Source organism: Myxocyprinus asiaticus, chromosome 34, assembly GCF_019703515.2.
Source record: "Myxocyprinus asiaticus isolate MX2 ecotype Aquarium Trade chromosome 34, UBuf_Myxa_2, whole genome shotgun sequence".
Lineage (NCBI taxonomy): Eukaryota > Metazoa > Chordata > Actinopteri > Cypriniformes > Catostomidae > Myxocyprinus > Myxocyprinus asiaticus.
The window spans coordinates 38,375,265-38,519,443 of record NC_059377.1 but is presented as its reverse complement, the minus strand read 5'-3'; the positions used below and the strand labels follow the sequence as shown (position 1 = coordinate 38,519,443).

The window sequence follows — 144,179 nt, the reverse complement described above, 5'->3', positions numbered from 1 at the left end:
CAGTGGCACAATAGCGCCCTCAACATTATGAATCATAGCCTAAATTATCCGCTTCAAATGAGAACGAGCAAAATTATTGACAGGCAGAAAGCATCATTGTCCGCAGACACATTTGTGATTGCTGTTTACAAAGTCTAAAGGAACATTTTTGCATACTTAACCATTAAAAAAAAAAAAGAAAAAAAAATGCTTACAGGACCTTTAATTTGGAATTTAAAAAATACAGATAGAGCGCTGGTAATCTTCCACGAGACTGTGCCATTAAATTAGACACGCCCCTCTTTCCAAAAGAGAGCGTTGAGACCATAGATATAGGGTGTGTCTCAATCAGCTCCCTAGTTTAGTAGTCAGGGGGGCACTGATCAGGGAGTCAGCCCCTGATTAGGGCTGTCTCATTTGCAAAATCTTTCCAGTGCACTGAAACCTTCGCTCCGTAAAAAAAATCCCGCAATGCACCATAAAAACCAGGGAGCATCATTGCTCACTGGAAACGTCGTCATGTCGTCGTAGTCTCTCAAGTCGTTAAAAGATGAGCACAAGTGTAGCCTTATTTTCGCTTTAAAAGAGATGTTGTTTGTCTGTCATCCACAATGAAAGGGAAACAATCTTTTATTTAAATATTAGTTAAAAGAAGGTTTAAAATACACTCCTTTATATTTTTATTTCTTTATTTTTATCATTTATCTGTTATAATAACACTGTACGTTTGAATATCTTAAACGAAAACGAACTATGTCATTCCTGGGTGTCTTACTGGAGAAACGAATGTGGGTGGGACTTCCGCCGGAAGTTGTTCTACAGCAATCCCTAGCTCTGGCTGCAGACATTTTAAGACCCTGTTTAAAGCTGGAAATAAGACGCGTTTTGGATGATCCGATCGCAAAGGTCAGCGCTAAATATAAATTAATTGTAAACGGGATGCAAAATGTTTTGTGATTGGATCACAAAAAACACATACAGAGGTAGTCAAAAACCACATTGCATTTGAGGTTTAAAACGGCATTCTGATGCATCCCGGATATCAGCAAAGTACCACATCTCATCAGTCAATCACCAGCCAAACAAATTTTGTGTGTGTGTGTGTGTGTGTGTGTGTGTGTGTGTGTGTGTGTGTGATTAATTAGGCCTAATTAAATAAGTTCAAATAGGACAATGGTATTTAATTAATGTAAGAGGTCCAATTTCTATATTTTCTTCCCAGTAAAATCCAAAATCATAACTTATAGTCAACTAAACTTAGCAGTAATGTTTATAATTCAACAATTGTTTTTAAGTAATTTATTTTTGTAATATGCCTACTTTTCACAAACAAAAAGCAGTTTTACAGAGAATAAAATAGTGTCTTACAAAACCCAAATGAGCAAGCCAAAGGTGAATAGTCTGTGACAAGGACCCAGCAAACACAGAACATTCCCCTAATGTTAGCATATGGTTCCCGTTTGGTTCATTTTTGGGAACCAATTCTCTTTAGGTTATATATATATATATATATATATATATATATATATATATAAAATTTTATTTTATTTTTTCTCCCCTTTTCTCCCCAATTTGGAATGCTCAGTTCCCAATGCGCTCTAAGTCCTCGTGGTGGCGTAGTGACATGCCTCAATCTGGGTGGCGGAGGACGAATCTCAGTTGCCTCCGCATCTGAGACTGTCAATCTGCACATCTTATCATGTGGCTGGTTGAGCACGTTACCGTGGAGACCTAGCGCATGTGGAGGCTTCATGCTATTCTCCGCGGCATCTACACATCTCACCACGTGCCCACCACGTGCCCACCAAGAGCGAGAATCACATTATTGCGACCATGAGGAGGTTACCCCAATGTGACTCTATCCACCCTAGCAACCAAGCCGTGTGATAAGATGCACGGGTCAATTGGTTGCTTAGGAAGCCTGACTGGAGTCACTCCAGATGTGGTAGTCAGCGTCTTTACCTGCTGAGCTACCCAGGCCCCCAGGTTATATTTTTAAAACCATAAACTAATGTTCCCAGAACATTGCAGGCAGGTTTTTCTGTAGCAAATTTAAAAGCACTTATGCAGAACTTTCTCTAATGGTTATTTTTATGTTTTATTTGTGTAACCATAAACTAACCTTCTAAGAACGTTGCAGGAAGGTTTTTGTGGGACAACCTTAAAAGCACTTATGCAGAACATTCTCTAATGATTATTTTTAGGTTTTATTTTTCGTATAATAATTTTTTGGATCACATTTGATTATTTGAGGTTGATATTTTAACTTAGTGTAATATATATATATATATATATATATATATATATATATATATATATATATATATATATAATTATAATGAACAGATGAGAAAAAACATTCAAGAATACACTACCTCCCTACACTGTAAAAAAAAAAAATCCTGTTAAATTTACAGTAAAAAAAAAAAACTAGCTGTGGTTGCCAGAAATTCACTGTAAAAAATACAGTAACCACACTTCAGGCTTTACTGGATGTAATTTTGATGCCTGTATATTTTACGGTGCATTAGTGATGGGTCGTTCATGAACGATTTGTTCATTTTGAACAAATCTTTTATGTGACTCAGAAGAACAAGTAGTCTCAGAGAGTGAATCATTCATTTTGTGTTGGCCGTGCATGTGCATTGCGCAGCCTCCACTCGTTTGTTACATGAAAACCACATAGGCGCTGTACAGGAAACAGAAATTATTAGTTCACCTTTCAGCTCTTTTGGTCAGAGTCATTCGTTCTTTTGTCACGTGACAGCCGTATACACTATGCATTGCTCACACAGGAAACAGAAATGATTAGTTCATCAGTCGAGTCTTCTGGTCCGAGTCGTTTGTTCTTTTGTCACGTGATACACTGCACAAATGCACAATTGCACAAATTCTTTTGTCACGTGACAAAAGAATGAACGACATGGACAAGAAGATTCCAGAGGTGAACTAATCATTTCTGTTTCTCATAATTTGTCCTTGGCTGCATTATACATTTTTCCTTATTGGGACTATAATCAAAGTTTGGGTAAGAAGACGTGTTGGGGGGGATTTGGCTATTGAAAATGTAACGTTTTAATTTAATTCTGCTCAAATGAACAAAATGACTTGATTAAAGATTCGTTCATTTTGCTGAACGAGACTCAAAGATTCAAGTCAGTAAAATGATCTGATATTCCCATCACTACAGTGCATTACTGTTTATATTATTAAATGATATAAACTTATTACTTTAACCTCCTGAAACTGTAAAAACCTGCTTTTCACTTTATAATGTATTGTTACTCACCGTAGTATTTATAGAAGGTCACATGATGACATGAAGTTCATCAGTAGTAGCCTTTCCAAGAGCAATGACCAATAAACATGTAGAGACAGTGCTCAGTGTCACTCACACAAACACTTAACACTATCAGGGTAACACATGTGAAATTTAAATAATGCAATAAACATTAACTATACTACATCAAATATAACTCAGAACACCCCAGTGTAGATAAGTGATATTAAAAATAAGAAGAAACATCTATTCCCATAAAATATAATGAAATGTGATGGGTAGCACAGGGAATTCTGGGAACGCCCGATTATTGTTTTATTTTATCCGTAATTTTAACAATAATTTACCGTAAAAACTACATGTACTCTCTTGTTAAATATAATATACATTTTTACTGTTAATTATATGGTAAAATCATACTTTTTGTAACAATGCTGGCTGCTGGCAATGATGATGACGTGAAGATGAAGAGAACCCAAGTGCAGTTTATTTACAAAGTGATAATCCAAAAAACCCTAACTATAAACGTGAAAGAAAACATAAAATATGGGCTCGACTATGACTCGATTACAAAGTTACATTCCCATTCAATACTTGACAATGGACAATGGCAAACATGAGGGCTTAAATACAAGACATGGGAGAACAAGAACCAGTGAACAGACAGAACTGATAACAAGCTAACAAGACAATTAACCAATAAACCAATGAAAACATGACACATGAACATGGAGGGAAAACATGAAATCACATGACAAGGGAACAGGAACTAAACTTTTCAAAATAAAAGACATGAATCAACAAAATACACGACACTTTTTACATGTAAAAAATGTAATTTTTACAACACTGTACAGTAAAATTACATGTACTGTCTTTTTAAATATATTATAATTTTTTACCGTATATTTTAAGGTAACTGCCCTTTTACCAATTAATTTTTTTTACTGTAGCATTTTTACAGTCTTTTACTGTTAAAATTACTGAAATTTTTTACAGTGTACCTTAATATATTACCTTAATATCAAATGACCTTAGTCGCTGTCTGATAGCTATACTGTATATGAACGTGCATTTGATCTGCACACACTTCATTCAGCCACAGAAATTCGTGCTCTTGTGCAATTTTAAACGAATGGTCATTCACTGACTGACAATCTTTCTATCGCTTTCCTCACTACATAATTACTGCTAAATGTGAGGTTAATTTTAGGCTAAATGTTACTGATTTAATACAGTTTTGACTAAAAGAATATGATGTGTATGTTTGACTGAGAGAAACAGAGATGTCTTCACTAATCTATAAGAAATTATTCTAACATTAGCCTGGTTAAGGTTAGTTAAATTGTTTATTGAATGTTTATTCGATTTTTTATGTCTGTCAATAAATTTCTGATTTTAAAAATCCTCAGCTCTGTTGGAGTCATCAGTTATTTGTAATAATTTCCTTTAATATCTGCATATTAATCAACATACTCTCAAGGCGGAATCGTCAGGATTCGTATTACTTTTCTAAATTTGGCTAATTCGTATGTGTGGCAGCGGGTGCGTGGTCAAGCATCCGTCCGGAGAGAGTGAAAGCGGTCAGGGCACTTGCACCTGAGCTAGATTATGTTTAACACCTGTCTCTAATTCCAGCGAGCATGGGGAGAGCGGCATATAAACAGCCACACCACCGGCAGAGAGGAGAGAGATTCTGGCACAAGGAAGGCCATGGTGCCCCTGAAGCTGTTGCGTTTAATCTATTGTGTTTGTGAAGCTGATGTGTTTAAGTAACTATGTGCCTGTGAAGCTGATGTGTTTGAGTGACTACGTGTCTGTGAAGCTGTTGAGTTTGTGAAGTTGTAAAGCACTCAAGTGGCCGATTAAAAGTCTTACCTGAACCTGGAAAACCCGCTTCCCTGTGTTCTCCTTCCCTTCTGCTGTGAAGCTGTGTTACACTGGTGCCGAAACCCAGGATCCTGAAGTACACCCCATGGAGTCCTCGCAGTTGACCGAGATCCTCAAGTCCCTCACCGGCCTACACCAGATGCACCAACAATCCCTGCTTGAGCTACGTCAACAATCCCAGTTCCTGGGGCTAGCTGGCTATTATAGGAGATTCGTGCCTAATTATTCGGATGTCACCAGCCTGCTGACTGATCTCACTAAAAAGGGAGCTATAATGCGCATACTCAAGAAAAGTGGGGGTGGAGTTTAAGACGGAAATTCAAAATTAACAAATGCTGCTCCTTACTGTTGAATTCTTTTGTGAATGTTAACCCTCATGCACTGTTCGGTAATTTTTGACCGAAATCAATTTTGTTTCTTCAATAAAACTAGTTTCCTTTACCTGACGGGTAAGAGACTTGGTGACTTTTCATCCATTTGATATCTGAACACACACTAAGAAATTGGAGTTGATTCGATCAGTCTAAGTGGTAGGAAAAAAAAAATACACTCAGGGGCAGACTTGGAAGAGAAAGCAGCCTGGGATTTAACATAGAAACTGGCCCAAAAGTTGTTGGTGGGGGGGGGTTGTCACTGTCCTTTTCTGCATATCGCTGCCCCCTTCGGCATATCACGGTGCAGTTTTGTGGCCTGTTCTGCATAATGCGGCGGCCCATTTCAGCTTATCGCGGCCCATTCAGCCCTGTTTTGCGGCCGGCCCTTCAGGGAAAAGTGCCGGTTCTCCCGATGGCCAGTCCACCCCTGGTTACGCTTGTACTGTACCTGGTCAAAAGTGACCACCATAGGAAGTGAATGGGAAACACTAAAAAAGGGTTGTCGCTGCCCATTTTTGCATATCGTGGCCCCCTTCGGTATATCACGTCGCCGTTTTGCTGCCCTCTTCAGCCATTTGCAGCCCAATTTATACAGAAATCCAGGTAAATCCAAAGGGTTCACATATATATTGATACATTAGGCTTTAAATGTCTATATCCTCCTGAGGCCCAGCAATTCATTTTTGTTTAGGACATTTGTTATTTAAGTTTTTCTTAGCCCATACATGCTACAGTGGTAAATATTGGGGTATTTTCAGAGGACTCCCTGGGCTTTTCAGAGACACCAAATATTTGAGAGTTTAGCCATGACACCTTCCTCTCCTTGGTATATAAATATGGATTGAAATGTGTCACAGTTCAATTCAGCACATCAAATACAATATGAATAAAATATTATTTTTTCAGTAAACAATTTTTAGCATATGTGTTTTATGTACCAAATACTATATTGACTTTAAAAAAGGGAAACTGTAAAACTTTTGCTTGGTCTCAGGAACTTATGGTAAGATGACATCATAATAGCTTTTTATGCAAAATTATGAGATCTTTATAATGACAGAGCAGGTTGCATATATGAAAATACACCAAAATATTAGTTCAGACTTTAAATATATCTTATAAAATGTATATGTCAGAAGCTCTGCGATTTTTTTATTTTATTTATTTATTTTTTTCCTATTTGTATATATCATATATGATACATGGATTTCAAAGGGGGGTTTTAAATTAAATAATATTCAAAGTTTTAACCAACCACAAGTTGCTTATATTTATCAAATACAAATTTTAAAATATCGGTAACAATATAATCATTACTGTCACTTCTATTTTTTTTTAATTAGCTGTCATTTATCCCACCATAACGGTCACTTTTCAAGCAAGCCCGCTGACATCTTAAATAGATCAATATAACCATTGAAACCACTTTTTTTCACAAATAACTACTAAATGGTGCCATAAACATGTGAAACTAACATACAATAGGTTGCTTGGCTCATCAGCATGAACAGAGTGAAACAGGAGCCGTCAAACGTTGTGTATCATATTAAACGGACAAGATTTTGTTAAAAGATGATTTTGCATGGACTGACATCATTATTAAAATATTTATCTGTCAGCATCTGAGCAAAATTACATTTAAAACATAAAATGTAATTTGTTTTTATTTTTAATAAAAGTGAATGGTGACTGAAGCTAACATACTGCCTTAACAGATGTGTTTCACCGAAAGAACATGCAGGTGAGTAAATTATGACAGATTTCTGTTTTTGGTTGAACTATTCCTTTAAAACCTTTATTTCTGTATACTTCAAATAACTCAAGGCATTGAGTAAACTTTCTGATTTTATGACAGAATTTGTATTTTAATAACAAAACAGGCACATATTGCAGCTTCTGGCCATACTGCGGTTATGTAAAATATATTGCATGGGTAAACAATTATTCAAATCACATGTGTGAGCTGCAACATTTATTTGCATTACTTGATTCTCTGGCTTCATTAAACATTAAATATGTGGAACATTGATGGTTATTAACAAGGCATAACATTGTACTTACCTTGTAATAAACCTGTCATGCTTCAAATGATCTGTGGCCTTTCTGACACTTAGATGACTAATGTTGTATCTAAATATTGTCATAATTACAGTAATTAAGAGATGAAAATGCAACAGTTGTCAAGTGTGTCTCATTACTTTAACCCTTGTGAACAGTCCTTCAAATGGCATACGCTGACATTGTCTATCAAGTAGCTCTTTATAATGTGTTACAAAACCCATTTATAGTTTAGACACAAACCCTTTTGGATGCTCTTGATGGTTTCTATGTAACCTTTTCTGACACTAGATATTGATTTGCATCTTGGATCTTGTATTACATTATTTGTGTATGCTGATTATTGCACGTAGCAAAAGTTATTTTGATTCTCTGGTAAATTTGTCTATGGGACGTTCACATAGTTATTTCAGTTGGGTAAACTATACTCTTTATAAAAACTGATTTGATTGAGGTCAAGGAAACCTGTGATAATTTCTTTATCCCCGAAAGTTTATTTGCAAACTATGCAAACACATAACACACACATACAAACACACATGCAAATTTTTGATCCTTATGTTGTAAAAACAGATTGCACCAAGGAATGGCATTGTAACATACTGATATGTTTTATTAGATGGCAACAACATCATAATATTTTGTCCACTTTCTTATTTGTGCAACCATAGAAATGCAAAGCTTTTGTTTAACCCTTTAAGCTTTGAAGGTAATTTTAAAGATTTCCTGTTTCAGTGGCATACCCAAAATTAAAGGATTATAACTTGACAAATACAAAAATAAAATAAAATATAAACAAGGAGGGTCAAGTGTTTGGTATCATTGTAAAGACAACTTTTCAAATGTTTTTATTATATAGATTGTTACATTCTGGGACTCTCAGCCTAAGAAACTGCTGAAAAAAAAGTTGAGGCAATAATTTCCTTTTTTTCTGATTTGACATTATATATCTCTAGGTGTAAAAAAAAAAAAAAAGGTGGCTCCGAAAAACTACTTTTGTTTTGTTCCCAATCATGTCAACTGTATCTGAGACATATTTTGTGTTGATGCGAGTAAGCAATCAAAAGTTCAATCATTACAAATTTAAGTGTCCAAAAGCCTCTACAAACAAATAAAACATAATAATTGTACATAAGAACTAAATACACAAGCAAACACAACAATGACTAAAGGTATGCATAGCATGGAGCAGTGGTGGAAAACGTACTCAGTTTCCATACTTAAGTAAAAGTACAAATACCACACAAATTGTAATGTTGGCTGTCAGGCAATGACAGGCAGATGAAGACGATAATGATGTGAAGAACCCAAGTGCAGATTATTTACAAAGTGCTATCCAAAAAATGTGAATCCAAAACATGGACTTGACTTGACTAACTACATTACACAAAACAATACCTGACCCAGAACAATGGCAAACACAAGGGCAGACATGGGTAACAAGTAAACAAGACAACCAATCACAAGACTGAACTAATAATAAGACAATGAACCATGAACCAATGACATAACAGAACTGATAACAAGATAACAAGACTCATGAACACAAACCAATTAGAACAAAACACATGGAACAAGAGAGGATCACATGAGGGAACAGATCACATGACATGGCAATGAAACAGGAATTAAACTTTCAAAATAAAAGACATGAACACCAAACATGAACAAAAACACATTACACGTGATATATCGCCCCCATAAGGGGCAGCTCCCAATGGCCAAACAAAAACACATGGAGTTCAATAGGGAGCTGGGGGGGGGGGGTCCTTGAGGCGTGGCCTGGCGAGACAGGGCGTGGAGCATGAGACCGGGGCGGAGTCAGTGGAAGGTGGAGCCATGAGAGTCTTGAGGGCCGGAGCCATGGATGGTGGAGCCGTGAGAGGCTCGAGGGGTGAAATTGGAGAACTGGGAACCCAGAGAGAAGCCGAAGGCTTGAAGGGCCAGGGTGGAGCCAAAGGCTCGGAGGACCAAGGCAGGGCCACTTGACGTGGCAGACGTGGTAACATGGCAAGGCAGGGCCACTTGACGTGGCAGATGTGGTAACATGGCATGATGAGGTAGGAATGGCAGCATGGCATAACGTGGCTGCTGAGGCTTGCAACGCTGGCTCTGGGACGGACAAGGCTTGCAATGCTGGCTCGTTGGCCGTGGCAGGCCTGGGTACCAGCTTGTTGGCCATGGCAGGCGTGGGCGCTGGCTTGTTGGCCGTGGCAGGTGTGGGCATTGGCTCGTTGGCTGTGGCAGGCATGGGCGCTGGCTTGTGCAGCAGAGGCAGGTGTGGGCCTGGACCATGGAGCAGAGGTGGGCCTGGACCGTGGAGCAGAGGCAGTACTGGACCGTGGAGCAGAGGTGGTCCTGGACTGTTTAGCAGAGGCGGGCCTGGACCGTGGAGCAGAGGTGGGCCTGTGACATGGCATGGAGCAGACTGAAGCTTGGCTGTGACAGGGCATGGAGCAGACTGAGGCTGCCCTGTTACATGGCATGGAGCAGACTGAGGCTTGGCTGTGACAGGGCATGGAGCAGACTGAGGCTGTCCTGTTACATGGTATGGATAAGCAGTCTATCTACAGGAGTCTGCAGTTGCATGTAAGTGTGTTTATTTCATTGTTTTACTTTGTTGAAGAGTGGTATTCATTGCTAGACTTGTGCTGTTTGTTTACTGTCTTGAACTCGCGTCGCTTATACGAAGGTTGGTATGTGTATGTGTGCTATATTGTTTTTGACTTGTCCCAGGTTATTCACTGCTAGATTTAGCAGTGTGTGTGTAAAACTATCGTGGTTTTTAGTGTTTATAAACAGTGCTCCACTTGTTTTAGGGTATTATTTATTGCTAAAGTGCAGCATAATTTATTTGCGGTGCACGGAAGTCGCACTTGTCACCTCACGCGACCCTTAGTTTCTGTTGACCACGTGACTAGCTTTGTTGTGCTAAGTAGCATTAAGGTGTGTCCAGCCCCAGGTAAGATATTTAAACCGTTGGATCCATAGTCATCCAGGATAAGCAATCTATCTACAGGAGTCTGCAGTTGCTTGTAAGTGTGTTTATTTCATTGTTTTACTTTGTTGAAGAGTGGTATTCATTGCTAGACTTGTGCTGTTTGTTTACTGTCTTGAACTCGCGTCGCTTATACGAAGGTTGGTATGTGTGCTATATTGTTTTTGACTTGTCCCAGGTTATTCACTGCTAGATTTAGCAGTGTGTGTGTAAAACTATCGTGTTTTTTAGTGTTTATAAACAGTGCTTCACTTGTTTTAGGGTATTATTTATTGCTAAAGTGCAGCATAATTTATTTGCGGTGCACGGAAGTCGCACTTGTCACCTCGCGCGACCCTTAGTTTCTGTTGACCACGTGACTAGCTTTGTTGTGCCAAGTAGCATTAAGGTGTGTCCTGCCTTTTTCATTGAACGGCTCATTATCATCACGTATATATTTGACTTGAATGCTGACGCGGAAGTGGTAGCCCTCGTGTGAAGACCTACTTGCGAGTCTACCTGTGCGAGTCCACCGAGTAAGGACACCGACAAGGCTCCACTCAACATAGCACTTAAGTATCTTGTTATTGTGTCTCTTATTATTTTCCTTCTATATACTAACATGTCTACTTCACGAATAACACATGCCTTCAAGCACATCCCTGTTATCTGTTACAGACCGTTTACACGATATTGATGCAAGACCAAACGCAACCCACACAACCTACGGCCACATTGCACTTCAGCACCTGCTCCGTTCTCTTTCTCAGTGGGACTCTGGAGCTGCCAGTCAGCTGTGAACAAAGCTGACTTCATTCCAGCCTTTGCCACGCAGTCCACCCTCAGCATCCTGGCACTGACAGAAACATGGATACGTCCAGAGGATACAGCAACACCTGCTGCTCTCTCCAACAACAACTTCTCTCACACCCCTCGACACACCGGTAGGGGCGGGGGAACTGGTTTGCTCATTCATAACAACTGGACTTTTTCAACACACTATTCACTATGTAACAATACTAGTTTTGAATTCCATGCTATTACTACAATGCAACCCACAAAAATACATGTTGTTGTCATCTATCGCCCTCCAGGTCAGCTGACAAACTTTCTTGAGGAGTTGGATGTCCTGCTGTCCTCCTTGCCGGAGGATGGTAGGCCACTTGTGGTTCTTGGTGATTTCAACATACACCAAGACAAGCCCAAGGCCACTGAATTGAATACTCTCCTGGCCTCATTTGACTTGGAAAAATTACACACCACAGCAACTCACAGATCGGGCAACCAGCTGGACCTCATCTTCACACGTAACTGTACCAACTCAAATATTCTTGTTACTCTGATCACTACTTTGTTCAATTCAACATGACACTCCCATCTACATTAAAACAGACTCCACCATTGGTTTCCTTTCGCCGTAACCTCCATTCCCTCTCACCTTCTCGCCTTTCCTCTGCTGTCTCTACATCTCTTCCTACACAAAATGTATTTACCATGCTTAATGTAAACACTGCCACAGACACACTAAGCTCTACTTTAACAACCTGTCTAGACAACATCTGTCCTATCTCCTCTAGGCCAGCACGTGCTACACCACCCAGCCCCTGGCTGTCTGACGTCATTCGTGAACATCGGACTGACCTCAGGGCAGCTGAGAGGAGATGGCGGAAATCTAAATATCCAGCAGATCTAGGTAAATATCAGTCCCTGCTTGCAACTTTTTCAGATAATGTTAAATCTGCAAAAACCTCCTATTACAAGAACAAGATCAACAGCACCACAGACACTCGCAGCTTGTTTAGAACATTCAACACACTTCTCTGCCCTCCCCCTCCACCGCCTGACACATCACTGACAGCAGATGTCTTCACCACACCTTACATAGCCTTACTAATAAGGTTACAGCCATCAGCAATACATTCTCAGCACCACACCTTGTCAAACACCTGTCTCCTGTATGCAACTCTTCTGTCTCCATGTTCTCTCATCTGATTGACACTGAGGTCTCTAAACTTCTCCTCTCCAACCACCCCACCACCTGTTCCCTTGACCCCATTCCTTCTCACCTTCTCCAGGCCATTTCTCCATCCATCCTCCCTGCACTCACACACATAATTAACACATCTCTACTTACAGGCACTTTTCCCACTACATTTACACTTACATTTAAGCAGTAACCCCACTGCTGAAGAAACCCGCACTTAATCCCACACAAATAGAACACTACAGACCAGTCTCTCTCATCCCATTCATGGCAAAAACACTTGAAAGGGCAGTTTTCAATCAAATCTCTGCCTATCTCTCACAGAACAAGCTGCTGGATGACAATCAGTCAGGCTTTAAAAGTGGACACTCCACCGAGACTGCCCTGTTGTCTGTCACCGAGTCGCTGAGACAGGTGCAAGCTGAATCAAGATCATCAGTCCTGATTCTGCTGGACCTTTCTGCAGCCTTTGACACAGTCAACCATCAGATCTTACTCTCTACCCTCTCCTCGCTGGGCATCACAGGAACTGTGCTTGACTGGTTTAATTCCTATCTCTCAGGTAGGTCCTTCAAGGTAGCCTGGAGAGGTGAGGTATCCAAGCCACATCAGCTACTTTCTGGGGTACCTCAGGGATCAGCGCTTGGGCCACTTCTCTTCTCTATATACACAACATCACTGGGACCCATTATTCAGGCACATGGTTTCTCTTACCATTGTTACGCTGATGACACGCAACTCTACTTATCTTTCCAGCCCAACGACACCACAGTGACTGCTCAAATTTCTGCCTACCTAGCGGACATCTCGGCCTGGATGAAGGAGCACCACCTGCAACTCAACCCAGCCAAGACTGAACTCCTTGTCTTTCCAGCCAACCCTGATGTTGAACACAACATCACCGCGCAGCTGGGTGCAACTACAGTAACGTCTTCCAAATCGGTCAGAAATCTAGGGGTAACCATCAACAACAGACTAAATTTCACAGATCACATCTCAAAGGATGCAAGATCATGTAGATTTACACTCTACAATATCAGGAAGATAAGACCCTTCCTCTCTGAACATGCCACACAACTGCTTGTCCAGTCACTTGTCATAACTAGACTGGACTACTGTAACGCTCTCATTGCAGGCCTCCCTGCATGTGCAACTAGACCCCTCCAAATGATCCAGAATGCAGCAGCACGTCTGGTCTTTAATGAACCAAAGAGAGCACATGTTACACCACTCCTTGTCTCTCTCCACTTGCTACCGGTTGAAGCACGTATCAAATTCAAGGCTCTGACGCTGGCATACAGAACAGTTACTGGGTCTGCTCCAGCATACCTAAAATCATTTATGCAGAGCTACGCACCCACTAGAAGTCTGCGGTCGGCTAAGGAACGTCGTCTTGCTGTACCAACACAGAGGCACCAAAACACTTTCCCGGACTTTCAGCTTCATCATACCACGTTGGTGGAACGACCTTCCCAACTCCAGCCGTGAAGCTGACTCACTTTCTGTCTTCAAAAAATGACTAAAAACACATCTTTTCCATGAGCACTTAACCAGTCATTTAAAAAAATTAAAAAAAATAAAAATTTCTGTTGCACTTTATTCTGTTTTGAATACTATTATGATGCTAGTGATACTTTGTAATATAGCACATTTCATACCACTGTCTCCTAAGATGATTTGCTTACGTTTTCCTCTCTTGTAAGTCAGTTTGGATAAAAGCGTCTGCCAAATGAATAAATGTAATTTAAATGTATGGAGCAGATTGAGGCTTGGCTGTGACAGGTCATGGAGCAGGCTGAGGCGTGGCTGTGATATGGCATGGAATAGACTCAGGATCCGGGGCAGAAGGTGGCGCAAGCTCGGCGGCCTTGACATGAGACCCTGGCTCGGCGGCCGTGATGGGGCTTCCCTGGCTCGGCGGCTGTGACGGGGAACCCTGGTTCGGCGACCGTGACAGGGAACCCTGGCTCGGCGACCATGACGGGGAACTCTTTTCTAATTCTGTGACATTTTGGGGATGGAAATTTATTTTTTCAGGATAGACAGCCAAAAACCGGGACGATCCTGGGAAATCATGGACAGGTTCAACTCGGCATGAGCGCTCTTTAAGGCCTCGTTTCCACCTGGTATTAAGATGCGTTTCAGCTGATCCGATCACATGTGGTCAGGTGAGACACGTCGCTGTTTACACCTGGTCACTTAATAGATCTTTTTTATAGACCTTAATAGACCGCCTTATTTATCAGTGTAAATCTCTGAATTTTTTTTATTTTTTATATTGAGTGTAAATTTATAACATTATGATTTGTGTTATATTACCCTGGAATTAGTTTTAAAAAATGAATTACCACAGCTGCAAGGGGGTTTCTATTACAGCTGCTGAGAGAGTGACAGTAAATTTGCCATCTTCACCCCTTTTTACTGTCTTTATCCACCGCTCTCTATTTTTTTCCTCTTTTGAAGTCCTTCAAATGTAATAGTGGATTTTTTCTTTTGGTCTTGGTGCAAATCTGTAAGTGAAAATAATATTTGCTGTGATCTCCCATTCACTCCCATGCACCGCTGTTGAAGTTTACGCTGCAAACGTTTACTTCCGCGTTCCAAAACCCGGAGTGTGAAAAAGGTCTATTATGTCTCCTGTGACAACTTGTGTACAGATTTGGAGGGGAGGGTGTCTGTTTCATGACAACATACATCAATCACTATGTCAGTGTGTTACTGCATAATAATAAAGCGCAGTCAGTAAAGACAAAGAAGTGTGAAAAAAAACAGAGCGCTGTTTCTCCCAGATGTGGTTGAAATTTAATCTAAGCACAAACGCAACATGTCAAGCCAAATTATCTGTTATTTTAGTGGATTATCTATATTAAAGGAGCTTCAGGAGTTCGTGCTTCTCATCGGTATTGATATAAGACACACAAAAAAAAGATCCGTGAAGCTCTGCATGATTGTGTATATATCCGCTTTTTTTAATTTTCCGATCAGACGGTCATTTCCTTTTAAATCTGCTCGTAACTGGCAAACTTTAAACTCTTGTTTTAGCACAGCAGTTGATTGACAGGTGAGGGGTGGAGCTTCAATGCTGCCGGGATGCATACAGGACAGATTAGCGTTTACACCTCGGATGCGATCTGGCAGGAGCGGATTTTGGCATGGGCGACATGGGCAGTTGCCCAGGGCGGCATCTTGTAGTGCGAGGCACCCCCCCACCCCCCGTCAACAACTTCGGGGCGTTCTCATGTACAATCGCCGCCACCCCACCCCCCCACGTTCTCATGTACAATCGCCACCAGCACCCACCCCCAAAACCACCACCACCCCCACGTACTCATGTACAATCGCCATTGACTGTCAATCAAACACACTGCACTCTGTTTATAAGATGCTTTATGCTCTCTTTTCGCAAATAATGACACAAACTTTTTTAATCCAAGTAACGAGAGGCTCTGTATCAGAGTAAAAAGTATTTATTTTGCTAAAAAATGTAATGAAGTAAAAGTATAACTGTTGATGTAAATGAAGTAATGAAGTAAAACTATTTAAGTACAGTAACAAAGTATTTGTACTTCGTTACTTTACACCACTGGCGTGGAGACATGACTTTAGTAATGAGATTTCACAGGATGAGTGCCATTTGACTCAATAGTCTGCATCGAGTCTGTGTCTTTTACTTGCCGCCATCTCCTGGTGGCCATATGTAACATTGTGCTTCCTGTGGATTATCTAATGACCTATGCATCCGATTACCTTGTGTGATAATCACCTCCTCTAAGTAATGGTATGTGATATTTTATAAGTGAAAATGTCTCTGTCCTCAAAGGGGTTCCTTAATATTGCTGACAAAGAATCAAAAAATTTGTTTTACCTTTACTGCTGAACTAGTTATCTTCCTGTAAGTGTAAAGCCCTGTTCACATGGGACTAAATGTTAAATTAGCAAGTGATCTATTTTAGTTCCTTGTAATTTAGCAGACAGTATTCAAATCAAGGCAATTGGAATTATTTCATATGTTTTGTTACAGTAAAAAAAATCTCTGCTTTCAATCCTCCCCTCTATATTTGAGTAACCTGACACCTCATTTTGTTTCACTCTTCTGCATGTTACTGCAATATTTCTCTCAATGCATCCAATTATTTAGGGTAAGACGATTATACTGCAAGAAACTCACCCAACAATGACCTATATTTGCATTTATGTTTAAGCACACAGAGATGGTTGGGCTTGGCAATTGTAATGTCCCAGCTCTCTTACATTGTGATGCAAATTTATTAAACACACATGCACTATAACCAAACTCATTACCTTACCTGACCTATTTAGCCATCACACCTAATTTCTAGCAGGAAATGTCTTACACTATTCATGTAGCCTACATGCATAACTAGACATGCAAAACAATAAAACTAGATGTGCTTAACTCATTGCACATTGCAAAAGCTATGTCTTCTTCCATTTGAATTTTTAATGCTGGTCTTTCATTTTTCCACAGAAGGTGCAAAAAAGATCACTATTCATTTTCCAGTTTATTTAAAGTAATATTCCGGGATTAATACAAGTTAAGCTGAATCAACAGCATTTGTGGCATAATGTTGATAACCACAAAAATTCATTTTGACTTGCCCCTCCTTTTCTTTAAAAAACAACGACAAACAAAAAGATGTTTACACCCAGATAGCTCACGTACATCTCCATGATGTGTGTTTTAGATCTTTTCATCAGGAAAGCATCACAATCTAATTAACATCTTATAAACATCTTTAAAAGATCAGATTTACAAACACTCTAAATCATAAACATCTCAAAGACATCTGCTGAATGTCTTATTGACAGCCGAGACATACTTATTGACATGCGTTTTATAGACGTATAGCAGAAGAGCAAACAACAGATGCAAACACACACATCAAACAGAAGTCTGGGTGATGTACGTGTGCTATCAGGGCAGTGAGGCACTAACAATAGAAGTGAATAGGGTCAATCTGTAAACATTAAAATATTTAGTGTTTCAAAAGTATAGCCACTAGACATGAACAATATATATGTTAACATGATTTTAGTGTGATAAAATCATTTACTAACCTTTCATGTGTAAAGATGAATCCAATTTGACACATTTTGTTGCCATTGCAATATAACGCCGAAAACCCTAAAACGACCATAAAATGACAATTTAAGCAACTTTACGGCTGAAATAATACACAGGTTCACTGAAGAATTAGTGACCAAATAAGCCTAAATAAGCCATTCGTAGATTCATACCTCTGAAGTGTAAATTCTGACTATGTTTGGCAAGATCAAAACATTACTCTATTTGTTTGAGCATCCCGACCAGCCCAGCCTTATGACACTGGCTCAATCAATGCTGTGACATTGGGGTGGGACTATTTGTATTCAACCAGTAGCAGGAAGTGTTTTGGGGCACGCTTAAACATTACTTGTGAGGGTACAGCTCTCTGCAAAGCAGATGTTGAGCAAAGCTTGTCATTTTCCTTTTTCTGTGATACTTTCATTATAGTATCAGGTTTCGGACCTTATATATATATACATAAACTGATCAAATGTATACCTTGAATGCATGGTAAGTCGCTTTGGATAAATGATCTGCCAAATGCATAAATGTAAATACATCTTCTTGGAGGTGACAGATTGGGAAAAACCTTTTTAAAGATTGCACATCATTGTGGATGAATGCATGATATACAGAATAAATGCAAATTTTAGCTGGGAAAATCAGTCACGTTGGGTGGCAGCTCTCACACTTAGCTTTTATTTGTAAAACAGTCATTTACATTTATTAATTTGGCCAAAGCGACTTACAAAAGAGGAAAACATAAGCAAATAATCTTAAGGAGACAGTGGTATGAAAAGTGCCGTATTACAAAGTTTCACTAGCATCAGAATAGTATTCAAAACAGAATAAAGTGCCACAGGAATTTTTTTTTTTTTTTAATGACTGGTTAAGCGCTTGTGGAAAAGATGTGTTTTTAGTCGTTTTTTTGAAGACAGAGTGAGTCAGCTTCACGGATGGAGTTGGGATGGTCGTTCCACCAACGTGGTATGATGAAGCTGAAAGTCCGGGAAAGTGTTTTGGTGCCTCTTTGTGTTGGTACAACAAGGCGATGTTCCTTAGCCGACCGCAGACTTCTAGTGGACGCGTAGCTCTGCATAAATGATTTTAGGTATGCTGGAGCAGACCCAGTGACTGTTCTGTATGCCAGCATCAGAGCCTTGAATTTGATATACGTGCATCAACGGGCAGCCAGTGGAGAGAGACAAGGAGTGGTGTAACATGTGCTCTCTTTGGTTCATTAAAGACCAGACGTGCTGCTGCATTCTGGATCATTTGCAGGGGTCTAACTGCACATGCAGGGAGGCCTGCAATGAGAGCGTTACAGTAGTCCAGTCTAGTTATGACAAGTGACTGGATAAGCAGTTGTGTGGCATGTTCAGAGAGGAAGGGTCTTATCTTCCTGATATTGTAGAGTGTAAATCTAAATGATCTTAATCTTTGAGATGTAGTCTATGAAATTTAGTCTGTTGTCGATGGTTACCCCTAGATTTCTGACTGATTTGGAAGACGTTACTGTAGTTGCACCTAGCTGCACGGTGATGTTGTGTTCAACAGCAGGGTTGGCTGGAAAGACAAGGAGTTCAGTCTTGGCTGGATTGAGTTGCAGGTGGTGCTCCATCCAGGCCGAGATGTCTGCCAGGCAGGCAGAAATTCGAGCAGTCACTGTGGTGTCGTTGGGCTGGAAAGACAAGTAGAGTTGCGTGTCATCAGAGTAGCAGTGGTAAGAGAAACCACGTGCCTGAATGATGGGTCCCAGTGATGTGTATATAGAGAAGAGAAGTGGCCCAAGCACTGATCCCTGAGGTACCCCAGTAAGTAGCTGATGAGGCTTGGATACCTCACTTCTCCATGCTACCTTGAAGGACCTACCTGAGAGATAGGAGTTAAACCAGTCAAGCACAGTTCCTGTGATGCCAAGCGAGGAGAGGGAAGTCATATCTAATCATCACACCTAATATAGAACCAATAGGGTTAAGGACTAAGTAATCCATAGCAAAAGTTGTTTTCTCCTGTGTATGCAACAGCATGGAGGCAAGAAGGTATAAATGTGCTCTAAACAGGACAAACCAGTTTTTGTGAGTGCTTTAGTAGTATGATCACTTTTCTAAAATTAAGAAATCAGGTAGTGTTATGTCAAGCTCTGTAAAAAACGTACAGTACAAAGAATTCAATTTAATACATAATTTTCAACCTGAAATGGTTAAAACAGGATTCTTATATCAGGTGAACCACTATGACCTAAATTAATTACTTGTACCCCCTGGAAATTAATCAAATAATAAATCAATCTATGTTCTACCTTTAAAGTAATATTCCAGGTCAATACACATTAAGCTCAATCGACAGCATTATTGTGGCATAATATTGATTACCACAAAAATATTTTATTTACAAATGCCAATCCATAAACATTAAAATACACATTGTTTCAAAAGTATAGCCACAAAATGTAAATATTATGTGTTAACAAGAATTTAGTGTGATAAAATTGCTTGCTAACCTTAAAGTTATATTCAATATTACATGGAACCGATAAACACTACAATTTCATTACAATATAATCATATAGAAGCTAGGTTTTATCACACTAGAGTCATGTTAATATGTATAATGGCTACATTCTGTGGCTATACTTTTGAAAGAGTGTCTATTTTAAAGTTTATGTACTGGACCCATTCACTTTTACTGTAACCATGATTTTTAAAATAAGGGACCTGTCAAATATATTTTCAGTGGTTATAAACATTAAGCTACAAAGGCTGTCGATTGGACTTGGATTGAACCTAAATATTCCTTTAAATATGACAAATAACTTATGTTTATTAACATTAACCATACACTCACATTTATAATATTAAAAATATATATATATTGTTGCACTCTAATCTCTGTCTTGGCTAGTATTTTTCTGATGCAGTTGAAACTTTGTAATGTAGCACATTTTGTGTTACTGTCTCCTTAAAGGTGCACTCCGTAATTATTTTCCTCATTAAAAGAGTTTAACTCCTAAAGACATGAATTGTAATTTTGCAATATATGTAGGAAATCATGAGCACTCACATTAAAATGAAGACTCCAGTCATATCAGTAACATAAAAGCTGTTTTATTCTTCATGAAGAGGGTCCACACATGGGGGCTGCCATGTTAGCATCACATGACCAGCCGAATACTACTCGCTTAATCTCAGTAACTGTCCTGTTATTTGACACTTTCACTCATTGACTGACTATTACATTTCTACAATGGCATCTGAAACTGATTTTAAATTATGCTGCATCCAAGCCACTAGGTGTCAGTGTAAGTCCAAGATGACACAAAGACAGAAGTTACTGTGTGCACCTAAGATGAATCACTTGTGTTGTATCCTTCAATTTGTAAATTGCTTTGGATAAAAGCGTATGCTAAGTGAGTAAATGTAAATATGTAGCCCAAGTACACTGTGGGGTACCGTGTTATATTTTGGGTATTGTTTCACAATTTATTACGCTCACAGTAGGCAGATCCTGGGGACACATGTAAAGCATATCGAGTCTTCAAGCATCATACATGACGTACTGAGACATTCAGGGCCAGTTCTAGACATTGAGGCCCTAGGCAAATTTTATTTGAGGCCCCTCCCCAAAGAATGTATTATGTTAGAGCAGTAATGTAAACATCAGTTTTACTTCGGAGTAGTTCACACAGTTAATTGATGTTACAATAGGCGTGTTCGACTTCGGGCCTGTGCAGACTGATCAGTGCCTGTCTCGAAGTAATACATATCAGGGGTTTCCCCCCACACACTTTTTTACCGTTACATATTTTTATTAATTATTGTGGTATGACACGCAACAAAAGGGTAGCGTATTCAAATAATCACTTCATCACAAAATCTGCTTCAAAGAGTATAATTTCAAAGATTTAATGCCATAAACTTTGCAAGCTTTGGCAAATCTAATATAAATAGTTATTTCTAATATAAAATAGTTGGACTAGTTTTTTTCCTCAAAGGTGCTCCATTGTAGCAGCCTGATAACTTCTAAACAAAACTTTTACCTGGTGAACTAATAAAACCTGTGCACCCCTGTCTCACAAGAGTTGCATTGCTGTCTGAGTCTGTTTTATAAGTACATCAAATTAAAAAAAACATAAGGGATTACAAAGTAATCAATCCCATATCCATAACACATTGATATGATATACTTTTATTACTATTAATATTCATGTTACGATAAATTATAGCCATTTCTAAAACGCCAACAAAAAGAATAAGCTCTTTTTTTCCAGATTTTTAATAAACACTAATAAATAAATGTTTATTAACATCCATTGTACTGGTTTAAGAATAGACCACTGAGAAAAAGAAAAAAAGCCACCATTAATAAGATAGCCTACTGAATGCGTCGCATGGTGTTTCAACATACTGAATTCAGTGTTTGAGTCAAAAGCTCACCAACTTTAAGCTTGGTATTTTTAAGTCAAGCATCTAGACACTCACAGAATTGCAGGCAAACAGAACAATCTTGCTTTTAATTTGATCGCCTCTCAGATCCTGCTGCTCGTTTTTTGTGTGCAGTGGATAAAATTGTAACTGCGCCTCTTGAGCGCGGCTGCACGCACAGAGGGAACACTACCTTGACCATGCAAATGCATCCATGACCATGCACTAAAGTTTGAGCATTTTCCCAATAGCAAAGTAGACACTCATTTTACACATTATTTGTTGCAACGCTGATAAGAGGCATCACTTGTGCATTTTCCATGCGCAAGAAATTAAACTTCACGCACAGCCCTGGCTAATTACAAAGTTCACATGTCTTTTGGCAGCCCCCCTGACAATGCAGAGGCCCTAGGCAATTGCCTAGTCTGCCTATTACTAGTGCCGGCCCTGACATTTCTCCTGGAATAACAGTGTCTGAAAGACATTTGACTATCATGTGGAGGTTACAGTGGCAGATGGGCTGTTCAGTGAATGATGGGTTAGTCTCACAGAGACAGTCAACTTTTGACTTGCGACATAAAGTCTGGTCATCATTCATTACAGCTTTTTCTGACCAAAGACTGCCCACTTAGACTGGGAGAGCCGGTCTGGCAAACATGTAGAGCAATCAACTAATCTGTGCATGCAGAACTCTGAAGAAAGTTCTACAGATTTCTGCACAATTGGAACATATATTGGCTAATTTGGATATACTTTTAGCTACTAATAAGTGTGTAGTACCCTCAGCTCTGTTTATATTCAAGTCTATTCTTCAGAATTTCATGCCTACCTGCACATGAAAATCCAAGTTAATATAGTTTTAAAAAAAAAAAAAAGTATCCACATAAATGTGCTGGTGTAACGGTAACCAGCTGGTAGATAGCTGTGCAGTGTTTACCTCACTCCTCTGCCCTCAAGATGCGCACTAGCGACTGACGCTAGGGGCTGTAGCCTTTAGCCTCCTCTTTAGCGTGCCTGCCTCCCATGCTGGAGACCCCGATTCGAATCCTACTTTGAGCAGGTCAGCCAGGACCGGTTACACAGGCACACCTTGTATGTGTATCTGTAACATTGGCTGCTGACAATGACAAAGATGACATGAAGATGAAGAACCCAAGTACAGTTTATTTACAAAAGTGAATGCCCTAACTATACACATGAACTAAACATAAACCTGACTTGAGATAAACTTGGCTTGACATAACCATGGCCTGACATAAACATCTATACTCACATTCAATACTTGACCAAGACACAATGGAAAACATGAGGCTTAAATACATGGACATGGGGGAACATAAACCAATGAACAAACAGAACTGATAACAAGATAATTAAACAATAAACCAATGAAAACATGACACATGAACATGGAGGGAAAACAGAAATCACATGACAAGGGAAACAGGAACTAAACATTTCAAATAAAAGACATGAATCAACAAACTACACATGACAGTATCTCCTATTATGGAATTTTTCTGCAGCTGCTACTTTCCAGTGGAGCAACTTTTACTTCAATAAACAATATAATGGTTATAATGGAGAACAGTTTGGTTTAAAAATAGAACAGTGTCACAAGTTTTGGGCTATAGGTTACTCGCAATCCTGAGTTTCAAGGTTCGTCTTAATTCCTTGCTAGACAGATGAAATAGGTGTGATTGGGGCTAGTTGTCACAGGGGTTGAGTCAAAAGTGCAATTGCACAAATGCTTTTTTCTAGCATTAGTTTTGTAAGTTGGTTTCAAAGATAAATGAGCTTTTTTGTGAATTCTGTCCTCGAAACTAAAGTTCCGATATCATCATATGTGCTCTTGGGCGAAAAAGTTAACACAAACACTCATTAGCATACAAAAAGGCAATGATCAATTATATTATGAAGGTAGATTTTAACCGAAAGGTTGACCTGTGCACTTAAGACAAGGCCCAAGACCCATTATATTGGGTGGGACTGGTTGTCACATTGTTATTGTTTGTCAGATGTGTTTTAAATGTTGTAATTTTATACAATTTATTAAGTACAATTTTTGTTGGCCAAAACAAGGGTTCGACATTTTGTATGTTACATTTTCCATTATTGCTGTTTCATTAATTGTTTTGTTTAGTTGTTTTACTGTTTCATTGTTTTACTGTTTAAAGGTGCACTCAGTAACTTTTGTCTTTGTGTCATCTTGGACTAACACTGATGGCTAGTGGCTTGGATGCAGCATCATTTGAAATCAGTCATTTTCAGTTTCAGATGCCATTGTAGAAATGTAGTATTCACAGTCAGCCATGATTACTTTAATCAATGAGTGAAAGTTTCAAATAACAGGACAGTTACTGAGATTAAGCGAGTAGTATTCGGCTGGTCATGTGATGCTAACATGGCAGCCCCCATGTGTGGACCCTCTTCATGAAGAATAAAACAGCTTTTATAAAGTTACTGATAGGACTGGAGTCTATATTATAATGTGAGTGCTCATGATTTCCTACATATAAGGCAACATTACAATTCATGTATTTGAGAGTAAAACTTTTTTAATGAGGATACAATGACTGACTGCACCTTTAAATTTAGCTGAACAGCTTATAAAAGGCAAATTTATATACTATATTTTGTGGTAGTTTATATACAGTGTGACAACATGCCCCACTATTGGTCCAAGTTGCCACATGGGCTAAATGTTTGTTCAATGAACTGTATCTTTTTTTTTTTCCTGGGCAATAAATTGGAAATGTTAAATAGCATTTTTGTAGCCAAGACTTTAAGGTGCCTATAAAATATTTGACTTTCTATAAAAAAATAAACTCACCCTGAGAAATAATGTGTAACTAGCACTTATAATATACTGTATTTGGCATGATAATATGCTTTCTGATTTTTAAAAAGAAAAAAGAATCCCGTGTGACTGACCACCATTACAACAAGTGACAAAATAAGGTGATTTAGGAAATCTCTCTAAAGCATTTCTGGGAAAACTAGTGTGTTTTAACGTTGTTACGGTGTCAATGGACGTGATTTAAATGCCGTTTGCATGGGCCCTTTCACAAGACTTTTAGTGAAGTGTGCATTCAGTCTGTAATGCCATGCTCCCTTCAGAGTGCCCACACCAAGAGCTCTGTCCTTCCTAGTGAGTAGGGCATAGGGATGATTGTTTTCAATTGGAATTTGCCCTTATGTGATGAATCAGAATAAGGGGTGGGGGTGGGGGTGGGGGAGAGTCAGCTTGAATCCTAAATCAAACACTCACAGTGTCTGCTGCATACAGACCATAAATAGACAGTGTGACTACCACTTATAAAGCAAGGTTTAAACAAGCACCATTTTGAGAGGAATCTGTCAAAATACACCCAGGGGACCTTATAAAGTAGGTAAGAAAGCTTTTATTCTAGGAATGGTTTTTAAAGTTTTTACACATATGGAAATTAAGCAATGAAATAGTTTTAAAGGATGGTTTTTAAAGGTCACATTAAAACTGCTTTTTATGCTGTAGTATATATTTTATGGTTTTAGCTTTTTCCAAGTCCTAGGTCAATAAATACTTACCATTTTAAACTTTGAAAATTCATCATAAAAGATGAATTATTATACGTTTGGTGATCTAAACAAAGAGTGAAATAAAACATTCCAGCACTTATTGCTTAAAAATGACTTATAGCCTTTCATTTTTTCAAAATACGTCTGCACAGTTGCTGCATCATTTCCAACACAGTGGACAGTTTTGTGTATTTAGGATACTCAAAGGTTCCTGTACTGCATTACAATTCATTTTTCAGACCACACCGATCCAAATGCAAAAATAGAAAAACGGTTTGAAACTTTTATTTTTTTATTCTTTCCGGTTACTTCAAGAATGGATAATTGTCCTTTTCTTCAGTTTTACTTTTTCTAAACTGTGACTGTAGAAATGATTTTTTTGAATAATTGACAAATCACCAATTTTTCTTGCAAATTAGCACAGGGGTGTGGGTTAGGGAATGGGCTGCATGTACGTTTAGGAGTAGTTTACAAGGCTTGCCCTGGGGTTAACAGCATTTGCCATGGAGGTGCTGGCACAGGGGCAATAGCAAGAGAGTGGACATATAAATTCGCATGACCACTGATCGCCAAGCAAGCACGTCTTTACACTTTAAGTGGGTCGCGCAAGCATAAAGGGTTCGGCTTTGTGTTGTTCTCTCCATGCAGTTGATGATAAGGGTTTGATCTCTCGCTGGCTGGCAGAAGCTGGCACTGACGGATCACATCTGTATGTGAGTCCCTGCCACTTGATTTTTTTGTATCAAGTTAATTTACAAAACATAGGATAGGCCTACTAGCAATACACAGTGGTGACCTCTTCTGAATTACTTTTCATTTCCTTTTAAATTTAGGGTTATTAATATGTTCTTATGCATTAAGGTCTTTATACGGATCTTGTACGATATTCATTTCTAACTGGAAGGAAACTCTTGCTCATGTTGGCTGGCTGAGTGCATTGAACAGTTCCGAATATTGCCCTCCTTGTTCACTCTTACTCCAAGGAATTACATTATTCTATTCTTATAGATCTATACATTAATGCCTTTTTACGGAATTTACTTGCCATTAGATCGGTCAAATTACCGAATTGGCAGAAAACTGCCACATACCAGTTGGTCAGTCCAGCCAGCCGCTATTGCGTCAAAGAGCCCCGAATTTCGAACCCCGAATCACTCCAAAAAAATTAGGCGATCTATTCTAATGTATAACGCCTTAATTTACAAATTGACTTTCTAATAATATTCGGAATTCAGAGATCTTCCCTTAGCCAGCCATCAAGTAGCAGTTTTTTTCCAGTGAATATCATACAAGGAGAAATAATCCTGGTAAATTGCAAGTATACTCTCCGTATAAAGGCTTAATAATAATAATAATAATAATTAGGTTGTGACCCCTGCTAGCCTTTTAAACTCCTCAATGTCCATGCAGTGATAAGCAGTCCGTTCCCTAACCCAGTGGCTGTGTCTCGTTTGGAAGGCTGCCTCCTCTCATCAATCATGCCATGGTCCAAATCACTGAGATCACATTTTTCCCTATTCTGATGGTTGATGTGAACATTAACTGAAGCTCCTGACCCGTATCTGCATGATTTTATGCACTGCACTGCTGCCACACAATTGGCTGATTAGATAATCACATGGATGATTGTTGGTGCCAGATGGGCTGGTTTGAGTATTTCTGTAACTGCTGATCTCTTGGGATTTTCACACACAACAGTCTCTAGAGTTGACTCTGAATGGTGCCAAAAACAAAAAACATCCAGTGAGCGGCAGTTCTGTGGACTGAAATGCCTTGTTGATGAGAGAGGTCAACGGAGAATGGCCAGACTTGTTAGAACTGACAAAGTCTAAGATAACTCAGATAACTGCTCTGTACAATTGTGGTGAGAAGAATATCATCTCAGAATGCTATTCTGAGATGCGGGTTGGTGCTGTTTTGGCAGCACGAGGGGGACCTACACAATATTAGGCAGGTGGTTTTAATGTTGTGGCTATTAAATTACTAGGTCTCTCTTTCTTTTTATAGGTCTGTCATAATTACATTTTCCCGGTTGTTAGTGACAAAACTTAAGACGTTTGCACTCTGCAGATGTAAGGATGACTGTCTTACGAAAACTACAGTGTCATCACCGCTATATCATCACGCTCTTGAGCTCAATGACCATCATGTTATTTTTGTACTTTCAAAACTCAGTGAAGGTTTTTACCTACGATTCTTATCGTTATGTCTTCGAGCAAGCTCAGTGTGCATGTCGGACCTGTGTGCTCGACCGGAGAGGTAGTGACTGGTTTAGTGTGCGTTACAAACCCACCACACCACTTCTGCTGAACAGCCACAACAGTGTGTTACGTGCAGACGTGTCTAGATGGTGGAAGGTAAGAAGTTCGCAATGAAATCCACACCAGTAACAACAGGTGACAGTAAAATATACAATTCATTTAACATGTTTGGGGCATGTTTGTTAAGGTAATATATGGGGTAAAATGTCACAGAGAAGAACATCTTTTTTTGCCATTTGAAATACATTTTTAAAGTAAAAAGCCATCTTATGTATTTAAAATGTAGGCTATTTAATGGCTTGTCAGCCATTAACTGAAAGGTAAAACATGATGAAACACAACATCCACAAAGCAGAAATAATGGAAAAGGTAACATAAAAAAATATCAAACCATGGTTTTGGGCCAACAGAAACCTGTAAAGGGAGGAAAAGTTTCCTATCAATGCACATGGTTTTGAAATTAAATGTTCAACTAGCAAATTTGGGTTTTAGCCATGTAGTGTAGTTCATTCCTAATTGATTTCATAATGTCATACAGGGTCTACAAAATGTATCACATGTTGGCAACTACACTGAGGTGGTGGAGCACCTGTTTTCGCTCTTCCCAGATAAAGAACACTATTCAGATGCTGGTCCAGATCGTTGCAGAACCTGTGCTGTTGTGGGGAACTCAGGGAACCTCAAAGGATCCCATTATGGACTTATCATAGATTCTAATGACTTTGTCATGAGGTAATACATGAAATCGTAGCTGTCTATTTTTAGCTGCTTTTCAAAGTCAAAGTCTTTTGTTTGACACATATGTAACCGTAGCCAGCTGGTACGTGATAGCTGTTCAGTGTGTAAACCTCACTCTCCTGGCCTTTACAGATGCACTAGCGACCGAGGCAAGAGGCCATGGCTTTTATAGCCTCCTTGCTAGTGCGTCTGACTCCCATGCCGGGGATTGATTAATAACAAGGGTTTCTGAATCTTACAAGTAAAAAACAAAAATCAGTACTCTTTCCACCACTGGTGTTTCCCAATGCTGCACTTAACATAAACGCGTGAGGCCGCTTTAAGTGCTACTTTAGAGAGTCACTGTTCAATGTAAAGTACTGAAATGTGATCGTGTAGTGTCGCTTGTCATTGTAACCTTATTTTATTTATATGTATACTGGCAGCCAAAAGTTTGGAATAATGTACAGATTTTGCTTTTATGGAAAGAAATGGGTACTTTTATTCACCAAAGTGGCTTTTTTAATAACATGAAAAATTACTATTACAATTTGAAAACAAATTTCAGAACTTCTTAAACTACAAAGAGTTCTCATCAAAAATTTGTACAGCAATGACAGCTTTGCAGATCCTTGGATTTCTAGCTGTCAGGTTGTCCAGATACTCCGGTGACATTTCACCCCACACTTCCTGTAGCACTTGCCATAGATGTAGCTGTCTTGTCGGGCACTTCTCAAGCACCTTACAGTCTAGCTGATCCCACAAAGCTCAATGGGGTTAAGATCCATAACACTCTTTTCCAATTATCTGTTGTCCAATGTCTGTGTTTCTTTGCCCACTCTAAACTTTTCTTTTTGTTTTTCTGTTTCAAAAGTGGCTTTTTCTTTGCAATTCTTCCCATAAGGCCTGCACCCCTGAGTCTTCTCTTTACTGTTTTTCATGAAACTGGTGTTGAGCGGGTAGAATTCAATGAAGCTGTCAGCTGAGGACATGTGAGGCGTCTATTTCTCAAACTAGAGACTCTGATGTACTTATCCTCTTGTTTAGTTGTACATCTGGCCTTCCACATCTCTTTCTGTCCTTGTTAGAGCCAGTTGTCCTTTGTCTTTGAAGATTGTAGTGTACACCTTCGTATGAAATCTTTTTTTTTTTTTTTTTTTTTTTTGGCAATTTCAAGGATTGTATAGCCTTCATTCCTCAAAACAATAAGTGACTGACAAGTTTCTAGAGAAAGCGGTTTCTTTTTTGCCATTTTTGACCTAATATTGACCTTAAGACATGCCAGTCTATTGCATACTATGACAACTCAAAAACAAACACAAAGACAAAGTTAAGCTTCATTTAACAAACCAAATAGCTTTCAGCTGTGTTTGATATAATGGCAAGTGATTTTCTAGTACCAAATTAGCAATTTAGCATGATTACTCAAGGATAAGGTGGCTGCTGGAAATGGGGCCTGTCTAGATTTGATCAAACATGACTTTTTTCAAATAGGGATGGTACTGTTTTTTACATCAGTAATGTCCTGATTATACTTTGTGATCAGTTGAATGCCACTTTGGTGAATTAAAGTACCAATTTCCTTTGAAACAGCAAAATCTGTACATTTTTCCAAACTTTTGGCCGCCAGTGTAACTGTAAAATTTACCATGCTGGGAAGTGTCCTGTATTCACGTGACAAAAAGTTAGCAACCATACCTGACAATGACAAGCATATATTGAATATGAGGTCCACCGGCTGCTAAACACCATCTTATTGCCATTGGTCCACATCATCAGAAGGTGTGACCTGGAGCTCAACCTACCTTGAGGCCGACAGCTGATTCTGTTTATGTTGTTCAGTCAGTCAGAATCAGTTAACATGAACATACCGGTGTGCAGAGTTATTAGAGAGCTGGTGCAAATTTACCTACATCTGTACGATCGTTCGTGTAGAGACATTTTCCAAGACCGTGTCATGTGATTTTTTATTTTTTGTTCAATTGGTCTACAAAAGGAATCAAATGTACTCAAATACTCTCAAGTGCCCATTCACTCATGTGCCATCTGCAGCGAAAGCCATTCACACAACTGCCCAAAGTAATTATGCCTGTCTTATCATTCTTTTGTCTTTAGTCTGCCCATTAACACTCTTCTATACACCAGTCTTTGCAGTAGTAGCAGTGTCCTCATAAATTACAATAACAGAGTGTAATCGCTGCATATTATGACCACAAATGGCATGTTAGCGCATTAGTGTCATGAATTCAGAATGTAAACAAAACAAATTAAACTGTTTCTACTGCATATATGCTACTTTAAATCATCAAGTGGTTAAAACAGCTTCTTTTACTGATCTTGTGTGAATTCTACACATAGTATTAGGCATAAAGTTATTGATAACACATTTTAATGTCACATTAGCATCTTGAGTGTCCTCATATTTTAATGTACTTCTAAATGCAAATAGTATACCATTGTTCAGCTGAACGAAGAATGCAGAAGAACTTCTCCGGAAGTATATCAGGGCCTTTGCTCGTGAATCTATGACCATTTTCAAGTACTACTAAAGTTACGATGGCTTTGGGAAATGGGCCACAAAACTAAGATGGATTGTAAGATGGATTCTATGATATACTTAGGGTATCGATGCTCTTGGAAAATGAGGCCTAGAGCATTAAATAGAATTTGTTTGGTCATTTTGCACCCAGATTGCACAGATGAATTTGCAGTTGTAGGAGTCCTAAAATCCTTTCAGAAGGGTTGGTGATCCATTGGATGGAAGTCCTGATGCTATAGTTAAAACACATGTTGTGGCATCTTAAAAACAGAATGATGGTGTTTAAAACTGGAGATAAGTGTATAAACACACTAGTCAAAGGTTTTGGCACACCTTCTCATTCTTTATTATTACTATTTTTGACATATTAAATTAATAGTAAGATCAGTTGATTCATTTAGGTCAATGTCACGGACTGAGAATGAGGTTCAGGACCCAAGCGCAGAGTTTAAAAAACAAAGGATTTATTAACAAGATAAAAAGGGCAAAAACAAACCAAAATCCCACAAGGGGGAAAAAACAACATAAACTACCCCGAGGGGGAAAAACAGTAATCCAGGCTGGGGCAGAGGGAAACAGGAACCAGGACCGACCGGGCCGAACCGAACAGGGATAGGAAACCAGACTGATAAATGAACTAGACCGAATGGAACACGAGACCAACTGAACAAACAAGACGAACTGGCACTGGACAGCAAACTCAAGGAGACTAAAATAGGGAGAGAAATCAACAGGTTAACAAGACAGGGCAGGTGTGACTAATAAACTAATAATGGGCAAACAAGGAGGCGTGGTATGACAAAACAAAGCCACGTGCTCTCACAAGACAGCAAAACACTCGAATGGCATGAGCGTTCATCACCAAGACAATAATTTAATATACACCCATGCCAACCGACAAACAAGATGAGAGAATGCGTAGCAACGGCAAACTAAGTGTTGCCATGCATTCTCACACTAAACAAAACCTGAGCGTACATTGCGAGGCAAACGCCATGCAATGCGACAAAAACAAGACAGGACACCTGTGCGAGGGTTCGGCCACACACACACCTGACACCCTAGACCGAAGTGACCGAACCTCAGCACAACATGAAGACAGCTCGCGACCCGGGCGCGCAATGCAAGCACAACGCGAGGCGCACCCGTGTTCACAAGAGACAGAAAAACTATTGACGCAAGTACATGCTGTCAAGATGACATAAGCACGATGCACCCACGTCAGTAACAGACAGACATGGAGCACGAGTGTCTGGATCTGGACACAGACTGAAACCGAACCAGACAGGAACTCAGGATCTAGACACCATGCTCCCGACATGAAACAAGACAGACCGAAGAGTGCATGGCAGGGAAATACAACCGAAACCATGCGCTCACACAAAGACAGGCAACGAAACACAAGACAAACATGGGATGATGATGCTACGGTCCTGTCAGACAAAAACCCAGACTGACAGAGTGACAGGACCGTGACAGGTCAATCTCAGCAGATGCTCTTTTGCCCACTCATTTCTCTGTGAGTCACCTTTATGTTTTTTTCCCCCTCGCAGGATAAATAAGGGTCCAACAAAGGGTTATGAGAAGGATGTCGGTTCTAAGACCACACACCGGTTTATCTATCCTGAGAGCGCTTCAGACATGGACAACTCCACTCACCTGGTGCTTTCTCCCTTTAAAATTCTGGATATGGAGTGGCTCATCAGTGCTTTCACCACTAAACACATTCATCTGTAAGAACTGGGTTTTTTTTTAATCCCATCCTAGACACTTTAGACTTAGATGGCCCACCACTCTGATCTTAAATGTGCAACGTAGTCTCATGATAACTTCTTATATTTGTACGAGATGGTGAAATCAGATATTTTACGACTTGGCTACTGTGATACGCTTCCCTCATCTCCTTCCAATCCCTGATGTTTTCTTTCTTCCTTGGTACACAAAAGTTGTTTACCTACTAATATCATAGTTAGATTTAGGTTAGGGATTAATCTTTGGAAAATCATAATTACATTGTTTGTTGGTTAGATTATTGTTCTATATGGGAGTAAATGTTGTTTCTAAAAGTAATTTTACAAAATAGGATTTATTTAAACCAACAACACTGATATTTCCTTAAGTAAGTCAAATGTTTTAATTTTGTCATCTGTTTGTTCCTCAGAACATATATGGAAGTGCCAGCAACAGTTAAAGCAAATGAGCACAAGGTGACCATCATTCATCCATGCATCCATCCATCCATCCATGCATCCATCCATCTATCTATCTATCTTACTCACTCACTTTCAAGACGTCGTATTAGCCAATAAGTATCAGAAGAGTGTTTCATAGATGTCTTGTTTTATTTCTGTTCTTGTCTTATAGGTGATGATCCTCCACCCAGAATTTATCAAATATGTCCATGATAACTGGACAGCGAATCATGGCAGATATCCATCCACTGGCTTTTTAACACTGATATTCGCCCTGCACATCTGTGATGAGGTGAAACTCCTGTTCTGTTATACAAACAAGAAATTATTTTTAGAGAACAAGCATTAATTAAAGCTTGAGGGTGATAAAACAGTTTTGGAGGTGAACTATTCCTTAAATGCATGGATCTCTCTTTCACACAGGTGAATGTTTTTGGCTTTGGGGCTACGAGAGATGGAAACTGGAATCATTATTTTGATGACACATTGACTTCATACGTTAATGGCAGTCATGGTGGAGACTTTGAATATATAACAATCAATCGGCTTCATCAGGAGAAGATGATTTTGATGAGAAGCATTGGACATGAAGTAGGTTAGACTGTGTAAACATTTCTGGAAGAACACTTCCTCTGTATTTTTTGATACTGCAATCTGTTGTCAAATAGTTCTTCAGAAGCACATTTCCTCATGGTGGGAAGGACATAGTAGCCCTTCATAACATCACATTTTTCATGAATTATGCCAAATATTGCCAGTGATATGAAACTTATGATGTATGAAACTTGTGGTAAAGTAAATATAGCACAAAAGATTTAGTTCTTTTTTACATTAAATGAGTTAAAGCGTGAACTTGAAAATATTAAGTAAATTCTACATTTGTGCTTAATTCATACATGTAGAAATTAATGCTTGGTTTATAAGTAAATATTATTTATTATTGTTTATCTTTTTTATTATCTGCCAACACTTCCGATTTTACCAGGTTTCTCCCGTTTTTCCACCCGACCTCCTGCTGTACTCCCGATTTACAATTTCTCCCAATAAACTTACGATTTTCTGCATCCACACTTTGCTCATGAGAATGTATTAGACCTCCAGGTAGGGTTGCCACCTGTCCCGTAAAATACAGGATGTTGTTTTGACTTATTGGAAACATAGATGTTTTGAAATAAATGAAGTTACAAAAGTTACGCAACGTTCGTTAACATTAGACATAATGATTGATAGTCTGATAAGGTCAAACGTTGTAAAGTTTTTATAACTGCAGGATAATCTGGCCAAATAGACCACGGTAATAACTAATTTATAGATTGTCATCGTTACCAACCAGTGGTCAACATCATTTCAAGACTCACATGTCTTTGGCAATCCTAGGAGGACTAAAGGATTTATTTATATACATTATTGCTGTTATAAAGAAAAATACACACGTGTGCTATCAAGTGAACAGTTCGCACAGATTACAGTATAATTATTGTGTGTGTGTGTGTGTGTGTGTGTGTGTGTGATTACACAACTATACATAAACCATATCAATAAAATATCTTACCTGTTGAGTAAGAAAAAGCCATCTCTGGGTCACTTTTAAATCCTTTCAGATCTCGGAGTTGTCGCCACCTCTGAAAAGCCAAGCCGATGTTGATTCGGGTTTTATTACGAACTCTGTCACTTTCACTTTTTGCTTGTAGACTCTGTTCGGGGTTTCTTTGTTTTTACAACCGGTGATTCCCTGGAGGTTTGCCGTTTTGAATGATCCATGGTCAATTTTTCTCATTCATTGTGACAACAAACTTTCAGCTTCAGCTACTCCCACAACATACATGCGCTACAGTAGCCAGAGCTTATTTTCTCTGTGTACGGATATGACGTCAACTCGCACGGGCGAATGACGTATGAATGCAATTTCCCGTGAAATCTATCCCGACAGCTCTAAAATATTTATAATATAAATCATTATTATAGGTTTATGAAAGTTTATTTGGGTAAAGACATGGTTTGGAAGATGGATTTTTGTTGCACTCTCTCATTAATAACATTTTGTTATTTTTTAACAAAAAAAGTTACATAGTGCAGCTTTAAATAAAAGCTGAAAAAAAATAAGAAAACTAGAAGATGGGACCATCTAAAGATTTTACATTTGTGCTTTAAAACTTTGACATTTTTTTAATTTAACACAGCCTGACACTTTATTAAAAACATAATTCTATTTATGTTTGTGTAAACACTTAAACAATCTATTAAAATCATTACACACTATTTTCCTTACCTGTTTGTCTCGCCCAAGATCAGGTATACAGCAGGTAATAAATCGTTGACCCTATACACATTCAACTGTAATATGAGGCACATGCTTTTGAAATTTGCGAGGAAGAGGTCAAGTTTGTCATAGGTAACCAAAGTGCTTTTGAAGGTTATTGTGGTTTCATCCTGTTGTGTTATGAATGTATAGCATATATAGCATTTGTAACACTTTCATTTTTCATAGTTTTGGTCATCAAACAGATTTAAACAAGTTATCATAGGTTTATCACTGTTTCAGCTGAGTAGGCCTACTCATTGGGAAAAGTTGGATTTCTTGTTCATTGACAGTAGAGTTGTGGTACTGTATGCATTGATAGCGGCCTAATGTATATACAAAATTATGCTTTTTACATTCTTTAGCCCTTAACCTACTTCTGTTAGAGCCCAAAACATACTCACGACTCTATATGGTAAGACTTATTTGGAAAATAGATCCCCAACGAAGGTGGAAAATTACATATTTGACAGTCTGCTGAACTACATTAAACAGTGCACTCACTTAACACGGTGAATGTATAGATTTGACTGATCATACTTTACCCAAACCAATTTACAGTACTTACTGGATATATATATATACTTGAAAGCCATTTGAAACCATTCAGAGTATGTTACATACAAAACACCATGGACGACGGCATTTATGTTTCATATGTCAATAAAAATTCAACAAGGCTGAGGAAAGTGGTAACGGAATATTTACTACCTTCTATTTTTACATGGTTCTCTATAATACTTTATTCTGATTGGTCGAGCGCAGCATTCAGTGGTGAAATATTTCTGAATGATGACAGTTGTCTGTGACAAATCTGTATAACTGACCACTCATCAAGGAAACATGTTTCCACATAGCTGCGTTCATGTTCTGTCTCTACAAAAATATTCCAACTCAAATAAATATTTTATGTCCATGTATTTATTTCAGGCAGAGGCTATATGCACTAAGTGTAAATAGCAACAAAAAGCATCTACTTTGCACAAATAGTGTCAGATGTTAAACGTCCCTTTTTCAAAACACTGTATATTAAAGATAATTTTGTAAAAATCCAAATAACTTTACAGATCTTTATTGTAAAGTGTTTAAACAATGTTTTCCATGCTTGTTCAATGAACCATAAACAATTAATGAACATGCACCTGTGGAACAGTCGTTAAGACACTGACAGCTTACAGATGGTAGACAATTAAGGTCACAGCTATAAAAACGTAGGACACTAAAGAGACCTTTCTACTGACTCTGAAAAACACCAAAAGAAAGATGCCCAGGGTCCCTGCTCATCTGCATGAACGTGTCTTAGGCATGCTGCATGAAGGCATGAGGACTGCAGATGTGGCCAGGGCAATAAATTGCAATATCCGTACTGTGAGACACCTAAGAGAGCGCTACAGGGAGACAGGAAGGACAGCTGATTGTCCTCGAAGTGGCAAACCACGTGTAACAGCACCTGCACAGGATCGGTACATCCGAATAATCGCACCTGCGGGACAGGTACAGGATGGGAACAACAACTGCCCGAGTTACACCAGGACCGCACAATCCCTCCATCAGTGCTCAGACTGTCCGCAATAGGCTGAGAGAGGCTGGACTGAGGGCTTGTAGGCCTGTTGTAAGGCAGGTCCTTACCAGACATCAGCGGCAACAACGTCGCCTATGGGCACAAACCCACCTTCGCTGGAAGTTGGAGCCTGTTAAATTTAAGCCATTCTTCTTTACTCAATTGTACTTTACAAAAGTGCAGATTTATGTGCAATAAGAAGTACAGAGGAGATTCAAATGTGCCATATAACTGAGATTCCAGTCATAATTTCCCTTATACTGCATAAGATGTGCTATAACTCAATTTAAATTCACTGAATATTGACACTGACTACCATCCCTGGAGTCGTGAGTTCGAATCCAGGGTGTGCTGAGTGACTCCAGCCAGGTCTCCTAAGCAACCAAATTGGCCTGGTTGCTAGGGAGGGTAGAGTCACGTGGGGTAAACTCATCGTGTTCGCGATGGGGCACATAGTAAGTTGTGCGTGGATCACGGAGATTAGCATGAGCCTCCACATGCTGAGAGTCTCCACAGTGTCATGCACAACGAGCCACGTGATAAGATGCGTGGATTGACCGTCTCAGAAGTGGAGGCAACTGAGACTTGTCCTCCACCACCCAAAATTAGGTGAGTAACCGCGCCACCACGAGGACCTACTAAGTAGTGGGAATTGGGCATTCCAAAATTGGGGAGAAAAGGGGATAAAATAATATGATGACATGGACTCAAGATGGCACCGAGTATGGCTGCTGCCGAGTATAGCTGCTGCTGCGTTGCGTTGCGAGCTCCGACACAACATAACAATGGTTTGTTTGTTTTGTTTACAATTCTTATGTTTTTTGTCTTGGATGTTGTCTGCCTTATTGTCTACGACAGACAAACACTTTTGGACATTGGTTCAGCGATCTCACACCGAAAACCGTACTTCACAATCCTCAATGCCGACCCGCTGTTTACAAACACGCAAGCGGAGCCCTTTGTCTGGGCAGCACGGCCGCGGAAACGCAGGAGGAAAAGGGGAAACAGAGCCGGCGTTCTCATCAGAGTAAGACGCCGCGCAAATCGACCCCCGCTACCCACTATTCTACTGGCAAATGTTCAGTCTCTGGATAACAAGCTCTGCGAGCTGAAAGCGCGGATCTCTTTCCAACGAGAGACTGCTGCATTATCTGCCTTACGGAAACTTGGATGTCTGCGGAGATTCCAGACTCAGCCATTGAACCCGCTGGGTTCTCCGTGCACCGAGCGGACAGAGCGAAAGACCTCTCAGGTAAAACTAGAGGAGGTGGTGTATGTTTTATGATCAACAAATCCTGGTGTGATCAGAGGAACGTACATTCTATCAAGTCTTTCTGTTCTCCTGATCTGGAATTTCTTATGCCTCTGTGTCGACCATTCTGGCTACCGAGGGAATTCACAGCGGTCATTATCACTGCTGTGTACATTCCCCCACAAGCCGACACAGACCGGGCACTCAAGGAACTGTATGGGAGTATAAGTGAGCAGGAAACCGCGCACCCTGAGGCCGCGTTCATTGTGACCGGGGACTTTAATAAAGCCAGTTTAAAATCATTCGCACCAAAATATCACCAGCACATTAGTTTCAACACACGAGGGGACCGGGTTTTGGACCATTGCTACTCTCCGTTCCGGGATGGCTACAAATCCCTCCCCCACCCACCATTTGGCAAATTGGACCACTCTTCCATTCTGCTTCTGCCCGCTTACAGGCAGAAATTGAAACAGGAAGCACCCACCCTCAGAACGATCCAGTGCCGGTCGGACCAATCAGACTCTACGCTACAAGACTGTTTTGATCGCACGGACTGGGAGATGTTCCGGTCCGCCTCTGATGACGACATCGAGCTTTACGCTGATAGCGTAATGTGTTTCATCAGAACGTGTGTAGAAGAAGTGATTCCGACCAGAACTGTGCGAATCTATCCGAATCAGAAGCCGTGGATCAATAGCGATGTTCGTGCGGCACTTAATATGCGGACCTCCGCTTTTAATTCCGGGAACGCGGAGGAGCATAAACAAGCCAGTTATGCCCTCCGAAAAACTATCAAAACAGCAAAACGCCAGTACAGGAGCAAGATTGAAGGACAGTTTAACACCACCAACTCTAGAAGCATGTGGCAGGGAATTAACATCATCACGGACTTTAAAGGGAATAAAAACTCCGCCATGAACACCGCTGCCTCTCTACCGGATGAGCTAAATACTTTTTATGCTCGTTTCGAGGGAAATAACACCACCCTCGCGGAGAGAGCTCTCGCGGCTGAAGCTACAGAGGTTAGTTCACTCTCCGTCTCTGTAGCGGATGTAACCCGATCCTTCCGACGGGTGAATATCCGCAAAGCCGCGGGTCCAGACGGCATTCCGGGCCGCGTCATCAGAGCGTGCGCGAACCAGCTGGCTGGTGTTTTTACGGACATTTTCAACCTTTCCCTCTCTTTGTCTGTAGTCCCCACATGCTTTAAAACATCCACCATTGTGCCTGTTCCAAAACAATCAAAAATAACGTGTTTAAATGACTGGCGTCCTGTTGCTCTGACCCCCATCATCAGCAAATATTTTGAGAGACTAATCAGAGATTACATCTGCTCTGTATTACCACTCAATCTTGACCCGCTGCAGTTTGCATACCGCAACAACCGTTCCACTGATGATGCCATTGCATCTACAATACACACTGCTCTCTCCCACCTGGAAAAAAAGAACACTTATGTGAGAATGTTGTTTGTAGACTACAGCTCAGCATTCAACACCATAGTGCCCTCCAAGCTAGATGAGAAACTCCGGGCTCTAGGCTTAAACAGCTCGCTGTGCAGCTGGATCCTGGACTTCCTGTCAAGCAGACGCCAGGTGGTTAGAATAGGCAGCAACATCTCCTCATCACTGACCCTCAACACTGGAGCCCCGCAGGGCTGTGTTCTCAGCCCACTACTGTATTCCCTGTACACACATGACTGTGTGGCAACACATAACTCCAATGCCATCATTAAGTTTGCTGATGACACGACGGTGGTAGGTCTGATCACTGACAATGATGAAACAGCCTACAGAGAGGAGGTGCACACTCTGACACACTGGTGTCAGGAGCACAACCTCTCCCTCAACGTCAGTAAGACAAAGGAGCTTGTGGTGGACTTCAGAAGAAAAGACAGAGAACACAGTCCAATCACCATCAATGGAGCACCAGTGGAGAGAGTCAGCAGCTTCAAGTTCCTGGGTGTCCACATCACTGAGGAACTCACATGGTCCGTCCACACTGAAGTCGTTGTGAAGAAGGCTCATCAGCGCCTCTTCTTCCTGAGACGGCTGAGGAAGTTTGGAATGAACCGCCACATCCTCACACGGTTCTACACCTGCACTGTGGAGAGCATCCTGACTGGCTGTATCTCCGCCTGGTACGGCAATAGCATCGCCCACAACCGCAAAGCACTGCAAAGGGTGGTGCGAACTGCCAAACACATCATCGGAGGTGAGCTTCCCTCCCTCCAGGAAATATATACAAGGCGGTGTGTGAAAAAAGCTCGGAGGATCATCAGAGACTCAAGCCACCCGAGCCATGGGCTGTTCTCACTGCTACCATCAGGTAGGCGGTATCGCAGCATCAGGACCCGCACCAGCCGACTCCATGACAGCTTCTTCCCCCAAGCAATCAGACTTCTGAACTCTTGATCTCCCACGATCAAAATACATCAGCCCTGCACTTTATTACTCTTTTATCTCACACCGGACTGTCATAAATTATATTACTGTTATTATATTATGTTCTCTCTTAACAACTGACTATCAACCGACAGCCTGAATGTCAATACAGTACAATACTGTACATTCTATATATATATATATATATATATATATATATATATATATATATATATATATATATACACACACTTTTTTATATATTTTAATTTTTTAATTTTTATTGAATAATGTGTATCTATATAGTATCTATATAGTAAAAAAAAAAAAAAAAACAGCATATTGTATACTGTACAGTGTATGTTATTATTTGTATATTGTTGAGTGTAATTATGTGTATAACAGATGCTTAAATTGTGTTGTGTTAATGTGTTTTAAGTTGAGTGTAATTATGTATAACAGATGTTTAAATTGTGTTGTGTTAATTTGATGTTATTGTAAATTGGTATATGTCTCATCACTGTCACGACTACTATGTTGATCGGAACTGCACCCAAGAATTTCACACACCATTGCACTTGTGTATATGGCTGTGTGACAATAAAGTGATTTGATTTGATTTGATTTGATTTTTAATAACAATAAATAAAGTTTACTTTACTTAAAAAAATTAAGTTCAGTATACTTGAACCAGATAAGTTTACTTAGAAAAAGCATGGAAACCGATTGCCTTAAAAAAAAATCCAAGTAAGGTCAACTAATTAGATTTTACAGCGCAGAATCAATTACCAACAATTTTATTGTCTTCGAACCTCCATGTCAACCCAACTACACCGGTTTACTGTTTAAAAGCTTTGAGGGACAAACTTTAGTACAGAAACAATAACAGAAAAGAAAAATCACACTGCTCTTAATAATATATAGTTATATATTTATTCATACTGCCATATTCATTTATATTGGTTAATTGTATTAAAAAAAAAAAGAAAAAAAAAAAAAGTACAATAATTAAAATAAGTACAGTCTTTGTGTTGGTTTTAATCCCCAAGGACCAAATCTAACAGAGTTCATGTCCACAGCGCCCTGATCTCTCATTTTTACAGTCTCGCACACTCGAACTGTGACCCCAGATCGCAAATGCGTTTGAGTATCCTGAAATCAGATCTGACCCCAAAACTTCCACAAGTCACTGATAACAAGTGCACATATAACTATGTTGATTGACAAGTGGGGGGGTATGTGTGTTTGTATGAGAGAATGACAAACATGGAAAGAGAAACAGAGAGAGAGACATAATTAGTCATAAGCAATGTCATAAAACCCAACAATGGATTCTTAAAGGGATAGTTCACCCAAAAATAAAAAATTAATTTACTCACCCTCATGTCATTCAGAACCCGTATCTCTTTCTACTGACAGCCTCCATCACCATTCACGTTTATTGCATCTTTTTTTCCAAACAATGAAAGTGAATGGTAACATTCCACCAACACCTCATACAGTTATACAGGTTTGGAACAACATGAAGGTGAGTAAATGACAACATAATTCACTTTTGGGTGAACAAATCTTTTAAAAGGTGACAAAAATTAAACATTGTGACTATGACTATGAACTGATGACAATGTTTCTTGGCCTCTTTAATATAATCAGTTACTTCCTAGAAAGGCTTGTCCATTGTAATATAAAGACTAGGGCTGAATCAATTCTAGATTCAAGGTGTGATACCAACTTGGTTAGGTTTAAGTAAGGGGTTAGACGTTATGGTTAGGTTTTGGTTTGGGGTTTAAACTTAGGAAAAAATCGTAATTACATGGTTTGTTTGTTTTTGTACAAGCCAACTCGTACGATTGGTTACATTTTCGCCATCTCCTACTAGTTATTACAACTTGTCATGAAACTAGGTTGTTTGAAACTGCTCTCTATGACTAAATGATCAGGCAAATTGTGAGATACACTGAAAAAAAAAAAAGCTGAAACTTAAATATGCACAAATGTATCTCAGGTGTGACATTAAAGACTAAGCGCCTGTAAACAACATACAAACAGACAAGAATGATCTGTGTCAAACAAACACGCACACTTCTGAAATTGATTGTGTTAGGGTCAGAAACACTTGAGTGGACAAACCTATCTCTGATTGCAAACTGAGTATGCATTTTATGTGCTGTGTACAAATCCAGAAACAAATAATGAGCCTGACAGAACATCACCAAAAATAGACAAAGAGCACCTGATGACATCTACATACTCATACTAACTATAGGCAATAAGTATATGAAAACATATGGAAAAGATAGTTCAAAATACGACTTTATTTTGATTGCATATGATTTTGATCAGCTGAAATACTTTCTTCTAAAAAGTGTGAAAGAAAATACCTTTAAAACTGGCAGTCAATTAGTAACCCCAGATCTTTTGTATTGTCACAGTTGTCTAAAGCATGTGGTTATTAAGTGTAAGTACTTGAGTACTGGTGCAACTGAATATAAATTAATGTAAAAGTGACTTACTGTATTTGCAATGTCTCTTCATCAAGTACACAATATGGCCAAAAGTATGTGGACAACCCCTTCTAATTTACAGGTTTGGCAACAACATATCGTGGCATTCAAAAGAATTCTGTGCTACCAACACTGAGTTAAAATTTGTTCTAACAGAAATAACTGAACATGCAAAACCCAAAGGAATACTCCAGGTTCAATACAAGTTAACCTCAATCGACAGCATTTGTGGCATAATGTTGATTACTACAAAATATTATTTCAAATCATCCCTCCTTTTCTTTATAAAAAAGCAAAAATCAAGGTTACAGTGTGGCACTTTAGCCAGTTTAGCTTAACTTGTATTGAACCTGGAGTATTCCTTTAATTAAAACAGGGTGCTTACACAAGTTTGACCATACAGTGTAACACACAAATACATTTTTTATGCCATAAAAAGGGCATAAATAGGCCACCACTTCGCCTCCAAGCCCTACTGAAATATGCTACTTTATTGCAACTTAGTTGCGAACAGATAACAGATGTTCATTTCAATAAAGTCATTACCAAATGCTTACCTACAGAAATTCATAAAACAAGAGACACAAACATTTTCACAAGTGGCCTCGTATGGTCACCGACTCAAAATAAAGAGGAAACGAAAATGACCACAAAGATGACGAAAACAAATAAAAATGAACCAAAAGAAATAATTTAAAAACAAGAAGTTTGGATTGTTTTCATAAATCCAAGAGCCAGCCCATAGTTTATGAAGTACATTTATTTACGTTTATTAGGTCATAAAGTAGGGTGATGTCAGGAAAAGTGGGCCACTTTTTGGTAAATCTCCTACAACAGCATTAAAACGCCTCTGCGCATTTTTCCAGACTGCTCTTTGATGGTTAATTCAGGTCTCTTCTATTTTATGTTCAACATATGTAACAAAATAAACAACTGTTTAAGCAATTTAAATGTCAAAAGTCCCCCTCCGTCTCATCGTTGCCGTGTTCAGGTAAAGTGGGCCATGCACTCAGCTAAAATGGGCCAGTGAATCCGTACAGCAAAACCATCCATGTAAACAACAAAACATGCTCTTTTTAATTAATTTACAATTATTTCTGATTTAATTAACAGCATTGTATTACAAGAAATGTATTATGAAATTTCAAATAAATGTGTTAAAATGTGTTTTGTGGGGGTGGTTGAGATGGGGGATATTAAGGTGGATATGTAGGTTTTGCAATAAGGTACTGTATAAATAATATATAAATACCTTATTCTACATTACAATATATAACATTAACAAGGACATAACTTTAAAAGGCAACATCCCTTACTAAAACTCACTAAACTTATTGTTACCATTCTGTGTGAAGCTACTAATGTGTGTGTCTGTGGACTTGTGACCCAGAAAACTGTATTGTTCTGTAATAACTTTATATAGTAATAAAGTAATTTCTTTTCAATTGTAATTGCATGTGTAAATGCATTTTTTACTCCTAACAGTTGTATTAAAATGGGTGTTTGTGAGTGTGTGTGAGGTAGGTATATGTATTTGGGCACATTAAAGGATACTGCATTCAAACAATGCTTATATAACACATCCAATCTTGAATTTGAATTGTTTTAATATTATTTGAGTAGTTTTAATGAAATTAACCATCAAAATATCAATCTTAGATGTGGCACTTGTTTGTTAAGGAACCTTAACAAACTCAGACTGATGAAATCAGTTAAAACATGTCAAGTACCATTACTACAACTGTTTAAAATAGTTTGCAGTGATGATATTGAATCTTAAAGAACTAACACTCCAACCTTATCTGGCCCATTTGACCTGATGGCCCACTTTAGCTGACATCACCCTACTTACATGCTACTGTAACAGTTGACTGGTTAGCTTGCATTGCTTTTAAGGATGCAGAACAATCTGTTGGGATGAAGATCGTGAAAACAAACGCTCCTAAAACACATTACGACTCTCTTTATGTTATAACCCACATACAAATTTTCATACACGTTGCGGTGGAACTGTAATCTCCCTTTAACTGCTGTATGATGCATCTTTTGCAAAAAGTGATTTACAGCGCCTACTGTGCACCGTTGCCCATTGATTCTTATGTGCTTGACCGAAGTGCATGTGTACATTTCATGAAAATCACAGAAATGTCCAGGTTATATTTCACGCAAAAATCTAATTATATATATATATGTATGTGTGTGTGTGTGTACTGTATATATTATATTAACTTATATTATATATGTTAAAAAAGGTATATATTGCATGTAAGAAAATGAAGCCTATTTTTAGGACTATTAAGATTTTGCCCCAAATTATTTTGTTATTTTTTTTTAATATATATTTTTGTAATATTCTCATTACCATAATTCGTCCTGACAATTTGCTTGTTTTTATTTTCTTGCAAAAATAAAATTAAGCCTATTTTAGGACTAATAATTTTTTGGCCCAAATTATTATTTTTAAATATTTCTTTTTTTTAATATATATATATATATATATTCTCAATAACAAAGCATACTAACAAATTTTTTTCTTGCATAAAGAAAATTAAGCCTTTTTTAGAACTATTAAGATTTTTGGCCCAAATTATTATTATTATTTACATCATTTAATTTAGTTAATAACATAAATGCAGTACACCTAGCATTTGGATGATGTACTTTACAATTAAAAAACATTATTTTTTTATTATTTTTTTTGCAATACAGTAATGGGAACTATATTTTTATGTCAAAATGCAAAATTAATTGTATTGTCCTAAAAATAGGCATTATTTTCTTTATGCAAAATATAATTTCTTTTGATTTCAGGGTGAAATATGAATCAACGGCATGTTCTTGACAGTTTCTCCTGCATAATGATGAAATAGTAACACATTTCTTGGGTCACACAGACATGGAGACTGAACCTGCAATCTTTGTCTTAGTAGCCTAGATCCGGAACCACACATTTACCCCCACGTCTCCACTGGCCAACTGTAGCCCTAACCTCTTCCAAAGAGACTTCCAGATAATAAAAAAAAAAAAAAAATAAAATAAACTTGGAAGAGTATCATGCTTTAAAAATATTCAGTCTCTGCTCTAAGTTCAACAAAGCCACTGAGAGTGAAGCAAAGAGAGAGAAAGAGAGAGTCTTTGTGTATGCAAGAAATGTTTGTACACTACCAGTAAAAGGTCTGGACACACTTGACTCTTTTCAAGTTTCTCATGAATTTACAAATGAGTTTACTTTTCATCTAAAGGCTTAGACTTAAATGCTTGAAGTCAGTTTTGAAGACATATATAAAGTAAATGAATTTCCTTACAAAACTAAAATGGAAAAAAATCAACTTTTTGAAATGGATGAGTTGGAGCAGATAGTGAAGGAAAAGCAGCCAGCAAGTGTCCAGCACACATGGGAACTCATTCAATACTATTTTAAGAAGCTCAAATATAAAATAGCATTTTATGTTTACAGATATTTTGGTCACTACATAACTTCCATACTTCCATTTGTGTTATTCCATTGTTTTGATGACTTGACCATTATTCTAAAATGTGGAAAAGTGTAATAATAAAGAATGACTTGGTGTCCAAACTTTTGACTGGTAGTGTATGTGTGTCCATACTTATCCAAAGTTGGGTTCCTTGGGGGCTGACAGGTTAAAGATCACTGTTACTGTATATTTGTGTATGGGCATATAAGATCAGTGGCATGATCTTCCAAGACCTGTTTACCTTATGACATTGTCTTCTGGTTTTACCTTGATCTTGAATCCAATTTTGATGTTCTATCCAATAACAGGGAGGCCACAACGTCCTTTTGCGTGGCTATAATATTCATAAAGACCCCATGCTCCGTTCCTCAAATTGTTTTCAATGAACAAAGTAGCACAATCCCCAACATTGTCCACTTTAATTACCCTATCAGAGTCTCGTATAAAGCCATTGAAGGGGCTGTAGTGTTGATTAAAGCTCATGAGAGGGTGTAGAGAATGACAGTACGTGTCTCTCCGTCCCTCCCAGCAGATCTGACCGGGGACCACCAACATGTGCTCTAGGTAGATCGGGGGGTGAGAGGTCAAGATGCGCAGTCTTTTTTTACATCATAGAAGGATGCAGCAGCGACAGAATCTCTGGCGGCTCCCGCCTACCGATGGAGGCGGAGTCACGGGTGCAAAGTAGGCGTGAACTTTAATGTTGGGTAAGTGAGTCTACAGAGAAAGACAGAAAAAAAAAGAATTTTTGCACAAAGAACACTCTTTTGCAGGACTTTTGGTTATTCAGGACGTTAGAACCTTACATTATGTGCTTAAGGGGAAGTTCGTTTGTACCGATTACTTTCCTGCCTACTTATGAAAAACTAAATACTACCATAACTAAAGATGTAAATACTTGAATATCATCTTAGCATTACAGTAATTCTGTGAAGTGTAAACAAAACAACCAAATTTTCCATGGCAAGTACAAGTGATAGAGGCCAATTAATCTGATAATATTTGGCCATTCTGAGATCAGCTTGGTCAATTAAAAGAAGTGTTGGCTCCCCCTTCTGTCAATTTCTAAAATCTACAGACAGCTTAAACAATGGATAAACATATTCTGTTTTCAAATATTTTTTGGTGAATTTTGAGTAAATATTATGTAAAATCAAAATGCATGCAATTGCAGCAATTTTGTGTCCATTTGTGCACTTCTGATTGTATATATCATAATCAGCATTATATTTGCTATCAACAAACCTAGATAATCACTAAATATGCTCCAAAAAAGTGTAGTGCAAATTCTCCCTTCAGATACATTTGTGTCTTTAGTATATTTTATATAAAATTATGAGTTGAATTGAATCAAATTGTGACAATTTTAGATAAATGATGCACCATATTGTTTAGTAAGGAATCGTAATTACATTGAATTGTAAGATCAAATATTTACATCCCTGATCTATCTATCCTAATATCTAACCCACGTTTTAAAGCATTTTTAGACCATATAAAGCACTGCAAATTAAACCTATTATGTGATTTTTGGGGGGGTAATAACCTTTTAAAAATGGTTTCATGTACTTAATTCTGATTCAATTTTCTCTTGTATAATTTTGACATTTAAATGATTGAGTTAGAATTCTTAAATATCATAATAATAATACATTTTATTTATGAAGCACCTTTCCAAAAGCTCAAGGTCGATTTACAATCAGTGTACATTCAACTATAGCAAGAAATTACAAGGGTCAAAAAACAAAAAAACAAACACACTTTCAGCAACCAGAAATAGAATGATAGTACTGTGAGAAAAGATGAGTTTTAAGCTGAGATTTGAAGATAGAGATGGAGGAAAATGTTGCGGAGGCTAATCCACATTTTTGGTGCAATTACACTGAAGGATCTGCCAACAGATTCTAGAGGCAAAATCTGGGGATAGAGAGCAGTCTGAAGTCAGAAGAACGAAGAGAATGTGCTGGTGTGTATGGATGTATCAGATCAGGTAAACAGAGAGGTGCAAGATCATGTAGAACTTTGAAAGTTAAGAGGAGCATTTTGAACTGAATATGACATGAGACAGGCAACCTGTGAAGACTGAACAAAATGGGAAAGATATGTGCAGACCGCTTGGTGATTGTGAGGACCATAGCTGCAGAGTTTTGGATATACTGCAATCTGGCAATGCTTTTACTTGGTAGGCCGATGAAGAGGCAGTTACAGTAGACAAGACTTGATGTTAGGCATGAACGAGTGTTTTAACATCCTTTGAACTAAGCATGGGTCAAAGTCGAATAATGTTGCGTAGATGGAAAAATGCAGTTTTGGTGATCGATCTGATATGAGCTTCAAAAGTGAGAGATGGCTCAAAAGTGATATATATAGTGGTATAAATGTGTGTCGTCAGCGTAGCAGTGATAAAAGACCATGACGATGGATGATTTGACCAAGAGGGAGCATGTAAATAATGAACCGAAGAGGACCCAGAACAGGACCCTGGGGGACACCCTGAGTGAGAGGAGCAGTAGGGGATTTGTATGTCTTCATGGAGATATAATATTGTCTATTAGTGAAGAAGATAACCAGGACAGAGCTGTGCCAGTGATACCAATATCTGAGAGTCAAATGAGGAGAGTGTTGTGGCAGATAGAGTCAAAAGCAGAGCTCAAATCAAGGAGGATCAGAACACTAAAGAACCCAGAGTCAGCAGAGATGTGAAGATCATTAACAACCTTCAGGAAAGCTGTTTCAGTACTGTGAAATAGACGAAAGCCAGGTCAAAAAGGGTCATAAAGATTATTGGCTGCTAGATATGATTGTAACTGGGAAGCTACAACTACTCCAAGAGTTTAGAGATGAAAAGCAGGTTAGAAACTGGATGATAACTGAGGAGGGTAAATGGATCCAAGCTGTTTATTTTAAGGACTGGTGTGACTGCAGCAGTTTGAGATCAGTAGGAACAATGGCAGAAGCAAGTGATGTGTTTATCAGACGTGAAATTGGAGCAAAAATGACAGACAGACAGTGATTAAGAAGAAGGGAGGGACAGGGTCAAGCCAACAGGAAGAGGAGTTGGATTGTAAAATTAAATCACTGACTGAAGATAGACTAGTGGGGGTAAAGTAGGAGAGATAGTGGATAGGGTGTTCAGGTAAGTTTGAAGGTGAGTTTCTGGTGTTTTTCGCAAAAAAGGTTTGGTAAATGGAATTAATGTTATTTTGAAAGAAATGAAGAAAATAGCAACAAGAGTTCACCAGAGCCTGAAACTTCTTGAGCTTGTGGGAGAATTAGCTTGTTGACGGTGGTAAAGAGAGTTTTAGGTCTACAGCTTGCATTATTTATGATTGCAGAAAAATTCACTGAACGTGCTGCATTAAGAGCAGCTCTATATTTAAGCAGGTGTTCAGAAACTACTAAAGAGTGAAATATCAGTATTGTATAAAGTACCTAATTGTCATACTTAATTAAGAGAAAAGAAACATTTATGGAAATCGACTATAAGTACCTCATGAGAAAAATGCTAAAAATACTAAGATAAAATATGAAAGTTACTTATATTAAGTAAATGGCATAAGTAATGGCAAATCTTGTCATTGTTAACTCATAAACATGGTATCTTGGTTAAATGTAAATGTAAACTACATTTTATTCACTTACAAACTTATAAATAATACATATAAATAGTTCTCTATGTAAGGCACATAACTTGAAAATTCTAAAATAAATAAAATATTTCACAGTGTTATTAATGTTTAAAAACAAAAATGTATCAAATTAATTTATAGCCAAAAAGGAAAATTAAAACTTCCATGAACAGTCTCCCTTAATATTCCCGAGTGGAGACGCAACATACGCTGTTCGGGCTTCCGGATGATTTTGATTTGGGATTGCGAATCGATTTTCAAAACGAATCATTTAGATCGCTTTTTGAACCAATTTGTCTGATTCAAAAGAATCTAATTGAACGATTCATTACATTTAGACATCACTATTACGAGCCGCATGCAGTTTACTTTTTTTTTTTTTTTGCTTTGTTCATTTGCATAAGTAACTAAAGGGTCTGGAGAAATGTATTGGAGAAAAATTATTAATTTTCTCTAAAATATACTGAAGTAAAAGTCATCAGAAATTGTTATGCTCATACAAATGTACTTAAGTACAGTAAGGGAGTGTTTGTACCACTGTTAAGTATATTGCCACCAACAAATCCGTCAAACTAAACTTTCATTATTTATTTTTGCAATTAGAAAACATAGAATAAACTAGAAAACACTGCTAATACATCCACCTTGTCTCTGGGTTTATGCAAAAACGACTCACCCTCAAGCGTTTAATACCAGCGCGTGTGATCTGTTGACAGTCGTAGAGCTCGATGCGGTCCAGGCTGTGACATGTTTTCAGATGTTCTAATGACGCGTCTGTGATGAGTGGGCAATTATCCAGCTCAATCACCTCCAGTCGGTCATGAGCACATGGTCCACTACCCAGCTGCCTGATGCCATCATCAGTGATCAACTCACAGTGAGACAGACTCTAAAATACATCAAACAAAAAAGATTTATTTTGCATCCATAACTAACAGAAAAGGGGATGTGACCTTGACCTCTGACATTTTGTAAACAATTAGTATGTTTTCCAACTGGTCAAATGAAACTGTTTTTAAAAATGTAAGAAATGTACAATGTAAATGTATATCATACTCTTTGTTTTGTAATCCTTACCAGAACCTGTAGTCGAGGGCAGTTTATAGATAACTGGATGAGAGTTCCATCTGTAATCTACAGAGAAAGTGATGGATTATTTTGAGTAAGATTCTACAGAGGAAGTGAAGCACCACATAAATAAGAATAACATTCAATTTAAGGGTTCAAAGTGAACATATATATTTGTCCTAGTTGCATAATTAAATTATAAGGTGTTAAGAGGCTATACTACTACTGCTATGATATTAAATTGCTGTAATTTTTTGAAGTTGGAAGCATTTTTACTTATATATATATATATATATAGTTGAAGTCAGAAGTTTACATACACTTAGGTTAAAGTCATTAAAACAAATTTTTTAACCACTACACAGATTTCATATTAGCAAACTATAGTTTTTGCAAGTCGTTTTGTTTACAGACTGATTGTTTCACTTTTAATTGACTATATCACAATTCCAGTGGGTCAGAAGTTTACATTCATTAAGTTAACTGTGACTTTAAGCAGCTTGGAAAATTCCAGAAAATGATGTCAAACCTTTAGGCAATTAGCTTCTGATAGTCTAATTGGAGTCAATTGGAGGTGTACCTGTGGATGTATTTTAGGGCCTTCCTTCAAGTTCAGTGCCACTTTGCTTGACATCATGGGAAAATCAAAAGAAATCAGCCAAGACCTCAGAAAAAATTATGGACCTCCACAAGTCTGGTTCATCCTTGGGAGCAATTTCCAAATGCCTGAAGATACCACGTTCATCTGTACAAACAGTAGTACGCAAGTATGAACACCATGGGACCACGCAGCCATCATACCGCTCAGGAAGGAGATGCATTCTGTCTCCTAGAGATGAATGTAGTTTGGTGCGAAAAGTGCAAATCAATCCCAGAACAACTGCAAAAGACCTTGTGAAGATGCTGGAGGAAACAGGTAGACAAGTCTGCTCCAAAACCGGCATAAAAAAGCCAGACTACAGTTTGCATGTGCACATTGGGACAAAGATCTTACTTTTTGGAGAAATGTCCTCTGGTCTGATGAAACAAAAATTGAACTGTTTGGCCATCACCCTTCGGCTTGCAAGGGTGAGGCTTGCAAGCCGAAGAACATCATCCCAACCGTGAAGCATGGTGGTGGCAGCATCATGTTGTGAGGGTGCTTTGCTGCAGGAGGGACTGGTGCACTTCATAAAATAGATGCCATCATGAGGAAGAAAAATTATGTGGATATATTGAAGCAACTTCTCAAGACATTAGTCAGGAAGTTAAAGCTCAAAAATGGGTCTTCCAAACGGACAATGACCCCAAGCATCCCTCCAAAGTTGCGGCAAAATGGCTTAAGGACAACAAAGTCAAGGTATTGGAGTGGCCATAACAAAGCCCTGACCTCAATCTGATAGTGTGCGAGCAAGAAGGCTGTAAGGCTGGCACCGGAATGTCTACAACCAAGTCAAAGAACTCTGCGAGAATCAACGTCATAGAAATCTCACACAAAAGCTGAAATCTACACCTGAATATCACCACGTGTGATAAATTGCAAATCGCCTTTTGCTGAAATCTTCACCTGAATATCATCACAGTGTGATAAATTGCAAATCACCTTGCTGCCCCCCCTTCTCTCTCCCCCTTCAACAGCTCTGGACCAACACAAAGACATAAGATTTATATGTAAAAATATAACAAATACCATGAAAACAAAGAATGCAACTGTATGTGTTTGATATCATTTAAGAGGTCTCTGTGCGACTGGTATAATGGTCTCTTTCCCATGTTGATAAAACTAATGGTAACAAAGTTATAAGGTCTTTGCCAAATACTGCATAATTCTGGAGGTCTATCACCCTCCATGACCTACAATTGAAATGATCTCCTGTATGTTAACAAGGTTAAACCCCAGGAAGTCAAGAACCCATTCACCCCCAAATTCTCATTGTTCAAAGGATAATACCATTTGGTACACAATGTTTATTCTGTCTAGATATTTAAGGAAAGTTGGCAGGAAGCTCTGGGAATCTGTAAGCAGATCTCCCATGCTGTACCGCTGCATGTAGTTTTGTCAGGTATGTTTCTTTGACTTGTCTTTTATTTTTAGTAATGCTTGTTTATTCTGATCATGTGAAATTGGCTTTGATTTGAATTTCTGCAACAATGTTTTATATCCTACCTGACAAATAAATTGTTATTATTTGATTTATTCTGAATTCCTCTGAAATCATTACTGGAGCTTTAATATAGGAGGAAGCCATTTAAAGACTCTCAGTTTTAATTTAAACCACTAGGACAACCGGGTAGGAGAAAGCCATTTAAAGACTCTCAGTCACTGCTCACTGCCCGTCTTAGCAAGTTGTATGTACGTGACTAAGCGGCAATATCGTCTGGTTATGAGACAAGCCAAACCAGACGATATTAGTTAACCCTACAACCGCTGACTAAGAACGGAACTGGCTATCCATTTTCAGGAGGTTTATGTAATTTAATAACAGCCAGCGTAAGTCTCCAAAGATCGAAAGGACAATGAATAGAAGAGGATTTAGAGTAATCAATAACCTAAAAATGTTAAATTAAAAGAATGATCAGAAATTAATTAGAGCTTAAATATAAATTAGAGGTCAATTTAAAATTGGAGTCAGATAAAGTGAATAACGGAATCAAATGTGTGAATTAACAATAATTGCTTTACTTAGCGCTCAGAAAAGACAGAACAATGCAGAGACCTTCAAGGCAATTTATTGAAGTTCCACTCCGGAACGGATAGAAAATTATCCTCTTTTTTTTTACAAGGCCTACAAACCTGATTCAGTTACACCAGTTCTGTTTGGAGGATTGGGCCAAAATTCCAGCAACTTATTATGAGAAGCTTGTGGAAGGCTACCCAAAACGTTTGACCCAAGTTTAAGGCAATGCTACCAAATACTAACAAACTGTATGTAAACTTCTGACCCACCGGGAATATGATGAAAGAAATAAAAGCTGAAATAAATAATTTTCTCTACTATTATTCTGACATTTCACATTTTTAAAATAGTGATCCTAACTGACCTAAGACAGGGAATGTTTTCTACAATTAAATGTCAGGAATTGTGAAAAGAGTTTAAATGTATTTGGCTAAGGTGTATGTAAACTTCTGACTTCAACTGTAGATATATATACTGTATATATAATGATGCTTACTGCATGTGCCTTAACTGATAAACAACAACACATGAGGAAATATTACCAAGTAAACTACATCAATTTGTTTATTTCAGCAAAGACCACTAACTGCCAATCACCACATTTTTACAATTATTTAATCAATGTTTTTACTGACCCTCAGGTGGCGCTATATATCATTAACAAAACACCAGTGAATATACAGACAAATAATGATCATAGCTCAAATATATCATTACACAACATTGTTTTTATGATATGCAAAGGTATTTTTCGTTTGGTTTAAGTTTGTCTAAATTTGGTTTGAAAACTATTGAGAATTTTTCCTTAAGGCTAACAAAAAAGGTTAAAAGATTTTAGAAAAATATGAGTACTGTATTTAACTTTACTTTAGCATGAAAGTTGTGAATTAATGCTTTTGGTTTACTGACCTTCTCATCGTCACAAACCATGGTGCACATTATTATTATTATTATTATTTAATAACAAAATTAAATTAAATTGTGTTATTTATTTATTTTTAAATTATAAAATGCAAATATTTAAATGTATTTTTTTGTTTGTTTCATTTTATTTAGAAAAGATTACTCAATTAAATTTGATGCCATTATCTTGAAATTAAAATGCGTAAATCGTAAAATTATGTTTTTGGGTGCGAATGACCATAAATGCTGTGTTTTTACTCCAATATATGCCATAATGCCAACGCATTCCGACTTACCTGTACACACTCTTCCAAATCCATCTTTTCTAACTCATGACAATTCTGAAAAAAAAAATGAAAAAACAAGAGATGTTATAAATACATTTGATTTGTGGTGTAAGAAGCACTGGATGATCAGCACAGATGGAAGAATTTTCAGTTTATTAAATCTCAAATCATTGATCAAGTCAAATATGGCAACACATCAACAGAGGTTTAATGTTATTGTCGCTATAATTGATTTAGGCTTTGTATACATTTGAGAGTAAATAACTTAAATTTCACTCAGTTCATCATACAAAGTGAATATGAACATTGACTTGAAATATGATGCAAAAGTCGCATGAACTCCTTGTATGACACTTTAAATCATTAAAGTAAGTCACTATACACTGCTTTTGTATGTAAATCAGCGACTGCAACATTCTTTAAAAAAATCTCTTTTTGTATTCTGCAGAAGAAAGAAAGTCATATGGGTTTGGAACAACATGAGGGTGAGTAAATAATGACAATTTTCATTGTTGGGTGAACTATCCTTTTAAGCTGAGACGTGTTTGTTGGGACGTTTACACACCCGTGCTAATGAGGTGAAACCAACATCTGTAAGCTGAGAGCAGCGTGCCACCTCTAATATTCTGCATGTCAGAGAGAGAGATAGAGACAATCAATCAATTATCCAAGGTTTAAAAGAGGAAAAACATTTTCATTATTAGTGTTCAGGGGCTAACTTATGTATTTATGTAATATGTACCTGAGGCGGGGGCAGTTTTGGCCCAAGGCATTGAGAATAGCGTCTGTGATGTTTGCACAGCCGGACACACACAAAGACTGCAACCGATGGCCCCCGCGACAGATGGTTATAAGACCTTCATCTGTGATCTGCTACTCAATTCACACAGAGAGACATTCCAACATCAGATACACATCCATTGGAAATATTCAAACCCACCCCTGTGCACATTATAAAATGTGTCTTACTGTTTACATTAAACGTAAAAGTAAATGTGAGAGTGTTTGTGTCTTACTGAACACGTCTGCAAATTGAGTGTGACCAGCTCTGGACAATGTGCTCCAATATGCTTGAGCGCCTCATCTTCCAACTAAACACAGATAACATTAAAGAAAAATATATGATGTGTTATTTGACATTTACATTTAGTCATTTAGCAGACCAAAGCTTTTATTTTAAGCAACTTACTATGGAGCATATTTGAGGACAAGGCAGTAATTTTTATATAGTTTAGTGTTTCCTCACAATAGTTTGCATGCCCTCTCAATAAATTTTGCGTTCCCTTGCAATCGTTTGCATACCCTTGCAATATGTTTTGGGTGCCCTCTCAATAAATTACCATGGTTTTACTACAGTAACCATATTTTAACCATGATATTCATTGTGAAACCGTAGTGATAGTACAGGAAAACAAAAGCTATGGTTATAAAAATCATACTTTTGTGTTTATTATGGTTATACTATTACCATAGTACTGTAACCATAGTTTTTTTGTGGAAATTATGGTTTTACTATAGCAATATTTTAGTACCATGACTGTTGTAGGCTAACCATGTTTTTCTTTTTTTTTTTCCTCGCAGAAACCATGGTTTTACTATAGTAATACTCTAGTAACTATGAAAAGTAATTAAAAAAATTTTTGGTGGAAACCATGTTTTTAATGTAGTATACTGTATCCATATAGTAACCATGGTTTTATTACAGATTAGAACCATGGTATTTGTAGTAAAACCATAATAACCACAAAATTATTTTTATTACCAGTTTTCGTTTTCCTGTATTATCACGGTTTCACTATGCCATGGTAAATTTATTGCAAGGGAACGCAAAACTATTGCGAGTGCACGTAAAACTATTTCAGAAAAATAGAGGCCCTGCCCGCTAGGGAGCTCCGTAACTTACAAATGAGGAAAAGAACAATTTGTCATACAAAAGTCAAGAATATTGTTTTTATTACAAGCTTTCTCAAGCCTCCAATCTGATTGGCTGGCTTTAAAGCAGCCTAAATAGTTTAAATGATCAACCAAAAATGAGAATTCTGTCATTATTTACTCACTCTCATGTTGTTACAAACCCACATGCTATTTTTATTTTATATATTTTTTTTCAAATGAAACACAAAAATAGGAATTGGAAGAATCTTTAAGCAGCTATATCCATAAAATGACATTTTTTATGACTGCCTCCGTCGAACATCACAAAATGCACCATAGAGGTAGTCCACAGGACTTGTGTCCTATAAATCAAAGCCATACAATAGCATGCATGAATTACTTTTATAATGTTTTATGGTGTTTGTTTGTTTTTTATGTCCTTTTTGGAGCTTGACTGTGGTCACTATATACCATCGTTGTGTGGAAAAGAGCTGCGTGAAGATGAGTTAAAAATAACTTTTTATGTTCCACAGAAACAGTAACATCATTCGGGTTTGAAGCAACATGAGGGTGAGAAAACAAGGACAGAATTTTCATTTTTGGGTGAAATGTCCCTTTAAACAATTTCTGGTAGGCAGGGTGCACAGGATTTTATTCACCAGGAAACAATTAGTCACTTGATTTGACCAATTTTGTGATGTTTATGGCATGTTGACATGTCAATGAACCAGATTTTTTAAAAAAGTGACTGGTTGCTCATGTAGAACTGGTAATAAGTGCGGGTTTACAGCAAAACTAGGTAAAGTGAACAAGGCTGGAACATGTGAAAACAGGCTCTGAGATTACCTGTGTGCAGCCCTTGAGGAAAAGGCCTTTGAGTCCTGGACAACATCTCACAAGCGCTTGTATGCCGTCTTTGGTCACCTGATCACACCATGAGATGTTCAACTGTTCTAGTAAAGGACAGCCTTCACTAAAATCAAAGAGAGAGTGTTTAGCTCTAAGGGAGGCAGTCTGCTTAATAAACAAGTGTCTACCACCCCCCGCTATGTGTGTCTGTGCCCTCTGACCTCAGTGCTTTGAGAGACAGGTTGGTGATTGAGGTGCACGAGGCAAGATCCAAGTGCTTCAATTTGGGACAAAATTTACTCAAGCTGTTACATGTACTGCAAAATGACAGACAGAAATTCAATGCATCAACACAATACTTTCAAAACATCAAAAAGATGCTTTCACAAACATACTGTCACACACATGCGTACACTCACCTGTCAGTGATCTTGGTGCAACCATTGAGGCTGAGCAGCTCAATATTTCTGCAGTTTTGGGCAAATGTTCTGAGAGAGACAAAAACTAAATCAAATTAAACCACTTTAAAGGTAAATTGTATCATTTCTGTACAACTAAATGAAATTACAAAAATAACTAGATAGGTAATGCTTGTCAAGACAAACTTTGATGTTGGCTTGACAAAATCTTGTTGACTAAAACTAGTTTTAAAAGTTTGATGGTTATACAGACATTACAATAAGAATCATTCTGATTCTGATAAGACAAACAGTCAGCAAGTTAGCTAGCTAGATAGATAGTTAGACAAACAGTAAGATGGATGGATGGATGGATGGACAGTCAATAGATAGGTCGACAGACAGACAGACAGATAGATAAACAGTAAATAGATGGACACATAGATAGCTAGATAGCTAGATAAACAGTCAATAGATAGACAGACAGACAGATAGACGGATGGACAGACAGACGGACAGAAGTACAGACAGACAGATAGATCGTTTGTCAAGCCAACATAATGACTGTTTTCAAAAAGGTTTTGCAAACACTCTCACCTGAGTGCACTGTCTCCAACACCAAGGCATCCTCTGAGACTTAACTTCCTCAGGAAGCCACCACAACGTTTTGAGATGTTCTCCACCACACGGCCCTGTAAATGAATGGATTTTAAAGATTCCTGGCCCATTTTTGTACCAAGTAATTATTAAAATGCCTACAAGTCCTTGTGTTTTAATTGCTTGTGAACAAATTCTCCTTTCCCAACCTCAATGTCTCTCTGGAAGTCAAAGAGGTCAATACGCTGCCAGTTACTGCCATCCAGAGCTAACAGGTTCCATGACTGAGAAAAAGACAGGAAATCAAGTTCAGCCCAGCTCATTTCTATGGGCACCTCCATTACAAAAAGCTCACAACAATCAAACAAAAGAATACATTTTCAAGAAAACAAACACAAATAATATTGTAACTGCAAACACCAAAACTTGTGAACTGTTAACTGATACAAGGAAAATAGGACATCGCTACTTATCTCATAAACTCCCCTGAACGTGTTCACTGGAAGATTTTTAGTGAATAACGACTTAAATTTCAATCTTAACATAAAGCTGTTGTATGCCTTCAGAAGGACTGAAATCAGTGGCATTTTATTCGAGAAGACAAGGGGGAAAAAAATAATCAACAGTACATAAATTAAACATGTGAGCTCAAATAGTGTGTACAGCAGTCATTTATCTAAAGTAACACTGTCCAAAAGTGACACCATACAGATAAAGTTTCAGAGGGAGGAACTGTCACTTTAGCCTCCCTTGAGCTCACTGCGATCTCATTGAGTTTCTAAATCATGGTGCAAATAAAAGGGGGAAAAACACAAAATACAGCCGAAAAGTCACGTGAAGAGGCAATGCCTCCATGGCGCACTGATTCACTCAGTACAATGTCAATCAATCAATATGATAATGCCTGCCTCTCATGCTCACAGCAGGGCGCGCAGACCACTGGACGAACTGATGGAAGTGGATGGACTATTTGCAGAATAAACTGACGCAGACATCACCACTTTTGATCATGTCCAAATCAAAGTGAACTTAAAATGTCTTCAAACATTAAATGTTCTATGAGTGAGCCAGTTTTTAGTGAGCACTCTTTCTTAAAGATACAGCTCAGTGTCATCATGACACCTGTGGTGTTTACTGAGTCGGCGATTATTAATGATCCGAAAATAAGGGGACTATAAAAAAAATACTAGGCTTACAAATAAAAGATACATGAAATATGTTTGTTGCTGTATTGTTGTAGGTGTTATTATTGAAGCGATGTAAAAATAGTATTTAAAATAAAACACAAACTTCATAAGTCTTTGATTTGACTTGATTTAATATAGACTGTTAAACATACAAAAATATTATAGTATTGTATGCTTATTAATAGTGTAAGATAAAAGGCATTTCATGTGCCTTACCATGCAGAAATCTGATATATGGCCATGAACAAATATATAAAACTATATGGCCTCATGACCACGCTAGGTTCAGGTTAGGGCTAGTTAGGGTTAGGCAACTATCTTATCTAATTTTTGTTAGAGCGCTAATTCTAAGCGCAATTTTCGTGCTAGCACAAAGCGCAAGTGGGCATAGGAGTGTTTGCGCTATCTATGGGTGTATGCGCGCAAACTGGGGGTGTACTGTATGTTGACGAAGTGGCGCAAAGCGCAATTTGCTATTTTCCTGAGAAACAGATCACTGCGCTAAGACGTTTCAGAATCACGTCTGTTTTCAGCGCAAATTCAGTTCCTGCATGTGCAGTTTGAAGCAGGTGGTAATAAAGTTCATGTCCAAACTCTAAAAACAGTGATTGTAAATGAGATGGCTGGTGGAGTTCAGGGTGCCCACTTGTCTGTGTGGGCGCCTCGTACTGCCACCAGCAAGATGCCGCCTCCGGGCGGGTCTGCCCATGTCGCCCATTCCTAAATCTGCCACTGAATCAGAAATATACTGAAATAAACCACTTTTATGAGACTTCTGTGGTGCTTTTTATTATTTTGGAGCTTGACAGCCCCATTTCTTAAATCACTTTCATGATATGAAAAAGTGCCCTTTGTGTTCCACAGAAGAAATAACATCATACGGGTTAGGAACGACATGCGGGTGAGAAAATAATCACTGAATTTTTATTTTTGTGTGACATATACCATTAATGTGCCTCAAAATACCAGTCTGAAAGCATCATGACTAATTATACGTACTCGTGAGACTTGTGCACAGCGGCAAAGTGTTACTACATCCAGGAATGAGAAAATTCTGGGGGAAGAAAAGGACAACAATCAAAACATCTAATCATTCTTCTGTCTGTTAAAAAATTTGTCTATGCTACAAGAAAAGCAGAGATGAAAAGAAAAATGTAAAGAATGAATTGATTGATATCAAAGAGATTAAGATAAAGCGTAAGAAATCAGGCAGGAAAGGAAAGAAATGTGAAAGAGTTTACACCAACCGTAACAACAGCTCCTTTGGCAGCTTCTTGTTAATAACAGCTTCATCATTATTGGAGAACATCTGAGAACAGAGATATATGTCTATTTAGGATTGCAAGTTTAAATATCAATAACAATATTCTTAGATTTTTTTATATGCCTCCTTGTGGCTGGGATCGAAAAATTACACATATGCTGAAAATTGAATTTGCATCCCAAGTTCTGCTTTTTTGGAAGGTGGATTATTCTTCCGGTGGCAAAATGCTCAAAGGCATAACACTGACTCTACCATGTTTGACCGAGTGACCTGTGCTCTTGTAACGGGAGCCAGCTGGTAGGTAGCTGTGCAGTGTGTGTAAACCTCACTCCCCTTGCCTCAAGAGGCGCACTAGCGACTGACGCTAGGGGCTGTAGCCTTTAGCCTCTTCATTAGCATGTCTGCCTCCCTTGCTGGAGACCCCGGTTCGAATTCCGCTCGGAGTGGGTCGAGCAGGACCGGTTACAGTGGTGCCATGGCCCGGATGGGAGTGAGGTTTAGGGGGGTGAGTATAACAGGAGCCAGCTGGTACGTGCTGTACAGTGTGTGTAAACTTCACTCCCCTGGCCTCAAGAGGTGCACTAGCGAATGACGCTAGGGGCTATAGCCTTTAGCCTCCTTGTTAGCTTGTCCGCCTCCAATGCGTCCAATGGTTACACTCTTAGAGGAGTGTTGGCTTTGTGCCAAACATTCACCATGGACATGACACCTAAAACTCTCTTATTTTGCTCTCATCTAACCACAAAACTTTTTTTCCATGTGGTAACAAGAGATACAGATTGTCCTCCTAAATAATTCAGACAGAACCGGATGTTCCTTTTATTAGGAAGTGACTACTTCATATCCAAGAATAGTGGTGAACACATCAAATTGTTTATGCCAGTCCTACTTCTGTCTATTTGTCTGTAGAAACCACTGATTACATTTTATAACCCTGTTTTGGTCTGAACAAGAATTTGATACCAGCAATCTTTTGCTCACTAAGGTACTGGGACTGTCAAGCTCCAAAAATGACATAAACGCATCACAAAAGTACCATAAAAGTATTTCCTATGACTCATGTGCTATATTCCAAGTCTGTTGAAGGCACACAATAGCTTTTTGTGAGGAAAAGGCCAAAATTTAAGTTCTGAAAATTGTTATTCAATCGATGGCAGCTTGACATCAAACACTTAAAGTAGATCACTTCTATGGTACTTTTATACTGCTTTTTTTTTTTTTTTTACATTTTTGAGCTTGAGTGCCCCAGTATTCGACTCGTTTTTTTCACTTGATTGTAAGGAAATGAGCAGCCTAGACACTCGGCTAAACTTCTCCTTCATGTTCCAGAAAGAAACTCAAGTAGTTTTGGACAATACTGAGTAAACAATGACATAATTTTCTCTTTTTCTAAAACTATTCCACAATTGTTTGAGACTAGTTACTTTCAGGAAGTCTGTAAAACTGTTTCTACTTTTAAAGGGATAGTTCACCCAAAAATGAAAATTCTCTCATAATTTATTCACCCTCATGCCAACTAAGACTTTCTTGACTTACTTTCTTCTGCTGAACACAAACAAAGATTTTTAGAAGAATATCTCAGCTCTGTAGGTCCACACAATGCAAATAAATGGTGACCAAAACTTTGAAGCTCAAAAAAGCACATAAAGGCGGCATAAAATTGGTGATGGCGTAGTGGGCTAAAGCACATAACTGGTAATAACTGGTTCGATCCCCACAGCCATCACCATTGTGTCCATGAGCAAGGCACTTAACTCCAAGTTGCTCCAGGGGAACTGTCCCTGTAATAAGTGCACTGTAAGTCGCTTTGGATAAAAGCTTCTGCCAAATGCATAAATGAAATGAATGAAAATTAATCTACGTCTTCTAAAGCGATGTTATCTGTTTTGGGCGAGAACCGATCCAAAAAATAACTCCTTTTTCACTGTACATCTTGACAGCGGTCTCCTTGGCAATCATGATTTCAAGCATGATTACACTTCTAGCGCTCTGCCCATGAACAAAGCACTAGGAAGTGTAATCGAGCTTGAAATCATGATCGCCAAGAAGACTGCAGATGTCAAGATTTATGATGAAAAAGGAGTTACATTTTGGTCTGTTCTCACCCAAAACTGACTGGGTCACATGGAAGACACATGAAGTCGTTTGGATTATTTTATGCTAAATTTATGTGCTTTTTTGAGCTTCAAAGATGTGGTCACCATTTACTTGCATTGTATGGACCTACAAAGCAGAGATTTTCTTCTAAAAATCTTCATTTGTGTTCTGCAGAAGAAAGAAAGTCATACACATCTAGGATGGCATGAGCGTGAGTAAATGAGAGAATTTAAATTTTTGTGTAAATTATCCCTTTACAGTTCTAGGTTACTATGTCCAGAACAACAGGAGAGAAAAAAAATCAAATCATGTTGCTATTTTCCCAGTAGCCCCGTTCAACTTTTCTCATACTTATAAATTTAAAACCAAACTTGGTTTATATAATTCCAGCCTTGTAGGCCACCACTTTTCTTTTTTGCCTTTGAAACTTAAAAAAACACCAACTCAGCTGAGAGCAACAACCAAACAATGGTTTAGATAGTCCATAATAGCTGTAAGCTAACTAATTTCTGTTGTTCTTTTTTCTTTTCACCTCTCTATTCTCTATGGATCTATTTGTTTGTTTAAGGATAAGCCCTGTGCTGTCTGCAGACCGCTACCAACCAGGAATGATTAATTACTTATTTCCGGTTCACCCAAAAGACTCTATATCACTAGCTGGCTTTATTGTTATGTAATGAAATGTTTCTTATAATTGGTGTTTTATGGCTGAATCTCAGAAAGTCTGCGCGAACATGGCCGTGTCATATTTCACAATTAAATATTTCAATATAAAAAAAAACAAAGAAAATGAAGCATTTTTTGTATAATTAAGATTTTTTTTGCATTGTACAAAACATTTTCGACCAAATTTCTCATTACTTTAGGGTATTAAAAAACATTTTATGTACATTTTAAAGTATTTTTCAATTGTTTCATTGTATTTTTTTGTGCTGTCTTTCATGTATGCTGATATTGAACTTTTTAAAAAAAATTACATCAATACAAGATTTTCATTACAATATCGCATTAATGAGAATCTATTAAGAATCATACTTGAGAATAATGAAAATTACCATCAAACTCAAAAGTCAAACATCTGGATACATGTAAGTGTGAGTGTGTGGTGTCGACATAATTCCTTCATGACAGGCTTTGTAAATTCACCATACACTTCTATTCTTGGCAGTGGTTAGGTATGTCAAGAAAATTTGAATAGGACTGAGAATGTATCTGTTTATCCGGTTCAGTCTGTTCTGTTAGCTATTTGCAATGATAACTCATGCTGAAGGGATAGTTCACACAAAAATGTAAATTCTCTCATCATTTACTCACCCTCATGCCTTCCTAGATGTGTGTGACTTTATTTCTTCTGCTGAACACAAACAAAGATTTTTAGAAAGCTCTGTAGGTCCATATAATGCAAGTGAATGGTGGCCAGAAATTTGAAGGTCCAAAAAGCAAATAAAGGCAGCATAAAAGTAATCCATACGACTCCAGTGGTTTAATCCATGTCTTCAGAAGTGATATGGTAAGTGTTGGTGAAAAAAAACAGATCAATATTTAAGTCTTTTTTTTTTTTTTACTATAAAGTCTCCTCCCTGCCCAGTAGGTGGCGATATGCACAAAAATTGCAAATCATCAAAAACAGAAGAAGAATGTGAAAGTAAAGATTTATATTAAAAAAAGGACTTAAACATTGATCTGTTTCTCACCCACTCCTATCATATCACTTCTGAAGACATGGATTAAACCACTGGGGTCATATAGATTACTTTTATGCTGCTTTTGTGCTTTTTGGAGCTTTAAAGGGGTCATGAACTGAAAAATAAAAATGTCCTTGATCTTTTTACATATAAGAGGTCACTGTACTATAAAAACATCCTGTAAGTTTCAGAACTCTCTCATTAGTCTAAAAACAGCTTATATTAAAGCCAATCTGCCAAAACGACAGGATGTGGAATGTGCCACTTTATTACGTAATAGTGTGGCTAAACACTGGCTTTGCAGAAGAAGATCAACACCTGCTTCTACATCACTGCCTGTTTAGCCCCGCCCACCGATTCACGCATGTAATAGGTAAATAACGAGAGAGGCAAGCGCAGGTCTACGCAGAAACCAAATGATAAAGATGGCTCCGAAGACAACAAGACACTGCGCATTGCCAAGTTGTGGAAAAACACAGTCTTTGCATTGCCTTCCTTCTGATCCCAACATTAGGAAAGAGTGGATGAACTTTATTTTTAATGAAGTTCCAGACCGCGTCAGTAAGAACTTGGTCCTTTGTTCACTTCATTTTACCGTGGATTCGTTTACAAACAAGGCACAATTCGACGCAGGATTTTCAGAAAGATTGAAACTAAAATATGATGCTGTGCCGACTATATTGGATCCGACAGTAATGTCGCACTACACAAGTGTGAGTAACTGTTTTTATTACGTGGTCACTATTGCTTTGTCTGTTATTACAGATCGTTTGATATGTACTGAGTATTTATGCATTTTTAACCTAAATCACAGCAGCGTCCATCTATGAAGGATGTAGGATTTTTAAATATGCAAAACTGTTAGCCAATCATACCAGTGGGCGTTTACTTCCAAGTCTACAATCCACCATGCCTATTCAAACGGTGCGTTACGATGAACGGGGGCAAAACAGGACAGAAAATAGCCTATTACTTCTAAATTATGATGTTTTTTATGTAAAAATCTTGATAACATTATAAATGGACCTCAGAGAACAGTACAAAATAAAAAAAAGGCAGTTCATGACCCCTTTAAAGTTTTGGTCACCATTCACTCACACTGTATGGACCAACAGAGCTGAGATATTCTTCTAAAAATCTTTGTTTGTGTTCAGCAAAAGAAAGAAAGTCACACACATCTGGGATAGCATGAGGATGAGTAAATGATAAGAGAATTTTCATTTTCGGTGAACTATCCCTTTAATTCAGTTCTGCTGTCGCTTGAACATAATCCAGATAGTCACTATGTTCCTAAAAAAAGAAACAGGCCTTAGCTGTTACCAATGCAGTGCATGCTTTTTTAATACACTAAAAACACTGAGTACATTCACTCCATTGAAAATTCTGAGACAACAATTACAAAATTACAATGGTAACAATAGCTTCCACCAAAATACAATAGTTACAACAATTATAGTTACTACCATAAAACTGTAAGAAATTAATATGGGATCTTCTTTAAACTGTATAAGAAGCTTACAGAATCTGTTTCAGAAGTTGTGGTTAATATCAAGATAGCGCAGTTTTATTGCAGAAACAGTACTGGTAATTCAGATTAAACTGGCTACCATGGTAAAAGACCTGATTCACGCTAGCACCATCTTTAACGGGAATGACAACGAGGCTGTGAGGCATAGACTTACCATCTCTTCAATGGCAGGAACGGTATAAAACTGCTAGATCACATCTGATTTTCCACAACTCATGTTATCTGGAGTTCTTTGTATACTGAATGTCCTTGGACAGATATTTTATCAATGTTTTGTCCACGGAACGATCCAAAAACACTTTAAACTGCAGTACAGCCTAAGTCTATCCCTCACAGCCTCGTTGTCATTCCCATTAAAAATCAAGGATGGCACTAGCATGAATAAGGTCTATACTTTGTCCCTTGTAGGATAGACTTTTAGTTTATATTCAAACCAAACCTTTAAGCATAACAATAAACATGAACCCCAGCTGTTCGAGCATACACATCAGTGTCATCCTGTATTTCAAAACCTAATGTGCTGCCTATCTAGACAGCATCAGGTGCCCAAAAATGCTGCAACAGGCCTGTGGTGCCCCCCCAAAAATGCTAGCCCTCTAGCTCTAGGTAGGCAACTCACTTAGTTTTGAGACACCGCCACTGTAAACACAGTTTCAACTTGCACAAATACGGCTTGATCTTGCGTCTTAAAGAAGATAAACAAAGCAAATGTCAGCGTAAATAGGCCTAACTATTCTCTGTTGTGATGAACTGTGATGTGCTTGTGTTTTTTACGCGTAAAGGCCCGTGTTTGTACATCCAGCTTTTGTTTTGGCCGGCTGTTTTTCACTCCAGTCTGCGGGCCTACCACCATGATCCGTCTCAACTGCTCCTATAATCCCAGCTAACTCAGATCAATGTATAAAATCCCAAACAGGACGATTCTCGAAGCGTGGATCGGAGACGACTGTTGCTTCACGATAAATCATAAAGTAGCTTTTATGGCATTACATTCGCTCACTAGGCTTCTTTTTTTTTAGCTTGGCACTGTTGTGTGTATACAAACCGACACAAAGTAGACTTGGCAACAAAAAACACTGCGACAAAAGCAGCAAACTGTTGGATTACCAACTGAATTACGATGTTTTATAGATTGACAAGTGATCAGAACAACCGAACTCAAATGACTGCGGAAGCTCGGCCTCTTCTAATGCCACAACAGTTATAATCCTCCATTATTTAAAACGTTTAAGAATAAAAAGACGCAAGATATGCTGTGTAGATTATTTACATCGACATGTCAATGTAAAAATAAACAGGGGCTACTCGCCTCAAAGCGACTCCGAGAGACGCCGTTCACCTCCTTACCCATCCCGAACGGTGTAATAAACTCCACCGACTCGGTAAACCGGAGTGGAAAAAATGCGCGTCCGTTAAAAGGGCGAAAATGTGTCGGTGCCGCTGGTTTCCGTCGAGCTCATTCCGTGTTTTCGGTTTGTTTCATCGTGTATGCAGATGGTGAAGATGCAGAAGTAGCCCAGTGGTAGAACTATGAACAAATCAAGCTTACCTCCTGTTGTGTGTTTTGCAGATCACCCCCTCCTCTTACCAAGAGATAGTTTCCCCATTTGCCCTTAAATGTAAACTACACCATTTAACCAATATTGTACATATATATATATATATATATATATATATATATATATATATATATATATATATATATATATATTGCAAAATCATCTGTTCATAACCTGTATACTTTTAAAGCTATCAATATACGTAGTAATATAGTATTAACAGTTAGAGGTTTGAAGGTCTTTAAGGTCGAATATATGTTATTTTTTAATCAAATGTTAGCAGCTTTTTAGTTGTCATATTACCAAACTATCCCCTAAAGTTATTTTCTGTCTTATAACAATAGAGAAGCTACATTTCATCTTAATTCGGTGTATTATTTATAATAGTACACTGAAAGTTAGTTTGCTTGGTTTAAGTGGATGAATGTGTCACGACAAACTACTTGTAAGTTTGTTTGTAATGGTGGTGTATGGAAAGAAAACTGTGCACAATGCAAATCATTTGTTTGTTTTCATGTTATTGTTATTCTCGTTTCCGGGTTTGTGTCGTCGGCCCCTCCCCTAGTAGTCGTAGCCAATAAAAACTCAAAGCAGGAGTTCGTCATTTGACGTCATCGTGGTGGTAACACGAGGCAGCGTTTATACAAACAAACTAGCACAGTGAGCGCCATAGAAGTAGAATAAGCTACAGACTTACCCATATATCAAAGACATTAGAAACGATTAAGCTTTGAAACTAAATTAGGATTTAAGAAAAACAAACATATGTCAAATAGTTTTAGACTCATTCGATTCGGTTAATATTTGTGTTATGTTTTGCCGTAGCCTATATAAAATCTTAAGTAAGGTACTGATGTACCAATATTATGCTTAATACTTTCCACTCTTTCAGACCGTGTATTTATGTGCAGAACAGTGACAACAATGTACAGTAAAATGAAATGCTATATGAAATATTGCTAATTTCATTGACTTTATTTAACATGTGATTTCCATACATTTTCCTAGACTGCACACACTGATCATACTAAATGTAGCCATACAGAAGGTGTATTTTCTTCAGTACTTCTGAATGCTGTTTAACCATAAATGAATGGGGACTTCTACAAAAAGACTGCAAGGTGCAACAAGTTGTTATAGGGAAAGAGTCACATGTTTCTGCACTTTTTTTCTAGTGATCTTAAATCAAGTAGTGCCTTCAAGTTTGACCCCCATCTTCTAATACAGAATCCTATTAATAAAGAATCACAAAACTAATTTATTCTTTAGATTAGATGTTCACAGACTCCAATACTAAAATCTCATTTTTTATTTTAACATAAAGATTTATCCTGTAAAAGACACTCATTTTATATATATATATATATATATATATATATATATATATACACACACACATACTGGCGGCCAAAGGATTGTAATAATGTACAGATTTTGCACTTATGAAAAGAAATTGGTACTTTGATTTACCAAAGTGGCATTCAACTGATCACAATGTATAGTCAGGACATTAATAACGTGAAAAATTACTATTACAATTTGAAAAAAATGTTCGGAACTTCTTAAACTTCTTCAAAGAGTTCTCATCAAAAAATCCTCCATGTGCAGCAATGACAGCTTTGCAGAACCTTGGCATTCTAGCTGTCAGTTTGTCCAGATTCTCAGGTGACATTTCACCCCACACTTCCTGTAGCACTTGCCATAGATGTAGCTGTCTTGTCGGGCACTTCTCATGCACCTTACAGTCTAGCTGATCCCACAAAAGCTCAATGGGGTTAAGATCCAGAACACTCTTTTCCAATTATCTGTTGTCCAATGTCTGTGTTTCTTTGCCCACTCTAACCTTTTCTTTTTGTTTTTCTGTTTCAAAAGTGGCTTTTTCTTTGCAATTCTTCCCATAAGGCCTGCACCCCTGAGTCTTCTCTTTACTGTTGTACATGAAACTGGTGTTGAGCGGGTAGAATTCAATGAAGCTGTCAGCTGAGGACATGTGAGGCGTCTATTTCTCAAACCAGAGACTCTGATATACTTATCCTCATGTTTAGTTGTGCATCTGGGCTTTCCACATCTCTTTCTGTCCTTGCTAGAGTCAGTTGTCCTTTGTCTTTGAAGATTGTAGTGTACACCTTTGTTTGAAATCTTCAGTTTTTTTTGGCAATTTCAAGCATTGTATAGCCTTCATTCCTCAAAACAATGATTGAATTACGAGTTTCTATAGAAAGCTGTTTCTTTTTTGCCATTTTTTTACCTAATATTGACCTTAAGACGTGCCGGTCTATTGCATACTGTGGCAACTCAAAAACAAACACAAAGACAATGTTAAGCTTCATTTAATGAACCAAATAACTTTCAACTGTGTTTGATATAATGGCAAGTGATTTTCTAGTACCAAATTAGCAATTTAGCATGATTACTCAAGGATAAGGTGTTGGAGTGATGGCTGCTGGAAATGGGGCCTGTCTAGATTTGATCAAAAATTACTTTCAAATAGTGATGGACCACTCTTCCATTCTGCTTCTGCCCGCTTACAGGCAGAAACTGAAACAGGAAGCACCCACCCTCAGAACGATCCAGTGCTGGTCGGACCAATCAGACTATGCTACAGGACTGTTTTGATCACACGGACTGGGAGATGTTCCGGTCCGCCTCTGATGATGACATTGAGCTTTACACTGATAGTGTAATGTGTTTCATCAGAAAGTGCGTGGAGGACGTCGTTCCGACCAGAACAACACGGATCTATCCAAACCAGAAGCCATGGATAAATAGCGATGTTCACGCGGCACTTAATGTGCGGACCTCCGCTTTCAATTCCGGTAACACGGAGGAGCATAAACAAGCCAGTTATGCCCTATCAGAACAGCAAAACGCCAGTACAGGAACAAGATCGAAGGACAGTTTAACACCACCAACTCTAGAAGCATGTGGCAGGGAATTAACATCATCATGGACTTTAAAGGGAATCAAAACTCAGAACGCCATGAACACCGCTGCCTCTCTCCCGGATGAGCTAAATATTTTTATTTTCGTTTTGAGGGAAATAACACCGCCCTCGCGGAGAGAGCTCTCGCGGCCGAAGCTACAGAGGTTAGTTCACTCTCCGTCTCTGTAGCGGATGTAACCCGATCCTTCCGACGGGTGAATATCCGCAAAGCCACGGGCCCAGACGGCATTCCAGGCCACGTCATCCGAGCATGCGCGAACCAGCTGGCTGGTGTTTTTACAGACATTTTCAACCTTTCCCTCTCTTTGTCTGTAGTCCCCACATGCTTTAAAACATCCACCATTGTGCCTGTTCCAAAGCAATCCAAAATCACTTGCTTAAATGACTGGTGTTCTGTTGCTCTGACCCCCATCATCAGCAAATGCTTTGAGAGACTAATCAGAGATTACATCTGCTCTGTGCTGCCTCTCTCTCTAGACCCATTGCAGTTTGCTTACCGCAACAACCACTCCACTGATGATGCCATTGCATCTACAATACACACTGCTCTCTCCCACCTGGAAAAAAAGAACACTTATGTGAGAATGCTGTTTGTAGACTACAGCTCAGCATTCAACACCATAGTGCCCTCCAAGCTAGATGAGAAACTCCGGGCTCTGGGCTTAAACAGCTCGCTGTGCAGCTGGATCCTGGACTTCCTGTCCAGCAGATGCCAGGTGGTTAGAATAGGCAGCAACATCTCCTCATCACTGACCCTCAACACTGGAGCCCCACAGGGCTGTGTTCTCAGCCCACTCTTGTATTCCTTGTACACACATGACCACACATGACTGTGTGGCAACACATAGCTCCAATGCCATCATTAAATTTGCTGATGACACAATGGTGGTAGGTCTGATCACTGACAATGATGAAACAGCCTACAGAGAGGAGGTGCACACTCTGACACACTGGTGTCAGGAGCACAACCTCTCCCTCAACGTCAGTAAGACAAAGGAGCTTGTGGTGGACTTCAGAAGAAAAGACAGAGAACACAGTCCCATCACCATCAATGGAGCACCAGTGGAGAGAGTCAGCAGCTTCAAGTTCCTGGGTGTCCACATCACTGAGGAACTCACATGGTCCATCCACACTGAAGTCGTTGTGAAGAAGGGCTCATCAGCGCCTCTTCTTCCTGAGATGGCTGAGGAAGTTTGGAATGAACCGCCACATCCTCACACGGTTCTACACCAGCACTGTATCCTGACTGGCTGCATCTCCGCCTGGTACGGCAATAGCACAGCCCACAAACGCAAAGCACTGCAAAGGGTGGTGCGAACTGCCAGACACATCATCTGAGGTGAGCTTCCCTCCCTCCAGGACATATATACCAGGCGGTGTGTGAAAAAAGCTCGGAGGATCATCAGAGACTCCAGCCACCCGAGCCATGGGCTGTTCTCACTGCTACCATCAGGCAGGCGGTATCGCAGCATCAGGACCCACACCAGCCGAGTCCATGATAGCTTCTTCCCCCAAGCAAGCAGACTTTTGAACTCTTGATCTCCCACGATCAAAATACATCAGCACTGCACTTTATTACTCTTATATCTCACACCGGACTGTCATAAATTATATTATATTCTCTCTTAACAACTTACAATCAACCAACAGCCTGAATGTCAATACAATACAATCTACTGTACATTCTATATATACACACACTACTATATATACTTTTATTGAATAATGTGTATCTATTGTATACTGTACAGTGTATGTTATTATTTGTATAATGTGTTGTGTTAATTTGATGTTATTGTAAATTGGTATGTCTCATCACTGTCACGACTGCCATGTTGATCGGAACTGCACACAAGAATTTCACACACCATTGCACTCGTGTCTATGGCTGTGTGACAATAAAAGTGACTTGATTTGGTGCTGTTTTTTACATCAGCAATGTCCCGATTATACTTTGTGATCAGCTGAATGCCACATTGGTGAATTAAAGTACCAGTTTCCTTCAAAAACAGCTAAATCTGTACATTATGCCAAACTTTTGGCCACCAGTGCACACACACACACAGCGCATCCGGAAAGTATTCACAGCGCTTCACTTTTTCCACATTTTGTTATGTTACAGCCTTATTCCAAAATTGATTAAATTCATTATGTTCCACAAAATTCTACAAACAATACCCCATAATGACAACGTGAAAGAAGTTTGAAATCTTTGCAAATTTATTAAAAAATAAAAAAATAAAAGCACATGTACATAAGTATTCACAGCCTTTGCGCAATACTGATGCTACAAGCTTGGCACACCTATTTTTGGGCAGTTTCTCCCATTCTTCTTTGCAGGACCTCTCAAGCTCCATCAGGTTGGATGGGGAGCACAGCCATTTTCAGATCTCTCCAGAGATGTTCAATCGGGTTAAAGTCTGGGCTCTGGCTGGGCCACTCAAGGACATTCACAGAGTTGTCCCGGAGCCACTCCTTTGTTATCTTGGCTGTGTGCTTAGGGTCGTTGTCCTGTTGGAAGATGAACTGTCGCCCCAGTCTGAGGTCCAGAGCACTCTGGAGCAGGTTCTCATCAAGGATGTCTCTGTACATTGCTGCATTCATCTTTCCCTCGATCCTGACTAGTCTCCCAGTTCCTGCCACTGAAAAACATCCCCACAGCATGATGCTGCCACCACCATGCTTCACTGTAGGGATGGGATTTGCCAGGTGATGAGCGGTGCCTGGTTTCCTCCAGACATGACACTTGCCATTCAGGCCAAAGAGTTCAATCTTTGTTTCTCATGATCTGAGAGTCCTCCAGGCGGGCTGTCATGTGCCTTTTACTGAGGAGTGGCTTCCATCTGGCCACTCTACCATACAGGCCTGATTGGTGGAGTGCTGCAGAGATAGTTGTTCTTCTGGAAGTTTCTCCTCTCTCCACAGAGAAATGCTGGAGCTCTGTCAGAGTGACCATCGGGTTCTTGGTCACCTCCCTGACTAAGGCCCTTCTCCCCCGATCGCTCAGTTTGGCCGGGCGGCCAGCTCTAGGAAGAGTCCTGGTGGTTCCAAACTTCTTCCATTTACGGATGATGGAGGCCACTGTGCTCATTGGGACCTTCAAAGCTGCAGAAATTTTTCTGTACCTTTCCCCAGATCTGTGCCTCAATACAATCCTGTCTCGGAGATCTACAGACAATTCCTTGGACTTCATGGCTTGGTTTGTGCTCTGACATGCACTGTTAACTGTGGGACCTTATATAGACAGGTGTGTGCCTTTCCAAATCATGTCCAATCAACTAAATTTACCACAGGTGGACTCCAATCAAGTTGTAGAAACATCTCAAGGATGATCAGTGGAAACAGGTTGCACCTGAGCTCAATTTTGAGTGTCATGGCAAAGGCTGTGAATACTTATGTACATGTGATTTTTTTCATTTTTTATTTTTAATAAATTTGCAAAGATTTCAAACAAACTTCTTTCACATTGTCATTATGGGGTATTGTTTGTAGAATTTTGAGGAAAATAATGAATTTAATCCATTTTGGAATAAGGCTGTAACATAACAAAATGTGGAAAAACTGAAGCGCTGTGAATACTTTCCGGATGCACTGTGTGTATGTGTGTGTGTATATATATATATATATACATAATATATATATATATATATATATATATATATATATATATATATATATATATATATATATAAAATTATTATTATTATTATTATTATTATTACTAATGCTATTCAGCACTGCAAGTGTGTAATATTTTATTTAATTTTTATTTAATATTTTAAGCGCCATATTTTTACACTTTTTTTTTCAGACATGGTCTGTGATAATCCCATATTTTTGACATGTGTCATAGTAAAGCCATGGTATTTTTTTTTTTTTAAGTATCTTGGAGTACTGACAGTATCATGAAATATGAATATAATCAATCAGTACCATGGTATTACCCTGGTAACAACACAGTGTCTTTTTTGTTATAGGGCCCGAATCTTTTTCTTGTCTCACCACACTTTTCACTTCTCTCATTTTTGCACCCTCACTTTATCATTTTATCTCTGCTACTTCCATTCTGACCTCGTCACCATGGTTTTGAATAGGTAGCCCACATGTCCAAAAATGGTAATACCATGGTATTTTTCTGAAAGTAATTAGTCTATTAGTTTAAACAAAAACCAAACTGGCTTTGCCTGAATCAGACTGCTCCTCAAGTTAATGGTAGTATTCTATAAAAGACGTATTAAATTTCTATCACTGAAAATGACACGACCACCCCCATTATTATTAATAAAGCTGTCTACACTGCAGGTGTGTCATGTGATGTCGGAAATGCAGTAGTTATCGAGTATTAATCTGTTCATGAACTTACAACACAATACATAGAGTGGACATTTTATCTGACCTGTTGGTTTGCATTTATAGTTCTGCTTTGGTGTGTCTGCGTCATACTGTGAGTACACAGCCAAAATGCTAACTATATGTTTCATAAATAAACAAAAGCAATATTTTTTCTGGATTCAGAAGTATTTACTAAATTATTGTTGCATCAAAAATGAGTTCAAAGTATGTAAACATGTTTAATTACATTTTATTTATTATTCATGTTGCCTGCCTTGCAGACAGAAAATATATGAGGAAATTACCGTATGCTTGCTCTTGAGTCGCTTAAATAATAATACATAAACGTGTTTTGGCATACATGGCCATAATATAAACATGTTTTGGCATGAAAAAGAAATCGAAATCAAACTAATTAATAACTACTCGCCTCAATAACACGGTGTCGTTTTAAAGACTTCACAATGCATACAGGCAATATAACCAACTTTTACCAAGTGCTTTTTAATTTGCTGACAAATTAGAAGTGTTCTAATTTCCATAACTTATGAAATATGACTATTAACTGTGCACAGTACTGTCAAAAATACGGTCAAATCATTGTGCCAATCGGACAATTTGCGAGTAGAAAACAACACATTATTTCACTCACATATTAAATTAATATCAAGTAATGGCCTGGAGAAAAAAGCTTTTAGCGTTTATATGCTGTAAATAGATATATTCTGTCACTTTTTGCTTGTTACTTCATGAAACACAAACAGAATAAAAAACAGATGATGCTCTGTGATGCCACTTCGATGCTCAAATTCAAAACTACATTTTTGCTCCCTCAAAGGGCACTGCTGCGGGAGGGGACGCCACTCGAAAGCTTGTTCCAAATGAAAGTGAGAAAATGAATGGGTCTTTCCACCAGACAAAGGGCATATTCATACAGTAATTCTCAGTAATAAGAAATACAGTAATAACACCTCGGAGTGAGCAGGGCATAGGGAGGATCACTTGCGATTGGAATCCGCCTCCTTTTTTTCTGGACGACCTGACAGGCACATTTAGATTTGTGAATGAAAGGGGCTTGTGCCCCTGCTGCCTCCATTCTGTGCACATTACAGAATTGATGTTATAACTTCAAAGACTCATCATTAAAGGTATTAATGCAAACTGTTGTTGGCATAAACATTTCAACGAGGCCTCTTTGTTTATATGCTGAGATAATGGGAAATTATTTTGATTTGCATTTTGACATGCTTTAGGAATGGAAAGTCTGTTACTTTACATTTGCTTAAATAAAATAACACTAGGGTTGGGAATCGATTCCAAAAAGAATTGATTCTTCAATTTAGAGGCATTAGGAATCGACTCCAAAGTTTGGAATCAACTCATATGTTCGGACTGTGTTTATTTCCTCGACCACTAAACTACTACACATCCCAGAAGCCTTAACAGCACTAATTCAAATTACAGATTATAAAATGACTGCAGCTAAACTATCGTAATTTCTCGACTGATCAATCCATCTCTTTTGTAGTCTGTCAGGTATCAGTAAATCTGCTCCATTTATCTCCTGTTAGTCCAGATGAGTGGTAACAGGCAATTGTAACAATATTTGTGTTATTTTTTTCAGAATACACACGCATCTGCTCAGCCAACCTTCACTCAAATTCATTATATGGGGTTGAAGCATCGAATTTGGATGTGCATATAGGCACATGCTTATTTTCAGTGTTGGGTGTAATGCATTACTAAGTAATTAATTACTGTAATTAAATTACTTTTTCATTGAAAAAAGTAAAGTGATTACTCTAATGTTTTCAGTAATTTAATTAGTTACTTCTGATGTAATTGCGTTAAATACTGTATAGACTCTAGAACAATTCTATATAAAACAATAGTTAATTTAATATCTAAATTTAACGTCTTATGTTAAAATGTATGTTTTCTAATTTAACGCTGCCCCCTTAAATTCTTTGGCCAGTTCATGAATAATTTATTTGATTATATATGATTTATTTGAAAGAATTAAAAGAACAGTTTCATGTCTATCCTTGTATTTTTCATCTGGTCGAGGTTGATAAGGGTTTTAGAAAGTAATTAGTAATAAGTAATGCAATTACTTTTCAGACAGAGTAATTAGTACAGTAATCCTACACTGCAGAATATGTAATTAGTAATTAATTACTTATTAGAGTAACTTACCCAACACTGCTTGCTTTAGACCTACTAATATAATTTTTGTCATTCGTGCTATCATAAATAGTGCAAAGAACGTCTTATATGACGCTGTTTGTTATGAGATTCGAAAAAGAATCGAGAAAATGAGTCTGGAATCGACTCTTGGAAACAAGGATTCGGAGTCGATTCCAAAATGTATTGATTCGAACAGCCCTAAACAGTACTGCCGGTTATACAGTCATGTATTTTTATATTCTCTTTAAAATAGTTTATCAAATAGATTTCAAGATCACATACATGCACATTTTAACCAGAGAACTCAAAAGAAATGTGCAAAGTTCAACTTCAGTGAAGCGCGTGGAAGGCGGGGTACAGTTGCCTCTTTTGATTGGCTGTCGCCTAGTTACCATGAAGACTGACAGCAACATACAGCCACTGATACATCCGAAAGGTTCCGCTTATAACCACCAGAACTTCCTTTTCCGTGGGAGGAGTTCAGGTCGCACATGCGCAGGAGATGCTGCGCATAATTTTGGCTGTAATGGATGATGTGAATTCTCTCTGAATCCAGGGCCGTGGAGGGTTTTATATCCACGAACATCGCCCAATTTATACGTCTGGTTGCTTCCCAGAGCCGCTCAAGTGAACTGGAACTAATTTTAACACATTAATATATGACCATTTCCGACCAATATGAAAATACAGAGAGTTTACATTGAATATTAAAGCTAATATATGTGAACAAGAAGCAAGCGGGTCAAGTTTTACTTTCTGTTATGTGGGACAATATCCATGCACAGCGAGCTTTACTGCTTTAAAGCTCAGAAACCGTGTGCAGCGTCTGTTTAAGCTTTGATGTCGAGGAAGGATAAGCAAACTAAGACAAGGGGAGCCCGTGTTTTTGTCTTTTCGAGAGGAGCTAGCCTAGCAGCAGCTAGCGCAATGCGTTGCTTGAGGCACTCTGGAAGCGACCAGTGATACAACTCTGAAGGACATGAATCAGGTTTATCTTTAAAAATAAATAAATAAAAGTATTTTTGTTGGGTCTACACTTCTGGACATTTTTTGGATCCATTCAAGAAGACAAATCTAGCTAAACTGGACTGACTGGGATGACTTCTGAATAAGCTGCGCGCGCATCTTTGTTTTGGTTGCTTCTCTTGCAGGATTTCGCACTTTTATCCGCTACTGAGTGATTTGCTGTTCATGTGCTGTCTTGACCGCACAGGTCCGCGTCTCCGGAGGACAGCAGTCGCTCTAGCGTGGAGGCATGCCTGGATCAGACCGACTGCATGGGACTAAGAAGAAGGCTGAGTCGCAGATCCATCATCAACAGCAGGCGGCCGATGGGGAAGGCAAAACAGGTCCGCCTTTGCACGCAGGCTCTGGGAAGCATCCCACAAAGTCGTTGAGCTCGACCACTACTTCCAAGCACAAACGAAACAAGTCCAAACATGAGGCCGAATCCGCCGTCGTCACCTCCGCTCGTCCAGCAGTGGGCGCCATCAAGCCGCTGGTGGAGTACGACGACATCAGCTCCGACTCGGACACTTTCCTGGACTCTCCCGCAGAAAACAGAGACGCAGAACGGATAGACTCCTCGGAGGTTAGTAACGAGAATAGGACTCACAAACACAAGCGTTCCAGGAAGAAGTCCAAAGACCCTAATCGGGCCCGGGAGACAGAGGAGAGGGCAGAGAGCGCTAAGAAGACTAGTAAGGACGGGGATAGAGGGAGCAAAGAGAGCAAGAGGAAGGACAATGAGAAGTCTAGCTCAGAAGTGTCTCTTGCTTCCACGTCCAGGCGATCAGGTGAGTCTGGTAGTAAGAGGTCAAGTGACTCCCTCTCATCAGCTGTGGTGCAGCCACCTGTGAATTTAGGAAGCAGTGCCTCCTCTGCTTCCTCCTCTCAGAGCAAAGAAAGCTCCCGTTCATCAAAGTCCCGTAAAGACAAGCAGAGGAGAGAGGAACGGTACGACAGGAGTCATCGGAAAGCTGCCAAGAGCCGCAGGTCAAGCCCTAAAGGGAAAGGCCAATCGCGGAAGGCCTCTGCCCAGTCGGGAGGCGACAGTCCCTCAGCTGCCGATCTGGAAAACAGTTATTCCTCCAGGCGCAGGGCTGCAAGTCCGAGTCCGTACAGGGAGCCATCACGACGGAGTAGGCAGAGATCGGACAGTCCATACGGACGGAGGAGGTCTTCAAGCTGTGAGAAGGATGGAAGTCCGTATGCAAGCAGAAAACACTCACCGGGAAGTCCCTATGGCAACCGCCGGTCTTCAAGTAACAGTCCAGTGTCCAGGTGAGTGACCACACATTGGTCAGTACACGTGCATCGTGTACATACAGTGGCCCCAAAAAGTATCTGGCCGCTTAAAAGTGTATAAATGTCATAACAGTGGACAAACTCATCCCCTAAAAATCACCTTGAGACCAGTCATTTGAAACGTGTAAGAGCTGTAGAGAGAATTCTTAGAAAAGTCTAGTTTAAAGGAATATTCTGGGTTCAGTACAAGTTAAAATCATTTTCTTAAAGCAAAAATCGAAGTTACAGTGAGGAACTTATTTTTGTAGGATTTAAAGGCAGAAATATGAAGCTTATAATTTTATAAAAGCATTATTTGAGCTGTAAAGTTGTTTAAATCATCATTTTTTAATTTATTTTAGGGTTTAAGGGTTTGTTGGTATTGCGTTGTCATGGCAACAAAGTTGTAAAATTGGCTTTAACTTTACACAAAAGTTTATTAAGCGGTTTTGACCCACTAAAATAATGTTAACAAACATTTTTCACGCATTTTGGCTGTACTTCTAAAAAAAAAAAAAGTGAGAATTTTAAAGTTTAAAATACTAAAAAAGTTTAGCCTGATTGGCCCTCATTTACTTCCATTGTAAGTGCCTCACTAGAACCCAGATTTTTGCTTTTTTTTTTTTTTTTTTGAGACGGAGGGGAAATTCAAAATTAATTTTTGTGGTAATCAATATTATGCAACAAATGCTGTCAATCAAGCTTAACTGGAATATTCCTTTCATTTATTAGCAGTTGACACTTGGTTTGATATGTTGTGCAATGACATTCAAATAAGGCTAAAATGTCCAAATACTTTTTGGGGGCCACTGTTGTGCATGGTACTTATGGGTTAAGGTTTGTATTGCTGAATCATACCTAAAAAAGTTTTGGTGGTATCCTGAATTTTTCTTACATTTTTTTAGTAACACTTTGTTACATTGACCAGTTTATTGGTAATTCCAGTTGCTGTTTATCTTTTGACGTGAGATTTTTATCTTAAAGGGATAGTTCACCCAAAAATTAAAAATCTCTCATCATTTACTCACCCTCATGCCATCCCAGATGTGTATGACTTTCCTCTGCAGAACACAATTATTTTTAGAAGAATATTTCAGTTCTGTAGGTCCATACAATGCAAGTGAATGGTGACCAGATCTTTCAAGCTTCAAAAATCACATAAAAGTAATCCATATGACTCCAGTGGTTTAATCCATGTCTTCTGAAGATTTTTGTAAAGTCTTATCAAGATACTAAAATTGCAGTGTTGACAGGGCCTGAAATTCATTTATGAAAATCAAGGGAAATTTCCCCCCATACATGGCTCATATGGGGGTAGGGGCTCATATAGCTTCTAGTTTATTATTTTATTATTTTTTAAATAAAAAAATATATGAAAAAATATACAGCCTACAACCCCAATTCCGAAAAAGTTTTGACAGTATGAAAAATGTAAATAAAATAAAAAATTTGTTTTGTAAATTATAATCACCCTTTGCTAAATTGAAAGCTGTACAATTAAACATATGATGATGAATATGATTCACCATGTGAATTTCATTTTATTAATTTTTTTTATGTACAGTAATTTCAAATCAGATGATTGCAACATGCTCTAAAATGGTTGGGACATTCGAGTGTTTACCACAGTGAAACATCACCATTTCTTCTAATAACACTTATTAAGCATTTGTGGACTGAAGACACAAGTTTAAGATTAGAAAGTGGAATTTTCCCCGTTCATCCATTATGCAGGTCTTCAGCTGCACAGTTGTACGGGGTCTTCGTTGCTGGATTATGTGCTTAATAATGCACCACACATTCTCAATTGGAGATGGTCAGGACTGCAGGCAGGCCAATCTAGCACCCACACTCTCTGCTTATTCGGCCGGTATGTGGTTTGAAGTTGTCCTGCTGAAAATGCCAGGATGTCCCTGGAAAAGACAGTGCTGGATGGCAGTATCTGTTCCTCCAAAATTTGTATCTGTCTGCATTCATGGTGCCCTCACAGATGTGCGAGTTACCCATGCCATGGGCACTGACACACCCCTGGCCCATTCAGACACTGGCTTTTGGACCTGATGCTGATAACAGCTTGAATGGTCCTTTTCCTCTTTGGCCCGGCTAACACGACGGCTTTGTTTTTCAAAAACTTTTTGAAATGTGGACTCATTGGACCAAAAAACACAATTCCACTGCTCTACTTTGCATCTTAGATGAGACCGAGCCCAGAGAATTTGGCAGCACTTCTGGACAGTGTTGATGTATGGCTTCTGCTTTGCATAGTAAAGTCTTAACTTGCATCTGTGGATGCAGCGGCAAGTGGTGTTGACTAACAAAGGTTTACTTAAGTTATCCCAAGCCCATGTTCATGATATCCATTACAGATGAATTATGTTTTTTTTAAGACCATGATGTCTGAGTGATCAGAGAACACACGCATTCAGAAGTGGTTTTCGTCTTGCCCTTTACGCACTGAGATTTGACCAGATTCCTTGAAACTTTTAACTTTATTGTGCACTGTAGAGGGTGAAACGCCCAAAATCCTTCAATTTATCTTTGGGGAACATTGTTCTCAAAGTGCTAGATTATTTGCTGAAGCATCTGTTGCCAAATTGACAAGTCTCGAATGATCCTTGCTCTTGAAGGACTAGGCTGTTTTTGGAGGCTCCTTATATACTATAACATGATTGCTTCACCTGTTTAACATCTTCTGTTTCACGTCGCCATATTTCAACTCATCAAATTGTTATTAGTCTTAAATTGCCCCTCTCTCAACTTTTTTGGAGCATGTTGTAATCATCTGATTTGAAATTACTGAACATTAAAAAAAAAATCACAAAATAAAACGTGTAGTTGTGGTGCTTTCAATATAAGCAAAGGGTGAATATAATTTTCAAATCACTCCTTTTTGTTTTTATTAGCATTTTTCATACTGTCCCAACTTTTTTGAAATTGGGGTTGTATATTTTAGACATGGTGCAATCATATGCTGACTTATTTATGTTGTTGTTCCTAGCAGATACCTTTGAAAAATACTTTCACAGGTAGTTAAAGAGCAGTTCACCCAAAAATAAAAAAAATTGTACTCATTACTCACCTTAAAGCATTTATGACTTTCTTCAGTGGAAAAAGATGTCTCAGTCACCATTCACTGCCACTGCATTTTTTTTTTTTTTTTTTTTTCATGCAAGTTAATGGTGTCTGAAACTAACATTCCCCTGAAATCTCCTTTTGAGTTCTACAAAAGAAAAAAGTCATACAGGTTTGCAACAAAACGAAAGTGAGTTTAGTAATGACATAATTTAAATTTGAGTCAACTATCCCTTTAAGAGTACAAGTCAGTTCTCATCAGTTACATTAAAAATGGCCATTTAATGTTGACAAAATGCATTGAAAATGTAACAGATTAAATCGGCTAGAGCAGGTGTACTCAATTAAAGTTCCAAGAGGTCTGGTGTCTCTACATTTCCTTCCCAGCAAAGGTCCGGAAAATAATATGTACCTTACATGGTGTCAGTATTTATATGCTAGGAAATTATGTATCTTTTTAAAAAAAATTTTTTTTATAGTTTTTATAACTTGCCATGTTGCCAGTAATAGTACTTTGTAAAAAAAAAAAAAAAAATCCTAAAGTCAAAATAGTCTCTTCAAAACTGGGCAGGGATGAGGACATTGTGGGCCTAGAAACAGCTAAATTAGTGGCATCTGAGAGATCTTTATTATTAAAAGAATAAAATATTTGATCATCGAGGGCACTTGGATATGAATATTAAAAGATCAGCAGTTCCTTCTGAAGCTGAATGACAGCAGACCAGTTTTTGTGTATTTTTACATTCAGAATCTAGACCTATGTATGGGACATAGAAGCCCTTTTGGCAGATAAAAAATACTGTATGGGGTTCAGGGGTGTCCCCTGAGAGAAAATGTATAAAAATGGTCATGTTAGACTTTTACATATTTATACTACTAACGACAAACAAACAATTTACATACTACAAGGCTTTCCTTGCCATCATGGCATCTCTGGTTAATTTTCACAAAATTAGAACAAAAATCTGTTTTATTATGAAAGACTCGTAACATGCTGACAAATAAAGCTATAAATAGACGCGAAAAAAACGTTATAGTCTAAAGGGGCCATGATAACATGTCCTGACACAAACTTGTTAGCTAAACCGTCTGAATCACACATCAGACAGATGAAGATGGTTTCACTTTGCTTAATTTTTGTTTAAGCGAAAGATGGCAGTATCTGTAGCAGTGTCTCAAGCTACTGTTGTTAAAATAACCACACCTGCAATTCGTACGTACAGTAAATTAGGCTTTATTCGGCGCTTCATGTCTATAGCGGGGAGAAAAGCAACATGTGCGGAGCGGGAATAAAACACACTTCGTGCGCGTATACATGTATGTTTACATAATCAGTTAGCCATGTGTCAGATAACTAGCACAAAGATTCAGAGCTCGGTCCGGATTTAATTGTCCTCTTGAGTACCCCTGAGCTAACATTGAATAATTCCAAATGCTGCCTGTCATTTTGGCAGAAAACAAAGATGTAAAACATTCAAACCAAGTTCCTCTATTATTTTAATCATCTTAATGAGGTTCTTATCTCATGTCGCACTGTGAGTTCATGTGACAGCTTTTTTCAGCAGTCTGCATGAGGCGGCGGCACTTGTTAATGCAAAAATAATGCAAAGGTATGTCCCTCAAATCTTTGATACACACAGCCGTGATGTGCTCTAAATAAACCCAAAAAGTTGATCACCGCATAAGTTTCTCTGACAAAAAAGAAACTTGGAAACTAAGATTTGCTAAGTCCCCTTTAACGGTTATACAGCACTCTGCGGCTCATTCAGTTGAGCAGTTATTGTTTGTAGTTGAATGTGAACTGAAATCATAAGAGAGAATTACTCTTGCAGGTTGAAAGGGCGACGTTTTTATACATTTTTAATGATCCACATCCATCAATAGCCACATGAGTAACACCAAAAGTGAAAGCATATTTAATTGCAAGTATTGTGTTTGTTCACAAGGCGTAATTGTTTAAAAGAGATGTGAAAAATGACATTTTAGTAAGTGGGTTGTCTGAACGTTATGTTAAGGAAGCTTTGTTTAACTAAGCTTGTATATAATAGACATCGATCAGGTGTATTTTATGGATGCTAAGCACAGCCATTCAATAATTAACATAGGCTGTCTCGTTTGGAAGGCTGCGTGCTAGGTTGGATGCGTCCTTTGAAGGCTGCAGTATACCGAGCGTCATCCTTTAAATAAGTCTCATTTAAATGAGACGACCTTCGTAGGACAAATGGAAACGGAACGTAACATGGTTGCTATGACAGCATGCCACTCTTTAACAAGCGCGAGCGCTTTGAGTGAGAAGGGAACGAAGTCCCTTTGGAAAGGTAAATTATTTTTATAGGTAAATTTTAGGAGAGTTATAAAGATGTAGACAGAAAAGAAAATAGATTTTACAGGTGTACTTTTAGTCTAATACTTTAATTATGTAGTTATATAATTATATATATTATATACTCTGCACCCATCTACTGAGGTACTTCAACTTGGGAATTAATGTTACTTGCGTTTGAACATATTTACGGGCAAATTGGCGTTGTTATTTTTTTTTTAGACATTTCCGTTGAAGCAAAGAATTGAGGGTTGTGAGTGCCCACGAAGGATTTGCCTCATGCATCCTCTGAATTCCCGTGAAAGGTCGCATTCGAAGGCTGCATTCAAAGTGTGGTACTCGCTTTAATGAAACGAGACAGCCTTGATGACGTATGCGGCCGACAAATGCGACCTTCAGAGGACGCAGCCTTCCAAACGAGAGACAGCCATAGATATTCAACAAACAGGCTACATAAATATGACCTTTTATTTCACATATACTGGCGGCCAAAAGTTTTGAATAATGTACAGATTTTGCTGTTTTGGAAGGAAATTGGTACTTTATTTCACCAAAGTGGCATTCAAATGATCACAAAGTGTAGTCAGGACATTACTGATGTAAAAAACAGCACCATCACTATTTGAAAAAAGTCATTTTGATCAAATCTAGACAGCAGCCATCACTCCAACACCTTATCCTTGAGTAATCATGCTAAATTGCTAATTTGGTGCTAGAAAATCACTTTTCATTATATCAAACACAGTTGAAAGCTATTTGGTTCATTAAATGAAGCTTAACATTGTCTTTGTGTTTGTTTTTGAGTTGCCACAGTATTCAATAGACTGGCATGTCTTAAGGTCAATATTAGGTCAAAAATGGCAAAAAAGAAACAGCTTTCTGTAAACTCGGCAGTCAATCATTGTTTTGAGGAATGAAGGCTATACAATGCTTGAAATGGCCAAAAAACTGAAGATTTCATACAAAGGTGTACACTACAGTCTTCAAAGATAAAGGACAACTGACTCTAACAAGGACAGAAAGAGATGTGGAAGGCCAGATGTACAACTAAAAAAGAGGATAAGTACATCAGAGTCTCTAGTTTGAGAAATAGACGCCTCACATGTCCTCAGCTGACAGCTTCATTGAATTCTACCCGCTCAACATCAGTTTCATGTACAACAGTAAAGAGAAGACTCAGGGGTGCAGGCCTTATGGGAAGAATTGCAAAGAAAAAGCCACTTTTGAAACAGAAAAACAAAAAGAAAAGGTTAGAGTGGGCAAAGAAACACAGACATTGGACGACAGATAATTGGAAAAGAGTGTTATGGATCTTAACCCCATTGAGCTTTGTGGGATCAGCTAGATGCGTTCGACGCATATGCACTACTAATGCTTCGTGTTCTTTTAGTACAGTCAAAGCAAGGCGTGTGTGCAACAACTTGCAATGATGAGGACAGTCCGTGTCTTTGCGTGTTGTGTTCTGTGCTGAACATTTGCATCACTCAACCTTTGCGCGAGATGTTCCGGCATTGGAAAACCAGTTTACTTTGGCCTTTAGCATGCTGGCAGTTAATGTTTGACTATATTGCACTAGTGATGAGGCCAATGCAATCACAGATATATTAAAAAATGTTTGTTGGCCGTTACCGATCAGATCAACTATTTATTTTAAGTGCCCCTTGACACACTTTTATAATTTATTTGGTGCAATTAAAATTAATTCTGTGAATATAGACACTGTAAAATTGCATTCAATGTATACACTTTACAATAAGGTTCCATTTTTTAAACATTAGTTAATGCATAAGATATCATGAATTAACAATGAACAATATATTTTCTACAGCATTTATTATTCTTTGTTCATGTTGGGGAATAAATACAATTGTTCATTGTTGGTTCATGGTATTATGGTGCATTAACTAATGTTAACATATACAAATTTTGATTTAAAAATGTATCACAAAATGTTAACTAATGTTATCAAATGGAACCTTATTGTAAAGTGTTACCCATTCAATTTATATTGTGAAATGCTAATATTAAGTCCTGGCAACCAGGAAACACCATGAGAGCATAACACACAGCAGAGATAGGCCAAACCACTACAAGCTCCAAAACAAACTGCTCCAGTGAGAAATTATCTATGATTTGTTTACCGTCTTTGGTATTTTGTTGTAATGCAAATCACTTAATTATTAAGCAACTCGATAACAGCACAGCGTCTTCATGGAAGTTTAAACTGTTATTGCTGTTATTAGTGGTACTGGGACAAACATCACTGATTCAAATCAGGGTTCTCACAAAATAGCACTGGTATGAGTGACTGATGAGGGATTGAAAGCACGCATGAGGGTGCGTGACTGATGAGAGATTGAAAGCACGCATGAGGTTGCGCATAATCGCTAATTACTGTCTATCGCTCCACACATCTGACTGATTGGCTGTCTCGACTCACGTTATATCAAATATATGTACTCTCATCTTTAATTGTTGTTTAATTCGTTTTTACATCCATTTGCAGTATCTTTACACTTTTCACGTCTAACTGTACAGTTTGCCAGAAATACTACTGTAATGTCTCTTAAAAATAGGCACCTTACCATTCATACACATGTAGTAATATATTTTTAAAACAAACTGCCATTTTTATCTGAATGACTGCATGTCTGAAAGTGTAAAATGAATGCTTAGAATTACCATTACATCAGTGGTTCTCAACCCTGTTCCTGGAGGCCCCCCAACACAGGGGCAGATTATGACTAGCAAGGCCCCAGGATGTGGTAAAGAAACCGCAAACACGTTTGCTGAACAGCTACTGTTCTTAAAGAGACAGTACCATTTTAACGTTTGTTATAATGTAAAAATGGCAATACTAATTATGCAAACAAAATGCGTATATTTAAAGGGGCCATAATAAATTCTGAAATATTTTAACTTCATCAAACATTGGAAAACCAGTTTACTTTGGCCTTTAGCATGCTGGCAGTTAATGTTTGACTATATTGCACTATTGATGAGGCCAATGCAATCACAGATATATTAAAAAATGTTTGTTGGCCGATACCGATCTGATCAACTATTTTTTTTAAGTGCCCCTTGACACACTTTTATAATTTATACAAAGAATAATGCTTAACCATATAAAGCCTAACATATTAAATAATAGTCAGAAAATTATATATTTTTAAACCTGTTTATCCTAAACCTAATTTTCTACAAAATAATGAAATTTTAAACGCATGTTGCTTGAATTCGATAAATACTCATTTTGAAATATCAGTAGCAAAATAAACATTGTTAATTTTACTTCAAAATCAGCAAAGATTTCACATAAAAAAGATGAATGCGTCAAATCATAATGGTAGCTATTTTGGAGATGGAGATGGAGAGGGCGGCCTTTGAGGTCCAGGGGGCCTCATACAACTTAACAAGGTCTTCTACTTCCAATACAGCATGAAAACTTTCACCAGGAGACAGTAGACATCTCATACACATCGTGATGATGATGTAGAGGCTTTAGAAAGTCAAATATTAAATATGAAACATGCAGCGTTATAAGGTTAGAGTTGCTCAAAAATGTTTATTAGAAACAGGAAGGCAAAATGGTCCTAAAAGAGGGCTGGAGGACTTCATAGTCACAGTGCCTTGTTGAGGGGGCCTTGTATAAGCTCTGGGGCCCACATATTTAAGCATACATAATAATTTGTTTTCAAAGTCGATGAACGTTGCCCCACGTGCCCCTGGTAGTCTTGACTCAGTCTGTAATTCACCTGTTCCCCAACACTACACATTTTGGATATCTCCCTAATGAAACACCTGATTCAACTCATCCTGTTAGTGGAGACTCCAAGACCTAAATTGGTTGTGTCAGGAAAGGGAGGTACACAAAATGTGCAGTGTTGGGGGGCCTCCAGGAACAGGGTTGAGAACCACTGCATTAAATGACCCTGCAGTGGCTGCAGTGTCATGCTTACTGCAATTAAAAAAAGATCAGCCCTGAATCTAGGCACGATCAGCCGATTGTAGATCACAGATTTAAGATGAATATCATCTGATTGCAATCAGTGGCCGATTGATTGGTGCATTACACGCTACAACTTTTTCCAGTACGTTCTCTAAATTCACCCATTTCCAGCACTGCCACTAAAGTAACTAATAAAAGTAGGGATGCACAATTCATCAGCAGCCGATATATTATTGGCCGATAACCGGGAATATCAAAATATTATCACGTCGGTAATGGAATTACGGCAGATTTTTCACTAATAATTTGTTACGGTTTATTTGCTTGCGGCAGAGAATCTCTGACAGTCTGTGTCTTCTTTCCTTCATGAAGGGACTCGGGCAGTCTCAAGCCACAGTGTGCGTGTGCACACACCGCATGTCTGTGTGAGTGAAAGACAAGCTCGTTGCTTTGTGGGGATTATTTCAACATATCTGCACCTTGTTACGTTGTTTTGGGGCTGCTTCTAGTCATCTGCTCTAACGACATACCATTTCCCATATTCTGTTTGTGTCATGAGGCAATAAACAAAATGCGACAAACATGTGTCTGTTAATTGGGGTCAATCATTTTCGCTTATTACTTCATGAAACAGACTGTGGGGGAAAAGCACATTGTAACTTAACGGACAGCATTGCGATCAAAACAAACCCAAACACAACCTAAAACGGTACATTTCTTGAAATAGTTCTCAGAGTGACTCTGGCTAAAAACACTAGTTTGTGAGTTAAGTGTATGTGCTTGTTGTATTTTATGAGCTGAGACTTTTCTAACGTTATGACTCATGACTGTTCGATCTGTATGATGTTACCTACTCTCATTATGATTGTTGTGTTCACATTTAATAAGTTATACAGAGGAAGTGTCACAGATGAGCGTTTTAACAAGCGTCTCTGAATGAACTTAAAGCGCGCACATACACACAAACTACCACTATACTCGCAGTCTGGCTGCTATCATAAATATAACACTGTATACAGAGATTAGGGTTTGTATTGTGTGTTTTGTTTAAGGTTCGTTACATGTAGTTTATAGCCTCATTTTGATTTAATGCATTATTACAGCTGTTAAAGTTCATTACTCTCTTTCTGTTAGCGCTTCATTACTATTACCGTCAACACTTATATAAATGGGCACCATATAATTTATGCAAGTGTATTGTCATATATTTCTCATTCAAATCAGCATACGTCTGTAATATAGGCACATTTCTGGTTCATGTTACATTCGCCAAACCTTAAATAGCAGCAAGTCCAGATTCCAAGCTTTTAAATTACAATTGTTTTCAAATGAGAAGATTTTAATGAGTTGACAAGCAGTTCCAGGTTTAAAACTTAACAAAAATACATTGGTTATCGTATCGGCCACAATGAGCTGTGAATTATCGGTTATCGCATTGGCCCAGAAATTCCATATTGGTGCATCCCTAAATAAAAGAAATGTTGATACTGACTAGTCAACATCACTAATTGGCTATTCAGTTGTTGGGTGACTTGTTGACCTTGCTGACCCACCCATATTGTTGATATTGCGTTACTTTCCTTTTGTTTATATTGTTGGTATAAAATGCATTTAAGGTGACTACAAAATCTTTACATGAGTTAGTGCCCTAATTAAGTTAATTTGAACAATTGAGCATGTTTGATTTTGAAACATTTCTATCGCTTCTCTCCCACCAGGCGTTCCCGAAGCCATTCTCCACACTACTCCTCCTCTCGCCGCTCCTCATCTCATTCTCGCACTAAGAAACATTCATTATATTCCGGAGGTACCAGCAGAGGCTCCTCCAGCAGTCGACCAGAAGGCCGCTCCCCTTCCTCTTCACGTCTACCAATCACATCCAGCCTTGGGGCTGAGCTGACGAGGAGGAAGAAGGAGCGTCAGGCGGCTGCCGCTAAAAACTCTCCTTTGCTCCGCCTGAACACGTCCAACATGGCAAATGTGCCGGCGGAAAACACAGAGGTGACACTAGAGACGGCTCCGCCCCCTGACCCTCAAAGGCCGCCCTCTCCATCTCCGAACACTGTTACAGTAGAGGAGCCGACTGTGGCTCCTCCTCCACCTCTCCCATTATCTGGTCCACCACCGCTACCTCTCTCATCTCCTCCGCCTCTTCCAGCAAACTCTCCGCCCCCTCTTCCTCTCTCGTCCCCTCCACCTCTCCCTTTAAACAGTCCTCAGCCGGCACCTCCACCCGCAGCGCCTGCTATGTCCGTTTCCTCTCGGCCTAAAAGCCCCACTCAGAAATCTACACGAAGTCCTGCACACCCTATGAAGACTTCCACACTTCCACCTCTTCCCCTTCCGCCAGTTCTTCTGGGAGACTGCAGGAACAGGTGAGTCTTGAGTTGACTAGATACAGTATCTCACAGAAGTGAGTACACCCCTCACATTTTAGTAAATATTTTGTTATATCTTTTCATGTGACAACACTGAAGAAATGACACTTTGCTACAATGTAAAGTAGTGAGTGTACAGCTTGTATAACAGTGTAAATTTGCTGTCCCCTCAAAATAACTCAACACACAGCCATTAATGTCTAAACCGCTGGCAACAAAAGTGAGTACACCCCTAAGTGAAAATGTCCAAATTGGGCCCAAAGTGTCAATATTTTGTGTGGCCACCATTATTTTCCAGCACTGCCTTATACTGTCCTGCGGCCATGTCTCCGAAGGGAGGGGATCATGCTCTGCTTCAGTATGTCACAGTACATGTTGGCATTCATGGTTCCCTTAATGAACTGTAGCTCCCCAGTGTCGGCAGCACTCATGCAGCCCCAGACCATGACACTCCCACCACCATGCTTGACTGTAGGCAAGACACACTTGTCTTTGTGCTCCTCACCTGGTTGCCGCCACACATGCTTGACACCATCTGAACCAAATAAGTTTATCTTGGTCTCATCAGACCATAGGACATGGTTCCAGTAATCCATGTCCTTAGTCTGCTTGTCTTCAGCAAACTGTTTGCGGACTTTCTTGTGCATCATCTTTAGAAGAGGCTTCCTTCTGGGATGACAGCCATGCAGACCAATTTGATGCAGTGTGCAGCGTATGGTCTGAGCACTGACAGGCTGACCCCCCCACCCCTTCAACCTCTGCAGCAATGCTGGCAGCACTCATACGTCAATTTCCCAAAGACAACCTCTGGATATGACGCTGAGCACATGCACTCAACTTCTTTGGTCAACCATGGCGAGGCCTGTTCTGAGTGGAACCTGTCCTGTTAAACCGCTGTATGGTCATGGCCACCGTGCTGCAGCTCAGTTTCAGGGTCTTGGCAATCTTCTTATAGCCTAGGCCATCTTTATGTAGAGCAACAATTCTTTTTTTCAGATCCTCAGAGAGTTCTTTGCCATGAGGTGCCATGTTGAACTTCCAGTGACCAGTATGAGAGAGTGAGCGCGATAACACCAAGTTTAACACACCTGCTCCCCATTCACACCTGAGACCATGTAACACTAATGAATCGCATGACACCGGGGAGGGAAAATGGCTAATTGTGCCTAATTTGGACATTTTCACTTAGGGGTGTACTCACTTTTGTTGCCAGCGGTTTTGACATTAATGGCTGTGTGTTGAGTTATTTTGAGGGGACAGCAAATTTACACTGTTATACAAGCTGTACACTCACTACTTTACATTGTAGCAAAGTGTCATTTCTTCAGTGTTGTCACATGAAAAGATATAATAAAATATTTACTAAAATATGAGGGGTGTACTCGCTTCTGTGAGATACTGTATGTATGGTAAAAATGTTTTCTTGGAAATTTTGTGGCTCTGCAAAGGAGCAGTAAAACATTGGGCATCATTAGGCCTGTCACGATTATGAAATTTGTCTGACGATTAATTGTCAAACAAATAATTGAGATTATGACGATTAATTGTCTGTTTTGGGGCTATGATGATTAACTGTCTCTTAAGGCTTTCACGATTAATTGTCATATAAATTGTCATATTTCTTCAGGTGCAAGTGTGTTTCATACAACTTAAGTCTTTTTAAAAATATTTACTTTCAAATATATAATTTAAATAATAAAATAGGGATATGATTTCATTTTAAGGCTTTAAAACTATAAATGACATAATATTTTGATTTAAAAACTATTTCTAAATACTTAAAATATGTATTTTTGTTTAACTAATTTTAAATTTTACATTTACACTGTTGTTTTTGGAACTCGTTTAAAATATAGATTAAACATTTTTATATACAGTATATAAATATATATATTATATAATATTTTATATTATATTAAGCAATAGTAAAATATTTCTGTTCTAATTATTTCTCATGAAGCAAAACATTTGACAGATCGTTTCATTTGATCTTCAGTAATAGAGTAAGCGTGCATCTCCTCCCCTCTGTCACTGTGTCATTAACACTGCGTGGCCAGAAACATTAGCCATTACACAATTATTTAATGTGAAGCCGGAGTGCTTTGCATTCACTATCAAAGTTTATATTTGTTCTTTATTTGTTCATTGGAGTTTGGCGCGCACCTCTGCTGACAGCGACACATCAGATCACTTGAGTGCTTCACGTGGTCTTCCTGACTGGAGCTGCTCTGGTTGACGTCTGCGGTGTGGCTCAGTGAAGCTTGGAGTTCAACTGAATGACACACAAATGCGCTGTTCATGGCGTTTATGTATTTGCTTAAAATTCCCTTATTTATGCTTTTAAAATGTGAAATGGAATTTGAAGTGCACAATAATCGCAGTTATCTCAAATAAGTGTTTAAATACAATTCACTATACACATACAGGGCATTTGGTTTCTGTATTAAAATCAGTTTCTAAATTAATGCACAAATAAATAATGAGCTGTGTATTTGCACCCAGCATTGAAAAAAAAAATATTTCAAACAAGCCCTCATCCACCTGTTCATAATTTTTGACGCTCTTCTGTATAAACACATGTTTTAAACTAACATTTCAGAGGTGTCGGTCACATGCATCTTTGTGCTTTCACACCATGCAAATGCACTTAAGCCCATTTTTCAGGATGGGAAAAAAGCACCTGTTTTAGGTTAAGGCCACACTTATGAATAATTATGAGCAGGTACAAATCGTACATCTCTAGGGACATACTTCCATCATATCTAGAGAGATTCTCTCATTATTGATTTCAAAGCTGGATAATAAAAATTCCAATCCTTATTCCTAATTCCCTAAATGATCAAGTTAAAAAAAAAATACAAGCTGTTGTCATTGATTTCTGTCTTGAGTAACAGTAATTTTTATGGTGCTTTAAGTATCTTCTTTACTCTGACAAATAGCAAGCTTCCCTTGATTTTGTTTCCTAATGTTCGATGAAAGGTGTTGTTTATTAGTATTTAATATATTTAAAATGAATGATTGGATTGATCAAAATTGCATATTTTTATGGGTAATCCAAATATTATCAGCTAAAAAAAAAAAGTTTCCCCTTTTCTTCCAATTTTCAGAATGCCCAATTCCCACTACTTATTAGGTCCTCGTGGTGGCACGGTTACTCACCTCAATCTGGGTGGTGGAGGACAAGTCTCAGTTGCCTCCGCTTCTGAGATAGTCAATCCGTGCATTTTATCACGTGGTTTGCTGTGCATGACACCGCAGAGACTCACAGCATGTGGAGGCTCATGCTATTCTCCGCGATACACGCACAACTTACCACGTGCCCCATTGAGACTGAGAACCACTTAATCGCAACCACGAGAAGGTTACCCCATGTGACGCTACCCTCCCTAGCAACCGGGCCAATTTGGTTGCTTAGGAGACCTGTCTGGATTCACTCCACACACCCTGGATTCAAACCCGCGAATCCAGTAGTGGTAGTCAGCATCGATACTCGCTGAGCTACCCAGGCCCCAATTATCAGATTTGATTACCTAAAAAATGATGTAACGGATTAACATTTAAATTGTTTAATTTGTAATCGGCACCCGAGTACATTACAGGACTAATCTACCCGGCGCTGTTCATGGTGCATTCAATTCAGATTCCCCCAAAATTGTAAAAACTGTTGTTCAGTTTATTTCTGAATTCCGATCAGCCTGATATGGCAACTTTGGGTCCACCAATTCTGTGGTTTTGAGGAGGGGCTGTCTGTTTGTCTGATCGATGGCAAATATGTTGGTGCTTTCAAATAAAGTCATCCTTATTTAAGGGAATGATGGATGTGAAGTCCACATCCCATCATGTTGCCCTGATCTCTGGACTGTGGGAACACTAAGTGATTTCACCATTATATGGTGCATTATGCAGCAGATGCTCCAAATGCACTGGCAGTTTTTCTCCATTTGTGCACTCTGGCTCTTGGTCACATGATCATGTATCTCAATTTCATAGCAGGTGTACTAATGGCCAATTTATACTTGTGTCGAACCTATGGCGTATGCTGTGTGTTATTACGGGGTTATGGCGTAGCCTAACGTGCACCTCTCCAAAATGGTAACAATGTGTTGCATCACTGCAGACCACAGCAGCTGTGATTGGTCCGCTTTTTAACCAGAGACTGTCCCCCCATGATAATAAAGAAAAGATTTGAGGTAGCGTCACATTTTCTCCAAGATTATTTAAAGATATACATTATATCGACTCGTTTTAATCGGGAGCATCTGATATTTTTATATTCTGTTTGTTTAATGAATTTACAAGTGGAAATGTGACAAATATATCTGTTTACAACTTCAAAATCTGTGCTTTTTTTTCTCTGGGATTTTACGCTGTGTATATTCGGTATGTGAGTGGTATTGTTAGAATATTTGCATTCTACTTGAGACCTTTCCGATCTGTTTGTTGTTTTGACCATATGTTTGTCAGTTTTGTGTACAGTAAATACGTTTTTATAGTATAATAATAAATTATAATAAATGATGATAAATAATGATAAATAATGAAAACAGAAATTCTAATTTGTCAGCAAATTAAAAAGCACTTGTTACTGTAGGTTATATGGCCAATTTGCATTGTAAAGTCCAGCTTCTAAACTTTAAAACGACATGCGAGCAAGCATAGGTTTATACGCATGATTTTCTTTCTGCATGGCAGGCAACATATACTTAGATAAAAACATCGTTTTATCTATTCTGTAGAATCCACGTATTACATAGCTTTTGTTTATTTCTGAAATTTATAATTATTTCAGATGCATGTTTAGCCTCTAGAGAGTGCAAGCTGAGAACAGGCTGGTGTATCTCTGCCAAAAAATATTGCATGGTCGCATGTGGAGTTGGAATTGGCACGAGTACTCAGAAGTGAGAGCAATTATCAATCATGAAAACGGTGATCAATAATAATCAGGCGTGACTGACTTTTCACTAAATATGAAATTCAGTGACTACTACCTGACAACTATACACAAATGTGTCAAAGAGGGGCCTTTATTTTTAATTTTCAACAATTGTCAACAGAGACGTCTCATAGCAACCAATCTGATAATCGATGCTGCAATGCTAGCATTTGTTCAAAAGGTTTACGGTAATCAAAAGAGATAATTAACCGTGTTTTGAACACCTGTCCTCTACAAATGTTAGCTGAACAAGTTTTATTATAATTTAATGTAGGAACTTTGACTCATTAATGGATATTATTTAATAAAAGCAGGGCTATCAATCAATATTTTTTTTTTAATCAAATTAATTACATGGCATGCTGATTAATTAATTGAATTAATCACATACATCATTATTTGCTAAAAGGTCCCCAAATAAAGATAATTCAAAAATTTATAAATATAATATGTAGGGTCTATAATAAATATAAAATGCAATTCAGTATGCAATAAATTGCATTATTGTGGCAGATAAATAAAGTATTGATTAGACGATACAAAAAGTTTCTTAACTCAATATATGGGTCCTGGGTAGCTCAGCAAGTAAAGATGTTGACTACCACACCTGGAGTCGCAAGTTCGAATCCAGGGCGTGTTGAGTGACTCCAGTCAGGCTTCCTTAGCAACCAATTGACCCGGTTGCTAAGGTGGGTAGAGTCACGTTGGATTAACCACCTCGTGGTCGCTATAATGTGGTTCTTGCTCTTGGTGGGGTGCGTGGTGAGTTGTGCGTGGATGCCGCGGAGAATAGTGTGAGCCTCGACACATGCTAGGTCTCCGCGGTAACGCGCTTAACAAGCCACGTGATGAGATGTGCGGATTGACGTCTCAGATGTGGAGGCAACTGAGATTTGTCCTCCGCCACCCAAATTGAGTCGAGTCACTTCACCACCACGAGGACCTAGAGTGCATTGGGAATTGGGCATGGCAAATTCGGGAGAAAAAAGGGAGAAAATCCACACAAAAAAAAACCGTGGACAGGGTTGGTTGTTTTATTCTCATATCATTGAAGTAGCCTACAATTGACACCAATCAATTTGCATTCAGTTCGTCAATGTGTCCATTTCTCACAGTACGCATTCTTGCGGTCTGTCTGTGCTATTTTTAATTGTCTCTCTGTTCATGTGTGTGCCTCAGACGGATGCATTTGGAGTGTCTCACTGATATTCAGCATCAAACGCAGCATTTCTAGGACACTTTGTCAAGTTAAAAGTCATGGAAATGTTGAAAATTGCATCTCAACATTCCTATATTCTGTTGTGCTTTGCCCACCTGTTGTGCTTCCACTGTGAGCAATTCTCATTCTGTGGCTGCGCTGCTTGTGAGGTTTGTTGCGGCTCACTGCCACCTTTTGACATGGCTCGTATAAACAGATATATGTCAAGCTTGAATTGCTCGTATGGTAGGAAAATCCGTACTTATTACGGAATTTACGTACACGTCAGTCTTTTTTAACCTGTTATTTTTATACACCATTGAGCCAAAACATTGACCACTAGCAGATGAAGCGAATAATGTTGATCATCTCCTAACAAGGCCACATGTCGAGGTCTCATCAGTTCTTGTAGTCAATGTGTTGGATGGCCGTGTACGTGTGTGCTGTTTACCTGGGGAAGTGATGGCACCAGGATGCACTGTGGGAAGACGACAAACCAGTAGAGGGAGTGTGATGCTCTGGACAATGTTCTGTTGGGAAACCCTGGGTCCCTGGGACACGTGCCACCTACCTAAACATAGTTGCAGATTAGGTACACCCCTTCATGGCAATGGTATTCCCTGATGCCAGAGGCCTCTTTCAGCAGGATAATGCGCTCTGCCACACTGCACACGTTGTATTCGGGAATGTTTTGAGGAACATGATAAATACTTTAAGGTGTTGCCCTGGCCTCACTCCCCATTCCCCAGATCTGAATCCAATTGAGCATCTGTGGGATGTGCTGGACCAACAAGTCCAATCCATGGTGGCTCCACCTCACAACTTACAGGACTTGAAGGATCTGCTGCTAATGTCTTGGTGCCAGATACCACAGGACATCTTCAGGGGACTTGTAGAGTCCATGCCTTGCCGCGGAGGACCAACAGCATATTAGACAGGTGGTCATAATGTTTTAGCTTATGAGTGTATAATCGCACTAAATGAATGGGTAAAATCAACAGCCCTAAATAAAAGTGAATGTTTATTATTGACTCTCTAAATCTCCCTGGGTGCCGACATTTTTGCGTGGCAACACACACCTGCATCTCGGTGAATCGAAGTTATAGATTTCCGCACGATTTCCCAACAGGTCTGGTTTCATGGGTGCTTGTGGGTGCTAACCCCCAATATTTTCTGAAGCACCCTCAGATCTTGATCTAGAACAGGGCCTTGTTTCCAAGTTTGAAGTTCAACATTAAGTGGTGTTCCTTTGTACTTTTCCCATTAGAAATTTGGAAATTATGATTTGAATGGAAAGCAGCATAAATCATCCCAGAAACAAACTTGAACACAGCGCAGCGTGACATCATGTCTGAGGTAGAGACAGAGCTCAACACTCCAGTAGCGCGTGCACACATACACACACACACACACACACCAGGCGAGTGACAGTACAGACAGCACTGGAGAAGCATGTGCACACAAGGCAAGTTGTTCCTTTCAAATAGCAGCTGAGTACAACAGAAGGCAGAGTCTTCAAAACTATTTTCAACTTAACACTCTGGAGTTAGTTTGTGATGCATTCCAGACGAAACTCAGTCAAGTGTAAATGCAACTGGCTGTTCAAGCTACATATGTAAACTTTACTCTGCCAAAACAGTGCTACGTCAGTATGGGGAAAATGTAAAACATAACAGCTGCAAATAAATAATTGCTTAGGACTCTCGTTGTGCAATAAAGAATAACAAAGTTAGAAACGGATGCACATTGTAGGGGAGACTCTTTTTACATTTATTTGTTGCTGACAAAACTGAAACTAAACACTGACATTAAGCTCAGCTAACGTGCATGATTCATCTAAACTATGACAAGCCCTGAGGGGAAAAATACACAGCGTGCACACAGAGTCACTTGGAATCAAAAAATAAATCAAATAATTTTAATTCCCTGCCCAGCATTTGCATAATCACGGACGTGAACTTTTTTATTTTCATATAGCGCGGAAATTAAAGATCGGATTTTTATCCGTTTATCGGAAACACATTGATGTGGCCAAGTGTAAATGGAATGTGGTTATCCAATCGGATAGCAATCCGATCAGTAAATATGCATGAAGTGTAAATAAGTGGAAGTTTTATAAGTGTAAATACCCCCAAAACTCTTTGTGCAAAACCTTTGAAAATGCATTATTTCTACTCGAGTGGCATAGAAATGAATTACAGCAGGCCTGAGTACTGAGTTCAAATAAACCTTTCTCTTTCTTTCTCTCAGTCCAAAGAAGATCAGTCTTTCCCAAAGGTCATCACGAAAGGAAAGGGAGAAGGAGAAAGACAAGGAAAAAGAAGTTAGGACACGTCTTCTCAGTGAGTTGCCCCTCCCTCCAGTGCTTCCTGGGGGAGACCCCTCCCCTCCACAGTCACCTTTCCAAGAGCCCCCACCCCTTTTTCAACCATCCTACAAGAAGAGACCAAAGTGAGTATCACTGCTCAGCATCCAGGTCGTTTCTCAAGAGTTTTATTTGTTTAAACGAAATGGTAGAAATTGCTAAACATAAAAATTAGAATGCATAAAGTTTTCACAAGTGTACTGTTCTCAAGTGCCCATGTCAAATGTGTACAGGATTTGCTGTCCGAGATATGGAGAGAGGAAACAGACTCAAAGTGATTGGGGGAAGCGTTGTGTGGATAAGTTTGACATCATTGGCATTATTGGAGAAGGAACCTACGGCCAGGTGTACAAAGCCAAGGACAAAGACACAGGTGTGCTACCTTTTTGTCTTGTTCAAAGGGGGTGAACAACAATAATTGCAAAATCGTTTGTGATTTTAAAGTGCAGTCTGGTTCCTTCTCTTTTTGTTGAATGGTATGCCCTTTTTACAGTTTTTGCACAATTATGGAACACTGGTACAATAATCCAGAGTGTTTGAGTTGATTTATCACAAACGTGCTCCAAAACATGTTTTTGCCCTTGTCTGAATGTAGCTTCAGGCAGCAGTTATTTGTGCCATTATCAAACCCTGATTGTGAATTATGAGTGTAAATATCTAAACAGCCTGGCGGTTTGGGTTACTTTGCTGTAAATACACAATTGGGCTCTTGTAGGGGTGAACAATTATTCTGTATATCAAAATGCAGTCATTTCTTAACTTCTAACTGGTTTCCAAACAATAATGGTAAAAAGTGGGCTGAGACCTTATCACAAAGTGGACACAAGCCGGTACACAGTGAACAGATACAGTGTTTTCCTCTCTGTTTCACTGTATATTTTATTTATTTATTTTATTTTTTTATTTATTAATGTTTTAAAGATGACCCTTTAAGAGGACACCCTTTAATTGTGAACACTTTCTTGAACAGTATTTCTATTGGCAGTTGGGCTGGGCAAAATGGCTGTAAAAATCTTGATATATCTCAGTATTTTTCAGCCTATTGACTATATTTTATATATATATATTGATAATTATGTATTTGCTCTGAAATGGCTCAAAAGTGATTTTTTTTATTTATTTTTATCAGAGGAATCATTTATCCAAACAGCCAAATAGATTCAATATTGATTAAAAGGCACAGAATAAAAATCTAGTTAAAAATAATGAAGGCATGTTTCCCACAGTTTGATGCACTTTTATATTGTATATACAATGATACATATAAGCTTTATAAAAAACATTACTTCTTATATTTGCATTTAAAAAAATAAAATGGAATAAACAAGGTGTGCAAAAACGACCTGTTTTTTTGGAAGCCAGTTTAATATAGCATAATACTAAATTATTACTGTTAGATCCAGTCAAGTTTATTATTATAATACTGAATTATCATCATTTTTTTAATTATTATTCATTTTACATAAGTAATACATTTCTGTCCTATTTGCTTCACCTTCACCTGGAGCTTTTATTTTGACACTGAAAGTGCTGTGTGTGTGTTTGACAGTTTACAATGTACTGCATCTGGTGAAACGTTTTCCTCTCTTCCTTTTCTCTTACAATGTGCCACGTTTGTAGATTTTTATAATAAATTAGAAGAAATATTTAAGCTGTTTGCAAAATGTAGTTTTTAAAGGCAAAATACGCTGAATTGGCCACTTTAAATCACTACAACCTTCTCTGTAACTGATGTTTTCATCTGTTTGTGTGTAAGAATATGAGTTTTAGTGTGCATTTGAACTGCCGACATTAATCACTTATAAATTATGTTTGCAAGTCACTTCGGACAATTAAGTCGCAGAAAATAATTCAAAAAATACAGAAAGAACTACTATTTTTTTTAAATGTTAATAATAATATTGCAGTTTAAATGTCATTCACAATCTTTTTCAAAATAATCACTTTTTTTTTTTTTTTCCAAATCGTTCAGCCCTAGGCTTTAGTCAAGCTGTTTTCAAATAATTTTGACAAAACTATCCTGGCCCTTGTAATCACCACACCACGATTAAAATGTTAAAGCAGTTGTAGAGTGTTAACATTTGTGTGTAGTGTAATAATTTGAATTTTTAGCATCTAAATCAATTTATACATTCTGTCAAGCATGGTTGACTGATGTAAAGATTTGTGAAATAGTAAGACGGCGTGCTGTGATGTGTTCTGGTTTTTAAAGGTGAGTTGGTGGCGTTGAAGAAGGTGCGACTGGACAATGAAAAGGAGGGTTTTCCCATCACTGCCATCAGAGAGATCAAGATCCTGAGGCAGCTCAACCATCGCAGCGTTGTCAACATGAAAGAGATTGTCACCGATAAACAAGATGCCCTTGACTTCAAAAAAGACAAAGGTCTGTTTAAATTTCATTTCGTTCATTTGTATTGTAAGTATTGTAATACATATTTTTGTAAGTGAAATCACTCAGTGTTTCATATTATAAAATGGATAGTTCTGGTCCTGGATGCTAATTGGTATATAGCCTTGTTTTATTTACGGTAAAGCACAGCTATGACCTTTTCACCGAGCTTCTATTTGTAGCACTGTGCAGCACTATTAGCTAACAGTTACTCTCTAAATTGGTTTATAACAATAAATAATTGTATGCATGAAAATTGAGCATGTACGTTTGTGTATTTGTGGATTTAGGTGCATTTTATCTGGTATTTGAGTACATGGATCATGACCTGATGGGGCTGCTGGAATCTGGACTGGTATCTTTCTCCCATGAGCATGTGAAGAGCTTCATGAGGCAACTAATGGAGGGGTTAGATTATTGCCACAAGAAGAACTTCCTACACAGAGACATCAAGTGCTCTAATATCCTGCTAAACAACAGGTACCCAACCTATACTCTTAAACAGTAGTGGTGGATTGATATGGGTTTTTCAACGGCCGATGCCAATTTCAAAAGAGCAGGGGGCTGATAGCAGATATAAAGATAATACAGTGGCAAATGAGATGCACACAAAATTGCAGATTTGGCGCTTGCATAAGGACTAGCTACCAAATCCATCGATCGGCCTAGCGGGCAGCGTTATCAACTGACCCCGATAATCTCAGTATGGCCAAATATCGGCTGATTTTTTTTTTTTTTTTTTCAGCTTGGTTGATGTATTGGCCTATTAAACTCCAGATTACGAAAAATTCTTAGAATCTCTCCAGTTATCAATGTCCTATAGCTGAGTTGTTTTTCTTAAATTATGGGGTCATTTATGTATTAATAATGATAATCCATTATCTTACCTAACATCTCATGCCAAGTAATGACTTAAGCAGTGTAACGGTTCAAATAATGTATTTTTCCTCGCGTAAACATAATAAATAATTTGTATGATATGCTGGTATTTTAAAGGTGCTGTAAGTGATTTCAGTCATTTTACTAATTTCAACATCACTACTAATTTAATTTTTTATTGTATAATGAGTCCTGCATTTTTAATCACCCCTCTCAATTTTTTTGTTTTGTCAGTGGTCAGATCAAGCTAGCAGATTTTGGTTTGGCTCGTCTCTATAATTCAGAGGAAAGGTAAGTGTTAATCTTTAGGATTTTCTGTTATAGGTCTTACTGCAGGTCAAATTTCTGTGACTTAATAGTAAACACAGTAATTCAAATTGCAATAAACAGATTTGGCTTAAAATTCATCTTAAATTGGCTATGACTGTAATCAATAATTGTATTATTTTTATGACTGGTCTTTCCCAGCCGGCCATACACTAATAAGGTGATCACACTGTGGTACCGCCCACCTGAGCTGCTACTGGGGGAGGAGAGATACTCGCCTGCTATTGATGTCTGGAGCTGTGGGTAAGAGACACTTCTGTCTGTCTCGTATAACTCCACTTACACTACACCTGCTGTTCATGTAATAAAGTTGTTTTTGTTGTTTTGTAAAGGTGCATTTTGGGAGAGCTCTTCACTAAGAAACCAATTTTCCAAGCCAACCAAGAACTACTGCAGCTTGAGTTGATCAGGTATGTTCAGATGCTGTGCTGGCGTTGAACTGGATTTACTTTTAGTGTTGTCGGTGTACTGTATGTACTCACTAAATCAGACCCTCCCATCGATAACATCTGATCGCAAATGGGTACCGAAGCTGCATTTGAGACGAATGTTAAAACCAATTGTAAGCTGGGAAAAAGGACTTCGTGAAATGCTGTCTCCCTCCAGTGTAATTTTCTTTTGTTTTTGCTCAGCCGTTTGTGTGGCAGTCCATGTCCTGCTGCTTGGCCAGATGTGATTAAGCTGCCATACTTCAATACAATGCGACCCAGGAAACAGTACAGACGACGCTTACGAGAGGAATTTGCCTTGTATGTTTCAACTGATTCCTTAAATACTTTCATTTTCCATTGTCAGATCTCAAATTATTAATTCATTACATCTGAAAAAGTTTCATGATTATCTTTTATTCTTTATAATGTAAATTGCTCTGTTGCAGTCTGCCCACCTCTGCTCTTGACCTGCTGGACCACATGTTGACATTGGACCCGTCGAGACGCTGCACGGCTGAGCAGGCCCTGGCGAGTCAGTTTCTTTGTGATGTGGAGCCCAGCAAGATGCCGCCACCAGAGTCAGTGCAGCACACAAACACACATCTTATGTGAATTAAATTTAGATTTTGAAATATATTAATGATTAGCTAGTCACTGAATGAGTAGTAAACACATACAGACTCCATACAGGGGAAAAATCTATGGGGTAACAAATTTCTACTGGTTTGTTTTAATTGGTATATTGCCTTGTTACTGACATTTCTATTTAATAAATATCATTGTTAATAGTGTTTACTTGAAAAAAACAGCATGGATTATTATGTATTTTATTTTTTAACTATTTTACTTTTTGCTTTTAATATTTTGAATCTACTTTGCAACAGTGGCTAAGATGAGATGGGAACTGTTTTGAAATGGCTTAAAAGGGCTTAACATTTTTTAAAAACAAACACATCAATATAGAAATATCAATATTGAATCATTAAAATACTATATCCCCTAGCCCAGATAATGTTATATATCGAGATCTAAAGATGCTCTTTATTCAGTTTATTTTGACCGCGCTCTATTCCATCATGCAATCTAATCATCTGATTTCTCTCTGTAGTTTGCCTCATTGGCAGGACTGTCATGAGCTCTGGAGTAAGAAGCGTCGGCGACAGAGGCAAAGCGGAGTGTCTGAAGATCTTCCTGTTGCCAAAGTTCCCAGAAAGGAACCTGGAGGAGCTCCAGGAGTGGAGAACAGCCGCCCGCCCCCGAGTCCACCCCCACCACCCTCATCTGCCCATCCAGCACCGGCAAACATCCCAGCCAATGAGCTTGAAGGTGGGACATGAATGACATGTTTAAACCAGAGGTGCTCTTAAAAATTACTGTCAGGTGAGGTAGAGCAGGGCTGGAAAAAAACATGCAGGTGGGTAGATATTCATACGTTAAACGTGTAGATTGTCCCCCTTAGGATACAGATATGTGATTATAACTACCAGTCCCATATATACTGAAGTCATGAAGTTTTCTGTGATGATGTCTCCCTGAAATTCAGATCCTTTCTAAGAGAAAATTAATGGACTATTAGTGCTACTGTACTGTACCTTTGAGATATACTATATGGAAATGACCACCTGTTTTGCATGTGAAAATATAGTTTGCTGTTGATTTCAATAGTTTATTCACTGTCCGATCCTTCATGAACCCTGTTTACATTAACTTAAGAAAATGTTTTTTTTCCAGGGTTTTTGCAGAAAGGTGCGTTCCGAAACGTCATGTAAATGCAAACAGCATTTTCCTTTAGCCGCTAAAAATACAACTAGGTTTCTGTCGGAGAATGTGGCTTATGTGGTTATGTAAACGCATACGTTTATTGGTTTGTGTGTGGAAAACACCAGATAACAACAACAACACCAGATGTAGCGCTACATCATAATTATCCATTTCTGATGAGTGCAGTGGCAAATGGAAAATCACACACAGACAGTATCAACTAGAACACACCAATTTAAAATATCGACTACTGTCTCTCGTGTCCGCATTTGTGCTCAAGTGCGGCGGGGAAATCCCGGAGTATGACGTAAGAGGGCAACCCCAATATTCCTGAACAATGTCACGTAAGCCACGATGGAAAGTTTAGGAAACAAGCACAGCAGCAACTGGACATCTGGAAATAAAGCAAAGCAACAGAGGATGAAAAAATAGCGAAGTCTTCCTCAGACGCCATGTTTATTTACACCAGTTTCACGGCCAAATTACGCTATGTCCCCTTTGCTGTTTACTGAGTGAGCCGCATGTGTATAGGTGTAACGAGTATGCCGCTAGCACAGTGCATGTAAATGCAAACGCTGCTTTTGTGTCTTATCCCACTTTCTGGTGTCAATGTAAACTAACTCTATAACTATATTTTTACACACAAAGCATCATGCTGAAATGTGCCACACAAACATTTAAGATCATACTGCAGCCATCAGGGAACTTATAAATAAACTTAAGCTGATAATTTCTTAAGTTGTGATCATTCAGAAGGATATGCAGAGATGCAGGTGCTACACACAGCCAGAAACAGAATGAGTTTGGCGAGACTTGATACAAGTTGTAATCCCATTTTGATTTTATGGATAATAGCATCTGCAAAAAAAAAAAAATCGAACTTCAATTTTGTCAGTTAAAAGTTGATTGAACTACCAGATTTGGAAAAAGTTGATTACTTCAATCAATAGTCAACTTTTTTGCCATTTAAGTCAGAGCAACTTACATTTTTAAACAGTGAGTACATACAATGTCAAGTTTGGTGGTGAAGGTAGAACTTACAGGCAACCCCAATAAGAGCATGCTCAGTTTGATCTCTGATGCTCAGTCCTAAGGAGGCCATTTGTGGCAGAATAATCAAAATCTGTGGGAACCTTGTAAAGGCCCCGATTTACTTCCAGAGAAGTTGTTCTTCGTTCTAGGGTAAATAGAATATCTAAACAGCTGAGCAACTGTACACTGTTTGAGAACATTCAGACACCCGCCACTCCGCTGTGGTAGGCGTTCAGAGGAGCATTTAAATATGAGGACACTACATGTTAAACCTAAACTAATGTTGGGGCCTGGGTAGCTCAGTGGTAAAATACGCTGTCTACCACCCCTGGAGTTCGCTAGTTCAAATCTCAGGGCGTGCTGAGTGACTCCAGCCAGGTCTCCTAAGCAACCAAATTGGCCCGGTTGCTAGGGAGGGTAGAGTCACATGGGGTAACCTCCTTGTGGTCACTATAATGTGGTTCGTTCTCAGTGGGGCGCGTGGTTAGTTGAGCGCGGATGCCGCGGTGGATGGCGTGAAGCCTCCACATGCACTATGTCTCCGTGGCAACGCGCTCAACAATCCACGTGGTAAGATGCGCGGGTTGATGGTCTCAGACGCGGAGGCAACTGGGATTCGTCCTCTGCCACCCGGATTGAGGCGAATCACTACACCACCACGAGGACTTAAAAAAAGCACATTGGGAACTGGGCATTCCAAATTGGGTTAAAAAAACAAAAAACTAAACTAATGTGACATTAAAATGTGTTATCAGTGACTATGCCTCATTCTATGAGTAGAATTCACATGAGATCAGTAAAAGTAGCTGTTTTAACCACTCGATGATTTAAAGTAATATATATGCAGTAGAAAATGTTTAATTTGTCTTGTTTACATTCTGAATTCATGACGCTAACTTGCTATACGCGACCATAATATGTGCCAGTTACATTCTGTTATTGTAATTAATGATGACACTGATAATACTACAAATAGAGTGTTAATATTCTGAATACAGAAAAAGGAATGGTGATAGAGGCATATCTTACTTTAGGCAGATGTGTGAATGGCTTTCACTGAAGATGGCACATGAGTACATGGGCACTTGAGAGTATTTGAGTAGATTTTATTCCTTTTATAGACTAATTAAACAAAAATATCCCATGACATGGTCTTGGAAAATGTCTCTAAGTAAACAATCATACAGATGTTGGTCAGTTTGCACCAGCTTGCTAATAACTCTGCATGCAGGTGTGGTCATCTTGAATACTGACTGATAAAGGTAAAGTAGTAGGTAGAGCTTCAGGTCACACCTACCGATGACGTGGATCAATGGCAGCAAGAAGGTGTTTAGCAGTCGGTTAGATGTTTCCCTAAACGTTTGCCCTGGCGAGCTGTTATGAACCACCGAAACGAACTCAAAAACACCTTTTTGGCCAGATTTTGTTCTAAATGACGTCACACCTGTTCGTTCTTTGATTTCGTATGAAGTATATCTGGGCCTTAAGGCTAAGCACTATGAACTTCATAATGTTGCATCTGTTACTGAGCATGTCAACTTGAGACAATCACTTGCGCTTGAATTTAAGTGTGTTTGGTCGAAGCATGCCGACTTGTGGACATGTTAATAAGTTGTAAAATAATCTGTTTTGAATTAATAGATGTATTAGCTCTATGTGAGTTTTTAATAATGTTTTGCTGTAAAAAGTTGTCTTTTGTTTAAAGTCTCCATCAGGGTGACTAGTGTTTGCTTTGAGGTTTTTTTAAGTTATTAAGTTGACTTGGTTGAGTTGAGCTGAACTTATAGTTTTGAGTTCATGGAATTTACAATTCAACTTGAATTGTTAAGTTGGTACAACTAATCTGCCTGAAGTTGAGTAAACTCATATATGCTTTGCAGCTGGTTGCTTTACTTTTTTTTTTTTTGTTTACTCAACTTTTTTTTTTTTACAGTGTGCCATTTTTACTCCTTACTACTTAACCCTCCTATTGTGTTCGGGTCATTTTTGACCCGGGAGAGGTATTTAATAAATTGTAAATACCACATAGTTTATAGTATGGGAAACAAACTTTGATTTTGTCAAGACTATCAAAATACACAATATTTATTTATTTATTATTTATTTAAGAGATTTAACCATTTTAAGAAAATTGTTACAGCTTTTCGTTCCCGGGTCAATTTTGACCCGGACATCAGTTGTGGTTTTACACATGTCGATTTTTGTTTTTGGGGTATATTTTTTTTTCTTAAAACTTCACTTACATTTAGCCTCTTTCCCATACTCTCTCACACACTTTTCTGTCTCACTGGGACTGTATCTTGTTTACATACAGTCACACACAGACACACACATTCCTGTACAAAACAGACATGACAGATGTAAAAAAGGATAGCAAATAAACAAAATCAAAGGTACTAATGTCTTAAGGGGGTGTGGCGAGAGCAAAAGTTCATGCACACATTAGTCTAAATAAGGCTTGAAAGAGGAAATTGTCCACATCTGCAGCCATCTGATGCCAAACCAGCTTGCAGCAAACTCACACATCAACATACGGCAGTTCATACAAGTAAATGGAAAAGATTTTGCTTAAAAACATAGTAAAGTATAATAAATGTTTATACTTGAGTAGTACAGTTGTTTTGGTGTTTTGTTGAAAAAGAATACGTTGGTTTCATAAATTTTGACCACCAAGTTGTATTGAGCAGTTATGAATAATAGGAAATTCATATTTGGATAAAACTTTATAGAAATGTTGATTTAAAAAAAAAAATGTCTTCAGATGTATCACACTGGTTTGCTGCAGTTAAAATGTCACAATTTCTAAATTGTTATTATTTCTAAAAAAAATATATATATATATATATATATATATATATATATATATATATATATATATTAACAATTTTTATATTTGTCAGTTAACATGCCAAAAATATAAATCTTTTTACATGTATGAACAGTTAAGAAACTATTAATGACTTAAAACATAGTTTGATGAATACCATTGTGTTATGAATGATTTATATTGTATATAAATCATATTGTTTATAAAATTGACCCACGAATGCAAAAGGTGTATGCAGATTCTGAATGCAATAGAAGGATTAAACGCTGTAGGCTATTACATCTAGATGTGTTTTCTGCACTTGATCCTGTCTTGTGATGTTTCATGCAGTTTTGTGTGTGTTCTTGTTATTGTGTTAACTTTGTGTCTGTGTGCTGTGTGTTACATGCACAGGTCTGGGAGCCGCAGCGGAGCAGTTGAACCAGACCGAGCTGGCGGTGTTACTAAACCTCCTCCAGGGCCGAACAGACAACCTTACCATCTCGCAGATGGCCGAGTATCTCCGCAGCTCTTCTTCTGAAGCCTCTACATCACTGCTCTCCAAAACGCCCGCCGCCCCCTCCACCCCTGAACCAGACCCCACACAGCCACCTGAACAGCTTTCCACCTTAATCCAGTCCTCTACTAACCCACAGCCTTCAGAAGTTCCCCAGGAAGACCAGACCGGCCTGCTCGCGCTCCTATTGGAGCAGCTGATAAAGGCCCCGGCACAGGGGGCGGAAGAAAGCAACGGAGTCCGGTCAGAAGAGGGCGTGGCAAGAGGTGGCTCAGCTTCTGTCATAGGCGGCGATCGCGAGGGCAAGTGTTAGTTAAGTCTATGGGGGGTGGGACCTGAGTAGTTGAATGCTGTGATTGGTTGCAGCTAAAAAGATGTGGTTGCTTACTGGTCCGCTGGTAATATGGGACACACCCACATCAAGGCAATTATATGTTTTTCTTGCAGAGATGTGTGTCTCTTATTTTGTTGTTGTTTTCTTACAGTCTTATGAAGGGGAAACATATAATTAGTTGAAAGATTGCAGGCTAACAAAAAGAGAAATTGTCATGTTTATTTGAAAAAATTGTCTGCTTTCGTGACATCATCTTCCACATTCTTGCAGCATATACTTTCATTTTCATAGAAACAAAATCCCAAACCGCTCTGTCTTCATGTCATGCATACACTGCGTTAATGCCTAACGGACGTTGTGTGCAAAAAAAAAATGCTCACTGACAAATACGAAATGGCATGTTGGAGTGTGTTCTCTCCCACTCTACGTTACAACAAGGGTAACCCCTGGAAAGATGGTTACGGTGTGTAAGCTAACTTCTTTTGAACCCAGATTTAACATAGTTCTGAAATAAAAAGCAGTTTTTGGCACATCTCCACTTATGTGTCTCCTTTATAGTACACAGACTTATCTACAGATGGATCGCAACTGGTCTAGCACAGGTGCAATTTGGGTGAATCTCATGAAACTGGTTAAAAACATGTCTGGGTCGCATTTCATAAATCAAAAGAAAAAATACAAAATTGTCTTTTGTGCAAAGAAAATAAAGCCTATTTTAAGGACCGATTTTTTTTTTGCAAAATGACTCATACCTAAAGCAAATCTTTCTTTATAATATGTTATTTAAATTGTTAAATATGCATCATTGTAGCTTCATAAGTCATTGCATTACAGTATTATATTTTCTTGTAATGCAGTAAAAAATACTGTATTATACTAAGATCAAAATGTGACAAAAACAGAAGTGAAACGAGTTTGGTGGGGAAATAAACTATGAAAATGTAACAATGCAAAAAAAAAAAAAAATCCTAACGGTTCTAAAAATAGGATTTATTTTCTGAGATTTCTTAATTCTCTTTCTTTTGAATTTGGGGGTGAAATATGACCTAGAAATATTCCTGACAGAGTTCCTGAGATTTACCCATTTATGTCTGCATGATGTCCTCCAACACAAATGGAACCATCAACTCATGTTCAGTTTCGCTCATTCACACTCTTCCTTCCTTCCTTAGTCTTTCATTGTTCTTTCTTCACTCAGCAGAGTTTTTGGGGTTTAATCTGTGAATACACACTGTAATAAAGGTCCTTATTGTGAGATGAGTGTCTAATAAATTATAGCTATACTGTAGACTCCATCTGCCCATCCTAACTATTTTGTCCTCATCCTGTCCTGTTTTCTTTGACAAAGGTTGGACAATAATTTTTGATTGAATTTGAAATGTATTTATTTTTAATTTTTTTTTTTTTAGTATTTCATGTTTTTGTTTTGTTATTGTTCTAGGCAGTTTGTTGCAGTGATAAACCACCAAAATTCTGAGTGTGTACAATCAGGATTTTGTGTATAACTCAGCTCCACTAACATGAGTAACAGGAACACATCTGTGCTCTTTCATGTAGAATATAAATATTGGTCAAGTTTTGACACACTTTAAAAGCCTTTACACATTCCATTTGAATAAATCCACAATTAATTGTTAAAAGCTTTTTTTCTACTTAAAGCATTTTCACATGAGTTTAATAAACCTCTTCTAGCCCAAGACTCTGTAAAGAGTAGTTTTGCACTCAACCCAAAGTAAGAATTGTAGCTGCTTGCGTCACTAGAATTTAATTCAGTGTTGTCTCAGAATATAAAAAAATATGGAGACCCTGAGAATTTGGAGTAAATGCTCAGCTATATTTAGCTTCTAAATGATTTTGACTTTGCAGAACATCTCTAAAAATTTACAGTATAGTATAATTATACTGCCGTTATATTTGATGTTTGGGAGATGAAGGTTGGTTTAGATGAAGGTGGCACTATTTTAAAAAGGCATCTTTTAAAAATCAATTTTAGGGTTCCTCAGAATTTAAAGGAATATTCCAGGTTCAATACAGTCGACAGAATTTGTGGCATATTGTTGATTACCACAAAAAAAAAAAAATTGACTAATCCCTCATTTTAAAAAAAAATAAGCAAAAACCATGGTTACAGTGAGGCACTTACAGTGGAAGTAGATGAGGCCAATTTTGGAAGGTTTTAATATCAGTAATGTGAAGCTTAATTTTTATTAAAGCTCTAATGAATTCTGTTGTGTATTATTTGAGCTGTAAAGTTGTTTAATTAATTGAATTTTTTACGGTGGTTTTAGGGTTTACTGCTTACATCATCATGGCAACGAAGTTGTAAAATTGGCTATAACTTTACACTGAAAAGGTTAGTAAGCAATTTGATCACGCTAAAGTCATGTTAACACGTGTTGTTTGCATCTTGCGGATATACTTTGAAGCGGTGAGTATTTTAATGTTTTCGGGTTGACGGCATTCACTTACATTGTTAGTGCTTCACTGTATCTGAAAAAGAGAGATGTTTAAATAAATTTTTGTGGTAATTAACATTATGCCAAAAATATGGTTTATTGAGCTTAACTTGCATTGAGCCCAGAATATTCCTTTAAAATACACAGCTTTGAATTAATCATTATGTAATAAAGATGTGCATACTTTTAATAAAAATAATATATGAATTGTAGATATGTATTATACAGAATTTCCATCAACAAACTCTCAAAGAAAAACTAAAATATACAATCTGTTGCTTTTAGATGATTCAAGAAAACTTCACCTATTTTCCAATTTGAATCTGAAAATATAAATTTTTCTGAAAAACTGACTGCACCGGATCCCATGGGTCAATATCAGTCGGGCACATGTGCATAGTAATTTAGCCCATGCTTTCATCCAAAGACACTTAGTAATGAGGAAAGAAACTAGCAATTTATTTACCCAACAATATTTGCAGTAATGCAATACCAAATTTTTAAAAGTAAGCCATAGATTTTTGTGAGGGGGGTTTAGCTCACTCTATTTGGTGAATTGCCTAAATTCTGAAAAGTTCAGGATTACTGAATTAAAGTCCAACCACAGCTTGTCTGTTCACTTGTGATAGCAAAAAAAGTAAAATTTTGCCTTATTTAAAAGTGGGCCTGCTTTAGCACTGGATAGATTTGTTTACTGCATCTCTTAATGATTCAGCTAGAAGTCCTTGAATGGTGGCTTTTTTTTTTTTTTATTATTATTTTTCCCCGTTACAGCAGAATTTACAACCAGGTCCATTGTGTCTTGGTGACTGATTGATGTCCAATTAATACCATTTTAATATGAGTACAGTAGTCCTGCTATATTTAAGATATTCATAGATAGACTTGATACATCGCCCTCTCTGCACGAACATATATTAGGTTTGACTTTGCATTAAAAATAAAAAGCAACAGAACTAAAGCACATGAATTATCATCTACTGAAGCGTCACATTACAATAAAGGTGTCAGACTGTATGCAAATGTTTTTCTTTAAATTTCAGATAGCACCGGATATACCATGCACATCATAAGGCTATATAATCCATTTCTAAAGAGAGAGTTCACTCAAAAATAAAAAGTCTGTAATTTACCCACCCTCATTTTGTTTTAAACCTGACTTTTTTCTTGAGGAGCACAAAAGGAAATGTTAAGCAGAATGCTAGCCTGAGTCACCATTCACTTTCATGGAAAAAAGATGCAAGGAAATTGAATGGTGACTCTTTTCTCATCTTTTGTATTTCATGGAAGAAAGAAAGTCTTAAGCCCAAAGTATACTTCGTTTTGTTGCGTACAGTGGAAAACTAGGCTTTCAAAGTATACTTCATTTGACTGCGCACGCATACACGGGTGGTTAGGGCATGCACGCTACGATTGCTATGAGAGATTGGACTATTTTTCCTCAGGAGTTTAGACGCATCAAAAAAGATGTCTATTTTACTTCAGACTCGAGTTATACAAATGCAGGTATATCCTGACCTCTTCATACACGCGTTCTTTACTTGCATATCCACTGTTGTTATTTCCACATTCATCTCCTGTTTCCATCATCATCTAGTGCTGCTTTGTCACAGCAATGGTTCAACTGTGAGTGTTGCCACCTTGTGGTCCCACTAATTAGTGCAAATAACTCGGGTGCGTACTGTTCAAATATGTGCGGTTAGGAAAATTGGGCCACACGTGTTCAGTGCTTGAAATTTGCTTCACGCATCCTGTTTGCAGACATCTAGCGTTCGTGTCTGACCGAAGTATACTTTGGGCGTTACAGGTTTTGAACAACATGGGGATGAGTAAATGAAGACAGAATTGTCATTTTTGGGTGAACTGTCCCTTTAAGACAAATAAGGCTGGCTGACTTTTTGTACGTATATGAAGAAAACCCCAACCACACTGATTCAGAGAATTTTTGTATTTATATATAATAAGCAAGACTGCTACCGAATTAAATTCTAGAATAAATTCTAATGAAAAAAAAAATACTGGACAATAATTCTAATTTTTAGATCATGCACCACACCCACTATTTCATAGAATATCTCGGCCTATGAGTGGAATAGAAGCATAACCTTTAAAGCTCGGATGGGCCCACTGAGAAAAAAATTATGATCAAAATATTATTGACTACAGTCTTGACCAACACAAAATAGGTATCTTTTTAAAGTTTAGAAGCTCTACTTTACAATTAATGTAGGCATTATGACCAAAACTGAATGAAGTTTGAAATTTGCAGACAAATTAGAAGTGTTCGTTTTGATTAATAATTTTGCACTGTACATATTAATAAAACATAAAATTGATCAAATAGCCATTTGTTATATGTTGTTGGAAAGCTCTCAGAGTAGAATACAACCAGCCTATTTGTTTTAGGCACAGACAAAAATATAGGGAGTAATAACTAAGTACATGTCTTTAACATACATGTTACACGTAAATAGGTGTTGCTTACAAACCACATTTTCGCTTATAACTTAATGAAAAATAAACGGAACATAAAATAAAACCATTACCTAGAAGAGGGAATTTTCATTAAAATGAGCCCACACAAAACATAATTGTATGCAAAGATCATTAGGTAATCCACACAAAGCACAGTGTGCTATCTGGCTAAAAACACGTCTGATGACTTCATCGGAAAATGATATAGTGTGTTGTCCAGCATCAGGAAATGCTAAACCAATTGTATAAGGATTCAGATTGCTGCAACCAGAGGTGGAAGTCATCCAAATATGGGCAGAGAGGATTATTCACTGTAATTACATATGGCCACCACTAGATGGGACCAAGTACATGATACAGACTCGATGATGACTCAAATGACACAGAATGGAACTGAATGAGATCTCATTACTCATGCCTGCATGCTTTAGAGAGCATACCTTTTAGTCATTGTTCTATTTGCATGTGTAATTAGTTATTGTGTACGGTTGTTTTATTTGTTTGGAGAGGCTTTTGGACACTTGGAGATGTTTTTGCTATATATAATGTCAAATCAGGAAAATAAGGGGAAATAAGTACATTTTTGGTTCAAGTTTTTGGTGATTTTTTTTTTTTTCTTCAGCTGTTTTTTAGGCTAATAGTCTCATAATTTATCTATATCGTTAAAAAAATTTGAAAAGTTTTCTTCAAAAAGATACCAAACATTTGACCTTCTTTGATTTTTTTGTGGAGTTAAATGTCTTTAATTTTGGGCATGCCACTAAAACAGAAAATCTTTATAAACACCTTCAGAGCTTAAAGGGTGTCATTTGAAAGCTGAGATCTTCTCGTTTGTGATAAGTAACATTTTATCACCAAGGGTCAATAGCATATTTTTCAAATTATTTGTAAGCATCCTTTTCCTCCTGACTGCATATTTTTTTTTTGGACATCTAAGGTATAACATTGGATTATTCACCCAAGCAATCTCACAGAAAAGTAAAAAATGGCTCATTTTGTAGTAAACTTTCTAAGGTAAGAGCAGATATAAAGTTTGTGGCTATTTGGGGCTTACAGCAGCAGTGATCTGTGCATAAAAGAGACGTTTGTATTTGATGTCTTACAGAAATCATATTTCACTTTGATTCTATGTAGTCACATTCCTTAGAATGAGAGCTTTCATTTGATATATGACTTGTACATTTAAGTGCTATGTGACTTTCATATTCATATTTCTACCACATTACCTCTAGGTGGCGCTTATTTCCGAAGTGTATGTTTTCAACCCTTATTTTGTTGATTTATGCAATAAATGCAAAAGATGTATAATTGTGTGCTATGAAAAGTTCAGATTCTAAGCTTTCAAATGATGCCACATATGCCTGACTTATGTATCCGGGGACTTTAACATTTTAAGCGTAAACTAATTTTGAATTAAACCGATTTTTCAATATGTAGAGTTTAAGGGGCTAAAGACTCAATCACTTGTTAAATTTGTTTTAAAAGTAAAAGAGCCCTTTTTAAAAAATAACTAAAGTGGTAATATTACTAAAAGCATTTGTGTGCCCCAGCCTAGGCAGTTTTTAATGCTGTAGCTCATGCTACGGTCACTTTCTGTTCTTGAGAATTAGAGTAAATTCATTAAATACATTTATGCATTTGGCAGACGCTTTTATCCAAAGTGACTTGCAGTGCATTCAAGGTATACATTTCCCAGTGTATCAACCCCAACCCATGATCTATGCTATACCAGTTGAGCTATGATTCTAACACGATTCTAAGAGTGTCTTGTGTATGACACTTTTTTGTCTCTTTTTTTGTCTTTTTTACCTGGCAGATGCTGAATTAGCAAAGCCCGATGCGACAGGCTCAAAAGCTTTAGCTTCTGATGTAACTTCAGACGTAGCGGCCACCCTGCTGCAGCTCATCTCCCAGCAGGCCTCTGAGAGGAGACTTCCTTCTGCCGACCTGGAATGCTCCACACCCCCGAGCACGACCCCTCTGCCAGCTTCTTATACCGCTTCGCCCGCTACATGCCTGGCAAGCGCTGGTGCAGAAACTCAGTACACCCAGGACCAAGACTTGCGGTACACCACATAAAAAAGTCGCCCGGTCTTTGTCCAAAATGTATTATGAACTTTATTTGTTGTTTATTTTTGTAGTCAGTGTGCTTTAACTACACGTATCACCTATGTGTACTACTTAGTATATTTCTTTCTTCCTTTAAAGGAAAAAGTGAATGTTAAAGGGATAGTTCATAAAAAATAAAAAAATTTTTAATTCTATCATTATTTTCTCATCCTCGTGATATGATGGTAGGCATAATGACAGCCACAGTCACTATTCACTGTCATTATATGGAACAAAGATGCAATCAAAGTGAATGGTGACTGAGGATAACTTTATGCCTAAAATGTCCTTTTGTGTTCCATGGAATCAAGAAAGTCATACGGTTTTGGAACTACATGAGGGTGAGTAAATGATGACAGAATTTTCATTTTTGTATGATCTATCCCTTTAAGGGATAAACTCTTGAATGCTAAATGGATGATGTTCATCCCTTCCAATGATGTATAGCGTTATTTGGAGGCCATCTTTTTCTGCGTTTCCAGTGTAAAACTTGCTGCAACAAACCGTGAAGCTGAGATTAAGATGCCACATTTTCAAATGGAGGTATATGTGATTTTTTTGAGGGCTGCATTCATTTCTGAAGTTATTTTCCTGACTGACCTGTATAATTGTAAAGTAAGAGACTTGGTCTGGCTTACACTACTTTTACTCATCTGGTCTGATCCAGTACAGTGAGAAAATCTGAATTAGGAATTGTTTTTAAGTGGGGCTTTGTTTTCCCTGATTTATACAAGCTTGTGTGCATCAGGGGTGTTTTTATTTTGCATTGTGGTGTGGAAAAAAAATCAGGTGGCCTTCTCTAAACACCTCTGCAAGGTACTTTCATCAGAGTATGCTGTTTTCAATCAGGACCATGCGGTTTTGTATAGCTCATTTAAAATAAAGATGTCCTCAGAATTCCTGCTAGACACAACTGAACTGAACCCAATTAGCCAACTTTGATTCGAACACGTCAAATATACATGTAGTAAATCTCAATAAAAAAATGTGGCTGAGTACAATGTGTTTGCTACGGTTTTCTTGGTATGTAAAAAGTAATGTATGACACTTTAGGTCTAAATCAGGATCTTTCATAATGCAATCATATGTATGGGTTTAAAGGATATAGGGATTAGGCCGTCTAAGACTTCTTATGTAGATCTTATTAGTTTAAGATCACAACTAACTAATCTCGTATCATTACTAGATTTTTAGATTTGTATTAGAGATGTCCCGATACCAATTTATTTATTGATTTATTTTCTTCTTGAGAACAAGTACCAATACTTCCTTTTCGGTACTTGTCGACACCAGCACCTTTTTTTCTGAATTCCGTATCAACAGTTTATTAAAAAAAAAAATAAAAACAATTGTATTTTATTTTTTTCTCCCCAGTTTGGAATGCCCAATTCCCAATGCGCTCTAAGTCCTCATGGTGGCGTAGTGACTCGCCTCAATCCGGGTGGCGGAGGACGAACCTCAGTTGCCTCCACGTCTGAGAACGTCAGTCCACACATCTTATCACTTGGCTTGTTGAGTGCGTTACCATGGAGACATAGCGCATGTGGAGGCTTCACGCAATTCTCCGCGGCATCCACGCACAACTCACCACGCACCCCACCGAGAGCGAACCACATTATAGTGACCACGAGGAGGTTAGCCCAACGTGACTCTACCTACCCTAGCAACCGGGCCAACTGGTTGCTTAGGAAGCCTGACTCGAATTTGAACTCACGACTCCAGGGGTGGTAGTCAGCGTCTTTATTGTCCAAGATACCCAGGCCCCCATTTATTTCAATTTTTCATAAAAATGCTGTCTAAATAAATTAATCATTAAAAATGTAATCAAATAAAAATAGAACCATTAATTTTCAACATAATATTGTATTATTTTTATAAAATGAAGAACTACGTAAGAGCATCACAGATGTGCGATGTTCCTTAAATATAATACAATTACTATTGATTTATTACTATTATTATTATTATAAGTAGTATAACAGTTAATATTACATAACTATACAGTAGTGATCTACTCCATTTAAATTGAGCTTTTATTTTGGAGTGAAGCCCTTTCAGTTTCTGTGTGTTTTGACAGTAGCTTCTCACCCAATGTGATTATTAAACCTCTAAAGGATGCTATTTAATTAAATATGTAGTCTGTATGTGCCTGAAAAGTGAATTAGCACTCTGCTCACTGTCATCTGCTACAAACAAAGGGCACAATGCTCATGATGGTGATTTCTGTGTATGAGCCAATGAGCTCTTAAAGGTATGAGCAGCTGGTGTTGGCTAAACATTCACTTTGAAGCACACAGCACATGCAATCTACATATCTCATTAAATCGCAGCCTTTGCAGTTTAATAATCACACTAGGACATAATGTGACTTTAATTTGTGTGCTGAATGTTTACGGAATGACATCCTTACGTAAGATAGTATCGGAGCATTGTTTACATGAGCACGGTATCGGACCCGATTCTGATACCAGTATGGGGACATCCCTAATTTTTATTTAACTGCCTATTTTATAGTCAGCCCGGTGGAAATTGTGTGTTCAAATGATTCGTAAAGTAATAGCACACCTCTCCTCAAGTCAGGAGATGTGAGGATTAGGTGCAGGATGAGCTACATGCCAATGTTTAACATTTGCAGTTAAGGGTTTGTTCTAATAAAACAAAAAAGCATCAAGCTATTACATTGCTTTGTAAACAGTTTTCCCATGGATGCCCAAATGAGATTCAAGACACTCTTTCTGAACTACAGTGGAGCAGTATGGCTCAAATGGGGCATATGGGTAGGGTAGGTCAGATCTGGTCCTGGCTTGTCAGATTTTATCTCTGAGCAAATGCTGCATAAATCTGAGCGAGGAAATTCCAGTGTTAATCCGTTTGCAGAATGCAGGGTTATCTTTGGTGGTGGAAACAAAGCAAGCCATCTTGACAAGTCTACAAGCTTAATTTACAGCTGTTGGCATGGTAATTAATTACTGACATTTGGGAGAAATATTTGGCTATTCTATATGTGAATTGTAAACATTTGAATATTCCAGGGAAAGGTTTTTCTCTTCGCATGAGGAGAACAGATCTTAAATAGTTTCAAAATCAATAAAACACCCTAATTATCAGTTAACAAATCTGCTGATATGCCCATTATATTAAGTTCCGTTTAATTAAATTTTTTTTTTTTTGAATGAATTGCTTATGTAATTATATTCAAATTAATTAAACATTTTTTTCGATGTATTGAATTTAATTATTTAAAAATAATTGTTTAAATACAGTAAAAACAGACCTTTATTGCATCATATGTCATGAATGCAGCTGATAAGCTTCTGTGTTGAGCACAAAACTTGACTGAGCAACTTTGGCCAAAATAAATGACCTGGACCGTTCTTCATAAGATTCACCTGTTACACTCCCTTATTGATGTCAGGTAAAATTTTACTTTAAATTTTATTTTAAAATTTTAGAGTTTCTGTTTCATTGTTAAATCCATCTCTTGTATTCATTAATTTAACCACCAAAGTTTCTTTCCACAAAGTGGTGCTAATGAGCCTTCTCTGCAGTCTATGTCAATGTAATCTGTATCGCAACAGTATATGTTCCCCTGTAGGATTTTGTATTATTTCCGGGCATACAAGTTGCAAAGGTTTGTTTTATCATTTTATGAAAAGCATGACTGGCTTTTAACAGATGCAAACGTATTTCACAATATCTATGTCCACAGGGTCCTCTGCACTTCCTCTATATTTGAGATCAACACACCCTCTTAAATTATGTCTTAGATATGAAAAAAATGAACATTTGAACAGAACAGCCAGGATAAACTATAGTGTTTATCCCTTGATCTTTTTATGAACCAAATATCATACACAATTTATACTCAAAGCATAGGCCTATAGTTACTTATATTGTGTGTTCGATGCATTTTTTTATTCATAAAGCGGCACAGGAATATTTGGACACTTCAGCCATACATAAAAATGTGTGAATGTCATTGCATTAGAAACAAAATACCAAACCAAGTAGCGTTTATTTTAAAGACAGAGGATAAGCACACTTTTCAAGCAAAAATTTTTACAAAAAGAAGTTTGTTGGGTTTTAAATGACAAGACTAGAGACTTGAAAAAGTATTTGGACACTTCAGTTAATGTGAGGAACTACAAGAAGAACTGACTTCAAACAGCCCTTAAAAATCACCTTGACACCAGATGCTTAAAAGTCATTTGCTTATAGATACCACTCGGTTTGATATTTTCTAATTAAATTAATACATTTTTAAGTGTGACTTAAGTGCCCAAATATCTTTTGGGGCTACTATATGTATAAATTGCATCAAATGTTGTGAGTATAAATTGTGTCTATGAAATCTACTTTTGTTTGCTTAGCATTGTTTTTACAGTTCTGATTATTTCCAAAATCAACATTGCAATTACAACAATTAAGAATGTCAAATATGCCAAAACTAAATGCAGTGAAATTGGTTGCCGACATGAATTATTACCCTCTATCATTTTTCTCTCTTTCTATTAATCTCCTATTCACAAAATAGAGGCCAAAAGAGGCTCAGCCAGCTGCATGAGATTATCTTTTTTTTTTTTTTCTGATTACAAATCAACGTCAGCACAACCCCTAAAACACGCAAGAGTGCCATCCTCTCTCAGTGAGCTCCGCCTCTCTCCCTCCCCCAGGCTGATATAAGGATGTCCTGCACTGACTCTGAACACAGTGAGTGGGAGGCCGAGGAAAACCGGAGATCAGGGAGATAAGAGATTTAAATAAATAAAAAAACAGTGAACGGTGGCACATCTGAGAGACTCAATAGAGAGAGAAAAAACGAAAGAAAAAACAGGATAAACTAACAGCACTGAAGAAAGCTGTTTGGGGGATACCACGTGTGTGTGTATGTGTATATGTCTGTATGAGGCTGTTGATATATGTTGAAACAGGGTTAGTCAGATACTAAGGAAATTCAAAGCAGATTATGGAACCCTCAAGTCCCGCGGAGGGCCCGGTGGAACCCAAAGAAAGAAGGAAAATTCAGTTTGCAGTCCCAGCCACAGAACCAACCCAACTGGACCCGCGGCAGGTTGAAATGGTAGGAGATTCTTACACATGCACACACTGACAGGTAGTGCTGACCAGGGGTGGACTGGGAAGAGAAATCGGCCCTGGATTTTACATAGAAACTGGCCCAAATGTTGAGCATTTTTACTGTAATTCAAAAAATTCTGGTTCTCATTACTGAAATGAGAAAAACATTTATATATTGAAATTAAGTATTCTTACATCATATTAGCATTTGTTGTACTACCTTAAATTATGATGATTTTACTGTTATTGTACTGTATTTTTACTGTAATGAGAGGTGATATGACAATGTCAAGAACATGTCCGGGTCACATTTCATCCCGAAATCAAAAAAAGCAAAAAAAAATTTTTTGCTTAAAATAAATGTAACTTTTTTAGGACCTTAAAAATGTTTGCATTGTGATATTTTCATTACAGTTCTTATTACCGTGATGCAAAAAAAAATAATCAGATTCTCGTTTCAACAATGTGTAAAAAGATATAATATTTAAATGGTTAAGTATAGTAGTATTTGTTGTACTACCTTTATACTTACTTTGCTGTATTACTGTACTGTATTTTTGCTATAATGAGAGGTGCTATGAACATGTGAAAAACATATCCGGGTCATATTTCATCCTTAAATCAAAAGAAAGAAGTAAGGAATTACATTTTACTTAAAGCAAATTTTGCATTGTGACACCGTAATGAAAAAAAAAATCAGATTCTCACTACTGAAATGTGGGGGAAATTCTTTTTTTTTATCAAGTATTTTTGCATCATGGTGGGATTTATTGTAGTACCTTCATGCTAATCATAGTATTACAGTAATGCTACATTACTGTAGAATATTTTTTACTACAGTGAGGATCACCTTTTTTTATTTTTATTTTTTTATCCCCTTTTCTTCCAATTTGTAATGCCCAATTCCCACTACTTAGTAGGTCCTTGTGGTGGCGCGGTTAACTAATCGTGACCACGAGGAGGTTACCCCATGTGACTCTACCCTCCCTAGCAACCAGGCCAATTTGGTTGCTTAGGAGACCTGGCTGGAGTCACTCAGCATGCCCTGGATTCGAACTCGCGACTCCAGTGGTGGTAGTCAGCGTCAATACTCGGTGAGCTACCCAGGCCCCCAATGAGAATCACTATTAATAATAATGTGAATTCAAAAAAAATAAAATAAAACCTTTGCACACGTTACTGTAATGAGAATTTTAAAAAATGCAGTTGGAAAAATGTGCTGTTATAATGTCACAAAGCAAAAAATCTTGATGGTCTTTTTTTGGGGTGAAAAATGACCTGAACATGTTTTCGTGAGATTCACCCTCACACTGAACTAGCTCAAAAAATGTGAGGCTGCAAAAGTTATAAATCTGTCCTGGAGATGGTAAACAGTGTGTGTGACCTGGACTTTGGGTGAGTTGATGGTCTGGATACTCTGGATAACAGAACCTGGTTTTATTGCCTCTTGATTAGTGGTGTGTTCATGTTGTGGTAATGTGCATGTTGATTTTCTCATAGAACAGGGAAGCCACTTTTGTCCCAGATGTTTCCAAGTCTGCTATTGATTTTGGCATTGAATTCAGTTTCACAGAAATATTTGAGATAAAGGTGCATTGAGATGCACTGAAAGCTGTAAAAATCCCTCTTACTGGATCTTTGAGATTGACAATGCAGATGTGTGTGTGTGTGTGTGTGAGAGAGAGCGCGAGTGTGCTTGGGCCAGTTCCCTGTCCTGTTGCTGTTGTAATTTTAGTCTTAAAGTAGGTCGGAGAGCTGTTTTGCTGCAGAGATATGCCAGCGATTCATCCTCAGGAGACATGAGTTAAAAAAGGTGAGAGGAAGAGGTGATGTACAGAGGCTTCTTTTAAAGTCACTTTTGTCATTTCTATTTAATATTTGACTCTTTAGCATCTTCTAAAGGAATAAATGCAAATGCAATCTTCATTTGGGGCTTTTTTCTGCAAATATTGAATTTGATTAATTGTGTTTGGTATAAATAGCCTCTAAATCGAGAGACTGATGCACTCAATTGCAGAATGGATTGCTGTGGATTAGGCCAGTGATAGGCTTATGTTTGATGATAAGGAAATCAAACAATATATTGACTTCTAAAGCCACTTTTTGTCATGCTTTACTTGCCACAGATCTGCCACAGTAATGTAATACCTTTGAATTATACCTGCATTTGTGGGGCTTTTGCAGCACATATTGATATGTGACAAATAGATTGACATTTGTGTAGATGTTACGTTCACGAAAGTTTTCCTAATGGCCAAGATTTATGTAATGAAGACATGATTTAGGTTGTTTTAGACGTTTCTGTGCACTCTGTGCCTCTCTTCCTGTGCTGACAGGAAGCTGTTGCTCAAGACTCAAGAGCATGTGCTTTGTTTATTAGTGTGAGAGACTGAATGGATGGTTTGCATTTGGTGCTGGTAATGTTAAGTGGTAAAACATGGTCACCCATATAAGTCTTCTTTACAACAGGCCTCTAGTTTAATTTGACCTCATTTACGTAGTACACATTCTTGGTCTTATTTTGCATGATTCATCAATGCACGTAATTCCTAAGAAAATACATGTTTGTCTTCATTATATTTCATTAAAATGCAATGACTTGGTTCTCTGAAACAACTTTCCATTTCCGCTGATATCACCATGTCCGCAGGTTACAGGAAAATGTTAACTATTAGCCAAATAGCTTTAAGGCAGTATTTTTGCAAACTTGCACTCAGGTCTGACTCTATTCTGGTTTGGAACGCCCCCTTTTTACCATTCAATCAATTACTGATGAATAAAATTAATTTCCACTCTGTTTTTGAAAATACTGGCCTGCATCAAGCAAACAACTAAGGAGATTGCTGAAATCACTGGAATTGGTTTAAAAACTGTCCAATGCATTATTAAAACCTGGAAGGATAGTGGTGAACCGAAAGCTTCGCACAGGAAATTAATTATTGTGATCGGAGATCACTAAAACGCTTGAAGTCACATCGTAAAAAATCGACAGTAGAACTCACGGCTATGTTTAATAGTGAAAGTAAGAGCATTTCCACACGCACAATGCGACGAGAACTTACAGGATTGGGATTAAACAGCTGTGTAGTCACAAGAAAGTCACTTGTTAGTGAGGCTAATCAGAAAAAACAACTTCAATTTGCTAGGGAGCATAAAGATTGGACTGTGGAGCGAAGGAAAAAGGTCATGTGGTCTGATGAGTCCAGATTTTCCCTATTCCAAAGCGATGGGCGTGTCAGCGTAAGAAGGGAAGCTCATGAAGCGATGCACCCGTCATGCATAGTGCCCACTGTACAAGCATCTGGAGGCAGTGTTATGATTTGGGGTTGCTTCAGTTGTTCAGGTCTAGGCTCAGCAATGTTATGCAGCAATGAAATGAAGTCAGCTGACTACCTGAATGTACTGAATGACCAGGTTATCCCATCAATGGATTTTTTTCTTCCCTGACGGCACGGGCATATTCCAGGACGACAATGCCAAAATTCGTCAGGCTCAAAGTGTGAAAGAGTGGTTCAGGGAGCATGAGGAATCATTTTCACATGAATTGGCCACCACAGAGTCCTGACCTTAATCCCATTGAAAGTCTTTGGGATGTGTTGGAGAAGACTTTACAGAGTGGTTCAACTTTCCCTTCATCAATGCAAGATCTTGGCCAAAAATGAATGCAACTCTGGATGGAAATAAATGTTGTGACTTTGTCAAAAACAATGCCACGATGAACGCACACTGTAATCAAAGCTAAAGGTGGTCCAAGAAAATATTAAAGTATGCAACTTTTTTTTTGACCAGTCAGTGTAAAAGTCATGAAAACTAGAACCAATATGGAGGACAAAACCTGCAAAAATAATAAATAAGTCCATATATTTGTGCATAAAAAAATATATAAATTAAATGTGAGAAGAGACATACAAATAAATAAATGCAACCATTAATGCAAAAGTAATACAATATAAATCGGTTGAGGAAATACAACATTAAAAGTTGATTTTTTAAAATTGTATATTTCTTTAATCATCAATAGTTTGACTGTGATGCCTAAACAGCTGTTGTTATCCTCTCATTAGCATGTTGCGTGAAGGAAAAATAAACACAGAACTGCATACAGAAATAAATGAATGATTGAAGAAATTTAGTAATGTAGAATTTAAAAAACAAATTGCATTTCCCCAACCTTTTATGTTTTATATTGCATTATTTTTGCATTGGTCATTACATTGTTTATTTTTAAATATATATATTGTATATGTCCGCACATTTAATTATTTAAATATTTATTTATGAATAAATATGCAGATGTATGTATTTGTGTATTTATATATTATTTTTGCAGGTTTCATCCTCCATACAACAAAAGCAAAGGCATTAGCAGCTAAAACAATATATTTGTCTCAATGCTTATAGTGATACCATGTTTTAGGCATTCTTTAATTATTACCTCATTAAGTATTGACGATTAACCAAGAAATAGCATTAACAAATTCTAAGTCAATTCTCAAGATTTCTCAAATTTAATTCCAGTAAGTATAGACCAGAGTCTGTTCCCAAAATCATATTATAAATGTCAGTGTAATCCACTACAAATGACTAATTCTCTAAAATTGTTAATTTGCTGATTACTTAATTGGAAAAAGTAATCACATTACTAACTATTAAATTAAAAAGGATATTGTGTAACCCAAATATTGTGTAACACAAGTAGTGTGCTTAAAAGTAACTACCTTAATTGAAAGTCAGTAACTGTAATCTGATTACAAGAATCGAAAATGTAGTGAGTTTTTTTCCACTAAAAAAATTAATTTGATCAAAGTAACTAATTACCTTGTAATCAAAGCACACCCAACACTGATAAATATGTTTTCATCTTTGTCCTATTTTGTAGTTAATGGATACTGTCCAATATGTGTCTATGTATCCGACTGAACTGAAAGCATTTATTTTTGTCTCCCTGGTAACTTTTTTCATCCTCCTGCCATATTTCAAAATTGCTACAAGAGCAAATACATAGTTAGTCAGATGTTCTATAAAGTGTTACAACAGATGCCTTAAATCAGCCCAAGGAATGGATTGTTATTCAGTACATGTAGACATAATTCACTTCCTAGTTTGAAGATATTTCCCAAAGTATCTTTTGTCATCTAAATTGTATGACCAAATCCCATAGTGACTGTCACACTATTATATAAAGCACTTATGGTTTTACTCTTTAAAACGGATGTTTTGACCTCTATTTTTTTTTTTTCTGTTTGCTGTTTCTTTCTGCCATAGTGAAGCATGGATGTTTAAAATGTAATTTTGTATTGTTGAATACTTTATTCTGATTGGTCAGTCGCCACAAGTATTTTTGTACAGTGACCACTAAAGTGTATAAATAACATTTAATTATTGCAAAATAAACCAATGCACTATACTATAATATTTATAATATTTAATTATATGTATTTTGGCCAAGATTTACTTAAATTGAGAAAATATTTTATTCTATTCTGTTAATATTTTTTTTTAAACAAACATGGTCCCCATGGGATATTTGAAGTCAACTGGGGCACAACAGTCATTCTAATTTTACACCCCAAACTGGGTGTCAGTTTTTCCATTTATCAATTTTTTCTTGAATTTTGTGTAACAGAGGTTCATTTCAGCCTCGTAATTAAATCCAAATTTAGGCTGATTAAACTCCCTTGGTGTTTTATCCCTTCTGGGGCCTCTAAATTTAAACTTTTTTATAGAGGGCATTGGTTTGGATATCAGCATTGTGTCAGATGTAGTCTTACGTTTGTATCCTATAAACATGAACATCACGGAATAGTGTTTATAAAAAATAAAATAAAAAAAAACTAAGCAGGTCACCAGTTCACTGCATGATGTCTTCGTTAATTTGCCTTCCCTTCCCCCTTCATTTACACTCTCTGCCTTTGAGTTCCTTGTTACAGAAGCAGCCAAAGGTTTGAAGGAACCAACCCTTATTTCTCTTAATATATTAAGTTAAGAAGTGGCACGCAAGTCCTTTCTGGCGTCCATATAGCGATACATACCAGTCTGGTTTCGTCTGAGGAGTTTAACGAAGTTAGATGGAACAGCTTTCTCACAATTATTAAAGGAAGATCTATCTTTTATTCAGCTAACCTGATTTTGTAGACTATTCTCAACACAAGACATAAGGGTTCTTCAATTTTGCACCTAAGGTTAAAAAAAAAAATTTTTCTTATCAAGAACCATTTAATAGGATTCTTGATTTTGCTTTATGGTTCTTTGGGGACATTGTTTGTTTCAACATCCCGACCAGCCAGACACAGCAACATTGGCTCAACCAGTGGCGTGAATTTGGGGCTGGACTACCTGTTTTTTCCAACCAATGGCAGAAGTGAGGAGTGTTTGAGAAACCTGTTTGAAAACAGTCATTATTTTGGCTATTCTGTTTTAGTGAGGATGGTGGAGCAGAATTCCCACACTTCAGCTTTAAATGGTATCTGCTATGTTGTTCATGCAATCAGGCTTTACATATGCAAACATCATTTATACATGTAAGCGAGGTTTCCGGAAAGGTTGACACAAGGGAAATGATAATCTCTTGGGTTAATCTCCATAATGTTAAAATCTTGTTGATCTCACTATACCACTGTGTGATAAATACTGGCTTGTTTCTAATCTTCTGCTTCAAAATAAAGAGATGTAATGTACTGTGTTGAAATTTGCATCATAGGATATGTCTATGAAGGAATTAATTTGTAATGCAGGTGGAGGTAATGGTATAACTCATGGTTAGAAATAGAATTTGAACAGATAGCTACAAGTTGGCAATTAATCCGATTGCGAATGGAGCTGTTTAGTCGTGACGTGAATTTGTAGGGCAAGCAGTAGGTTCTCAAACCCATTGGCTGATTTCCAGTGGGTTTGGAGAATAGCGGCTTTAAATCAGTGATTTATAAGGTGCTGAGTTTGTTTTGTGCTAACACATTTTGCATTCCCGGTCAAAAATGACCGGCCCACTAAGATTATTTATAAATCTCTCATATTGCATATGTTATCATTAAGATATTGCATTAGATCTTTTTATCAACTTCTTTTTAGTAATAATGACAGCTTTTATACTGCTTTTTTGTTCATATTTTAGTATAATATATAACCTCAGGTAACCTCAGGAGAAATACAGGCTGCTCTGGAAAAAGACGGTGTGGTTGTTTCAAGGAGCACAATACAACGATACTTGAACAAAAATGAGCTGCATGGTCGAGTTGCCAGAAAGAAGCCAATACTACAAAAAAGCCCGGTTACAATATGCCCGACAACACCTTGACACGCCTCACAGCTTCTGGCACACTGTAATTTGGAGTGACGAGACCAAAATAGAGCTTTATGGACACAACCATAAGCGCTATGTTTGGAGAGGGGTCAACAAGTATTGTGCTCCTTGAAACAACCACACCATCTTTTTCCATAGCAGCCTGTATTTCTCCTGAGGTTATTTGTGGGTTTTTCTTTGTATCCCGCACAATTCTTCTGGCAGTTGTGGCTGAAATCTTTCTTGGTCTACCTGACCTTGGCTTGGTATCAAGAGATCCCCGAATTTTCCACTTGTTAATAAGTGATTGAACAGTTCTGACTGCCATTTTCAAGGCTTTGGATATCTTTTTATATCCTTTTCCATTTTTATAAAGTTCCATTTACCTTGTTACGCAGGTCTTTTGACAGTTCTTTTCTGCTCCCCATGACTCAGTATGTAGCCTGCTCAGTGCATCCATGTGAGAGCTAACAAACTCATTGACTATTTATACACAGACACTAATTGCAATTTAAGAAGCCACAGGTGTGGGAAATTAACCTTTAATTGCCATTTAAACCTGTGTGTGTCACCTTGTGTGTCTGTAACAAGGCCAAACATTCAAGGATATGTAAACTTTTGATCAGGGCCATTTGGGTGATTTCTGTTATCATGATTTAAAAAGGAGCCAGACAACTATGTGATGGCTTCATATGATCACTATCCTTTGATAAAAGACAGTTTTTGTTTTTTTTGCATGATCAGTCATATTTTCAAAATCAATGCCAAAATTTCACAATTTCTGCCAAGGTATGCAAACTTTTGAGCACAACTGTATATATATATTTACATTTATGCATTTGGCAGACACTTTTATCCAAAGCAACTGACAGTGCCCTTATTACAGGGACAATCCCCCTGGAGCAACCTGGAGTTAAGTGCCTTGCTCAAGGACACAATGGTGGTGGCTGTGGGAATTGAACCAACAACCTTCCGCTTACCAGTTCAGTGCTTTAGTCCACTACGCCACCACCACTCCATATATATATAAGAGTGTGTGTATGTATGTGTGTATGTAAAAGGATTCCTTAATCTGATCTCATACTGGTCTAGTGGGGGGCACTCCCTGCGGAAAACAAAAAAATATAAAATAATTACCACTTGCTAGATCTGAACAAAATAGGTGTAATTTTAAAGCTTAGAATCCGGACTTTACAATGCGTATAGCTGATCCTACCAATTTTTAAATAACACTTTTTTTTATTTGCTGACAAATAAGAACTGTTTCTTTCTCATAAATTGCAAATATGTCCCGATTCAAATGAGTCCAAACAAAACATTTGATAAGAAGATCTTGAAATATTCCTCAGAGTGTACATGGAAAGACGATGCACAAAAAGGCGCTAAACACACATTGTGCAAGAGTGTGTGTGTGTTCACATGTTCGCACACATGTCACATGTCCATATATGTGCTCATCTAAATTGGGATGCTCTTGATCACTTAATGTTTCTGTATTTTGTATTCTAATTCATTCATTTCCAAAGTCATTTTTGACCAGGAACACAACAAGTGTAACAAAGTTCAATAAAAAAAAGAAAATGGTCCAAATTTTGTTTGTGTTTTCATATTCCATATGTGAACAATAAAATAATTTTATTCCAAATGGAATAATAATAAAAAAAATCGGCCAGGTCAAAATGACCGGAACACAACATAATGGTTAAATAAGGTCTGTGGTTAACATTACTTCACATTTTGTTTTGAATCACAAATTACACATTAACCCTTAATGGAAAAGCTCATTTCTGGCACTTATGGCTCCGAAGTAAAAGTGTAGCAAAAGGTCAAATAATAGTTTTGCGTAGATTGCGTAAGAAGACATGGTGACTGGCTGTGTTTTAGAAAATGTGATAATGGCATCAGAGATTGGGATGATGTAATTTGAGAGCACTTTAACTCAAGCTACACTCCAGACCCACTAACTTAAAATCAGCTGAAGTATTCCAGAAATGTGCCATCGTGGGAGACAATAGACTGAAAAACACTGCTTGAATAAGTTGCATTACTAGATTGTAGGCAGTTTGGTATCTACACACACAGAGACTCAGTCATTGACGTCACAAGGTGACCTTTGGTGTGATGCATGTTTGTGTGTAAACAGAAATGAACAGGGACTGTGATTTTTATGCACCCAGTTGATCCACAGGGACACACGTTGTCTGATTCAGTGCAGAATGCTGAGTAAAGTGCTGATTTAGACTGAATATTAGTGAAGGTGTGAAGTGCAACTTGGAAGATGAGAGGCTGTGTATGTCTTATTTAATCTGAGCACAGGATAAGGAGAACTTTAAGGGAGTAATTAAAGGGATAGTTCACCCAAAAATGAAAATTCTGTCACCACTTTCTCACCCAGCATTTTATTTTGGGATGAACTATGCCTTTAAAACATCTTTATTAACTATGAATGTTTCTAGTGTGCGATGTAAACATTTTGGACCTAATTGTGTAAAACATAAAACAAATATTCAACAGAATCTAAAAGTGAGATTCACTCAAAATTACAATGGCTAACATCTGGTACACAGGACTTTCTGCTTGCGTAGACAATGTGGTTGAAGTGCCGTCATTAGCTGTTTTGATTAACAAATGTAATGTTTCTGTTCCTCGTGTAGAGAAAGATGACCTAAAACAGGAAGAGGGATTTCATTGCTTTGGTGCTTTTATGTTTGCAAACATGTGGTTATCACATGGACAGTAATGTCTTGGTTTTGGGGTGCTTTCTTGGCTATGATGAAGTCATTTAGGAGACTTGTGTCCATATGTTGACGCATTATATTAGTCAGTAGGACAAACAGCACAAGGACATTTAAATTATTGCATTTCAAAAGGTAAAAGATAATATGAAGACCTTAAAAAAGCATCTGGCCGGGATTTCTAATTTTGCGAAAATGTCCAGGATTCGGCTTTAGTTGCTTTATGATGTGCATCTGGTCTAATGCTTCATTGTGTGTGTGCACATATTTGCATTGCTTTAACCCGTCTTTGTAAGTCCTGCCTTCTCGCACACCAATTGGTCGATTATAAGAGGCTTGCAGCAACTATTGGCCAAATTCCTGCCTGTCAATCTCTCCGCGAACGTGCAAAGCGCTGTTGTGTTCGGCATCAAACGGTTGCTTGACAGTAGCAGCAAATGACAGCTGAGTGGAAACAATGCCCAAGCGAAAGTGCAAATTTACAGAAGATTTGCTCAAAAAATTCCCATGCATTCGTCCAGGTTGAGATCCATGGGAAACAGAATGTGTGACATGTAAAGCTGGCACTTATGTGTCAGTTGCTAATAAAGGTGCAAGTGATTTAGAAGCACACATTAGCTCTGCGGAGCAAAAAGGGTCAGCAAAAGGTGAAAGTTATATCAGGTAAATTAATGGACTACTTTTTGCGACCCAGGTAAAATTATCACATTGCTTCATTTTCCATGGCCATTCAGAATAATAGTAATAGTAAATGAAGGTACACTCATGGCATCAAATATTTTGTTTTAGTGCATGGACATTCAAAAGAATGTTGGAAATGTTTATTTATATATTTGTTATGCTAATAGCGTGTCTTTTTCACTGTATTAAAGTTTGCATTCATAGTAACACAGTTTTGAACCCTATTATTCAACTCCCCAAAAGGTGTCCTCTTTTTGGAAAACCAGAATATGGTCACCCTAAATAGATAGATTTGAGAGTACGATAGCAAGCTAGTACAATCGTTGTCTGCCTAGCAAGCTAACTAGATATAAAATAGTTCAATACATAGATAGTATGATAGTACGATAGCAAGCTAGTACAATCATTTTCTGCCTGGCTAGCTAACTAGCTATAAAATAGTTCATTAGATTGTACTGTCCTGCTATCGTACTATCGTTTTCAGCCTGGTAAGCGTACTTGCTATACGATAGATAGATAGATAGAATGAAAGAACAATCATTTTCTGCCTGGCTAGCTTACTAGCTATGAAATAGTTTGATAGATTGATAGTACGACAGAAAGATAGTACAATCGTTTTTCTGCTTAGCTAACTAACTAGCTATAAAATAGTTCAATAAATAGATAGTATGATAGTACAATAGCAAGACAGTACAATAATTTCCTCCTAGAGAGCTAACTAGCTATACAGTAGTTCAATACATAGATCGTTAGAATGAGAGTACGATAGCAAGCTAGTACAATCGTTTTCTGCCTAGCTAGCTAACTAGCTATAAAATAGTTCAATAAATAGATAGTATAATAGATGATCTTTTTCTGCCTAGCTAACTTACTAGCATTATGAAAGTATGATATATAGATAGATAATTTTCTGCCTGGCTAGCTTACTAGCTATAAAATAGTTTGATAGATTGATAGTATGATAGTACGATAGATAGTACAATCGTTTTCTGCCAAGCTAGCTAACTAGCTATACGAAAGTATGATAGATAGATTGATTGATTTACAATGTGAGGATGCAATATTATGGAAACAAGAAACACATGCATGCAAGTTGATTTGAGAGTCAAATACTGACAGGCCATTTAGCCAAATAGGTCCAATGCTAATGCACATAAAACAAAGAAGATGGAAAAATCATGTGGATTGTTGAGGAGAGATGTTTTTGCCTGGTGGATGATGAAATGGTCCATAGATGATCACTGAAGGGGGGGACTCGAGCCATATCAGGGATCAAAATGTCACAGTCTTCGGTGTGGCCTCTTTTGACTTGGGCCAGTAAGCAAGCACCTAGCAACCACCCCAAACACCCTAGAAACTACATAGCAACCACCAACAAACTACTCGGAACACCATAGTAACTGGACAGCATTGCCCTGGCAACCACCCAGAACACCTATGTTTGAAAGTGGACAGCTTGAAAGCAATGTTTATTTTTTAACCACAATGTAAAAGTAAAAAGAGTTAGGACAGACGGGCCTGTATATTACATTTAAGCAGGTTGTAAAAATGGTTTCCTTGGATCTTATGTTTCAGATCCGACGACGAAGACCCACACCTGCCACACTGTTCAAAGTAGCAGATCAAACAACAACTGAGGATGATAACTCCACCCATCAGGTACCACAGTTCCACCTCAGTTCTGGAGGTTAAACAGCATTCAGAATATGTTTGCATGGCAATACAAGAAATTAACTAAATTGAACTTTACGTTGCAGTGCGTATTCTATTCGGCAATAACTAACAGATGATTGAAAAGTAATGTGGCCATGCCATGGTACAGTGATGGTATCAGATCAAACTGAATAATTTCCACATTAATTTACTATGGTACTTACATAGTACTCCAAAGTACTTAGAAGAGTACATGTCCAAAAAAAATTATTTTGAGGGTACATGGTATGTAGTACCATATGATTGCCATGGCAATACCATAGAAAGTTTTTTAAATAATAATTGGATAGTATTAATATATTATCTAAGTATTATATAATATATTATTTATTATAATATTTGTATACACATAATGTAATGTACATTTTGTTATATATGTGCTGCCATTCAAAGGCAAAATGCAGAAACTACATGTTGTCAAGATCAGGTTTATGACTGATATAACTGTGAATTCAGCATCAGCAGATCGAAAGTTCTGCTTCTAAAATTGGTCTGTGCTTACAAAATTTGATCAGTGCCCCCAGTGGCCGAAGCTGGAAGTGTTATTGAAGGTATGGGCACGCGTGAATGGGGATGCCGCTTGTCAGTGACCACGTTTACATGCACTTAAGAAAACTGTTTATTCCAGGGCATTTGCTGAAAGCAATGTTCTGAAACGTCACGTAAACAAGAAAAGCGTTTTCCTTACGCCGGTTAACAGATTGGGAGAAAGTGGTGTAGCACACCCAGGTTTCTCCCGGGGAACGTGGTTTATGTGGCCATGTAAACACATTAGCATCATTCTTACCGATTTTTGCAGAATGTGCATGAACAGACCGGATGCCTAATGTCGTAGGATGGAGCCATGCATCATATAAACAAGTCAACACAGCGAAAAGAATTCAACATTTCTGGGAGTACAGTGGGAAAATCACATACGCTGTAAACTATACCCATTTATAAACAACTTTCTGGTGTCCATGTAAACAAGGTCAGTAATCGGCAACACTGGGTCGATTTCAGTGGACAAGAACATTCGGTAGCAACATGTCGATTTCCAGATCAAGTTGAACAGATGGCTTTTGCCTAACTATGCCCAAATTCAGAGAAAACAGAATAAGGCAAGAGTGGGTTTTATAATCAATCCACATTTGGCTGGACAATAAAAAAAACAAAAACATTTTCAGTGTTTGCGTAGCTATTGCGTTTTGGCTTTGTAAGGCACTGTGCATGTGTTTATTGCAAGTTTAAACATGCCAATAGTGTAATTTACTTACGCTGAAACTATCTTCAGTGGGTTGTAGGGGAAAATGGTGTCCTAAAACCAAAACGAATCAACCCAAATATCTACCAGCCACCATCATTAAAAGGTAAGAATCAACTATGTCAATGATATGTGATTTATGCCTATTGTACTGTGCATATTCCTTTGATAAATATAGTGCCGCCTCTGCATGGGTTTACAAACTCTCCCAAGTCTGTTTATTCCATTTGTGTGTGTGTGTGTAAGATTAGAGATGGTGACAGCTGTGATGGGTGTGAGTCTGTGCTGCTCTGGATCATCCTGGATTACAGGAGATAGCATACAGCTACACACACACACACACACACACACACACACACACACACTCTGCTCTCTGTTTTGGAGGGCAGACATCCATCAAAAATATTCACCATCAGACCAGTGCACTGAGGACAATCTAGATTACTAGATTATGCCAACATGCTCGTGCTGCTGTTTTTGATTCAAATATCAACACGCCGAGACACTTACACACGTGTACTGTGAGAACACATGTACAAATGTACTGCATGCTTTTACAATACCCCCAAAAAGTATTTGAACACTTAAAAATGTTAAATATCGTTGCATTAGATAATAAAATATCAAACAAAGTGCCATTTATTTTAAGGATAGCAGAAGCACACTTTTTAAGCGAAACATTAAACAAAAATGATGTTTGTTGGGTCTAAAATGTCTTTTAAAAATGAAAAACAATAGATATACTGTTCATAAAAGAAACAAGTGTTTGAACACTTTCTGGTTGCCAAATGTTAGTGGAACATGTCCATAGTTAAAGGAATATCTCGGGTTCAATACAAGTTAAGCTCAATCGACAGCATTTGCGGCATAATGTTGATTACCACAAAAAATAATTTGACTTTAAAAAAAAAAATTTTTTTTAAATAAAAATCGCATTTTTGGAGGGTTTAAAGGCAGAAATTTGAAGTTTATAATTTTATAAAAGAACTTGCATTGATTTTTGTTAAAACGCATGTATTGTTTGAGCAGTAAACTTGTTTAAATTGTCATTTTTACGGTCGTTTTAGGGTTTGCGGCGTTATATATACAAAGTTGTAAAATTGGACTTTACACAGAAAAGTTTAGTCCGTTATTTTATCACATTGAATTAATCTTTACACGTATATTGTTTTGAAACAGTGAGTATTTTAACGTTTATGGATTGGCCCCATTCATTTCCATTGTAAGTGCCTAATTTTTGTAATTTTTTCTTTTTTATAGAAACAGAGGGAATATAAGCCAAAATATATTTTTATGGTTATCAACATTATGCTATGAAGTTAGTTCTGAGAAAAGCTCTAGCCTCATTTGTTTACAGATTCCACTGTTTCTAATGCAATGAAATCCAGACATTTTCAAGTGTGACTTAAGTGTCCAAATACTTTTAGTGGCCACTGTAAATGACCACACAGCTTGGGTACGCCTACTTTAAAATCAAAAGACTGCAAAAATTATGGTGAAGCGAAAAAAAGTTCACCATTGGGGTCTTTCGGACCCAACATATAAAGACAGTACAGTCAATCATAACACATAATGAGGTTTATTAATGTGTTAAAATATTCTGACGGAAGCTAGCCATGCATTACTGTGGGTTTAACATTTTTGGTCTTTGGATGTGTGTTGTCGTCTATTTTGTAAATTGTCTTGCAGATTCTCGGATGGGCTATCCCTGTCTGTACATTTCCTATTACATAGCACAAAACCCATAGTGGTCGGCACAGTGCAAAGTCTTTTTTAAAAAGTAAACAAACCCTTCCCCTCTTTACCTTTGTGTGTCTTTGTGTTTGTTTCTGTCTTTTGTTTCCCTTGTGCTTTGGTGATCCCTGTTTTGTGTGTGTGTGTGTGTGTGTGTGTGTGTGTGTATCCCCTGTGCATGTGTGTGTCGTGTTTCTAGCCGTTCAGCAGATGGCTGAAGCTCAGATGCAGAAATTAGGTGTGTATCCTCATGTAGAGGAGGAAGGGGAGGAGCCTATTCTGAGAGAGGAGGAGGAGCTATCCTCATCCCACATGCCTGGTAATCTTAATTATATTCAATAAGAAACTAGAGAAATCCTGTGCATTTGAATGTGGATAATTATCAGAAACTGAGATATTTGTTAGGAAATGAGGCAATTTGTGTTAATTATTTTGCATTTGTAAGGGTACTGCTGAACTTTTAAAAAATCATATTTGCCCACTTCAGGCCCAAACTTCTTTACAAGGGATGAAACCCTTGGTTTCCTGGTGAAATGAACACTACTACACTAGATGCGCTAAAATAATAATGACTGTAAAACCCTGTTTCCACCTATTAAGATGCATTTCAGGTGATGCATTGTGGGGTCTAAAATGTTTTGTGATCGGATCACAAAAACCACATACGAATGTGGTCAAAAACACATTTGGCCACATCGCATTTGAGGCGTAAACGCTAATCCTTCCTGCATGCGTCCCTGGCAGCAGTGAAGCTCCACCCCTGACCTGTCAATCAACCGCTGTGCTAAAACAAGAGTTTAAAGTTTGCTGGTTACGAGCGTCTTTAAAAGGAAATAACCGTCCGATCGTAAAATTTAAAAAAGCGGATACATACACAATCACGAGAGCTTCACATATCTTCTTTAGTGTGTCTGAAGTCAATACCGATGAGAAGCACGAACACCTGAAGCTCCTTTAATACAGATAATCCACTAAAATAATGGATAATTCTGGTTGACATGTTGCATTTGTGCTTAGATTTCAATTTTAACCGCATCTGGGAGAAACAGCACGCTGTTTTTTTTTTTTCTCAATGCTTTCTTTGTCTTTACTGACTTTGTTGCGCTTTAATATCAAGCAGTAACACACTGACTTAGTGATTGATGTATGCTGTCATGAAACAGAGACCCTCCCCTCCAAATCTGAACACAAGTGGTCACAGGAGACTCATTTAAGCGATGTGTCTCACCTGACCACATGTGATCGGATCACCCGAGACGCATCGTAATACCAGGTGGAAACGGGGTCATTGGGGGTTATTAATTAAAGAAACCCAAATCATGAGTCAACGGACAGATTATCAATCAAAACATATCCAACTGCTTTTACAAGCTTGTTCGAGTGTGGTCCAATTGCAAAGGACCGGGGTACGAGTCCTGAAGTCGAAATGTGAGCCGAAAGTGTCATAGAAGCACCACAAAGTGATACGCTTGTTTCAACAATTAAGTTTTTAACTAACATTTGTTTTCATGACACCATCGGTTAGGTTTAAGGTTTGTTCTGGAAACACCTGTTTTGTTGATTTAAAACTCAATAGAGCATTAACCTTAATAACCTCATCCGTTAGGGAGAATATTAAACTCGCTTATAGTGCCACACAGTGGACATTTCACCTCGGAACTGCTGTGAAACGTGTAAGAACCCATATAATATCATTTTGCCAATAACGTAATTTTCATGAGATCAGGCTCAAAATTTAGGTGGATTTATTTATTTTGTTCTGTACAACCATACTATTTTATTTTATTGATTGATTGATTAATTCATTAAAGAAATGCTCCCTTTTAAGATTCACAGGAGCAAATGGGCATGGCGGATAACCAATCGGGAATCGGAAAGGCAAGAGCCACAGAACCGACTGATGAAGAGGAGGTGTTGTTAGAGGAAGAAAAAGACGATATGGCAGAGGATGAGTGCAGAAATGTGGATTGAGGATGCAAGACTTATTATTATTTAGAGTGATTGATTATTGGTTATCAGTGATTCCATCCTTAAGCTGTTGGTTTGTTTTCGGAGAGAGAAAAAGGCTGAACACCTGGATTTTTGGAGTGGTCATATGAATTAGTGAAATAGTCATATATAAGGTCAAACCTACAGTATCAGACATCATGTATTTTGATATCACCCATAAACACAGGTAAAGTGCAAATGTTTAGTTCTTTGAGCAGTGCCGTATGAATGCTTTGAATGAAGTGTTTTCACACTCCAGGAGGAGACGTGTCAGTGTTCATATCAAAGCAAGTGTTATGCCACATTTCCTGTATGTGTGGGTTGTGTGTAGTTATGTTTGAAATTGCATGCTACCATACCTCTCTTACAATTTATACATTATAGAAGTAGTATGGTAGTATGCAATTCTAGATGTGTGTGTGTGTGTGTGTGTGTGTGTGTGTGTGTGTGTGTGTGTGTGTGTGTGTTTGTATTCATCTGGACCTGCACTGCCATCTAGTGTACAGAGGATTGATATACTAAGTCCATTGATCTTAATGAAATAATTTGCTAAAAAAAAACAAAAAAACTTGTGCACATGAAAAGGCTGACTATCTCAATTTTTTAGGAGCATTATTGTCTAGCATATTTTGCTGTTAAATCACTACTACCATCTGGGCAGCTTCTGTAAACACTGACTAAACTTCAAATGGCAGTAAATTTAGGCCTCTTTCTTACAAACTAATATAATTCATACAATTTATTTTTCCATTTTTAATCACAAGTTTTGACGTTCATTTGTGGTTTGTCAATGACGTGATAAGTTTCCACAAACGTTTTATTTACATACTGAATTTGCTTCTTTTAGATTCTAATATGGCCATAATTATTTACAGATGATACATTTCCAGATTTAGTGCCTCTGTGCTCATATACAACGGGAATATCAGAAACATGTGTAAATAATTTTGTGCAGTTACTGTAATTAAAGGATTGTATTAATATCAACTAGATAACTTATTACTAATCATAGTTTTTATTAAGAGAATGTGTTACATGTTTCTTGCATAGCAAAATCCAAAGTTAGGGAACAAATGTTGAAATGTTTTTAAACATTAATAATAGTTCAAATGAACTAAAACATAAAAAGTTCAAGGATTTACAACAGCCACATATTGCTTTTTGTAAGGGGGGAAAAAAGTGATTTTATCAACTCACATTTATATACATGTAACAATTCAAAACTCATTGACATGCAATAGGCTTATGTGTTTGTACCAATAAATATATTTGCACTGAAGTGTTAAGAAGTCTTTCCTTTTTATATTTTTTGGAATGAAAAAAAATGCTGAAATAAACTGATAGTTAAGAGTTTGCCAAAGTGATGTGTCATGAACTACATGATCAAATGTACATCGGATGAAATGAAAATGTCACTAATACTGTGTATATATTTTTCCTTTTATAATTTAGTCTTACTCGGACGTCTCTAGGTTTTAGGCCTAGTGCCATTTGGACAAAACTGAACATGGTTTGAACCTCTGTTTGAAGTGCTATGATGCTTTGTTGTTTTTGTCAGTCTACATTTGGAAATAAAGTATGATTTTTATTCCCCTAACCAATGAAAGCAATGAGAAGATTGTTCAAACATTTTGGTAATTTTCTCATTTTCTGATCATGTAAACTATTACCCAATTTAGCCAATATTCTGGTGTCTAGAAATGATTGCTGCAGATGTCTGTGTATATATATCAAGCTATCAAAGACACATTTTTTAAGCTTGGAAGGTCAGATACTTTCATAAAAATCAAAATAAAGGAACTTAAATCAATACATAGAGATAGGCAGAAGCATATGAGTCTCATGATGTATATTTTGCAATTCATTGCACTTTTGTGTGTAGTTGTCAAGGACATGACTGAAATATGAATGGAATGAGTGAGCATCTCCAGTATTTCCAAAAGAGAAAAGCAGCTCACTTGAATATTCCAGTGCATCTGATTCAGAGTATGGACCTTATTTGAATATTACATTTATAAAGCACTTTTCTGACACCACACTCAAAGCACTTTACACAGTGAACAGGGGACTCTCCTCAAAAACCACCAGTGTGCAGCATCCACCTGGATGATGCGACGGCAGCCATAGTGTGCCAGTACACACATCACACATCACACAGTGATACAGCCAATTAATGGATGGGGATTATTAGGAGGCCATGATTGAGAAGGGCCCAAGGGGGGAATTTGGCCAGGACACCAGGGTTATACCCCTACTCTTTACGAAAAGTGCCCTGGGATTTTTAATGACCACAGAGACGGTGCCTTTTTACAGTATAGTGTCCCCGTTACAATACTGGGGCATTAGGACCCACACAGACTGCAGGGTGAGCACCCCCTGCTGGCCTCCCTAATACCTCTTCCAGCAGCAACATTAGTTTTCCCCAGGAGGTCTCCCATCCTGGTACTGACCAATCTCAACCTTGCTTAGCTTCAGTGGGCAACCAGTCTTGAGCTACAGGGTGATATGGCTGCTGGCAAATGGGAAAAGTTGTGCATGTAAATGGGGTCTGTAGTCATGGAAGACAATGTAGACAAGGTATCCATGAGCAAATTAAATTGGGCAAAACCATTCTGTTGTTGCAAACAGATGGTGTCGCAGTCAATTCTTTTGTAACTGGTCTGGCATGGATTCCCACGCTGTAAACCCTCAATGGACCATTAAAAAAACCCAATTTAAACAACTTTACATCTCAAATAATACAGTTTTAACAGAAGAATTAATGTTTGCACTTTAATAAAATTATAAGCTTAACATTTCTGCCTTTAAAACCTTCCAAAAATTGGCGCCATTGACTTCAGTTGTAAACGTCTCACTGTAACCTCGATTTTTTTTAAAGAAAAGGAGGGACTAGTTGAAATACATTTTTGTAGTAATCAATATTGTGCCACAAATGTTGTAGATCGAGCTTTACTTAATTGTATTAAACCCAGAATATTCCTTTAAGGACACTTCCCCATTCAAAGTCTGTAGAAAGTCCACATGTTTGCCATTGTGGTTAACAGATAGATGGAACTTGGTACACCATTGACACGAGCTGTGACACTGTGACCTACTTCACACAACAGATCAGTCTTTTATGGTGATATAATGTCTCTGTTATGGGAACTGATGGGACAGAGGAATTGAAACCTGTGGTAATGTAAGCACTGACACAGCAGTGGGGAATTATACAGCTGTAAAACTTTTATGAAAACTAAAGGGTTTATGATGGACACTAGCACGTGCATTGAGAAAGATGACGCAGATGTTTCTATTGGCTGAATGGCGAAGTCATAGGCTAATTGATTGCTTTCAAAATCAGTGCATTTCTGTATTTGACAAATGTCTTATTCGTAATCCATTATATACTATTCATATATTTTTGCCTCATAAAAAAAGTACTGTGGTGGTAGTATTTGATTATTACTATATTCATATGTCACAGCATTTATATTAATATTGCTTTAAAGAATACCCCAGTGTTATGGTACATGTTCAAACAAACAAACAAAAAACACTGTAATACCATAGCACTTTTATCAGGTATCTCAAATTAAAAGATTTTTTTGAGTTTTTATCAAGTTTATTTTACAGTTATTCTTATTGCATTATAATAGTGTTTCTGTATTATTATTATTTTTTTATTTACCTTGGAGTACCATGTAATATTATGGGATTTCTCCCACTTTTTGAATATTTCTGGTCATTCATTTTATTTCTTTTCTTCATGAGAGTGGTTGCAAACACAACGAATTAAAACAAAAGAAAAGAACTTAACAGAATGACCAGAAAGATTCAAAAAGTGGGAGAAATCCCATAATATTACATGGCACTCCAAAGTATAAATAAATAAATAATATTA

General features: G+C 37.9%; 4 protein-coding genes across 6 annotated transcripts; 3 read left to right on the top strand and 1 right to left on the bottom strand.

Moving 5' to 3' along the window:
- Positions 1-27,640: 27,640 nt before the first annotated feature.
- On the top strand, positions 27,641-34,766 carry st3gal1l (ST3 beta-galactoside alpha-2,3-sialyltransferase 1, like; the record flags this gene model as incomplete). The annotated part of the gene is made up of 6 exons (XM_051670559.1): positions 27,641-27,949; positions 28,392-28,585; positions 32,663-32,842; positions 33,271-33,316; positions 33,474-33,593; positions 33,725-34,766. Coding segments are annotated over 6 exons (1,026 nt in total), but the record flags the coding sequence as incomplete, so codon positions are not given.
- Positions 34,767-41,623: 6,857 nt separating this feature from the next.
- On the bottom strand, positions 41,624-68,352 carry LOC127424795 (F-box/LRR-repeat protein 20-like). Of its 3 annotated transcripts, none has more exons than XR_007894528.1 (16): positions 68,114-68,352; positions 61,478-61,539; positions 61,230-61,284; positions 59,253-59,327; positions 59,044-59,138; positions 58,468-58,536; positions 58,270-58,365; positions 58,046-58,172; positions 56,341-56,415; positions 56,067-56,197; positions 55,890-55,950; positions 55,334-55,378; positions 51,487-51,543; positions 51,086-51,298; positions 47,022-47,497; positions 41,624-42,011 (listed from the first exon to the last, which is right to left on the bottom strand). XR_007894528.1 is itself a non-coding variant. In XM_051670209.1 (15 exons), the coding sequence occupies exons 1-15, from the start codon at positions 68,153-68,155 to the stop codon at positions 47,390-47,392; spliced, it is 1,311 nt and encodes a 436-aa protein (XP_051526169.1). In that variant the 5' UTR covers positions 68,156-68,352; the 3' UTR covers positions 43,096-47,389. The 3 variants fall into 3 exon arrangements, 1 of the variants encoding a protein (XP_051526169.1); XR_007894527.1 differs by having other exon boundaries at positions 41,625-42,011; positions 47,048-47,497; XM_051670209.1 differs by lacking the exon at positions 41,624-42,011 and having other exon boundaries at positions 43,096-47,497.
- Positions 68,353-78,118: 9,766 nt separating this feature from the next.
- LOC127424794 (cyclin-dependent kinase 12-like) lies at positions 78,119-119,153 on the top strand. Its single transcript, XM_051670207.1, has 14 exons — positions 78,119-80,109; positions 91,175-91,831; positions 100,216-100,416; positions 100,564-100,703; positions 102,543-102,713; positions 103,010-103,199; positions 103,833-103,889; positions 104,067-104,168; positions 104,258-104,335; positions 104,558-104,674; positions 104,803-104,934; positions 105,465-105,682; positions 110,370-110,774; positions 117,554-119,153. The coding sequence occupies exons 1-14, from the start codon at positions 79,082-79,084 to the stop codon at positions 117,814-117,816; spliced, it is 3,759 nt and encodes a 1,252-aa protein (XP_051526167.1). The 5' UTR covers positions 78,119-79,081; the 3' UTR covers positions 117,817-119,153.
- Positions 119,154-122,542: 3,389 nt separating this feature from the next.
- Positions 122,543-142,114, top strand: LOC127424803 (protein phosphatase 1 regulatory subunit 1B-like). The gene is made up of 5 exons (XM_051670223.1): positions 122,543-122,926; positions 135,193-135,276; positions 136,604-136,679; positions 138,507-138,626; positions 140,136-142,114. Exons 1-5 carry the CDS (start codon positions 122,813-122,815, stop codon positions 140,276-140,278), a joined length of 537 nt encoding a protein of 178 aa, XP_051526183.1. The 5' UTR covers positions 122,543-122,812; the 3' UTR covers positions 140,279-142,114.
- Positions 142,115-144,179: the final 2,065 nt, after the last annotated feature.

Bases quoted from the DNA above. Each gene is read 5' to 3' on its own strand.
- LOC127424803 (XM_051670223.1), top strand. From the start codon at position 122,813: ATGGAACCCTCAAGTCCCGCGGAGGGCCCGGTGGAACCCAAAGAAAGA. The intron at 122,927-135,192 runs GTAGGAGATTCT...CTTATGTTTCAG, and splicing joins ACCCGCGGCAGGTTGAAATG to ATCCGACGACGAAGACCCAC. The intron at 135,277-136,603 runs GTACCACAGTTC...AACTATCTTCAG, and splicing joins ATGATAACTCCACCCATCAG to TGGGTTGTAGGGGAAAATGG.
- LOC127424795 (XM_051670209.1), bottom strand. From the start codon at position 68,155: ATGGGTAAGGAGGTGAACGGCGTCTCTCGGAGTCGCTTTGAG. The intron at 61,285-61,477 runs GTTGGTGTAAAC...TTCTTCCCCCAG, and splicing joins CCAAAGGAGCTGTTGTTACG to AATTTTCTCATTCCTGGATG. The intron at 51,299-51,486 runs GTAAGGATTACA...GATGTATTTTAG, and splicing joins GCCCTCGACTACAGGTTCTG to AGTCTGTCTCACTGTGAGTT.
- LOC127424794 (XM_051670207.1), top strand. From the start codon at position 79,082: ATGCCTGGATCAGACCGACTGCATGGGACTAAGAAGAAGGCTGAGTCG. The intron at 80,110-91,174 runs GTGAGTGACCAC...CTCTCCCACCAG, and splicing joins AGTAACAGTCCAGTGTCCAG to GCGTTCCCGAAGCCATTCTC. The intron at 100,417-100,563 runs GTGAGTATCACT...AAATGTGTACAG, and splicing joins TCCTACAAGAAGAGACCAAA to GATTTGCTGTCCGAGATATG.